The sequence below is a fragment of the Rattus norvegicus genome, chromosome X (assembly GCF_021556685.1).
Source record: "Rattus norvegicus strain SHRSP/BbbUtx chromosome X, alternate assembly SHRSP_T2T, whole genome shotgun sequence".
NCBI classification, from domain to species: domain Eukaryota; kingdom Metazoa; phylum Chordata; class Mammalia; order Rodentia; family Muridae; genus Rattus; species Rattus norvegicus.
The window spans coordinates 68,491,207-68,635,385 of NC_141554.1; the positions used below are offsets into that span (position 1 = coordinate 68,491,207).

The following is a 144,179-nucleotide window of genomic DNA, read 5'->3' on the forward strand; positions in this document are numbered from 1 at the left end:
ACTGAGAATGGGATCCCCAATAGAGGAGTTAGAGAAAGGACTGAAGGAGTTGAATGGGTTTTGTAACCCTATAGCAAGAACAACAATATCAACCAACCAGACATCCAGAGCTCCTAAGGGCTAAACCATCATCCAAAGAGTACACATGGACAGACCAATGGCTCCAGCAGCATATATAGCAGAGGGTGGCCTTACACCCTTGGTCCTGTGAAGGCTTGATGCCCCAGTGTAGGAGATGACTAGGGCGGGGAAGGAGGGAGGGAGTTGGTGGGTGAGTGGAGGAGCACCCTCATAGAAGTAGAGGGAGGAGGTTGTGATAGGGTTTGTTGGAAGGGAAACCAGGAAAGGGGATAAAATTTGTAATGTAAATAAATAAAATATCCAATAAAAGATAAAAATCCCAAAACAAAAGAAAGCAAAATATATTAGATAAATACATTAACCAGCTAGTTTAAGTAATAAATTTAGGATATTTTTATTACTTTATTCAGAGAATCATTGAACTAGGGCTGTGCAAAAGAAGATTTTAAGCCAAGACTGCATGTTGACAACTGTAATATAGCCTGTATTAATCGGTGAGGGCAATTCATGACATTAAGTCCTGAAGAAAAAAATTATAGAATAGCAAAGCCATATTTAGCTTTAAATTCAATTACCTCAAGTAGAGACTTTATGACTGTTATTGGTGAATTATAACTAAAATCAAGCCTCCCTTATAAGTTCTAAATAGCCAGACCCTTCGAACATTTCTCTTTGTCGTAGTTCCTTATTTTGAGAATTAGGTAAAAAAAAAAAAAGCTACATTTATTTGAGATTGTTCCAGTCTTTCTGGATAGAATATTTCACATCACCTGATCTGTCCTAACAATAATGCTTTGGCCACTAGATTTGTGAATAATTTCTATTCATTTGTGGCCCATGGAGATGACTCATCTTGAAATTCAAGTTCTACTTTGTCTGGGGTGTGTGTGTGTGTGTATGTGTGTGTGTGTGTGTGTGTGTGAAAGAGAGGGGGGACCCCATTCACTCCTCATGTGTCACTTGACACATGATCAAGGCTAAATATATCTTCTTCCTTCAGTGTGTCTGGATCATGGTATTATACCAGAGATGCATGATGAAATCTCCCATATCTATTATTAATTAAGAAAATGACCCCCCAGATATTCTCATAGTCCAAACCAATAGAGACAGTTCCTCATTTTAGGATCCATCTTCCCAGGTGACTCCAGTTTGTGTTGAGAAAATGTAAAGAGAGCACAACCTCTGTGTGACAAGAAAGTACAAGAAGTACACAAAGACTAATTACTTCTCCTGACCCTAATCATTAATGCAAAAGTCTAAATTCCAATGGATGTATTTGGTATTTTGGACTATGTGCCATTCATTCTTTGGCAGACTGGCTTTATCTGTACAGTTATTTGTCCTTGTCTGTGTCAAACAATGCATTCAAGGTTCTCTTTTCCAGCCCCTCATTTTCTGACAGAGCCACCAAAAGCTGGCTTCTTATGCACCTTTGATGAAGTAACATCTTGCCCATGGGAGTCAGTAAAGCCCTTTCTGGTTGAATTTGGTTTGGTTTCACCCAGAAGCAGGAGAATAGCAATTAGGGAGGAGGAGGAGGAGGAGGTGCCAGTGATTAACAAAGGAAAGGCATTTGAATAAAACTGGCACCTTACAGCTACTTGTGCTTATTCAACCAAGGGAGCAGCTACAAACAAAACTCCCAACCCATCTTGCATTATGTAAATGTATGGTGGGCAGGTAATATGTAAATGACCCTGCTCTTTAGCACATCTCAATTTTCTTCCCCCAATTCTTTTGTCCTTTCACTTTTCTGGACTCCTCTCAGAATGACAGAAGCAAGAAACCCTATGGGACTCTAAACACAAACATTATAGCAGTTCATTCCTTCTTCTGCTAAACACATTCGTGAAAAAGAGTCACCAATATACATCAGTATCACATTAAGGAAAGGAGTCATAGCACTTGCCCTTAGGTAGTTTAACCAAGAGAAAGCCATAGTTTGAATTCTCAACTTTTCTCCATGTGTTTTCCATCTGTTTCCTGTCTGCTGTATACACCCCAATCTGTATCTTTATGTCTACCAGAATGCTGTCTGTGTCTGTTCCTGTCCCTGTGTCCATAAGAAGGGCTTTAGCTTCTTATTTGTTTAACAGAACAGAAAACACCAGATAAGGAAGAAATCAGGGATATTTTACAGAAAGCTTTAACAGTTTTACAAGGGATTACGTCAGGGACTCTAACTAACCCCAACCAACCCAGATAACAAACAAACACTATCCAGCAGTGTCCCTTTTCAGCATTTGTAGTGGATATTTGTTTTTGTCCCATTCAATGTTCTTAGTAAATGATTATCCTAACAGACAAAGAGACACATATTTTGCTCTTTGTGTCAGGGTCACAGAATACAGATCTAAAGATAAAAGTTCTGCATTAGCTCAGATTGTGAAAGTGGGAAAATCGAGGCAGACAAGCTAGTTTCATTGTTACATTGTTTCCCCCATTTTTTAATACGTGCTTGGCCATGCTCACTGTTGCTTCATACATTATGCTGTCTGTTGTGACTACCCTACTGGTGTATCTCTACAAAGGAAAAGACAGTGCTGCTCCCACAGATCCAGCTGAGACCGAAGACCGTCCTGCCTGGGACAACAAAGCTGCCTTCCTCCAGACACCTCATCTGACTGAAGACTCCCGCTGAGACCCGCAGAGGACAGACTTGGGAGCTTCCAGCTACAGATGAACTCTCCTGCCAAAGCCAAATGGTTACTGAACTTTGGGAAAGTTATGATAGTAAGGAAAACATGATGTCTAGCTAGAGTAACCAAATGCTGTTTAAAACCAGTGTTAATGCCCTCAAACTGTATGACCCATAGAATATTTACTTGGTTCAATAATCCTTTGTCTTCCCTATCCCCACCCTCATCCCTCCTTACCCTTTGGCTTAGTTGTGCTGCCCCTCCCGCCTGAGTAGTGTTTTCTTTTGACATTCCTATTCCACCCAAAATTTTCACTACAAATGACACTGTCACTCCAGTGACACCTTGCTTTTTTTAAAAAAAGGGAAAGGGGGAGTTGTGGGACTGTGAAAGGCACCCTGGTTCCTGGTTGAGGAGGTTTAAAACCAGGGTGACCCTGAAAGGAACGGTAGGTATTTCGTCTAACTCCCAGGAAGCCAGGCCAGTCACTCACTGGTCTGCAGCCCTCCCTAGATTTGTGGCCATCTATCATGTAAGGGCAACGCCCCAAGACTATCCAAAGGTAGAGGACACATAGGCTCAAGACAGATCTCCATTATAATGAGGTACCTAAAAGCCTGGAGGCTTAGCCTATAACCTTTTTTTCCCCAGACACTCCTCCCTGCAAAAGGTATTTAATCTCAGGCCCATCTTGAGAAGTGGGGTATTGTTTTACTCATCCACTTTCAGTCATGACAATAAACGCCTTAAAACCACGGACTGCCTCTTTTCATCGAGATCCACCGTAGGGAACCACAGAGAAGGCCTTTGCCTACAGAGTCCCTTCTAATCTTCCGAAGAAAGCCTCCCTGCGCTCCCAGTGGTGGCTGCCACCAAGCCTACAAACCACTAACATCAAGCCAAAGACTCTCCCTACGGGACCAGCTGGGGCGTCTTCCCCCTTTTCCCCCTCGGCCTCGGGCTAGATCCAGCCCCATGGGCCCCCACTCTGTTCTCAGTTCTGCGGCATCCCAGTGGCTCCTGAAAGCCCAAGAGCTTGATAATCCGATGGCGCCGGCCTCCTTGCCTGCCAGCTCTGGCTGTGTCCCGCGCCTCAGATTATACTTCCCCACCCCCAGAGCGGTGTCCTGCGGCTTCTCACAGCCTGCCTGACGAAGGCATGGGGTAAGCCCCATTAACTTCCCCTGACCCTACAACTGGCTCCAGTTATAACCTACATATATTCTAATCACAGTTTCCCTCCGCATCTCATCTCCACCCATTCCATATAACTATATACCTTCTTTCTCTCTGTCTTTAGAAAACAAGCAGGGAAACAGAAAAAAAAAAAAAACAACAACAACAAAAAACAAAGGAAGCAGAATTAAAACAAACAAAAAACACCGAAAACATCAAGGAAAACACAGGAAACACATACACACAAAATCCATAAAAGCACAAAAACAGAAATTGTAATATAAAAGCAAAAGACCAGTGGAAGGGGAAGCCCTGGGTCCTGCTAAGACTGAACCCCCAGTGAACGTGATTGTTGGGGGGAGGGCAGTAATGGGGGGAGGATAGGGAGGGGAACACCCATATAGAAGGGGAGGGGGGAGGGATTAGGGGGATGTTTGCCTGGAAACCGGGAAAGGGAATAACACTCGAAATGTAAATAAGAAACACTCAAGTTAATAAAAAAAAAAAAAAAAAAAAAAAAACTGTAATGCTAAAGCAAAAAAAAAAAAAAGCAAAAGACCAGTAAGATTTAAAAAAAAAAAAAAAAAAAAAACCTCAAATGAAGCAAATGATTATTCTCTTAAAGGCAGGTTAAACAAACAGGCTAAGTACACAGTAGGATATCAGTTTAATTTTTAACTGACCTCAAGGTGTATGATTATTGTGAGGTCCAGCAAAATTCCCAGGCTCTTATAATGTAAGAAGTAGTTTCATAATGATGTATTTACCACATTTTTCTACTCTCAACCTGAGACAAGGTCAACAGAAAGCTGTCCCTGCTGGGATGTTTCAGAGACTGGAGGTGGGGGGTGATGTCTTCCAGCGCCTCCAAATTTACATTTCTTTTCTCTGTGGGGACAATCATTAATGGAGACAAGAATTTGAATTTTGTAGCCAAAACATACAGTACCCTAAGGCTAAAGAAGCACCGTCTGAGGTGACAAAAGCCAGTGCTTTCCTGTTCCTCTGCTGAAGGCTAAACTTCCCTCCCTGAGATTCAAGTCAGGTAAAAACAATAGCTTTTCCTTGTCTTTTCAAATATACTTAGTAGTTATCTTGCCTACTTTACTTACTTCTGCTCTATTATATCCAAACTGTTCTCAATTCTTGCTGGTCATTTACTGTATACAATTCTATTCTGCTGGGTAGGGAGAAAATTCTACAAGTTAAGATATTTTCCTTGTTCATTAAGTCCAAAGGAATAAAAAAGTATGCACTTGTATTTTTCATATTAATAGTGATTTAAAACACAAAGGCCAGGGGCTGCAGATGTGTATCAGCAGTTAAGTATATTGAATGCTCATCCAGAGGACCCAGGTTCAATTGCAAGCATCCACATGTCAGCTCACAACTGTAACTCCAAGATCTGACATCCTCACAGAGACATCCATGAGGGCAAGACACCAATGCACATAAAATAAAAATAAATTAAAAAGGGAAAAACAGGGCAAAGCCATTCATAGAAGCAAATAGTTTCTTGTCCAAAAACTAACTGATTTAGGCATTATGCAGGGTTTTGTTTTGTTTTGTTTTGTTTTGTTTTTTGGTTTGTTTTTTGGTTTTTTTTTCGGAGCTGGGGACCGAACCCAGGGCCTTGCGCTTCATAGGCAAGCGCTCTACCACTGAGCTAAATCCCCAACCCCTTGGTTTTTTGTTTTTTAGTTTTTGCTTATCTGTCTGTCTATCTATCTATCTATCTATCTATCTATCTATCTATCTATCTATCTATCTATCTATCTATCTATTTTCCTCCCTTTCTTCTCCTGATTTAGCTTCTTGGGACAGAGACAAGAAAACACTACAAAGGTGCTTGTAGAAGTACTTGAACTCTTGTGCAGTGTTTCATGGTTTAACTGTGGGAGAGTAGTGGATGGCAGATCTGTAAACCCTGGCTGGAAGAATAGTAAAAATCAGGAGCATCTAAAGGACAAGCCAGTGTTTCTAATCCTTTTGTAGTTGTGGAGCACTCTCAAGTATTTTGAGGGTAAACTATGAAGATGGGAAGGGCCTTTGGTAGGCATAAATGTATGACCTCCTCCACACCAGGGGCTCTATCTAGTACTTTTCTCTCTTACTTGAATCATCATGGGAAATCTGCCTTAAGTTTCCTTAGGCTCCTACTATGATGTCTCTTTAAGAGTTGGAATAAGTTTGTTCTGAGAGCTTAAAGAAAAAAAGAAGCTATTATTTCACCAAAATATTGTCTAGCTTCAACTTAAGCTGACTGATGACAAATTTTGCGCAGGGGATGAATGTTTAAATTATAATACCACTTTACAGCTGGACCTTATTGTGTAGGAATCAAGGGAAATGAGCTAAAGTGCCTTATGTTCAAGGTTCGAAACCTGTGATACTCTAGATGATTCCTGTCTATGTACAAACTGCACCTTTCAAACAACTAATGTCATGCAATGAGGCTCACTTTTCCACCACTGAAGGGACCTGAGTACTGGGTACTTCTACTGCAGAATGCTCCCCTCTGGACCCTGGATTAGGCAGAAACAACAGCAAATAGCTTTGTAAGTGTTCATTTTAAGAGGGAAAAGAGGGAGGTCTGTGTGAGAATGAGCTAGGATTAGTTGGTAAATTCTGATTGAGTATTCTAATTAGGTTAATGAAAATAATGAATTTTGATTGCTGGACCTTGATGTTTTGACAGTTGAACCTTGGTGATCAGCCTCAGGAATGAGACAAGCAGAACCAAGTGGACGAGTAAGGGAATAGACCTTGGTGGCTAGCTTTAGGAGTGTAATCTAATGGTTTAGCAAGGCAGAGGGAAAGGTTCAGGGCAAAACCTGATGATGCCATGTTTGCCATGCTCTGACCTATGTTGGCCATGATAGAGCACTTCAATCGCATTCTCCTATTTACCTCAAGTTACCAGAATAAAGGGAACCAGAACTACAGAGCATATTATAACTAGAGCTTCTTATTGACTAGTCTCTCCTATGTCTGTGGCCTTTCTCTTAAGGGAGGTGCCTAATAATAGTAGTAGTAATAATAATAATAATAATAATAATAATAATAATAATTTAGGTCCATGTTTTTGTCCCCCATCCATCACAGATTTCTAGAAATGCAAATAATAATAATAATAATAATAATAATAATAATAATAATAATAAGAAGAAGAAGAAGAAGAAGAAGAAGAAGAAGAAGAAGAAGAAGAAGAAGAAGAAGCAGCAGCAGCTTGGAAGTTCTCTGAGGGCCCATTCAGATTTACCAAAGACTTAACTGACCTTAACTTAGTTTATGAACATACATGAAAAGACTAGTACTTAATCTTGACTATCTGCTGTAGTCCTGAGGGGATTAAAAAAAAAGCAGATGATTTAGGAGGAAGCTAAAAGGTACATAGATGTATTGTTTAGTCAAAATACTAATGTCTATGATTCCAGTGCTCAGTTCATCTGAAACCAAGAACACCCTTATTGGAATTATTATAATATTCAGCAGGATGCAGATGATGATAGAAAGCTGAATTGAAGGAACTAAAATTTGCATGAAAAAATAATTTAACTATGAGGAGACCAAAGAGGTCACTTGTGGAAGAGAAGAAATTCTGCTTTATTTCTCAACAGGTTAACAGAAGATTTCAAACGCTTCACCAGGATTTCCTCCCAAAGGTGAGCACCCCACACCTTGAAAGACACGCCCCTTTTGGTCAGCATTGTATTATTAGCCAGTTAGTCTCTGATATCTATAGAAATCTTCAGAACCTACAGAAGGCACCTCGTAGATTTTAGGCCCAGATGTGTATTATCTTCCCAGTGTTCAGCAACTAAGATCAGAGAATGACTAACAGAAAAAAGCAGAAAAGAAGAGTTCCAAATTATTACCCTGGGCCTTGACAACCTATTGGCTAGATCTCACAGAGTTGAAAGACAGTCATTCACGGCAAAGGATTTCTGAAAAAAAAAATGGAAATAGATTGTCATCTTCCTAGCTTTTCCATGTTAAACATGAATCTGAAAATCTGTCGCTTTTAAGCAAATATTAGGGAAATCATGACATTTATAATTCTGAACCAGAGTTACCACACTCAATATAATATCATGTAGCTCTATATTTTAGCAAATTTCATAAATTAATTTTCATCCAGTCGAATAAAATTCCATGTGCAAGCACAATATTAACTCTTCCCCCAGCTGATTAAAACCTAGAAGGATTCCACTTGTTAGCTAATGCAAATAACTCAGCAATAAATGTTGAGCCAGGATCTCTGTGGTAGAACATCGACACCTTTGGTGTGGTGTAGCTGAACCAGTTGTAGTTATATGTTCTTTGTTCAGAAACCTCTAGGCTTATTCGTATAGTGGATAAATGGGTTTATGCTCACACCAACATTGTACAATGGTTCTCCGGTCCCCACATCCATGCCATCATTTGTCTTGATGTCTTGATGATGGCCATTCTCTCTGTGAACATGTAGTGCCTTGAAGCAGTTTTATTATGCATTCCTTGATTAAAGTTGTCCAATAGTTATTAAAGTGTTTCCTAGACATTACAACTCTTCTTTTTTAGGTATCGTTTTCCATTTTAATTTTAAAAATTGCTAATAGGCCCTATCTAGCAGTAAGTCTCAGGATTCTCTGCTGTGTTGCAGACTTTTGCTGGGAAGATGTAACACATACACATCTATTTATCCCCAAATGGGAACCCAGGACAGTCTAAAGTAAATAAAGATTGCACCAATATCCAATTTGGTGAAACAGTGACTTTTTATTCCAAGTATTACTAGGAGTTTGAGTAGATGGGGCTACTTATAAGAAGCACAGATAACCCAAAAGCAACTGTGCCACCAGAAAGTCTACCCCAACCTGAGTGAAGATTCCTACAAACCTGAAAACTGTAGCCCTACACATCTTGTAGGCCATGGGAAAATCCAAATATCTTTCTTTCCACAGATTGACTGGTCAGCATTTCAACCCCTAGCAACTGTTTACTCCTTTTTTTTTTAACTGTTGGGTAGGGACACTCAAAGATCTTTCAAGTTTTTGTTCCTCTTGACCTTTGACCCTTTGTTGCCTTGTTTACCTTCTGAGCCTAACCTTCCCTCTTGAAGTAAATGACTTTTTAATTAATTATTTTATTTATTTATATCCCAAATGTTGCCCCCTCTCTTGGCAGTCCCTCATAGAGTTCTTCCCCCATCTCTCCTTCACCTCTGAGAGGTTGTCCCCCCATATATCCCTCTACTCTGAGGCATCAAGTCTATAGGACTAGGTGCATTCTCTTCTACTGAAGACAGACAAGTTAGCCCTCTGCTACGTATGGGCTGGGTTTATTGATGCTATGTTGTGCTTGAAGCAAATGTTTTAAATTGAAGAGAACGCTTCAGCTTAGAGGAACATGCAGGCAGTACAACAGAGCTTCCCTCTCCACACACAACACGCTAGAAATTTTAACTCTCTTAATCTTGTGCAGGTCTTGAGTACTGTGAAGGCTAATCTTGGTTGTCAACTTGACTACGACTGGAATCAGCTAAACTCCATGCAGCAGGGCATGTGTTTATGTGGAAGTTTCTTAATTTGAAGTGGGAAGATCAACTCTAAATCTGAGCCACACCTTCTGGTGGCAACAACATAAAAAGACATGGAAGAAAAAAAGCTTTTCGTTTTTGCCTGCCTACCTTTACTCTAGCTAACAAGGTCATTTATCTTGCTGCTGAGGCATTCTTCACTGGGCACTGGTCTACTTCTTTGGGATTACAATGTAAACTAAAGACAAACAGCTAGCTCGGTATCATCCTGGACTTTAGTACCACATTGTGACTTCTGAGACATTCAGTCTCATAGACAGCCTTGACTGGAAGGTAGGCAAAGCCTTAGTCACCTGGTGGGCATTATCTTTGAAGTCAGATTGGTACCACCATGTCACTTTACTTTTCAACTGGTTTTACAATGCCAAGTAGCCCCATTGAGTTCAATAAAATGAGGAAATGGACAGGGCCCCATGAGAGTAACTAAGGATGAAGCAGCCAGATAACTGATAGGAATAGCTGGAATAGACCTTGCTAAATGACTTGCTTTAATATCTTCTTAATTTTGAACTTCTCACAGCCTGTGATACTTGTGGGTGTTAGGATCATGAAAGTAAAAATAATGAGGACAAGCCAACGAAACAAAAATTAAACCAAAAGCAACTTTATTCACTGTGGGAAGCACTTCTAACCATCTAGGGTCATGGCCAGACTCTGGAACTGACCACGGACTCAAGGAAAGGGAGTGGGTACCTTTTAAAGCATAAAACCATAGGCAGATGTTCAGGGGATGATAAAGAAGGAATCCATTAATCGGGATTTAGTCTTTGAGTAACTTGAGTAACGGCCTGTCCCAGCATGTGGCTGATTGCAGGACGTCTGTACAGGCTCAAAGCTATTCTAACAAAGCAGAGTTCTTATCTTAACTTCGTGGGGCTGACGCAGGCCAGACGGTTTTTTACTGTAACTAAAAAGAATGTAGGGCATGCAGTAAAACAGGGGGTGGGGATGGACCAATGTTTGGAGGATGGACGAGGGTTTGCAGTTACTCTGTACTCTGGGCTCATCGAGATTGTCTACCCACTCCCACTATTCACTATGGAATGATGGCACAAGACTTTGTACCTCTTTTCATCCTCCATATAAAGATTTTGTTATAAATAGATAGTACAACCCTTTAAATGTTTTGTGGATTTTGAGACTCATTTATGAGATACGTGAGTGCACCAAAGAAGCAAACATAGGAAATTAGTTCACAGAGTGCACAAAGACCAGGTGTGGCTGTGGAATTCTTGGGAGCTTTATGGTTGTGTAAAGCATAAATGATGCCAACCAAAAGATTGGGGAAAGTCTGCAATAGGCTGTGCCAGTAAATGTTAAAGAACAGACAGAAAGTAAAAACAGATACTCTTGGAAGCTGTAGGGTGATTAATTGGGAATATCAGTGCTAGGATAGGGTATCTATCTCCTAGGAGTTGTAAACCACAGAAGTCTTGATGTCCTCCAAACAGTACATTTTAGGCCCACTGCCAGGGTTTTTAACTGCATTCCAGAAGTGATTAGCGGACCCTCTTGCTGAAGGCTTTACGTGGTTTGATTGCAGAACTTGGAGAAATAAAGGTAGGACTGGGCTAAGAAGTATTCCTTTCCTGAAAATTAGCTCCTGATATACCAGAAGATGCTATTAAGGATTCTGGGAAGAATTATGCTCAAAAGTAGTACTCAGCTATAAATTCTGCAGGTTTCAAAATGGAATTTCCATGCAAAATGTGTTAACTAGTGCAGTAGTGGTAAAGTGGGTATCAGTAGAATCAACTTTCTGACTGGAATTAAGGCTTGATTCATAGGGGGAAATGCACATCTGGTACTAAGAACTTAGAGAGAAAAATGTTACCAGGCACCATTCAATGTCTGCTTCTCCCACAAAGCTGGATTAGAGGAAGGGAAGCTTAGCCACAGCATGTGTGTGCAATGTAGGGCCTCTGTCAGAAGTGAGTGAGCTGGCAAAGAATACACACACACACACACACACACACACACACACACACACACACACACACACACACACACACAAACTTGGAGTTTCTATGAAGCCCCTTTGACCAACATGTCAATTAGATTTCTGCTACAGGAAGTTTCATTTGATAGACAGAAATGTTGTGGTTCTGTCTCCACTGTTACTTGTATTTGGTGATTCTATTTAGATTGCTGACATATATGTATATATTTTAAGAAGCTTCTGCTGTAGTAAATTTCCATATGACCCCTCAAATGGACCTTAGTTTTGTCTGCCCCACTCCATTTCCTTTCCCCTTCCTCCATCCTTCCTCCTCCTCTCCCTTTAACCCTCCCACATCAGTCTCACCCTGAGTCTGTCCATAACTATTATATTTCCCCATCCTCTGGAGATTCTTTCCTCCCATCTCGTCCATTACTCTATATCTAATCTCTGATTATAGGGATTATAGTCTGCATATTAGAGACTAAACAGTTAACATCACATATGAGTAAATACACACCATATTAGTTTTTTGAGGTCTGTGTTACTTCAATCAGGATGATTTTTTTCTAGGTCCACCCATTTACCTGAAAATTTCATAATCTCATTTTGTTTAGAGCTAAGTAGTATTCCATTGTGTAAATATACCATGTTTTCTTTATCAATTCATCCAGACAGGCATCTATGTTGTTTCCAATTTCTGGTTATTATGAGTAGAGCAGCACTAAACATGAATAAACAAATGTCTCTGTACTAGCATGTAGAGATCTTTGGGTATATACCCAAGAGTGGTATAGCTTGATCTTGAGGTAGATCTATTCCTAGCATCCTAAGAAAGCAGTATACCGATTTCCACAGTGGTGGTACCAGTTTTCACTCCCATAGCAAAGGATGAATATTCCCCTTACCTCATATCCTCACCACAATGAACTCTCATTTGTTTTCTTGGTCTTGACCATTCTTACAGGTATAAGATGATATCTCAAAGTACTTTTGATTTTGCATTTCTCTGATGAGTAAGGATGCTGAACATTTCTTTAAATGTTCTCAGCCATTTGTCTTTCATTATTTGAAAACACTTTGTTTAAGTCTGTACTCCATTTTTAATAGGGATATTTGTTTTCTTGATGTCCAGTTTTTTTAGTTCTTTATGTGTTTTAGATATTAGCCTTTTATTGGATGTATAGCTATTAAGAACCTTTTCACATCCTTTATTCTTCCAATTTGTCTGAATGGTGGTGTCTATTGCCATATAGAAGCTTTCCAGTTTCCCAGTTATTATTCTTAGTACCTGTTCTATTGGTGTTCTGATCAAGTGAGATCAAGAATACTTTCCCACTTTCAATCATATTCAAGGTATTTGGCCTTGTGCTGAGCCATTTGGTCCATTTAGAATTGTATATTTTGCAGAATGATAAGTACATATCTGTTTGAATCGCTCTATATGTAGTCATCCAGTTTGATAAGCATCATTTGTTGAAAATACTTTTTGAGTCTATATTTTTGGCTTCTTTATAAATCAGATGTCCAAAAGGTAGACCTTTGTCTGAGCCTTCAATTAGATTCCATTGATCAATGTGCCTGTCTTTATACCAGTATGGGATTTTGCCTGGGTCTCCAATATTATTTTTTTTGTAGTTTCCTTTTTTCTTTTTTTCATCTTTATTAACTTGGGTATTTCTTCTTTACATTTAGATTGTTATTCCCTTTCCCGGTTTCCAGACCAACATCGCCCTAACCACTCACCCTCCTCTTCTCTATGGCTGTCCCCCTCCCCATCCTCCCCCATTACTGCCCTCCCCACAACAATCACGTTGACTGGGGGTTCAGTCTTGGCAGGATCAAGGGCTTCCCCTTCCACTGGTGCTCTTACTAGGCTATTCATTGCTACCTATGAGGTCAGAGTCCAGGGTCAGTCAATGTATAGTCTTTAGGTAGTGGCTTAGTCCCTGGAAGCTCTGGTTGCTTGGCATTGTTGTTCATAAGGGGTCTCGAGCCCCTTCGAGCTCTTCCAGTTCTTTCTCTGATTCCTTCAACGGGGGTCCCGTTCTCACTTCAGTGGTTTGCTGCTGGCATTCGCCTCTGTATTTGCTGTATTCTGGCTGTGTCTCTCAGGAGAGATCTACATCCGGCTCCTGTCGGCCTGCACTTCTTTGCTTCATCCATCTTGTCTAATTGGATGGCTGTATATGTATGGGCCACATGTGGGGCAGGCTCTGAATGGGTGTTCCTTCTGTGTCTGTTTTAATCTTTGCCTCTCTATTCCCTGCCAAGGGTATTTTTGTTCCCCTTTTAAAGAAGGAGTGAAGCATTCACATTTTGATCATCTGTCTTGAGTTTCATGTGTTCTAGGCATCTAGGGTAATTCAAGCATTTGGGCTAATAGCCACTTATCAATGAGTGCATACCATGTGTGTTTTTCTGTGATTGGGTTAGCTCACTCAGGATGATATTTTCCAGTCCCAACCATTTGCCTACGAATTTCATAAAGTCATTGTTTTTGATAGCTGAGTAATATTCCATTGTGTAGATGTACCACATTTTGTGTATCCATTCCTCTGTTGAAGGGCATCTGGGTTCTTTCCAGCTTCTGGCTATTATAAATAAGGCTGCTATGAACATAGTGGGGCATGTGTCTTTGTTATATGTTGGGGCATCTTTTGGGTATATGCCTAAGAGAGGTATAGCTGGGTCCTCAGGTAGTGCAATGTCCAATTTTCTGAGGAGCCTCCAGACTGATTTCCAGAATGGTTGTACAGTCTGCAATCCCACCAACAATGGAGGAGTGTTGCTTTTTCTCTACATCCTCACCAGCATCTGCTATCACCTGAGTTTTTGGCCTTAGCCATTCTCACTGGTGTAAGGTGAAATCTCAGGGTTGTTTTGATTTGCATTTCCCTTATCACTAAAGATGTTGAACATTTCTTTAGGTGTTTCTCAGCCATTCAGCATTCCTCAGCTGTGAATTCTTTGTTTAGCTCTGAACCCCATTTTTAATAGGGTTATTTGTCTCCCTGCAGTCTAACTTCTTGAGTTCTTTGTATATTTTGGATATAAGCTCTCTATCTGTTGTAGGATTGGTAAAGATCTTTTCCCAATCTGTTGGTTGCCATTTTGTCCTAACCACAGTGTCCTTTGCCTTACAGAAGCTTTGCAGTTTTATAAGATCCCATTTGTTGATTCTTAATCTTAGAGCATAAGTCATTGATGTTTTGTTCAGGAACTTTTCCCCAGTGCCCATGTGTTCAAGATTCTTCCCCAGTTTTTCTTCTATTAGTTTGAGTGTCTCTGGTTTGATGTGGAGGTCCTTGATCCACTTGGACTTAAGCTTTGTACAGGGTGATAAGCATGGATTGATCTGCATTCTTCTACATGTTGACCTCCAGTTGAACCAGCACCATTTGCTGAAAATGCTATCTTTTTGCCATTGGATGGTTTTGGCTCCTTTGTCAAAAATCAAGTAACAATAGGTGTGTGTGTGTGTTCATTTCTGGGTCTTCAATTCTATTCCACTGGTCTATCTGCCTGTCTCTGTACCAATACCACACAGTTTTTATCACTATTGCTCTGTAATAGTCCTTGAGTTCAGGGATAGTGATTTCCCCAAGAAATCCTTTTATTGTTGAGGATAGTTTTAGCTCTCCTGGGTTTTTTGATATTCCAGATGAATTTGCAAATTGTTCTGTCTAACTCTATGAAGAATTGGATTGGTATTTTGATGGGGATTGCATTGAATCTGTAGATTGCTTTTGGCAAAATGGCCATTTTTACTATATTAATCCTGCCAATCCATGAGCATGGGAGATCTTGCCATCTTCTGAGATCTTCCTGTTCCCAGAGGCCCTATAGAGTTTCTTCTTGGGCCAGGGATTTGGGCAGGGGTGGGCAGTTTTGGTGGTCTCTCCCACTCTGCAGTCTCAGGAGTGCCCACCTGTCCTGGTGGTGAGCTCTCTCTCCATGGTGTTCGGTAGCAGGGAGCTGTGGGCGGGATCAGTGAGGTTAGCCTCCAGCTAAACACCAGAAGTGTCTGGTCCCAGAGGAATTTTGCCTCTGTGTGTCCTGAGTCCACCAGGCAGGTCACTTGGAGCAGAAAAGTTGGTTTTACCTCTGTTCCTGGGGCTAAAGTTGCTCCTGAGGGGCTGCTTTTGAGCTCTCAGTGAGGGCGGCAACCAGAAGGGCCTGCCCTGCCTTTTCCTGGGGCCACAGTGCCCCGGGGTCCCAGATGGCGTTTAGGTGTTTTCCTTTGGAGTCAGAAATGTGGGCAGAGTGTAGTCTCTTCTGGCTTCCCAGACTTGTCTGCACCTCTGAAGGTTTAGCTCTCTCTCCCACGGCATTTGAGTGCAAGGAGTTGTTGACCGGGTCCCTTCAGATTTGGGCGGTGTCTGGACTGCAGAGGACCTGCCGCTTGAGTGCATCCAATACTATTCTATTCCACTAATTAACATGTCTTTTTTAATGCTAGTACTGTGCTGTTTACTACAATATCTCTGTAGTACAATTTAAGACTGCGGATGGTAATACCTCAAATAGCTATGCCAACATTCAGGATTGTTTCAGCTATCCTGTGCTTTTTGTGTTTACATATGAAGCTGAAATTGTTCTTTCAAGTTCTATGAAGATTTATGTTGGAAGATCGATGGGGATTTTGTTGGGTATGTAGATTGCATTTGTTAGGATGGCCATTTTTACTGTACTCTGATATCTCTTCAATTTCTCCCATAAGCATCTTAAAGTTTTTACTGTATAAGTTCTTCACTTATTTGGCTATACTTACCCCAAAATATATTTTTGAGACTATTGTGAAAGGTATTGTTTCTCTGATTTCTTTTTCAGTTCATTTTTCAGTTGTATATAGGATACTACTTTGCAAAAAACTATTCCTCAGCCATAGATAGGCTTTAGGGTAGTTTCCATATACAATCATATCTGCAAATAAAGAAAGTACCTTCTGTAGAAATGTACTTGTAAATAGATGATACTTAAATTTCATTTTATAATGGACAGTTTTTCTTTCTCCATGTATTGTGGTTAGAAGTTTTGCTGGGTATATCAGTCTTTGCTGGCATCTGTGGTCTTTTTGTACTTGTAGGAAATCCATTTAGGACCTTTTGGCTTTTAGAGTAGTCAGTGAGAAATCAGGTTTATTCTAGTGGGTCCTCTTTTATATATTCCGTGTCCTTATTCTGTTGTAGTGTTTAATAATTTTCTTCGTTCTGTACATTTAGTGTTTTGATTATTATGTGTCTGTGGAATTCGTTTTCTTGCCCAGTCTGTTTGATGTTCTACATGCTTATTGTTCCTTGGTAAGCACCTCCTTCTTTAGGTTAGAAAATTTTTCTTCTATGATTTTTGTTGAAAATATTTTCTGTGCCTTTGCTGTAGGTTCCTTCTCCCTCTTATATTCCTATTAATTCATTGACTTGGTCTTTTCATAGTTTCCCAGATTTCTGGGATGTTTTGTATCTGGCTCTCTTTTAACAGTTTTTGTCTGGGGTATCTATTTTTTTCTATCCTGTCTTCAATGCCTGAGATTCTCTCTTCCATCTCCCATACTGTACTGGGTAAAGAAAGCTTACCTCTCAGATTTTTGTTTGACTTCCTAAATTTTTCATTTCCAGTTTTACCTCTGTCTGAATTTTCTTTAGTGGTTTTACTTTAAATTTTTTTTGGGTATTTCATTTATTTACATTTCAAATGTTATCCCCCTTTCCGGTTCCCCTGTGAAAATCCCCTATCCCACTCCTCCCCCCTGTTTCTGTGAGGATGTTCCCCCACCCACCCACTCCCACCTCCCTGACCTGGTGTTTGTCTTTGCTGGGGCATCAAGCCTTCTAGTGGTTTTATTTCCATTTTCATGTTTTGAGCTGGTTTCATCATTTCACTCCACTGCTTGTTTGTGTTTTCACAGACTTCCTTAGTGGATTTATTCATATCTTTTTAAAGGTCATTGAACATATTTCTAGTAGCTATTGTGAAGTCCTTGTCTTCAGTATTATATTGCATTCAGATATATTGCATTTCTCAGGGCTACTGTAGTAGTGGTGCTGGGTCATGGTAGAGAAATATTGTGTTGAGTGTTAATAGTCGTTTTTATGCTGATGTCTTGATTTGGTATAATTGTGATTGTAACTGGTCTTGAGCAGGTGAATATTCTGTTCTTTGTTTCTCATTGTCCTCCCTGGATCTTAGGAATGTGTGGTAGCTGTGGGTTGTCTGGTAGGGAGTACTTCTGAGTTTCTGTCAGGTATAGCCACTGGAGGTGCCAGGTCGAACATGATTCTAGGACTTGGAGTTGGTTAAAAAGGAATAGGGATGAGCTAGGAGGGAGAGGGCTGAGAAGGTCCACAGGAAGGAGGAAATCTGGGTCTAGGCAAGCTCCATAATACATGGAATCAAAAAGAGAAGACAAAACCTGTACTTGGTCTGCTACAGGGCTGAGGATGAGGCTGGGGAATTATAAATGGAGGTCTGGAAGGAGATTAAAGACTGTCTTCTTGACTCCAGGCCAGTGTGGCAAGTGTGTTCCCAGGAAGAAAGTACCTCCAGGTATTGATGGCTGACACCAAAGGGTGGGGTAAGGGAGAAAAGTTAGGCCCACTTTAAGGATGTTTAGAGTCCTCAGGTTATGGAGGAAGAAAAGGCAGACAGGCCTTGCAAGTGGTCTGCATGGGGTTGGGGTTGAAATTGGGGAATTTGAATTGAAGGTCAGGAAGGAGTGCCATTCCTGTTCTTTGTGCTAAGTTTGGTGTTTTCCCCTATGTAGCAGGATGTAGGATTTGACTGTCCTAGAGGGCCTGTATTATACTGAGATATGACCCCCTTCATCTTTAATTACTTCACAACTTTTATCAAGACAGAATATTGCATGATTTCCAAAGCTTAACAGCGGCGGAACGTGGCTTTGTGAGAGTGTGCGCCCAGCTAGCTGTGGAAATTTGGGATGGCTGAGCGGGTTTGGCAGCAGCCAGCCTGAAGTTAAATGGCTAGGAATGTGAGCAGGTCCTGCTGCAATGGAATGGGCAGACACCATGTGGGGTTAGCCATGGAGGTAGTGAGACTGCCTGGGCCTGAGAGTAGCTGGTGATAGCGTGGGTTCTTTTTTAATATTACTCGCAACACTTTTCTTCATTTGTTGAAATGACATTGTGATCTGTGCACTTTAGTCCATTGGTGATACAACATTTGTTGAGGTATATATATTGAGCCATCCTTGCATGTAACCACTTTGCTTATGATAAACGATCTCTTTAATATGACCCTGAGTTCCATTTGCCAGTAACGTATTGAGAATTTTTGCATTGAAATGAATCATATAATTTACTCTATATTTTTGTTTTGTGCCTTTATCTCGTTTGGGAATCATGATTAATACTGGCATTGTAAAATGTGATTTGAAAGCTTATTTCTTTTACTATTTCATGTAATGCTTTAAGTGGTATTGGTGGTGTTAGTTCTTTAGAGTTTTGGCAGAATTCTGTAGTGAGTCCATCTGGTTCTGGGCTTTTTATAGTTGAGGGATTTTTTTTTCTGTTTCAATCTCATTGCTGTTTGCAGTTCTGTTTAAATTCTTTATTTCATCTTTGCTTAATTTGTTATGCTGTATGCATCTGGAAGTTCATCCACTTTTTGAAAGCTTTTCCAATCTGTTGGGATAGAGATTTCTAAAATATGTCCAAGTGATTTTTTTTTAAATTTTCATTAGTGTCTATTATAGTTTTTCCATTTTCACTTCTAATTTAATTAAGTTTTCCTTTCTATTTCTTATAGTTAACTGGATAAGGGCTTCTCAGACTTTCCACAGACTATCTCTTCATTTCACAGATTTTTCTTTTGTATTGGTTATTTACTTGCTTCAATTTCATTAAGATCTGCCATGATGTTAATTATCCTCCCAGCAACTGGTAGTTTACTTTGATCGTGTTTCTCAAGGCCTTAAGATGCACCATTAAGTTTTTAACTTGAGAGCTCTCAAATTTTTGATGTCTGCACTAAGCACTATAAAATGTTCTCCTAGGACTTACGTAATTAGTTCCTATCAATTTTGGTATGTTTTATTTTCACTTTCATTCAAATCTAGAAACTATTAAATTATCTCCTTGATTTCTTCCTTAATTATCAATAGCATGTTATGTATTTTCCATGAGTTTGTGTACTCCCTGTGGTTTCTAGTATTGTAGGTATCTCTCTTTCTTCATTATAGTCAGAGAGAATGAATGATGCTATTGGGAATAGGATTGCCTCCCTGATTTCTTTCTCAGTGATGGGTTTTGTCAAAATACTTTCATTGCATTTATGCTATGAATTACCTTCATTGGTTGATATATATGCTGAACCACATGTAGTTGGCCAGGTTTACAAAACCCAGGCATGATTTCTCTTCTTTTAAGCAGGTTTTGAATACAATTAATAGAATTTGTATATTTACCATCAAGATATAAGTGTCGCTAATGCATTTTTAGGGGTATCTTGTCACGTTTGTCCTTGTTGTGGTTCACAGACCTAACAGCTGCTAACACTATAGATGCTTTTCTCCCTTAGCCACTTTCATATCAGCTTTTGGAACTATGAAAGCTAGTCCTTAGGGAAGAGATTTTCAGTTAAGGCCCAGCTACAACCTTGAACCTATAGCCAAACTGCACCATGTCCTAGCAGCAGGAATATAGGAGGAAACCAAGAACAATAGCAAAAGCCTATGTTCTTTTGGGCATCTCTTGGAAGCCCCTGATCAATAAGGCAAAAGAAAGTTTCTGAGGCCGGGGACTGAGATATTTGTTATTCTATGGTGCTTAGAAGAGTATTATCACATCAAAAGAGGCACTTTCATCCATTCATCTATCTACATATCTTAAGTAAATATACAATAATTCCCTTTAAGTTTTTCAAGCATCCTTACTGGTATTTATCCATCTTCCCTTCTTCTCCTTCTGTATTTTCTCTCCCTCTTTGTTCCCTAATGTGACTCCCTCCCCAATTTTACACTTCTCCCTCCATAGCACCTGTACCCTGCTACTACCTGCCTAGAAAACTCGCTTCACCCCCCGGCCTCCTACCGTTAGTTCCTTTTACTGGTTTCTGTGGTTACTCCAAGTTACATGCTTATGTCTGAAGATTTGGAAATAGGGACCACAGATTGGAGAGAATATGTGGTGTTTGTCTTTCTGGATACAGATTACATCACTCGGTATAATATCTAGTTCTGTCTATTTACCCACAACTTTTGCGATTTTATTTTTCTTTACTGACGAACAGTATATGTACCACGTTTTGTTTATCCCTGAAGAACATTTAAGCTGTTTCAACTTTCTAGCTATTATAAATAGAGCAGCAATGAGCATGGTTGAGCAAGTGTCATGGAGTAGGTTAAGTCCTTTGGAACATGCAAACAAGTGGTATACCTTGGTCATATTGATGACTTATTTTTAGCTTTCTGGGAATTCACCATACTAATTTCTAGAGTGGCTACACCAGTTTGTAATCGCACCAACATTTGTTTCAGTTGTTTTCCTGATTGTAGCTATTCAGACTCCGGTGAGATGAAATCTCACATCACAATTTTATGTTTTTATGGCTTAGGGCTCCTCATTCTTGTCCCTCTGTGCCTGTACAGTTGCTGTTGAGAAATATGCCAGTCATTTAAAAGGGGTACTATTAAATGTAACCTGTGTTTTTCTTCTTTAGAGGCTTACAAAAATTTTGACTAATATATGCTATGGAGAAAAAACTCCCTAATCACAATTTTAATACTTTTGCAAGCCTTCTTTACATTCGTGTCAATATCATTCCAGAGATTAGAAGAGTATTCTGCAACTATTTCATTGATTTTTTTTCTACCATTAGCTTTTGTTCCACATGTTTGCATCGGTCTTGTTCTTTCTGGCTTTGTTCTGGAGTCACAAGGATCCACCTTTACTGCATTACATGCTTCCACTGTGTTCCGCTGTCTAATCTCAGGCCACGAAGTAGTGAAATCAACTATTCGTGGACTGGAACTTCCAAAAGAATAGAATAAAGGAAACCCCCTTCTCAGTATAAGTAGATCATTTCAGTACTTTTATAATAACAAAGGGTAAATATAGGTAATCATTACCAACAGGAAGGACTTTTTCCCATGTGTAATGTGGAATTCATTTATATGGGAAGTTTGTAAAAGTTTGGTGAAACATGCTACAAAAATTTAGAACAGGTAAATAAACTTTAACTGACAATTTTAGCAGCACCTCAAAAATCCAAAATGTTGAGAGAAATAGGGGTAAGAAAGGTTATTTCTAGTAAGATTATTAAAAAATGTAAGAGAATTATTATCCTTAGATTGTATTAAAAAATTAGAAGCATTTGCCTTATGTCATCAGTCATTTTCAGTGCTGACCTTGAAGGTGGTGGACAAACTTACATTTTAAAAGAATTTCCAATATAACACAGTGTTCAGACTCCAAAGTATTACTACTTTCTGTCAAATTTATATAGAGAAACAGAAGTATAATTTGAAACAGAGAGGTTTGAAGTTTTTGAAGTTTGACCAAAAAAAAAAAAAAAAAGCATGTAAAAGTCTGGGCAAAAAGGATGCATTTTACTATACTTTGAAGCTTCAGAGTATACCATTTTCACTGTGCCTATCAGCTTCCTGTTTGTAGATAGAAATACAGTCTCTTAACTGCTGCTTCAGCACCAGAAAATGCACCAGCACCACTTCAGACTGGAAAGTCTGTCTGCGGTCATACTGGTAATAGATGGTGATATCCCTCTGGAACCATAAGCCCTTCCAACTTATAGAAGGTTTATGGTTTCCGAGGGATATCACCATCTATTATCACGACTGAAGATCATGAAGAGCAGCTCAGGCTTGGCACAGTGAAAGGCCAGGCCAGGCCACTGTTAAATGTGCAGCTTCAGTTGAAGTAGAAACTCCAGGATTGAAGAAATCTTGGAGTGAATTTGAGGCTTGGCCCATATGACAGAGCAGTACCTGCATGAAGGCCCTGAGAGGGCAAGGGACCTTGAGAGACCATTACATAAAAGTGGAAGTGAAGCCTGAAATGTGTTCGAAATCCAAAGATGTTAAAAGTGCCAGAACTGTGGACTATACATCAAGGAGTGCTGCACACAGGAGTGCAACTACAAAAGAAAAAGAAGTATGTTGCAGGTAGCAAGGTTGGGAGGACAGAGGGATCCAAGCCCTTTGGCATCAGACACAGAGCTACAGACTTTGCCCTGGCGGGTTTCAGTCTTGATTTGGTACAGTATAGCTTCACGATGACTGATTCCTTCCTTTTGGAATGATAATGTATATTCTCTGCTCTTGTACATTAGGACTGGAGAGATGGCTCAGCAGTTGAGAGCACTGACTGCTCTTCCAGAGGTCCTGAGTTCAAATCCCAGCAGCTATATGGTAGCTCACAACCATCTGTAATGAGATGCCCTCTTCTGGTGCGTCTGAAGACAGCTACAGTGTACTCGTATACATAAAATAAATAAATCTTTAAAAAAAAGAAATATGTAATATGATTTTTATTTCATAGGAAGTTACAGTTAAGAGTTGTGGTTTGTAGACATCATAGCTGGGTGGTAGGACTATCGGATTGTTTGTTTGTTTTCTGCCTTGGAATCATGGCACCTCCTGGTACCATGAAAGCTAGTGGAGTCTTCCAAGTCAGTTCCATCTTCAATCCCCCAGATGCTATGTCCAGAGTGCATAGTATGTTCAGCAATAGGAACTTCAACCTCTCTTAGAAGACTCTTCGACTTCCCTGAAAGACAAATGGAAAGGAGACTTCCCTTGCCTGGTTTTGTTTGTTTGTTTGTTTGTTTGTTTGTTTGTTTTGTTAGTCTATGGCTTTTTGGGTGGGGGCACTGTCAGCCTAGGAGGGAAGATTTCACTTAAACTATATGTATAAGTGGTACTGTAATTTTACATAAATACCATTGAGACCATTTCCATTTTAAAGATATAATTGAAATGGATATGTCAATTTCTAAAGTTTTTTCTTGGGTTTATTGCTAGTGTGGTCACAGTTATTCATGTCTTTGACCTCTGTTGGATAAGATGAATTCTTTTGTACTCATCCTTGTTTATTCTTCTAGGGAAGTTTATATTTTTCTCGTGGTTTTGTAATTGATACTGTGCTGCTTCTTTTGTGTACAATATTGTTTTGAGTATTTTCTGCCACGGTGGCTTTGTGGTTCTAAATTGTGTTAGTATATGTTTGCCTTGAGACATTCTTATTTCCCCAAGTAATTTTAAAACCATAGTTTTGGTGCATATTACAATCTTCATTGGCAGTTATTATACAAGTCTTGAAATAAACAATCTCAGGTCCCTGGATCTTATGAGATATCAGAATAATGTTGTTTATTCTGATATATTCACCTTTTGTAGGTGAAGCTTTTATTTTTTTATATTTTAAGTGAAAATATAATTATACCACTTACCTTCTTCCCTTTTCCTCCTCCAGTCCCTTCTATGTCCCCTCCATCCAACTTTTCTGATATTCCCCTCACTTTAAAAGTGATAGTTTCTATGTTCATTACAGCCTTATTTATAATAGCCAGAAGCTGGAAAGAACCCAGATGCCCTTCAACAGAGGAATGGATACAGAAAATGTGGTACATCTACACAATGGAATACTACTCAGCTATCAAAAACAACGAGTTTATGAAATTCGTAGGCAAATGGTTGGAACTGGAAAATATCATTCTGAGTGAGCTAACCCAATCACAGAAAGACATACATGGTATGCACTCATTGATAAGTGGCTATTAGCCCAAATACTTGAATTACCCTAGATGCCTAGAACAAATGAAACTCAAGACGGATGATCAAAATGTGAATGCTTCACTCCTTCTTTAAATGAGGAAAAAGAATACCCTTGGCAGGGAAGGGAGAGGCAAAGATTAAAACAGAGACTGAAGGAACACCCATTCAGAGCCTGCCCCACATGTGGCCCATACATATACAGCCACCCAATTGGACAAGATGGATGAAGCAAAGAAGTGCAGACCGACAGGAGCCGGATGTAGATCGCTCCTGAGAGACACAGCCAGAATACAGCAAATACAGAGGCGAATGCCAGCAGCAAACCACTGAACTGAGAATAGGACCCCCGTTGATGGAATCAGAGAAAGAACTGGAAGAGCTTGAAGGGGCTCGAGACCCCTTATGAACAACAATGCCAAGCAACCAGAGCTTCCAGGGACTAAGCCACTACCTAAAGACTATACATGGACTGACCCTGGACTCTGACCTCATAGGTAGCAATGAATATCCTAGTAAGAGCACCAGTGGAAGGGGAAGCCCTGGGTCCTGCTAAGACTGAACCCCCAGTGAACTAGACTATGGGGGGAGGGCGGCAATGGGGGGAGGGTTGGGAGGGGAACACCCATAAGGAAGGGGAGGGGGGAGGGGGATGTTTGCCCGGATACCGGGAAAGGGAATAACACTCGAAATGTATATAAGAAATACTCAAGTTAATAAAAAAAAAAGAAATGTAAAAAAAAATAAAAGAAGTAAAATGTTGTTAAAAAAGTGATAGTTTCTTTTACTTTGAATATTAATGCATATGGTTTGAACCATTTTTCTCTGGTCCAATTAAACAGCTCATCTACAAGCTTTACCTGGTCTGGCTCAGGCAGCACATCCTACACTGGTCTAATATAAGGAAGGCCAGATTATCACATCAGAAATACAGGCAAAGAAAGCAGTCAACCTATCTAGATCAAATCACAAAAACAAAATAACATGAATGCCAGAACATCATGTGTCTCTTCAAACCTACTAGCCATGTACACGTGTTATATAATAAGAACTGCATAGATGAGAGAACTACATGGATTCCAGAACAGAGACTTTTAAAAACCAGCATAAACTTTTCAAAGAATTTAAGGAATTTAAAGAAGACATAAACAAACACTTCCTTTAACTCAAAGAGGTTAATAAAGTCTCCTGTGATGTCCAAGAAATATATATACACACTTCAATGAAATGATGAAGATAATTCATGATTAGAAAACTAAATTCAATAAAGACATAGAACCATTGAGAAAGTCTCAGAAGCAGAATGAATCAAGCAGAACATAAAGTATTGGGATTCAAGGATAAAGTAGAGGATCTAGATGAAATAAGCAAAGAAAATGAAAAATTGAAAGAACAGGATAGGAACATGCAGGAAATATGAGACAATATCAAAAGATTGAATCTTTTAATTATAGGCATAGAAGTCAGGGAAAAACTCAAGCCAATGGCATAGACTAGATCTTTATCAAGTTAATAAAAGAAAATTTGCACAAACTAAGACAAGACATACCCATACAAATAAAAGAAGCATATAGAACCCAAACTAGATAAAACAAAAAAGAAATTCCCCATAACATATCACAGTCAAAACAATAAATACATGAATAAAAAAAATCCAAAAGTTATACCAGAGAACTACTAAACCTGATAAACACCTTCAGCAAAGTGGTTGGGTATAAAATTAACTCAAATAAATCAGTAGCCTTCCTCTACACAAAAGAGAAACAAGCCAGGAAAGAAATTAGGGAAACGACACCCTTCATAATAGTCCCAAATAATATAAAATACCTCAGTGTGACATTAACCAAGCAAGTGAAAGATCTGTATGATAAGCACTTCAAGCCTCTGAAGAAAGAAGTTGAAGACCTCAGAAGATGGAAAGATCTTCCATGCTCATGGATTAGCAAAATTAATACAGTAAAAATGGCCATTTTACCAAAAGTAATCTACAGATTCAATGCAATCCCCATCAAAATTCCAACTCAATTCTTGATAGAGTTAGACAGGACAATTTGCAAATTCATCTGGAATAACAAAACACCCAGGATAGCTAAAACTATCCTTACAATAAAACCAATGGCTTATGCTCTAAGATCAAGAATCGACAAATAGGATCTCATAAAACTACACAGCTTCTGTAATGCAAAGGACACTGTGGTTAGGACAAAACAGCAACCAACAGATTGGGAAAAGATCTTTACCAATCCTACAACAGATAGAGGGCTTATATCCAAAATATACAAAGAACTCAAGAAGTTAGACCGCAGGGAGACAAATAACCCTATTAAAAAATGGAGTTCAGAGCTAAACAAAGAATTCACAGCTGAGGAATGCCAAATGGCTGAGAAACACCTAAAGAAATGTTCAACATCTTTAGTCATAAGGGAAATGCAAATCAAAACAACCCTGAGATTTCACCTCACACCAGTGAGAATGGCTAAGGCCAAAAACTCAGGTGACAGCAAATGCTGGCGAGGATGTGGAGAAAGAGCAACACTCCTCCATTGTTGGTGGGATTGCAGACTGGTACAACCATTCTGGAAATCAGTCTGGAGGTTCCTCAGAAAATTGGACATTGAACTACCTGAGGACCCAGCTATACCTCTCTTGGGCATATACCCAAAAGATGCCCCAACATATAACAAAGACACATGTTCCACTATGTTCATAGCAGCCTTATTTATAATAGCCAGAAGCTGGAAAGAACCCAGATGCCCTTCAACAGAGGAATGGATACAGAAAATGTGGTACATCTATACAATGGAATATTACTCAGCTATCAAAAACAATGACTTTGTGAAATTCATAGGTAAATGGATGGAGCTGGAAAATATAATCCTGAGTGAGGTAACCCAATCACAGAAAAACACACATGGTATGCACTCATTGATAAGTGGCTATTAGCCCAAATGCTTGAATTGCCCTAGATGCACAGAACACATGAAACTCAAGACGGATGATCAAAATGCGAATGCTTCACTCCTTCTTTAAAAGGGGAACAAGAATCCACTTGGGAGGGAATAGGGAGGCAAAGTTTAGAACAGAGGCGGAAGGAAGACCCATTCAGAGTCTGCCCCACATGTGGCCCATACATATACAGCCACCAAACTAGATAAGATGGATGAAGCAAAGAAGTGCAGGCTGACAGGAACCGGATGTAGATCTCTCCTGAGAGGCATAGCCAGAAAACAGCAAATACATAGGCGAATGCCAGCAGCAAACCACTGAACTAAGAATGGGACCCCCGTTGAAGGAATCAGAGAAAGGACTGGAAGAGCTTGAAGGGGCTCGAGACCCCATATGAAAAACAATGCCAACCAACCAGAGCTTCCAGGGACTAAGCCACTACCCAAAGACTATACATGGACTGACCCTGGGCTCCAAGCTCATAGGTAGCAATGAATAGCCTAGTAAGGGCACCAGTGGAAGGGGAAGCCTTTGGTCCTGCCAAGACTGAACCCCCAGTGAACGTGATTGTTGGGGGGAGGGCGGTAATGGGGGGAGGATGGGGAGGGGAACACCCATATAGAAGGGGAAGGAGAGAAGTTAGGGGGATGTTGACCCGGAAACCCGGAAAGGGCACAACAATCGAAATGTAAATAAGAAATACCCAAGTTAATAAAGATGGAAAAAAAGAAAAAATGCTGAAATCTTAAAGGGAAACACATCAGAATAAACCTGATTTGTTCAGGGAAACTCTGAAAGTAAAAAAAAAAAAAAAAAAAAAAAAAAAAAAGCTTGGAAAAATGAACTCCAAGTTCTGAAAGACCATGAATGTGAACCTAGATTCTTGTACCTAGAAAAAGAGAAATAAAAATTTCCCATGATCCAACAGCCTTTAAAAAAGGCATATGAAAGAAAATAAAACAGAAAAACTGCTGCAAACAATACTGGAAGCAAGACTTTGAATTGAAGAGAAGAATATACACATCAAAGAGACTCTAGAAACAATAAAATTATAAACCACAACTAAGAACATTGGTCAGTAAAAAAAAAAAGAAAAAAAAGAAAGGAAAGAAAAGAAAAAAAGAAAGAAAGAAAAAGAAACCAACAGAATGGGAGATAATCTTTGCCCAGTTATCTATTTTGCAGAGGGTAAATATGCAGAATATATATATATATATTTTTTAAAAACTCAGAAAATAAAGAGTCAAAGAAACAAATAAACTCATTAGAAGTAGGCTATATATATAGGGATCCTGCTCAGGGGGGCGCTCCAATCCCTGACACTGTTACCGATGCTATGTTGTGCTTACAAAAGGAGCCTAGCATGGTTGTTCACCAAGAGGACCAACAAGCAGCTGGCTGAGACAGATATAGACGATACTTATACCCAACCAATGAACTGAAGCTGGGGACCCCTGTGGTTGAATTAGGCAAAGGCTGGAAGAAGCTGAGGAGGAGGTTGACCCTATGGAAAGATCAGAAGTCTCAATTAACCTGGATCCCAGAGATTGCTCCACCAACCAGGCAGCATACAGGAGCTGGTCCGACGCTCGACACACATACAGCAGAGGACTGCCAGGTCTGGCTTCAGTGTGAAAAAAGATGCACCTAACCGTTGAGAAACTTGAGGCCACAGGGAGTGGGGAGGCCTGATGGGGTGGGGGCTGGGGGTGGGATGGGGACATCCTCTTGTAGATGAGGAGGAATGGGATGAGGAACTGTTGGAGGGTAGGCCGGGAGGGGGATAATGACTGAACTGTGAAAGAAGATTAAAGATAATTTTAAAAAGAAAGAAAGAAAGAAAGAAAGAAAGAAAGAAAGAAAGAAAGAAAGAAAGAAAGAAAGAAAGAAAGAGGCTAGATGAGGCTGGAGAGATGGCTCAGCAGTCGAGAGCACTGGCTGCTCTTCCAGAGGACCCAGGTTCAGTCCCAGCAACCTCATGGCTGCTCACAACAGTATCTCCTGTTCCAGGAGATTGAACACCCTCACACTTACACATGTAATCAAATCACCAAATGTACATAAAATAAAAGTAAATAAATTATTTTAAAAAGAAAGATATAGACTAGAGATCAAAACAGAGTTCTTAATAGAAGAAATAAAAATAGCTAAGAAATATAGCAAAAATATACCAAAAGGTTTCATCATACTTAGGAATCAGGGAACTGCAAATTAAAACAACTCAGATTTCCTCTCGCCCCACTCAGAATGACTAATATTAATAAAGCAACTGACAAGTTCTGCGGAGATTTTACAGAAAGAGGAAATTCTCAGTGTCACCAAGAATGTAAACTGCTACAGCCACTCAGGAAATCTATAAAGAATTCTCAAAAAAAAAAACCCTAAAAATTAATCTATCATATGACCCAGCTCTACCAGTCCATGACCTATGACCAAAGGATTAGACATGATCCTCCACGGATACTTGCTTAGTCATGTTCAGTACTACTCTACTTACCATACTCAGTAAATTGAAACAACTCAAATGTCCATCAACAGAAGAGTGGATAAGAACAATGGACATATAGAAAACATACTACTCAGCTATAGAGAAATATGAAATCATGGAATTTGCAGGTAAATGAAATGACCTACAAAGCACAAAGCCTCATTTTTCTCTCATCTGTGGTTCCCAGCTCCATACACAGATGTGAGTATGCAACATGGAGCATCCACAGAAACCAGGAAAGTTTAAAGGAACAGTAGGCAGGAGTGGAGAGGAATAGCAGAATACGCATGATAGGAAGTGATGGGAATCCGAAGAATGGTGAGGGCCTCCAACTGGAGAAATGATGGAGAGAGGTCAATACAGAAAGAGGAGGAACTAGAGACAAATAACACCAAGGTTGTTTGATATAAAGCTTCAAGGAATCATTACTGTATATTTACCTAAAATTATACAACATGCATATAAGCATATATATGCAAACACACACATACACACACACACACACACACACACACACACACACACACACACTAAAGGAAGTTAGGTTACTTGAGCTGTTGATGCTCTTTACAAGAACCATAGACTACCAAATCCAGACATGAGGATTCCTCCCTTGACTTCCCAAATGATCTAGATTATTGATATAGCCCTTGTTTGCCTCTCAGAAGTCTAGAGTGAGCTCCTATTATGGAAGACACCACACACATAGGACATAGGACTTGGATGATGCAAACTAGGTCTGAACTGAAAGCTTCTTCTCTGCTATCTAACTTCAATGGTTCCAAAAATACTATGCAAGTTGCCAAGAAGAAAGCAATTAAAAAGTCCTACCCAGCTGTAACACCTATGAACCATGACAATTACTAGCATGACCAGACATGCATAAATGTGCAAGAAGTGGCACTCACAAGTTAGTGGAAACCAATAACTATCTAATTTGACTTAAAGGCTACTCCCCAGTAGGAAACCATACCTGGTCCTGAAAACCCAGCCAGCTTCTTGGATCTAATGAGTTTATGGACTTTAGAAAATAATCAATTACTACCACTTTAGTGGACCAGCATTATTTTTTACAATATTCTAAACCTTATACCCACAGATCAGTGTAGTTACTATCAACCCCCATCAACAAAGCCTCTCTTTACAGCAAATGGAGACATCATAGCAAACAATTGAACAAAATGCACTTATCGTTGAATCATGGGGAGCCCACCCCAACAGAAACATCTACATCACAATTTCCACATTTATACTTCAGGGAAAATTGAAGAAGATGGGGTGGAAATATTATAAGAGCGAGAGTACCAGGAAATAAGCACTGTAACCAGCTGCATAACCAAGACTGGAACAATAACAATATCAATGGACATGTTAACATGGATGCGGAAAAGTGTTGTGGAGTTCCTACCTCTGGACAAAGAACTACCAGCAGTTACTGCTGGGAGAATGAGCCTCTCAAAGGGATAAGTCACATTATTGGTTGTTCCATGCCAAATGATCAGCTTGAAATCATATACATACAAATGACAAAACAGACTCAGGAGGTTGTATTTATACATTACACACACACACACACAGACACACACACACACAGACACACACACACATGTGTATATAACAACAATAATCAAAAAAAGGGAGATTATCAACTTGTGAGTAAAGGAGACATGGGAAAGGTTTGAGAGACAGGAGCTGAGAGGATCTGAAGGGAAGGAAGGGAGGGGAAGTGATATTATTCTATTTCAATTAAAAATATCTTTTTAAAAAGAAAAATTATGCTTTTCAATTATATCCTCCAATAAAGTTCAGAGATAACAAGTGTCAGGGTTCTGTTAAGGAAATGTAGCTTATTTTTTTAACTTTTAATTTTTAAGAACTGAGGATATTAATGACTGTGGTTTTTAAAAGGCATGGATGGAGAAAGAAGAAAGAGGGATCAAAGCATGAAAGACAGGGAAAGTATATTGATTATAGGTACAACATAAAAGAAAATATTACAAAATTGGTACAAAAAGAAAGTTATTCATAAAAAATGTCAGTCACCAGGTGGTGGTACAGCATGCCTTTAAATTCCAGTATTCTGGACGTAGAAGCAGGTAGATCGCTATGAGTTCGAGGCCAGCCTGGTCTACAGAGTAAGTTCCTGGATAGCCAGAGATGCACAGAGAAATTCTGTCTCAAAAACCTTAACAAAACAAAACAAAAACAAAACCACACTAGGAACAGATGAAGAGAAAGCTGCTAGTTTTAGTAATTCAAACAAGTTTTACCAGTATGTTCTCCCTGCCAGCTACAGCCTTCTCTAGGGTGTGCTGGTGGCCAAACTTTCCAAGCTTGGGTTTCAGCTTATGAGGATCTTAGGGGGTGAATGGAATGGTCAGTCTTTCAAGTTTTATGTACTTTTCTTGTTGAGTGTCCTCAACCTGCTGAGATCTTGGCTGCTTTTCTACCAACGCTCTACAGTTCCTGCCTTTAAAAACTGCTTTGGTCTGCCTTTACCATATTCCTATGTTTTCATTCACTTAGGGCAGTGGCAGGGATACAATTCTCCCTGTATTCTTAACTAGTCATGCTAAGAAAACCATAGTGAGTCTCAGCACTGGGGTCCTGCTCTTGGCCTGCATTTCCACTAGAGTCACTGCAGGTTCCAATGCTCTGGCCATTATCAATCCCTCCCTACCACAGTGATCCCAGCTCCTGGTCACATCTCTGTAGCCCACTCAGTTTTCCTCCTTCTCCCCTTTGTATTATTATTGTTGTTGTTGTCACTGACATCACCAGTACACAGAATGCACCCAATTAGCATTTATTCCAACAAATGAACATTTATTTAAAAGGATTTATGGAAACGTAACAGTTTTACTTTCAAAGGGCAGAGAAATCATTGATGTTTCGAACATATAATATGGTAACAGAAAACCAAAAGTTAAAGAAAAATAGGATAAATCTGTCCCTGTTCTCCCCAGCCAGGGATAGAGACCTGGAGCTAATTCTTTTTCATCAGTCAGCCCTAGATTTTATCCTGTAGATCTAAGACATGACAAGGGGGCTTAGCTTTGATCAAGGAATGAATGAGCTGTTGGGCTTGAAGAGCTGAAATGTCTTTTCTTTGGGGAAAATAAAAGGTCACCAATATAACCCACAGAAAAGGAGTGACCAACTATCCTAACCTGAAGCTACCTCACAGAAGACAAAAGGAGGAAAGAATATAAAAGCAAAAGTCCTACCCACTTACATGTATACAATGATTGGCATTCATGTAATACTGTATCCCTTTCTATCCTCTCAATGATAGCCCATTGGGCAGGTATTAGAGTAATGTTTTTGAACAAAATCCAAAGCTAAAGTCAGCTTAGGGTTCCTCAGTCCAAGATAATTCCTATACCACAGCAATAAGACCTAGTATTTTAGGCAGTGAATTAGGTGACTCTTGTAGCATGAGCCTTGGTCCTTAATTTCACTATAGGAAATGTCTACTGGTTTGCAAAGATTAGAAGTATGGGGAAAGACCCACAGTTCTTGCAATTCTAAAGATGCCCTGTCTGGTATGTAAGAACTTCAGTATAACTGGAAGACTTGAGTGGAACTATAGATTAACACAAGGGCCTCAAAATTTTATATAAAATGAACACTCGTCTAAGTTACCTCTGGATTTTAATGATGACTTGAATATTGGGGGAGATATATGCATTCAGCCCATTGGGAAGTTCATCAAAAATAAAGTTGTTGTCCCTTCAGAACCTAAAGCAAAAATAGAGGGAAGGAAGTCACTGAAGCCTTTTCCCAAAGTAAGACATGGAGCTCCTCCAGTCTTTATACCTACAGCTCAGTAGGCTCCAGTCCTCAAGAACAAAATGGAGAATCAACTAGGGCCTTTTACCCCTCATTCAGTTCCAAACTGGGGCAGTAAAAGAAATGGGAATGGAAGAGAGAGGGTCATGAGAGCCAGTGATTAGCACCCAAAGCACAGCTGTTCTTAACCACAAATTCCAAGAACAGAAAGAAATAAGAGCAAAGAGTAAGGGGTTATTCTTCCAACAAATTAAATAGAAGACTCAGTAGGGATAAGGAAGGGATATTAAAAAAAATCAGAACATTTGTCACTCTGACCAAAGAGAGGGTTTATGACCAACAGAGGTCTACCCCTTCACCTGCTCTTCATTCATCTTGCTTCCGTTTTGGCTTTTTGGGGTTCCGTGACCGACTCTTGGCTTTGCAAAGAGGACATATAGGCGCATTTCGATGAATCTGTTGGTGGCATGACAAACAGGCCTGGTGGGGGAAGACAGGATAAATAAAGTCAGTAGTCAGATTCTTCTAAGCAATGCTTCAGATGGCTGATATTCATGGGACCAGAAATCATAAGGTTTAAGTAGAGATCAGCGTTCTTGATGGCCACAGAACTTAGGAGTAAAGGATATAGCATAGACAGGAGTGCAGGAAATTTTATGTAAATAAAATTAAGAACTACATATCTAGGCAGTATTATATAGAACATTATCTCTAACAGGCTCACCCTTGCACTATTGATTTTCTTGGATCGGGTGAATAGGCAAGAATTTTCTATAATAACTAAGAAAGTGAATATTTAGACTTCAAAAATATTTTTAATTAAAAATCCTTCTCTCCCTTTCTGCCTCCCTCCCCCATCTTGTGTGTGTGTGTGTGTGTGTGTGTGTGTGTGTGTGTGTGTGTGTGTGTGCAAATGCCACAGAACATGTGTGGGTGACTGAGGGCAACTTTTCTGTTCTCTACTAGAACAAATTTTGGGAATTAGTTTTTTTCTTCCACCATGGAATTTGGGGATCAAACTCAGACCATCAGGTTTACATGGTAAATGCTTTTACATCCTGAGTCATGTAAGGGCTCATAATTGTGTTAGTTTTTCACATTAAGTGGTCTGTTGCAATACTCAACTTTATTTTATGTTAAGTACATTGCACAGGTCACCTGGCCTATGTGTGTGTGCCAGTAAGTCTTCAATGAAAACACAGAGCAAGTCAGACTCTACTTGTAGGTTACGGTCTACAGGGCAACCACTCTAGTAGAATGTCTGCTTGACTATTTACTATTGATGTGATTCTGTGATGTTGCATTGATTGCCCACAAACAGGTTTTGCCTAGTAGAAATGCAAACTAATTTTGAAGAAAAGGGTGATCATGAAGGTCATACATATTTATGTTTCTATAAAATATAAATAATTACTGTATACAAATTTCCAAATTTATCTTAGCATTTGTTTCCAACCATGTAAACATCTGTATATCAAATGTATTTAGAACCTGCCTTTTGATTCTGCTGGATCCCTCGCAAATGAGATATGTTCACTATATATTTGTATAAAAGTTATCTTCCTAAGCTTTAGAAAATTGTATTTTGACTGAGTCTAGCAAGCTGTATTCTAATCTCTCTGGGAATGTTTAGCAACAAAAGAAACACGTATTCGTCATAGCACCCCATTCTCTGTGCCCCAGTGAATTTTATAAACTGTGTAATATAATTCTTTACAAATAATTACATTATTTTGAAGTAAGATCTAAAATAAATAAGGCCACAATTCCAGCATATCATTAGCCTCCTATTATTATTATTTCTCCATGGCCCAATCAAGCTTACTCACCTTCATAGGCGGAGGCTGCTGCCTGAAGGTGGCTGTCTGCCTCGTGTCCTGCTTCCTGGCCACTTGGAGTTGTTGAGCAGCAGCAGCTGCAGCGGCAAGGGATTCGGGTATGGGGGGTTCTTGAGGTTCTGTCTGCCATTCTGCTTTCTGCTTCTCGAAGTAACTTTGGGGAAGAAGTACATTGGCTGGATCATTCTAAAAGCAAGAAGAACCTTTCTCCTTTTATGCTCTATGCTAAGAAACCAAAAATTGTACCAGGGCCCTCTCTAGAAAGGTGCTTCTTAACTCTGCTAGATGCAGATGATCAAAAAAAAAAACTGTCAGGGCTAGCAAGAGATTTAGACCTATTCTCTATTTGATGGCCATTTGCAATATTCTTATTATGCATTTGTAGTCCTATATTTATACCCTTCTAGGAACAAGAAGCTCACTGTTTTAACAGGCAACCTGGTCTACCTTTAGGATATACATCTTTCTGTTGGGTGGATCTCTCTCCCTCCCTCCCTCCCTCCCTCTCCTCCCCACTCTAAAATGGGCCTAATGTTTAACTCCAAGTCTTGAGATTAAAGAACAGGCTAGGTCCAGGAGAGTACATGAAAGTATATCAATTCATGTTTTCAAAGGATTCTGTACAGTTCTAACTTGGAAATCAGTTCTTAAAATTCATAAGTAATTAACCTAAATGTTAAATTAAAGTTATTTGTGTGTGTGTATGTGTGTGTGTGTGTGTGTAGATAAACACGTGACCCTACCACATACATGTAGAAGTCACAGGACAGCCTGCAGGAGGTCATTCCCTGCTTATACCACATGAGTCCCAGCAACAGAACTCAGGTCCCCAGGCTTTGTGGAAAGCCCTTTTTTCCCCCGAGCCATCGTGCCAGTGCATAAGTAAAACTCTTACATTGCCAAAAATTGCACAAAGTATTTTTATAAATCACCTATTAATCTTCATCTCATTCTTCTTATATAACATGTCAGCATAGAGACTTGCCCAGGTTGCCTTGTCATGTAAGGAATTAGCCACTGACAGACCTAAGAATAGGACTATTCACTCCAACTTTCAGGCTGGGCTTTATGTATCTATCCATGCCCTCCCTTCTGCTACACTGTTATTTTGGGGGTCAGAGAGTAGACAGCTTACTCCAAGGAGAGTTTCTCTTCCTCTTCACATAAGTCAGGAAGCCTTTGCAGGCCCAACGTCATGCGCAGGGCATCCACATGTTCTTTCAGTGGTTTATACTCATCATGAAGCCTCCGGGTTGACTCTAGCAGCTTGTTTAAGTCATTTTCAGACTGTTTAATGGTGTTTTCCATCTAGAAAATAGAGAAGGGTAGAAACAGAAAAGAGCCCAATGTTCTCAAGAGGCTTTATAACTGAATGGATAGACTCCAGAGGGAGATCAGTCTATGTTCAAGTTCTCTATGTCTTTTCTAAGTGACTGATGGAGCCTCAATTTCTTCATCACTATAATAGTGAAGGTTTAATCGTGCATATGCCATGTAGTCTTAGTAAAGATTCAATGATCAAAGTCACACAAAGCTCTGAACATGGAACTAATAGACTAAAAGTTCATAAAATGTTAGTCAAATTACGCAAATTAGTAATATCCCATAGCTGGACTTGGCTTTAAAGGTCATTTAGCTCACCTCACATTACTTTTAGAGGTTAGTGAGCTGAATGAAGCTCACAGAATAAAGGATTTATTCAGGAAAATACTTCTTAGGGGAAAAACTTGTGTCTTTCGGACCAGTTTCGGACAAGTCTTAGGGAAGACTTGTGTCTTTCAGGCCAGTTACACTTCTTTTCCCTAGATCAATTGTTTTCAAAATGTGGTTGCCACACTTTTACCCCACCACCCTGTCCCCTGCCCTGTCTCACACACACACACACACACACACACACACACACACACACACACACACACTGCTGCAGCATTGGCATTGGCATTTAGGAACTAAAAAATTTAAATTCTCAAGCCCTCTTTAAATTCATAACATTTAACTAGAAACTCTGGAGTAAAGCTCAACGTTTTGTGTTCTAATAGGCTCGCTAGCTGGCCCTGGTGCTCTAGTCTCAGATATATTGGTCTGGATTCTCAGCTCCTCTGTTGAAAACACATTATTCATTCTATTGGTTCTATATCATCAGTTAGCTTGCAGCAAAGTTTACAGTCCCCACAGGAGACCCAGAAGCTTATGCAAATACATTAAACCCCAAGGGTGTCTATTACATAAGTCTCATATATATATATATATATATATTTATATACATAATATTTTAAAATATTGTAGACATGACAATATTCTGGAAATTGAGTAGTTCCACAGAAATGAATTTCCCAGGAATAGAAACTAAACTCCATCAAAGGTGAATTTAAAGAAAAAAGATACTGTTATAGGTTCTAAGGACTAGAAAGGACCTAACTGACAGGTAAAAACTTTCCACTTCTTGATAAAAGAATAACCAGTAGAGAAGCCCAGATTCTTCATGAATAATTCCAAAGGAGGGAAGTTTTCAACTCAGAAATTAATTCCCAAATAATCCAAGAGTTTCCAAATGGCAGTGTAAAGAGAGTCCCACTTCAGTAAACGGACAGGGATGATTTGTGTTGGTCTAGTTGGATGTTTTTAAGAATTTTAAGCTATCCCCAAGAGGCAGGAATCTCATCCACCTTTCCTTGGCTACTTCTTAAGTTGATGTCTTCCAGAGTGTGAGCATATGAGATCTGGATGAAGCCTGGAAGGTCAACTAGCCTATTTCATAACACAGGGAGGAAATATGGTACTTAGAAATCAAGGACTTGTCCATTGTTGTTAGCTGACCTCAGAACTCCTGGGAGTTTTCTACATCACAGTGGCTAGATACCTTCTCCTCTGAAATGGCCAAGTCACATGTAAACGGAAAGTAACAAGATTCTCTACTGCCTCATCCTTAATGGGCCCAGACATCTACTAGCCACATACCACATTGATATCAGCATGGATCAGTCGGAGTTCCTCCACATGAGCCATCTTCTCCTGTAGCAGGAGATCCATCTCCTGTTTGTATTCTTTTAGGTGCCTCTCTTCAGACTCCAGAGCCTCGAACTCAGCCTTCAAACGGGCCTTGATCTTTTCCATCTGCAGAGTCTTGTTCCTGAAATTTCTCAAGAGGAGGAAACAGGCCAATAGGAGAATGGAGAGTGGAGGAAGAAAGAAATGGAAAGCAGAATTAGGATTTTCCTTCTGAGTCATTTTTTTAACCCTTCCTCTCACATTCAGAGACAACCAATGCACATGAAATGTGGCAATTATAAGTAATGGGCTAAGTTAAATTTTGTATTTAATTTTAACGAATTTAACATTAAATTTGTGGCTAATTGCTCTTATTCAGCACATCTGGCTAATATAAAAGTTTCCCCTTGTGTTGCTTATGTAGGGAACATTGGCATAATGCTGCAAAAGTAACTAGAAAACCTGCACATTACACACTACACTCCATTACCTTTGAGACAAGTTACCTGGCATATGTAGAATTCTTAATATAGCTGCTGACTTGCCTTACAGGAGAACAATATTTAGTTTTATTGGAAAATTGTTTATTTAGACCCCTTTTTGTTTAGATTTCTATTCTCAACCTCTTCAAGATTACATGCAGAATACCTGGAACTGTCTATTTCTACCCCAATTTTAGAGATGAGAAACTGATATTCAGAGTGGCATCTTATTTTGATTCATGTAGCCAGTGGAGTGAGTATTCTTTTAGGTGCCTCTCTTCAGACTCCAGAGCCTTGAACTCAGCCTTCAAATGGGGGTCATTGATCTTTTCCATCAACAACCTATTTCTGCAGGCAGAGACACATCATGAAAGAATATGTATGTTAAGCTCATACGTGGGGACACATGCTGGTTCTGCCCTTTACTATATTTTGACCCTTGGATAATAATAACAATCAAATTCACATTTAACTATATTTGATAAATATTCAGTAAGTAACTTGTATGTGCACGTGCACACGCGTGCGCGCGCGCGCGCACACACACACACACACACACACACACACACACACACACACACATCCAATAAGTATTTATTGAATACTTGTCCTTTGTCAGTGAGTACAGAGAGAGAAGTGAAGGCAGTCCAGGTTGTGAGTATGAATGAATAAAGGCCCTAAAGCAGAAGGACACAACACATTAAAGGAAGAACTAAAGACAGATTAGCATTGCTGAACTATCTACTGAAAGAGGGAGAGGGGTCCTAGATGAATCTAGGGATTTTTGGAAGAGTCAACACCCAGCAGATGACATGTTGGGGTGAAGTCCTTCATCCTAAGCTGAAAGGGGACATTTACATTTTTAAATATCAAGTGAGATTTTCGAACTACCTTCCTTCCCTAAGCTTTGACTTACTCAGTCCTAATATGGAAATAACACAGCATACTTCATATGTCATGTGGTAACGATTAAATGCATTAACACACGTCAGTTCCCAAGCTATGTGGCACATGCTGAGTGGTCAACAAATGATAGCATACGTCCCTCTCTGCCCAATAGTTCAGTCATGATTATCCCCTTCACCACAATGATGTCCAGAATTTGTTACAAAGAGCTTACAGCAGGTGGTATATGTATGCTGTAAGGCATTTTACCAGTTACTTAAGTTAAAATAGCTTCATTAGCATATGTCATCTTATAAGTGTAATTTAAATAATGGCCTATTATTAAGCCAGGAAAAGTCTTCCTAGTCTGTAATCAATTAAATAAAGATAGCAACAATGGGCCTTCTCCTAGATACTCTTCCTCCCTTTGAGGCTCATGAAACTGTGGAATGTTCACTGCCAGGCACCCTCAAGCCCACCCACTTGAGGCAGAGGTACGGGTGACCTCCCTGTGTACACAAGCACAGTCCTTCCCAACCCTGGTTGAATTGTGGAAGCTTTTCTGGGATTTTGACCTTCTCTTGACCCTTCTTTCTCCCTTTAGACCCATAAGACCCTGAAGCTGTCACTCTCAGGGACTCTGTAGCCAGCCTATATAGAAGGATGACACAAGTAACCTATGTGCATTCCCTGGCACAGCCCCTCCCAACTCAGTGGGTAGCTACTTGCCAAGGATCATTACTTTCACTACTTTGCCCTTTTCCTCCTTTTAGAACTCACCTGATGACTTTCACCTGGCCCTATTTATCATTTTAGGACTCAACAGGCCCAAGATCACTCCCTGCCAGGGATTCATTACCCCGTCTGTGTGCTGTAGAAACCCAGGTGACATACCTAGGCTTGCTGGCACAACGCCTTCCAGTTCCAGTTGCCTCTATGAATACTTGTTCCAGATCCATATGTCAGGGTTAGACACGCCCATACATCCTATGTTCTAGCCTAGCTGGGTAAGTATGCCTGATCCTATCCTGCCTGAACTTACCTCAGTTAATAGACCTAACTCAGCGCCCACGACCAGGGACTGGCTCCAGGTTGGTGAGACCCACCTGCATTAATTGCCAGCTCATACTGGATGGTGTGCCAAATGTGCTTTGTCCACATCAAACACAAGAAGTCCATGTACCAGTTCTCAGTGCAAAAACACTATGTAAGAACAACTACTTAGGTTAATTCCGAGATACAGAATTTAATAATCATAAACTTCAATGAAGAATGCAAGGAGTTTTTAGAAAAGAGAGACAAACAGCTCAGTGAACTTAAAGAGAATTAACTGAAAAAGAACATAAGGCTGAATAAGATGACAAGGACAATGCAGAATTTGAAAATGCAATTCAATAGAGAAAGACTGAAGAGCACTCAAGATGATATGAAAAGGGAATTTGAAAATTCAACAACATAACTAAGAAACTCGAGGGAAAGCCTTACAAATGGAATCATAACCAAAACAATCATGAGGAATGCTGGAGGGTGATTACCACTCCCGATCTCAATATATCAGTATCAGAGCCAAAACAATAATAATAATTTTCAAAAACTACATGGTACTATCACAAAATAGACATATATACCACTGGTACAAAATGAAGACCTGAACATAAGTACACATAACTACAGCCATAACTACACATAACTAGAGTTGAATTTAGTATTCAACAAAATGCCAAAATGATACACTGAAGCAAATAGAGTATGCTGCCTCAGACTCTGTCAGTTCATATGTGCATCGGTCCTTTCTTGTTTACAAGGCTTTGTTTCCTGGTGGCCTCCATCTCTTCCGGTTCTTACACTCTTTCTGTCCACTGGGTTCCCTGAGTGCTGAGAGGAGGGATTTGATGGAAACATCCTGTTTAGAGCTGAATGCCCCCAAAGTCTCTCACTCTTTGCATGTTTGGCTGTGGGTCCCTGCTTTTGTTCCCATCTACAGTAGGAGGAAGCTTCTCTGATGTTAGATGAGCAGAACACTGATATATGAATATAAAGGAGGTCATTAGGAATTGTTTTACTGTTACATTCCTTTAGAAGGGCAATATTTCATTTTAGCCTGGGTTCCTGGTTGTCTTAAGTTCTTCACCATCTGAGCAGCAATAAGTAGGAGTTCTATCCCTTGGAGTGCGCCGTAAGTCAAGTTGGTTATTGGCTGGTTATTCTGACAAGCTTTGTGCCACTGTCACACTAGAATATATTGCAGGTAGAACAGCATTCTAGATTGGTGGGTTTATATCTAGGTTGGTGTTCATGTTTCTCTGTTGGTAGCATGCAGAATTACTTTTTGTACCATGAACGCTAGCCCATGGGATGAAGGCTCTAGGTAGGAACTACACTCACCTTCTCCATATTCCATGAGTTGTCTAGGCATTGTCTTCAGCAATATGGCCTTGCTGTCAGTTTGTAAAGAATATTCTGTAGCCTCAGCAACAGCCTGGGTTGTTTGTTTGGCAGTTCCCATGGGACCTCTTTGGTCAGCAAATCAACTAAATATAACTAATTCCCGGTACTGGAAGCTTTATGTAGTGACAAGAAACATCTAGTTGGGGCTCTGAGACCCCTGTTGTTTGGTAATTTCATTTAGATTGACCACAGCAACTCTCGTAAAAGGATGCATTTAATTGGGAGATTGCTTACAGTTTCAGAAGGTTAGTCCATTATTATGATGGTAAAAAAACAGACAGGCACTGGAGGAGTAGCTTAGAGTTTCAAATCCAGATCAACTGGCATCAGGGAAAGAGAGGTGGGGGAGGGAGACAGGGAGACAGGGGAGGGGGAGGGAGAGAGAGAGAGAGAGAGAGAGAGAGAGAGAGAGAGAGAGAGAGAGAGACCAAGAAGGAGACAGAGACTAAGACTAGACCTGGATTGAGTTTTTGAAACCTGAAACCCACCCCCAGTGACACACCTCCTCCAACAAGGTCACACTTCATAATCCTTCACTAAAGTCTCTACCAACTAGGGACCAGACATTCAAATATATGATGAGTCCATGGGAACCACTCTCATGCAAATAACCATATCAGGAAAGTAAAAGGCAAATATTGCAAATTGGAAGCAATAGAGAGTACAAAAGCAGGATACAAGGGATCTGAAGGGGAAAGCAGAAAAACGGGGAGGAAGAGAGAGGAAAAAAGAAGAGTCAGTGAAATAACAATAAGGATTTTAAAAATGTCATAAAAATCATATTACTATTTATATAAAATACCTATAATGCAGATAAATCTGTATAAATAAATACATAAATACTTTAAATGAAATTTTCCCATCTGGGCTGACAATGCTACCCCCAAAACCATAGACTAATAAAAACCCCATACCAAGGATGATAAACCCTCTTTAGAGTTGTTGATCAAGGTTTTCCAAGAGATTCCCAAAACATGAGAGGCTATTTCTGTTGCCCTTAGTTACCACACACACACACCAGAGGTAGAAGGTAGCTCCTTAATGCTTAAGACACAATAAAAGTTGGGCACTTGACCTAGGGGATCCAAGCTGAATATGACCTGAAAGCCTCCTCCCTTGATGACTAGTTTTCATGGTTCCAAAGGAGGGAACACCAACAGTCCTACCCAGCTATAATGCTTATGAATCACAACAATCAGCACGACACAATAACCCTAAGGTTGCAATAGTGGTATGCACAACTTAGTAATAACCAATATCTCTCTAATTGGACTTAGGAGCCATTCAACAAGAGGGAAAACATGCCTCTTGTTTCTTGTGATACTGGAAATATTGAACTAGTCCATGCTAGTGAAGCCATGGTTATTGGAGCAGCATAATCCTTAACTATATTCTAAATAGTTATCCTTATACACATAAGTGCAGTTGTCACCATTCATCAAGGAACTTTCTTTTTACAACAGACAAAGCATTTACAGAAAATCACAACTGATGAAAATTCAAGATGTGGAGCCCAGTCCTATCTACAATACAATTCCTGCACTGAAGGCTCAGGGATCATTGCAGATAATTTGGGGGAGAAGGTGGCAAGAACCAAAGGAATAGGACTGTCAAATTGTGTCTTCTAGAAATGTTAAAGGAGCTATAAACACAAAGTTGTTGCAGGATATTTGATCACACTGTGAACTCCGAGATTGTGTTGTTTCCTGGAAAATCCTGTTTCTAGTTGTGGTGTGGCTCACTTTAGCACAAGCTAGATTTGGGGAAGACAGAATGAACTAGAGAATGAGAGGGAGCCAGATGAGAACAGATTGTCAGAAACAGTATGAGCCCAAGCAGACTCAGTCAGAAGCTGAGAGAAGCCAGATTGAATAAGTCAGCTTTAAGAGGAGTTTGTGCAAGAACAGCTGGATTGAACCAGCCAACCAGAGCTCAGAAAGAACAAGAAAAGGTGAATCTAATCAGGTAAGTCTCAGAGGCTGAAAACATCCTAGACCTAGATAAGATTGTACAGAGGCTAGAAGCTTCCAGGACTAGGCCTAGGTTAGCAGACAGAGACAGTAAGCCCTAGAAATGACAATTACATTAGGAGAATAAAAGTTACTCTCACATGAAGTCTCACAAACATGGCTGCAGAAACATGACCTGAACAAGGAGGACACCAATAGACATGCAACATAAATGGGGGAAAGCTCACAATTCCTTAACCCTAGACAACGAACTATAGGCAGTGAAGAGACGCTGAGAAGGGGAGAAATGATGCTCCTCAAGGAAGAGCTCCCCAATGGATTATCCAATAGCAAATAAGCATCCTGGAATCAGATACGTAAAAGTAACATACAGACTGAAAAAGTTCTAGTTATATGCTTAGAAATAAATAAATGTGTTCATATATTTATATATGTATTATATATTTATAAACATACATTTGTATATAAAATGTAACAATTAAAGAAAATGGGCCCTGAATTTGAATGAGAGCAAGGGCAGGATACATGAGAGGGGTTAGGGGAAGGTTAGGGAAGGGGGAGATAATGTAATTATATTATAATCTCAAAAAATACATGACAAGAAGATACTTCATTTTAATCAAGGGAACAATTAATCAAAAACACATATGTAGCAAACTATTGTGTAGACAGTTTCATAAAAAGATGAGTACTGTACTTGGAAACAAAGATTAACTGCAACTCAGGAATAGTAGATAACTTATCTACTATTTCCTCATTCCCTCCAATAGACAGAACATAAGACAAAATATAAACACACACACACCAGAATTCAGTGACATCATGCATCAAATAGGCCTAATAGTCTGCTATGGAATATTCTATACAAATGCCAAAAAATATACACTTTATTCAACAACCCATGGAAGCTTCCCCAAAATAGACCACATACTGGGAAACAAAACAGATCTTAAAGAATAAAGGAAAAATAAATAACTCCGTAAAGCCTATGACTACAATGCACTAAAGCTCGAATTCAACAGCAAAATACCAGTAATATTTACACAACCTCATGTATATTAAATAGCACTTTACTGAATGACCAACAGGATGAAGAAGAAATCAGGAAAGAATTTTAATTTCCAGGAATTAAAACAAAATGAAAACACAACACAAATGACATGGCAGGAACTTGTGTTGTTAGAAAGAAATGTTAAGAAACATATTGCTTAACTTAGTGATAGAGTGCTTGCCTAATATATATGAGCCCCAGGGTTCTATTTCTAGCACTATAAAATGTGTTATTTTATAACAGCTTTGATTAATTTTAATAGGTATCATACTTGTAGAGTCTACTGCATTCTGGCAACTGCTCTAGAAACTTTATATGCTATCAAATGCCATGCTCACAGCACCCTCACACATATGTTGAGTTTCATTTTTAAAGAAAAACTTTTGAGACAAGTAAGTAAAATGAGTTGCTCAGGTCATATACACAGGAAGTAGAAAAGGTAGTACCTAGGAACCCAGGCATCTTCCCCGTGTAAGGTCACAGAACATGAGCCAGCACAGTGAGTTCTGGTCCTGGCTGAGTCACCAGTTTTCAAGGTGAAATAAGGCATATCCTGAGACTTTTTGGAATTTTGACTATTCTATATGAAAAGAGTCAGTATAGCTTATACAGAGGAACTAGAGGATTACATGAGATGTCTTTGGACTAGTTGACCCTACAGTTGAGGAAACCATCCAAGTCCTTATAGGAATCTCCTAAAGAGATCCTCCCAAAAGACTAAAGGACAGCTGGTAAGGCCAGTGCATGCTAGAAAAGCAGCAGGGTAGTACTCCCTTGAGGAATTCATGCAGTATCAAGAAAAACAACCTTACACAAAACTTTTAAAATTAGATTCATCATCTTCTTAACTATACCTTCTTCAGTTATAGATCCAGAAAGAAGAAATGTTTACCAGGAAAAGAAAGAAAAGAAAGAAAGAAGGAAAGAAAGAAAGAAAGAAAGAAAGAAAGAAAGAAAGAAAGAAAGAAAGAAAGAAAGAAAGAGGGAGGGGGAGGGAGGGAGGGAGGAAGGAGAGCATTTGTCAGGGATTCAGGGATATGGGTTATCCATCGTTTGCAGAAACTTTGTGGGTTCTGCTGTGACAATCTTCATACCAACTCAAAACCAGTGCTCACTCAAAAAGCAGGGTAGGACATCTAGAACCTATGGATGTAAGGACGGGTTAATCAAGTGAATAGAAACTGGTCAGTGGGAATAACAGACGCAGATCATATATTAATGCTACAATGTACAGCACTGATATTCTCTCCCTGCTTGCTCTGTCTCTCTCTGTGCGTGACTCTGTCTTTCTTTTCCTCTTTCTCTTTCCCACCCTCTCTTATTACCCTTCAACTACTAAGAGAAAAGCAAAATAATTTAGATAAAATTTAAAGACTGTTGAAGCTCGATACCAAATTACAGCTCCTTTCTATTCTTTGTTCTGGGGTCACCACTGTTAGGCTTGATTTTAAGTCTCAGAGGCCCAAGCTGTGCCGGACTTGGTCTTTTCTGAACCTTGAGGCTGAAACAGCTATCAAATTGAGTATTGAGATTGCTGGAACACTAGCTGAAGGGTAGTAAGAGAGAGGGTTGGAAAGAAGAAGAGAAAGGCAGACTCACAGAGAAACAGAGGGCAAGCAAGCAGAGAGAGAACTTGGCCTGCTGTCTAGTGCCACCTCTGGACTGTTGGTCTCATGGGCTGTAAGAAAGCAGTTTGAGTAGTCCAAGAGAGAAATACAGTAAACAGCACGCCTCCATGGTCTCCCCAGTTTCTGCCCCCTAGGTTCCTGCCCTGTTTGAGGTCCTGCCCTGACTTACATCAGTGGTGGACTGTTACGTGTAAGTGTAGGCAAAAATCAACCCTTTCCCACATTGCTTTTGGTCATGGTGTTTTATCACAGCAAGAGTAACCCTAATTAAGACATAACACATGTAAAACCAAAGTTGTATCATAAAGCAGGCTATCTTCAACGCCATAATAGATCCCCTATGTACCTTAGGCAGATGGATTCCTTTGATCTGGAGCACTAGAGAAAGTTTAGAATAAAGTGTAGCATTTCATTTAGGCCTTCCTTGAAAAAAAAATGAACAGAATTTACAGGCCCGGAATGAGAAAAGATCAGTCTACCATGAAAGAGCTATCTAGCAGGCAAAATATTAGAGAATGGAAATGTATGGACTAGAAATGAATGTCTATATTGCTAACGGATAGAATGGAAGTAAGGAGCAGTCATAGGGAAGATGGGAATGGTGAACCTGGATGTGGCAATATACTGCAATTATGAATGTCATAGTATCAACGATAGGTAAATGTATGTCCAACAAATAGATAGCATAAAATTATTGTTTCTTAGGAAACAATGAATTTCACTTCAAGGCCGAACACACACACACACACACACACACACACACACACACACACACACACACACACACAGCAGAGGGGAAGGGAGAGAGAGAGGGAGAGGAAGAGGGAGAGAGAGAGAGAGAGAGAGAGAGAGAGAGAGAGAGAGAGAGAGAGAGAATAAACAAAAAACAATGCTTTCCCAAAGGTATGCCTACCACCTATTAAGCCTATGAATATTGGTAATTTATCTTTTAAATAAAAATAAAAATACTATTAGCAACTGATTAAAGCTATACGCAAGCCAAGCCACTAGTGGACAATAGCCTGTGATTTCAAATTACTGCTGTCTAAAAAGGTAAATGTCTGGGGTGTTTAAGGGAAAAGGATCATGCATATTTTAGGGAGGTTGGTCTCATAGCAACATGCATTGAATTAAAGGCTGAGGAAAGACTAGAGATGGGGAAATAATTCTGTAGGTCGAAATGAACACAAATATTCAGGGTAATGATGATGAAGGCCTAAAATGAGCAGTAAGTGCGGAGGTGGAGAATAGGAGAGGAATTTGAGTGAAATGTTGAAGGCAGAAATAAAAAGTCTATGCTGACTTTCACATTTCAGTCTGAGGCAACTATAACAGGAATGACACCATTAAAATGAGTTTTCAAGAGAGTTGCTCAATAGCAGTGGGGAGCCATGAAGTCATAAAGAGTTGGTCAAGATTAGCTTAATTGTAGAACATCCAGATGTGCAAGGTCAGTAGACGGTGGTATATGTACATAGGGTGCTGAAGTTTGGAAAGGGATGCTATGTAGAGGCTAAATGTTTGGGAGATGATATATGGAGCCATTGATCTATGGAGTGGACATGGTGAGAAAATGAGGAGGAGTTTTCAGCACAGAAAATTTCTTAACAGCAGCACATGCTTTTTCTAAAGTGAGGCTTTCTTTCTACAAAGAAAGCTCTCTCTCTCTCTCTCTCTCTCTGTGTGTGTGTGTGTGTGTGTGTGTGTGTGTGTGTGTGTGTGTGTGTGTTAGTTTGGCTTCATTAGGGAAAAATGCCACTATTGTTGCTTCTACAGTCCAAGAACATTAACACTTTAGTAAGATGCATTGTTCTTTTACTAGGACTTTTAAAATAATGCTAATCATAATTTAGAACAGTTGTAAACTGTGACGAATGGAGTGCTAGTTGGGTTATCAGCATTTATAAGGACACATGATGATACTGCGTGCATGTACCACGTGAATGGAGGCTATATAAGCATCCATAGGTGGCCTAATCTCTCCCAATCTGTACCCTTAGGTACAAAATATAGATAATTCTTTCCACTGGAAAGATGAATGACTAAATGACTAAATGAATCAAGAACTTTTAAATTACTATGTTCTTAACAAATGCTAGTTCCTTTCTCCACCTCCTTTTCCAACTTTGCTGGTTCCGTCCTTGTAGCCCCCATACAGAGTTACCTATAGAAATTCAGACATCAAGCATATATTGATAGGATTTTCTCAATTTCAAATGAATAAACTAAGTGAATTAATGTCTGCATTCTAGAAATTCATTGTATAAAACTCTTTTTAGTTGCACTTTTACCTAATGAAGCCAAACTAACACACACACACACACGCACGCACACGCACACACACACACACACACACACACACACACACACACACGCACATACACATGAGGCACAGACATACATGTAGGCAAAACACCAATATACATAAAACAAAATACTTTTAAATTATTTATATGTGTACACTGTGTAAGTTCAGTGTGTTGTAGACATGTAGATGTCTAAGAAGGCCAGACAGGAACATTAGATCTGGAGTTAGAAGTAGTTGTGAGCTACAAACGAATCCAGGTCCTCTGAAAGAAAAATTAGCACTTTTAACCACTAAGACGTCTCTCCAGCCTTACATTATCTATAACAGAATTATTTAAATGTAGAAACTACATCTGTCTTTTAAAATTTGTATATCCTGTTTATTTTCTGCTTGGGGATTTGTTTGCTTGCTTGAGGTTTTTGTTGATGGTGGTGGTTAGTTGGGTGAGTGGGTTGTATTTTTTAACCTGCCTTTCTTAGATAAACTAAATGTGTTTTAGGATTTCATTTTTTTGTTTATTTTTTATAACTTTAAGTACATCTCTTTGTATATTATTAGTGTTTACTTTAATAATTCCTTATATATACAAAATTTATCAGTATCTCCTAACATCATACTACCAACTTTAGTGAAATATATTATCTGTTTTATTTCTTTTTATATTCCCCTACACATAAACTATTATAAATATTCCTGTACATACACTTAGACTATGTTATAATTATGTTAGAAAGTTTCCTTCAAGAGGTCTGATCGGGAAGAACAAGAGAACTGAGGATAGGGAGCAAGGGAGTGTAAGTGAGGTCCACATGTTCAAAGTACATTATATACATATGTGGGATGTCACTGTACGCTTTTAATACATTAATATATGAAAATAAAAAATAAACAAAAATTCCTTCAAACACCAAACATAGTTAACAAAATTCAAAAGAAAAAGTAAAGTCATTTCTTTCATGTTTTTGCTTGGTACTTCTGTGCTTCCTGGTGTTGCGAAGTTGTTTTTGTTCTATTTTAAATATTTTTGTCATCCTTCCAAACTAGCTCTGCCGATAATGATTACATCATTTAAGAATGTCTTCCATCGCGAAATATAATATTTATCACTGCACACAAGATTGTACATTGGCAGCAGTTCTGTTCCTTTAGTACTTGAACATGTTGTACCTCTTTCTACTAAGTCCTTGATATATTTTCTGTTAAGGAAACATCATACTAATATATATATATATATATATATATATATATATATATATATGAATGCTACTTGTCAGCTGCTTTCCTTTAAAGATATTTTTCTTTTCCCTACTTTTCCTGAAGTCTGATTATAATATGCATTGGGGTAGATTTAGTTGAATATATTACTGTCTGATTAGCTTCTTGAATCTGGAAGTTGTTTTTCTTGAGTAAGTAACAATATCAGTCCTTTTTTCCCCCAACTATTTATTCCTCCTATCCTGTTTCTCCTCTTCCGTGACAAATTTTAAACTTTAGTAATAATCTCACAGTGATTTCTCTTGCTGAAGTATTAAGCTGATTCATTTTTTTCTGTCTTTGTTGCCTTACGGTTGAACCTATCTGTTGAATTTTTAGGTTGTTTTAAAGATCCCTTTGGCATCTCTTTTTGTTTTTCTTGCAGTTGGTACTTGTCTATTGGCTGTGATTTTGTATCTTTTTTAACTTAAGAGAGAGTTTATTTGGATTTATGGTTTCAGAAGAAAAAGTCCATAACAACAGGAGAGATATGGCAGCAGGCAGCAAGAACAGGAAGGTAAGAAGCATCTTCAACCTCAAACAGGAAGCAGAGAGAGCAATTGATAATGTCCACTCCCTGAACCTGCCACTCCAGCAAAGCACTTCCTCTAGCAATGTTATACTATCTCTCCAAACAGCACCACTCACTGGAAACCAAGAATCAAATACCTCAGTCTATTGGGAACCTCCTCATTGAAACCAACACATTGTAATTCCTGGATCTCATAAATTCATGACAATAATATAGTACAAATTGGCATTTACTCCAATTCCTAAAGTCCTTAACATTTCCAACACTGTTTAAAAGTCCAAAGTTTCTCTGCATTGTGATTTTTGTATGCTCCCAGGTAATGTACTTGCATGCAGAGACATTTTCAGGATGTATATTTTAAAACTCATGTTAGATTATTCTGAATCTGTGGTTTATCAATATTGATATCTGTGCATTTTTTTATTCACATAGTTATTGGTACAGTGAGAATTTTTTCAATAAAAATTAGATATCCTGTATCTTACTTAAATTTTTTATCTTATTAGGCCTTCTGATACTCTTAGCAGAAATCTAGTTTTTACACTGGATCTTTCTTGACAACCAAGTGGTATGCCCATGTTATTGGAGTGGACTTCAGCCTTCTCTCTAAATCTCTCCATCTACTAGTTGAGAAAAGAAGTCACGGCTCCTGACTTGCTCTTCACTGAAAGGTATCCATTTTCACTGGGGATTAATGACCTTGATCCCAATAGTCCATTTCTGAGGATAAGATAAACTTATTTTAAAGTCCATGAAGAGAAGACTGAAGTTAGAGATTTTCTATTCAAAGGCCTAAGCTTTTCATTAGCTTCCCCCTTAGCATTCTCCTGTACCCAAGATTCTCTTTTCCTATCTCCTGATGTATTTGTAGAAAAAGACAGCAGCAGACCTTCAATGGGAAACAGCAGAACAGAGCCTTTGTAGGCAGACTCGATTCCTGTCAAAATAGAACATTGTTAAGCTTCATGAATATAAGAACTCACTCAAATTCTCTGAACCCCCATTTTCCCCTCACGACAAAGGTCAGAGGGCACTTGCGAAAATGGGTTGAAATGGGGGGGGGCATAACAGGGGGTCAATAAAGGATAATTTCCTTACTTTGCAAAAGGAAAAAAAAACACACACAATCCCTCCAAGAGAAAGAATAAACCAAGATTCTTCACTACGGTCACCATGTATAGATCCCACAGAGATACCACAGAGGTTAAATTAAATCTCTTGTCAAATTTATCAGGGTTAAGAATTACATGGCCTAAATTCTCAGAAAAGTTACACTCTATGTCCCTTTTTCTTTTCTTTTTCTCCATATGTCTGAAAACCACTACAGTTTCAGGGAGTTAGGCAGAGCTGGGGAAGTTAACATAGTCAGCATTTGAGTTACTATTGTTTCCTTGGCAGGACTAACATGTCAATATCAGAGCTGGCTTGCTGAGTAACTTATTGGAGGTGTGACAAGTCCCAGTTTGCCAGACCTCCAGCTCTTGTTCACATCCTAATAGTTCACAACTTTCTTCCAACCCCAGGATAGGAAAAAAGTGGTGAAAGAGTTACAGGAAAACAACAGCCCACTCCCCAGGTTCATCAGCATCCCCAGACCACAGCCACAGCGAAGTTGCAAACTGAATGGACTGGCTAGTTAAACTTGGCTTTCAAAGGCTTTTTCAAGCTCTGGGTCATGAAGGTGAAGGAAAACTCATTTTCAACTTTTATAAAGCAAGAAACCAAAATTGACTTGTTCTAAACAAAAAGAATACTAAAAAGAATACACTTAGTTGTCGCGACCTGGTGTCTCCCTCTATCTCTATGCTACCTCAGCTATATCTGTAAAGACATCGCCATCTCCCCTTCTTCCTTCTACACTCTGCCTGGCACACCACACACACACACACACACACACACACACACACACACACACACACACACACACCACACCACACCACACCACACACACACTTCCACCAACTACCTCCTCTAGACTTGATTTCATTTTACCCCAGCCTCCTGATTTTTCACCTTATCCCTAAGTCTGTGATGAATGGGCCCCTTCCCGCTCCCGATTCCCTTTGCAAGTAGCCCAACAATAGATAGTTTGCACCAAAACAAAACAAAACAAAACAAACAAACAAAAAACAGTTCTCCTTGCTCCTAGGGATGCCCGGGAAGGGAGGGGTGATCGAGAAGAGTGGAAGGATGCTGCATTAAGCAGTGACGGGCTTACCTGATCTCTTTAATGCTTTCCAATTTGCACATGATTTCTTGTTCATCTGCCATGCTTTTCACTCTCAATTTCACGTCCAGAGAATCGTAAAAAAAAAAAAAAGCACCAGCCAAGGGATACAATAGATACAATACAGCCACCTCCTACTGGTTTGTGGCTTTGAGCCTGGATGGTAGGGGCTTAGAGAAGGCCTGGGAGCTGTAGTTCGCAGTTCCGGGGCCAGCCAGGCAGCTCGGGTGCCTCTAGAACTACAACTCCCAGAAGGCCAAGCAAAACATTCCTGTTCCAGTTCCTGTAGCGGCACTTTAAATCAATATGTCACTGATAATTATGTCAAAGATTATAAGCAAAGGAATGAAGATATCTGTCCTACCAATGTGCGGCAAAATGGGGAAATTTTTCTCGAAAGAAGCTAGGAAGTTGAGAAACATACCTTTTATCATGAGACTCGGACTCGGGCCTCACGCCTACCCCCACCCCACCCCCTCAACAAATTAAGGAATCATTTATTACAGAATGCCTTGGGCTGGAGTGAAACTGTAGGTAATTTAGCTTCCAAGATGTCAAGTGCTCTAGATGCTACCTAAGGATTTGTAGCTTTGACATTGAAATGTAAATAGACTAGAACCGAAATCAGGGGCGGGGGGTGGGGTGGGCGGTGAACAAGAGAAAGGGGACTCTTCACAGGAAAACTGGCTTGCAGGGAGGACCTCTGGACCTCTTTCCTTCTGGTTCCTCATCCACTGAACTATTACTGAGCTTGTACTTTGCCAGTCGATGAAAGGTTTACTGAGGGAGGCACTGAAGAGGCAAAGAAAATAAAAGCAAGTTCTTGCCTTTGTGAAGGAGAGAGTGAAATATATTGCACACACAGTGTAGTGTGAACTGTGACAATGCAGAGGTAATAAGCGAAACCTGAACATAGAAGGTGTAAATATGTTTTTAAAACTAAGAGTTCTCCAGAGAAGCGTGAGATTTCACGGAAGCAATAGCCTGCATAGAGAATGAAAAGGGGAAATGGTTCAGAGCGCCTGAAGAATAGGGTTCCTAAAGTGGTATATTCGAAAGAGAAATAGAAGGTGTGTCTAGAAAAGCTAGATTGTGAACACATTTTTAATGCTTTCTTTGGCCATTTTATAGGTGTTATACAGTGTGTTTTGATAAAATTCACTCCCAGGTTGCTACTCTCCAACCCCTCCCAGAACTACCTCCCTCCTAAATTCATGCATTCTTTTTTAAATCACTTTATGGTGCTACCAGTGCATGCACGGGTGTAGGGCCATCTACTGGAGCATGGACAGCATGTATGAAGTCAGTATCCTTAAAGAAAACTGACACTCCTTCCTCAGCAGCTAGATTTTGAAATACCTTGGAGTGTCAGATTAGAGTTGGAATTAATTTTATAGGCACACATTTATTCAGTATGCATTTGTGCTCGCTGTATGCCAAATGATGTGCAATTATATATAGAGTATATATCAATTTTTGGTGCTTGAAATTCTACCCAGAACCTTATACATTCTTAGCATGTACTCCACTACTAAGCTACATCCCTAACTTCCAAATTAAAATATTTTAAACGCACAGGAACAATAAAATTAGGGTGATATAAGGAGGTGACAGTGAAAGGAAAGTTTAGAATAAAAGGAAATGAGAGCTAGTAAGAGGGCATTAGTTATTCAAAGAAGATAGATTGGCTTGGAAGCCAGGCTTCAGAAAAAGGGAATGTCATTGATAAGTTAACAAGATTCACCTCCACTCTGTCACTCTCAGTTGCTTGTTGAAGCCCCCTAATCTTTGAGATCCCCAGAGCTATACCAAGCTGCAATTCATGGATTTCATAGAGAGATGGATTTCAGGAAGCAGAATTGGAGATTTCACAAAAGATATTGTGGTGGTTTGAATAGGAATGGCCACCATATGGCTCATATATTTGAATGCTCAGTCATTATGGAGTGGCATTGTGCTCAAGTCAGACGTAGTGTCTTTCTCTTCTTGCTGCCTGTGAATCCAGATGTAGAACTCTCAGCTACTACTTCAGGCACCATCTGCCTGCATGCCACCATGCTTTCTGCCATGCAGATAATGAAATTTGAAACTGTAAGTAAGCCCCAATTAAATGATTTCCTTTATAAGAATTGTCATGGTCATGATGTCTCTTCACAGCAATAGAACACTGACTAAGACAGATATTAAGGGGGAAAGGTCCTCAAAAAGAGACCTAGAGCACACATGAAAATATGAATATGAGATTCTCTAAAAGAAAGTAAAATAAAATGAGTTGTCTCCAAATATACATATACACTCCTTAAGAGAGTCACAAATATTTGTTTTAGCATTAGCCATAAAACCATTTTGGTGACTCTCAGATAACATAACAAAATGTTAAGAAACCTTTTGTTTTCTCAGTTTTCCATAAGTGAGATAAGTGAAGTGGCTACTTCACTTGGGTGGAACTGATAATCTGATAAAGTAATAAGATCCATTGTGGTTTGGCACAATAGGTGTTCAGTACATGTCAATTACCTATAAATGGGATTCCTGATGACATTCCTGGAAAAGTTGCAAGTTTGTAGGTGTTAAGGGAGAATACCCTTAAACAGATGCTAATTGTGCTGTAATTATTGGTTCTATATTGGTGATGGACTTCAAGTAGACTCCGTGGTGAGTCTTCTAGTGAAGGGTGTGAATATAGGTGGGAAGAATGGTGAGGATTTGAGGGAGTGGAAACTGATCAGAATATATTGTATAAAAAATACTTTTAATAAAAAATGTGGAAATTAAATTCAAATATGCTCCTGGATGGACATGAAGTACTTTTCAATATGAGGTAGTATTATCTGGGGGAGAAGTGATTTTTGTATATGGAGATATGTAGAAGTAGTTCAAGAATGAAGTTTGAAGGACGTTTTCTATTTTTGCTTATTTGTTTGTCAATTTTGCCATGCCAGCAATGGAACTCAGTGTTTCTGTGTAATAGACAAGTGTTCTTCCAAAGAAGTACATAGTGGTTTTGAAATAAACGTATCCATCCTTTAAAAAAAATGTTGACATGAACCTGCGAGAGCAGGACCTAAAAATTAGACAAAGTCTCATGCAATAGCTAACTTTATTCGGGGCATCGACAATTTATATTCTGAGGGTTAAGCAAGTCATAAGCATAATTCACCAGAGTTTAGGCTGTATATGGTCATAAAACCAACCCATACTTGCAAACAGTTTTGAATAACAAAAGTAAGATAATTGATAATTTGAAGCAAAACTCACTATTTACTGCACCTAGGAGAGGCACAAAAACACATGAGAAAGCCAATTCTCCTCACACAGCTTCATTTATAGACTGTGTTTTGACAATCAGTTTTAAAATGTTCCCTACAATTTTAATCACATTCTATACCTTCTCCTAATTCCTCCAAGATGCTTACCACCTCAATATCCATCCAACTTGAATGTTCCTTTTCTTTCAGAAAAAATCAAGTAAAATCTTAAGAAGGGAAAAGAATGCCAAACTAAAGCAAACAAAGGAATACAGAAAGTATAGCAGCTGTTTTGTGTTGGCCAATGACTGTTGAACATGGGACGTACCCTGGAATGTGGTTGATATCACTCCATAGGTATAAATTGCAAACAGCTTCTTCTTTTTTTTTCAGAGCTGAGGACTGAACCAGGGCCTTGTGCTTGCTAGGCAAGTGCTCTACCACTGAGCTAAGTCCCCAACCCCGCAAACAGCTTCTTAAGGGAGGAATTTTGTGCCCCTATTCCTTTCAATGTGCTAGGAAGTTTTTCTGACTTGAACTTCTTTAGGTCTTGTGCATACAGTCTCTGTGAGTTTAAATGCACACCATCCCTGTTGTATCTGGAAGATGCTATTTTCCTGCAGTCATCTATCGCCTCTGGCTCTGACATTCTTGAAGAGAGGCACTTGATAAAGACATCTTAGTCTTTATCTAGCATCTGAGTGCTCCAAAATTTCTCACTTTCTTCACCATCCAGTTGTAGAGATCTCTGTGTTAATTCAATCTACTACAATAGGAACCTTCTCTGATGAGGGCTGAGTGAAGTACTGATCTATGGCCAGAGCAGTGAAGAGTCATTTTATTGTCCTGTTCCTTTAGCAGAGTGAAAGTAGTATGTTTTTATACTACTAGGGCCCATGAACTATCTAATCTCAAGTTCTTAAACATATTAGCAGTCTCAGGTATGAATTCTAATCCATGGAGTGGCCCTTAAATACAGTAGAAAAGTGGTTGGTGAATACCATAATATTTGAAAAATTATTATATAAGTACATCTTGCAGCTATGTTGCTATTATGAGTCACAAGTTTTGCAACTGAGTAATACTGATGATTACATGTCTGATCTGGTAGTGTGCATAGTGTCTTTGAGCACCGTGTACACTAGACATTAGAGAGGAAGATTCTTTTTTTTGGGGGGGGGTCTCTAGTAATTTTATTGTAACAGAGAAAACCAGGTATGTCTACATGAAGAGCAGATGGTGGTTATCTTTCCTAAGGGGTTAGTCTGAGCTGGGCTGGTAGAACACAAACCTCAGAATATCTCCTTCGGATCCTACCTTGAACATCTGACTCATGTGAAGACGGGCTGTGCAGCCAGGATGAATGAAGACTTCCAGCTGGGCAGAGGCCCCACCCCAGTAGGAGCCAATCAGTCACTGAAGAGGTCACTGAAATCAAGGGCAGGGTCCCACTCTCCACGGCTCTTTGCTGAGAGAGAAGGCTATGGCATGAGCAGAAAAACTATGTTCTTTATTCTTAGATAACTCCTGATAGGCTGAGGGTGATGGTTAACCGAGCAGTACAATGGGATGAAACTCTAGGCTATAAACAGCAATGACAAGAAGAGGCAGGTGGACAAGACATTACATCTTCTACTGTCCCTGTTGACGTGGCAGCAGACCTGTTGGTTTTTGTAAAGCATAATTTCCATAATGTGGTCTGCTGGCACAGTTGCTCCACACCACGAAGACACTTGACAACTGTTAATGACAGAACTAGTTATTTTTCTTCTACAGCCTCTAATATGAGAGGCTCTACCAGGGTCCACAGGGGAACCCCTGACACCATCTGAGGCTTCAGGTAAAGCTTCTGACCTATTCCGATGCTGTGGCTGACAGGATTTTGGTGCTGTGATTTTCTTGCATGTGTGAACTTTCAGGAAAGCTGGAGGCAAAAGGATGAGGGTGAGTTTGGTTTAGAGCCAACCAAGTTCCAGATACCAGCTGTAGGAGCCTCTGCCCTATCTGTTTTCCGAGGAACCTGTTCAATCACCAAGCGTTATGCACCGTGGTTGAAAACAGGATCTACTCACCCACCATCCACCCTCCCTCACCCTGCACCTGACTCTCACAAGAGCAAAGCCTGAAGGGAAAGTGGTCTCTGTTTCCTTGCACCTGGTGATTACTTGGTGACCTGGTGAATGGCATGGGTGAGGTAGCACACATTGCCAGAGGTGACCCCGGCCACGGAGATTCGGCCATCCTTTATCATGTAGACTGAGAACTCCTTGGCCAGTCGCTCCACCTGCTCAGGCTTTAAGTGAAGCAGAACATGCCAATCTGGTCGGTGATGTGCTGCCAGTTGTGGAACAAGCCCTCTTTCTTCAGGTTGGAGATCAACTGGGTCCTCTTGCTGATGATGCGGTCAGCCATGCCTTTCACCTCTTGCAACCATTGCTTTCGCAAGTCTGGAGAAGTCAGGATGGTTGCAGCGATCCGAGCTCCATTGAGAGGCGGGCTGGAATACAAGGGGCGAATCAGGATCTTCAGCTGTGACTCCACCCTTTTGGCTTCTTCCTCATCTTTGCAGACCACCGTGAAGGATCCCACACGCTCACCGTACAGGCCCATGTTCTTGGCATACGATTGGCAGAGGCAGACATTGATGCCCTGCTCGATGAAGTGCTGCACGGCCCAGGCGTCCTTATCACCATCACCGCTGGCAAAACCTTGGTAGGCCATGTCAAAGAATGCGAAGAGACTCTTTTTCTTCACCACGGACACCATTTCCTTCCACTTCTCTGGACGTGGGTCCACACCCATGGGGTTGTGAGCACAGGCGTGCAGAAGGAGAACACTCTGCTCTGGGATTCTTGATATGTCTTCTAAGGCTCCAGAGAAGTCAAAGCCGCAAGTCTTGTGGGTCATAGTATCGATAACCTTGTAGCTGCATGCCGGCATCCCTGAAGAAGGGCGTGTGGTTTCCCCAGGATGGTTTGGGTAGAAAGACATCTTGGCTAAACTTAAAATATCTTTGCAGAAAACTGGCTCCGACCCTTAAGGCTCTAGTCCCAGAAATGGTCTGCACAGTTACAAACTGGCCGCTTTTCAACACTTCATTGTTCTTGCCCAGGGCCAGCTCTGCAGAAGCCTTACAAAAACCAGCCAGTCCCCCGATGGGTAGGCATTCTTCGTCCAAATTTTTTCCAGCAATCTGGGCCTCTGCCTCCGGATACTGGGGATCATGTAAGGTTTTCCGTTATCATCCCGGTAGGCACAGACTCCCAGGTTCATCTTCTTGCTGTTGGTATCTCTCTTGAAGGCTTCAGCCACTCCCAGGATGGGATCTGGAGGTCCCATTTCAACATGGGTCCACCAGGAGCTGGCTCTGGCAGAGGCTGCAGCTGCAAGGCCTGGGTGAAAGGTAGTAGCCATCCTGGAGTGCAGGAGGGCCATGGTGAGTGGTAAGACGGCAGTGGATGGTGGTAGAGCAAAGATCCGGGAAGCGTCCGCTGGAACTGAGGCGCGGGCTCCTAAAAAGAGAGGAAGCTTCTAGTGGAGTACCACCTTGATTTCTCCAGGTTTGGTGATATAAACAGTGTCTTCAGCTACAGGATCTTAACATCAGGTTGTAGAGGGTAACTGATAGCATTGGTAATAGCCTGTATTAGTGGGGTAGTTATATGAGAATACTGTGGCCAATGACTCAACATGTAACTCATTCCTAGCACTGCAGGTTATACATGGTAGCATACCGTTTTCAGTTGTGACATTGTCTCTCACATTATATTATAAATCAATTCAATTTCCTTTTATATGTATATATTCTAGGAAGCTTGCACAGTAATATGTTTTCATATGGCTTTTCAAAAGACTTTTGGTGGTAGTTGTCCCTTGACATAGTCCCTCCTTTACCTTTCCGTACCACTCCACCCCACTCCATTTAATCCTCCTATTCTAATTTCCCCTTCTATATTCTATTTCCCATTATTGGCAGTTCTTCTCCTCCCCATCATACCCCCATCCCTAGTTCCTTACAAGTTACCTAAACATGGCAGTTACTCTAATCAAAGCACACGTATCTAGAATTTATAAGATAATATCTAATCGAAGTGCCTCAAACACATAAGCACAAGGGAAAACTTCCTGAACAAAACACCAATGGCTTATGCTCTAAGATCAACTACTGACAAATGGAACCTCTTAAAATTACAAAGTTTCTATAAGGCAAAGGACACTGTCAGTAGGACAAAACAGCAACCAACAGATTGGGAAAAGATCTTTACCAATCCTACATCCGATAGAGGGCTAATATCCAATATATAACTCAAGAAGTTAGACTCTAGAGAATCAAATAACCCTATTAAGATGAGGTGCAGATCTAAAGAAAGAATTCTCAACTGAGGAATGTCAAAATGGCTGAGAAGCACCTAAAGAAATGTTCAACATCCTTAGTCATCAGGAAAATGCAAATCAAAAAAAAAAAACTGAGATTCCACCTCACACCAGTCAGAATGGCTAAGATCAAAATCTCAGGTGCCAACAGATGCTGGCAAGGATGTGAAAAAAGAGGAACACTTCTCCATTGTTGGTGGGATTGCAAGCTGGTACAACCACTCTGGAAATCAGTCTGGCAATTCCTCAGAAAACTGGACATTGAACTACCTGAGGACCCAGCTATACCACTCCTGGGCATATACCCAAAAGATGCCCCAACATATAGCAAGAACACATGCTACACTATGTTCACAGCAGCCTTATTTATACTAGCCAGAAGGTAGAAAGAATCCAGATGCTCTTCAACAGAGGAATGGATACAGAAAATGTGGTACATTTACACAGTGGAGTACTACTACTCAACTATTAAAAACAATGACTACATAAAATTCTTAGGCAAATATATGGAACTAGAAAATATCATCCTAAGTGAGGTAAACCAGTCACAAAAGAACACATATCGTGTGTACTCACTGATAAGTGGATATTAGCCCAAAAGCTGGAATTACCCAAGATACAATCTACAGACCACATGAAGCTCAAGAAGGAAGACCAAGGTGTGGATGCTTCAGTCCTTCTTAGAAGCAGCAACAAAATACAAACAGGAGGAACTATGGAGACAAAATGTGGAGCAGAGACTGAAGGAAAAGCCATCCAGAGACTTCCACACATGGGGATCCATCTCACATGCCGGCACAAAATCCAGTCACTATTGGGGATGCCAAGATATGCATGGGGACAGGAGTACCTGTCTCCTGAGAGGTTCTGCCAGAGCCTGACAAATACAGATGAGGGTGTGCACAGCCAACCATTCAACTAAGAACAGGGTCCCCAATGGAGGAATTAGAGAAAGGACTGAAATAGCTGAAGGAGTTTGCAACCTCCTAGGAAGAACAACAATATCAACCAACCAGACACCAGAGCTCCCAGTGACTAAACCACCAACCAAACAGTACACATGGAGGAACCCATGACTCCAGCTCCTTATGTAGCAGAGGATGGCCTTGTTAGGCATCAATGGGAAGAGAGGCCCTTGGTCCTTTGTAGGCTTGATGCCCCAGTGTAGGGAAATACCAGGGCAGGAAGGCATGAGGGAGTGGGTGGATGGGTGGGTAAACACCCTCATGGAGGCAGGGGTTGGGGGATGGATGGGGGGTTTCAGGAGGGGAAACCAACTGGGAGAGGGGATAACATTTGAAATGTAAATAAAATATCCAATAAAAGAAAAGAGGAAAAAAAGATAATATCTAATCTAAAACAATCATATAATAACTGAACTTCTGGAGGTATCACCATTCCTAATTTCAAGTTCTACTACAGAGCTATAATAACAAAAGTCACATGATATTAGCATTAAAAACAGACCAGCTGATCAATGGAATAGAATCAGACACAGAAGTAAATCCACCACCTACAGTCACTTGATTTTTCACAAAGAATCCAAAATTATACAATAGTAAAAAAAAAAAAAAGCAAGCATCTTAAACAAATTGTGCTGGTCCAACTGAATGTCTGCATTTTTAAGAAGGCAAATAGATCCTTGTCATACTGCACAAAACTTAAATTCCAAATGGATCAAAGACCTCAACATAAAACCAGATCCACTAAACTTGATAGAAGAGAAAGTGGTAAATAGCCTTGAATGCACTGGTAATGAGAGAACTTCCTGAACCGAACACCAGTACCACAGGCACTAAGATCAACAATTAATAAATGAGACCTCATGAAACTGAAAAGCTTCTGTAAGGCAAAGGACACCATCAAAAGGATAAAATGGCAGCCTACAATATGAGAAAAGATTTTAACTAACTCAACACTCGACAGAAGACTGATATCTAAAAATATTTAAAGAACTCAAGAAACTAGATATAAACAAACCAAACAACAAAATTTTAAAATGGGGTATAGATCCAAACAGAGAATTCTTGACAGAGGAATCACAAATGGCTAAGAGACACTTAAAGAGATGTTCAACATCCTGAGCTGTCAGGGAGATGCTTATCAAAATGACTCTGAGTTTCAATCTTATACCTATTAGAATGACTAAAATAAAAAAAAATCTCAAGTGATACCTCATGCTGATGAGGATGTGGAACAAGGGGAACACTTCTTCATTGCTGCTGGGAGTGTAAATATGTACAGCCGCTTGGAATCAGTTTGGTGGTTTCTCAGAAAATTGGGAATAGATCTACCTCAGAACCGAATTGTTTACCCCTGGGCATATACCCAAAAGAAGCTCGACCATATCACAAAGACACTTAACTATGTTCATAGCAGCTATATTCATAATACCTAGAAACTGAAAACAACCTAGATGTCCCTTAACTGAAGAATGGATAAATAAAATGTGGTACATTTACGCAATGGAATATCACTCAGCTATTAAAAACAATAGCATTATAAAATTTGGATGGAACTAGGAAATGGATGGAAGTAGAAAAGACCATCCTACATTAGATAACACAAATCCAGAATCCCAAACTTGGTATGTGTAGTCACTTATAAGTGATATTAGCTGTAAAGCACAGGATAAGCATGGTACAATCCACAGACCCAAGGAAGCTAAGGAACAAGGAGGGCCCAAGCATGGCCACTTGGAATCTCACTGAGAAAGTTCCATGAAAGAAACCATGAGCAGAGGCGGGAGGCGATGGAAATAGGAATAATAGGGAACGAATGGGAGCAGGGCAAAGGGCAAAAGTACTGAGAGACACAACTGGAATGGGGAGGGGGCAACTCTGGGATTAGCTAGAAACCTAGGACAATGCAAAATCCTAGGAGTCTATAAAGGGTGACAGTAGCTTAGACTCCCAGCAATGAAAGATACAGGGCCTGGACAGGCCATCTGTAACCAGGCAAAACTTCCAAGGAGGGATTGGGACACCAACCCAACCACAAAATCTTTGCACTACAATTTGTCCTGCCTACAAGAAGTGCAGGGGGAAAGATGGAGCAGACATGGAGGGAACGGCCAACCAATGATTGGTTCAGCTCGAGGCCCAGCCCATGAGAAGGAGCCCATCCCTGACACTGTTAATCATATTCTGATATACTTGCAGACAGCAAACTAGCATAACCATTACCAGAAAGGCTTCACATAGTGTTATAGTTTGTATATGCTTGGCCCAAGGATGGGCACTGTTAGAAGGTGTGGCCCTGTTGGAGTAGGTGTGTCACTGTGGGTGTGGGCTTTAAGACCCTTATCCTAGTTGCCTGGAAGCCAGTATTTGCCTAGCAGCCTTCAGATGAAGATGTACAACTCTCAGCTCTGCCTGCATCATACCTGTCTGTATGCTACCATGTTCCTGCCTTGATAATAATGGACTGAACCTGTAAGCCAGCCCCAATTAAATACTGTCCTTACTGTCCTTATATGGCCATGCTTGGTCACAGCAGTAAAAGCCTAAGACACCCAGCAACTGATGGAAACAGATGCAGAGACCCACAGACACACATTCTTCTTCCACAATGAGGAGCTTGGGGAATCCTGTGGTAGAAAGACAGAAAGGATTGAAGGATCCAGAGGGGACAAGGACACTACAAGAAAATCTACAGAATCAACTAAACAGGGCCTATAAGTGTTCACAGAGGCTGAACCACCAATCAAAAGGCATGCAGGGGACTGAACTGGGCCCATACTCTAACAACTGTGTAGCTTACTCTTCCTGTGGAATTTTTTAATCTTTATTAACTTGAATATTTCTTATTTACATTTCGATTGTTATTCTCCTTCCTGGTTTCTGGACCAATATACCCCTAACACCTCCCTCTCCCCCTCTATATAGGCTTCCCCTCCCCATCCTCTCCTGATTACCACCATCCCCCCAACAATCACGTTCACTGGGGGTTCACTCTTGGCAGAACCAAGGGCTTCCCCTTCCACTGGTGCTCTTACTAGGATATTCATTTCTACCTATGAGGTCAGAGTCCAGGGTCAGTCCATGTATAGTCTTTAGGTAGTAGCTTAGTCCCTGGAAGCTCTGGTTGCTTGGCATTGTTGTACATATGGGGTCTCGAGCCCCTTCAAGCTCTTCCAGTTCTTTCTCTGATTCCTTCAACGGGGGTCCTATTCTCAGTTCAGTGGTTTGCTGCTGGCATTCGCCTCTGTATTTGCTGTATTCTTGCTGTGTCTCTCAGGAGAGATCTACATCTGGTTCCTGTCGGCCTGCACTTTTTGCTTCATCCATCTTGTCTAATTGGATGGCTGTATATGTATGGGCCACATGTGGGGCAGGCTCTGAATGGGTGTTCCTTCTATATCTGTTTTAAATTTGCCTCCCTATTCCCTGCCAAGGGTATTCTTGTTCCCCTTTTAAAGAAGGAGTGAAGCATTCACATTTTGGTCATCCGTCTTGAGTTTCATGTGTTCTGTGCATCTAGGGTAATTCAAGCATTTGGGCTAATAGCCACTTTTCAATGAGTGCATACCATGTGTGTTTTTCTGTGATTGGGTTACCTCACTCAGGATATTTTCCAATTCCATCCATTTGCCTATGAATTTCATAGAGTCATTGTTTTTGATAGCTGAGTAATATTCCATTGTGTAGATGCACCACAATTTCTGTATCAATTCCCCTGTTGAAGGGCACCTGCGTTCTTTCCAGCTTCTGGCTATTATAAATAAGGATGCTACGAACATAGAGGAGCATGTGTCTTTCTTATAAGTTGGGGCATCTTTTGGGTATATGCCCAAGAGAGGTATAGCTGGGTCCTCAGGTAGTTCAATGTTAAGTCTTCTGAGGAACCTCCAGACTGATTTCCAGAATGGTTGTACCAGTCTGCAATCCCACCAACAATGAAGGAGTGTTCTCTTTCTCTACATCCTCGCCAGCATTTGCTGTCACCTGAGTTTTTGATATTAGCCATTCTCACTGGTATGACGTGAAATCTCAGGGTTGTTTTGATTTGCATTTCTCTTATGACTAAATATGTTGAACATTTCTTTAGGTGTTTCTCAGGCATTTAGCATTCCTCAACTGTGAATTCTTTGTTTAGCTCTGAACCCCATTTTTTAATAGGGTTATTTGTCTCCCTGCGGACTAACTTCTTGAGTTCTTTGTATATTTTGGATATAAGGCCTCTATCTGTTGTAGGATTGGTAAAGATCTTTTCCCAATCGGTCCGTTGCCGATTTGTCCTAACAACAGTATCCTTTGCCTTACAGAAGCTTTGCAGTTTTATGAGATCCCATTTGTCGATTCTTGATCTTAGAGCATAAGCCATTGGTATTTTGTTCAGAAAATTTTCGACAGTGCCCATGTGTTCGAAATGCTTCCCCACTTTTGCTTCTATTAGTTTGAGTGTATCTGGTTTGATGTGGAGGTCCTTGATCCACTTGGACTTAGTTTGTACAGGGTGATAAGCATGGATCAATATGCATTCTTCTACATGCTGTCCTCCAGTTGAACCAGCACCATTTGCTGATAATGCTATCTTTTTTCCATTGCATAGTTTTGGCTCCTTTGTCAAAAATCAAGTGACCATAGGTGTGTGGGTTCATTTCTGGGTCTTCAATTCTATTCCACTGGTCTATCTGTCTGTCCCTGTACCAATACCATGCAGTTTTTATCATTATTGCTCTGTAATACTGCTTGAGTTCAGGGATATTGATTCCCCAAGAATTCCTTTTATTGTTGAGAATAGTTTTAGCTCTCCTGGGTTCTTTGTTATTCCAGATGAATTTGGAAATTGTTCTGTCTAACTCTCTGAAGAATTGGATTGGTATTTTGATGGGAATTGCATTGAATCTGTAGATCGCTTTTGGTAAAAAGGCCATTTTTACTATATTAATCTTGCCAAACCATGAGCATGGGAGATCTTTCCATCTTCTGAGATCTTCTTCAATTTCTTTCTTCAGAGGCTTGAAGTTCTTATAGTATAGATCTTTCACTTGCTTGGTTAAAGTCACACCAAGGTATTTTATATTATTTGGGACTATTATGAAGGGTGTCGTTTCCCTAATTTCTTTCTCGGCTTGTTTCTCTTTTGTGTAGACAAAGGCTACAAATTTATTTGAGTTAATTTTATACCCAACCACTTTGCTGAAGGTGTTTATCATGTTAAGTAGTTCTCTGGTGGAACTTTTGGGATCACTTAAATACACTATCATATCATCTGCAAATAGTGATATTTTGACTTCTTCTTTTCCAATCTGTATCCGCTTGATCTACTTTTGTTGTCTGATTGCTCTGGCTAGAACTTCAAGAACTATATTGAATAAGTAGGGAGAGAGTGGGCAGCCTTGTCTAGTCCCTGATTTTAGTGGGATAGCTTCAAGTTTCTCTCCATTTAGTTTAATGTTAGCTGCTGGTTTGCTGAATATGGCTTTTACTATGTTTAGGTATGGTCCTTGAATTCCTATTCTTTCCAGGACGTTTATCATGAAGGGGTGTTGAATTTTGTCAAATGCTTTCTCAGCATCTAATGAAATGATCCTGTGGTTTTGTTCTTTCAGTTTGTTTATATAATGGATCACGTTGATGGTTTTCCGTATATTAAACCATCCCTGCATGCCTGGGATGAAGCCTACTTGATCATGGTGGATGATTGTTTTGATGTGCTCTTGGATTCAGTTTGCCAGAATTTTATTGAGTATTTTTGCATCGATATTCATAAGGGAAATTGGTCTGAAGTTGTCTTTCTTTGTTGGGTCTTTGTGTGGTTTAGGTAAAAGAGTAATTGTGGCTTCATAGAAGGAATTCGGTAGCGCTCCATCAGTTTCAATTTTCTAGAATAGTTTGAATAGTATTGGTATGAGGTCTTCTATGAAGGTCTGATAGAATTCTGTACTGAGCCCGTCTGGACCTGGGCTCTTTTTGGTTGGGAGACTTTTAATGACTGCTTCTATTTCTTTAGGAGTCATGGGGTTGTTTAAATGGTTTTCTGTTCCTGCTTTAACTTTGGTACCTGGTATCTGTCTAGGAAATTGTCCATTTCCTGCAGATTTTCAAGTTTTGTTGAATATAGGCTTTTGTAGTAGGATCTGATGATTTTTTGAATTTCCTCTGTTTCTGTAGTTATGACTCCCTTTTCATTTCTGATTTCGTTAATTTGGACACACTCTCTGTGTTCTCTCGTTAGTCTGGCTAAGGTTTTATCTATCTTGTTGACTTTCACAAAGAAAGTTTCTACTTGGTTGATTTTCAGCTCTGAGTTTGATTATTTCCTGCTTTCTACTCCTCCTGGTTGTCTTTGCTTCTTTTTGTTGTAGAGCTTTTAGGTGTTTTGTCAAGCTGCTGACATATGCTCTCTCCTGTTTCTTTCTGCAGGCACTCTGAACTATGGGTTTTCCTCTTAGCACAGCTTTCATTGTGTCCCATAAGTTTGGGTATGTTGTACCTTCATTTTCATTAAATTCTAAGAAGTCTTTAATTTCTTTCTTTATTTCTTCCTTGACCAGGTTATCATTGATTAGAGCATTGTTCAACTTCCATGTATATGTGGGCGTTCTTCCCTTATTGAAGACCAGCTTTAGCCCGTGGTGGTCTGATAGGATGCATCGGACTATTTCTATCTTTCTGTATCTGTTGAGGCCTGTTTTATGACGAATTATATGGTCAATTTTGGAGAAAGTACCATGAGATGGTGAGAAGAAGGTATATCCTTTTGTTTTAGGATAGAATGTTCTATAAATATCTGTTAAGTCCATTTGGTTCATGACTTCTCTTAGTCTGTCTATGTCTCTGTTTAATTTCTGTTTCCATGATCGGTCCATTGATGAGAGTGGGGTGTTGAAATCTTCTACTTTTATTGTGTGAGGTGCAATGTGTGCTTTGAGCTTTAGTAAGGTTTCTTTTATGTAGGTAGTTCCCCTTGTATTTGCAGCATAGATATTTAGGATTGAGAGTTCATCTTGGTCGATTTTTCCTTTGATGAATATGAAGTGTCCTTCCTTATCTTTTTTGATGACGTTTAGTTGAAAATCGATCTTATTTGATATTAGAATGTCTACTCCAGCTTGCTTCTTCAGACCATTTGCTTGGAAAGTTGTTTTCCAGTCTTTCACTCTGAGGTAGTGTCTGTTTTTTTCTCTGAGGTGTGTTTCCTGTAGGCAGCAGAATGCAGGTTCTTCATTGCATATCCAGTTTGTTAATCTATATCTTTTTATTGGGGAGTTGAGACCATTGATGTTGAGAGATATTAAGGAATAGTGATTATTGCTTCCTGCTATATTCATATTTGGATGTGAGATTTTGTTTGTGTGCTTTTCTTCTCTTTGTTTTGTTGCCAAGATGATTAGTTTCTTGCTTCTTCTAGGGTATAGCTTGCCTCCTTATGTTTGGCTTTACCATTTATTATCCTTTGTAGGGCTGGATTTGTAGAAAGATATTGTGTAAATTTGGTTTTGTCATGGAATATCTTGGTTTTTCCATCTCTGTTAATTGAGAATTTTGCAGGTTTCAGTAACCTGGGCTGGCATTTGTGTTCTCTTAGGGTCTGTATGACATTTGTCTTGGATCTTCTGGCTTTCATTGTCTCTGGTGAGAAGTCTGGTGTGATTCTGATAGGTCTGCCTTTACATGTTACTTGACCTTTTTCCCTTACTGCTTTTAATATTCTTTCTTTATTTTGTGCATTTGGCATTTTGACTATTATGTGTCGGGAGGAGTTTCTTTATGGTCCAATCTATTTGGAGTTCTGTAGGCTTCTTGTATGTTTATGGGCATCTCTTTCTTTAGGTTAGGGAAGTTTTCTTCTATGATTTTGTTGAAGATAGTTACTGGTCCTTTGAGTTGGGTGTCTTCACTCTCGTCTATACCTATTATCCTTAGGTTTGATCTTCTCATTGTGTCCTGGATTTCATGCATGTTTTGGACCAGTAGCTTTTTCTGTTTTACATTACCTTTGACCGTTGTGTCGATGATTTGTAAGGAATCTTCTGCTCCTGAGATTCTCTCTTCTATCTCTTGTATTCTGTTGGTGATGCTTGTATCTACGGATCCTTGTCTCTTCCTTTGGTTTTCTATATCCATGGTTGTTTCCCTTTGTGCTTTCCTTATTGCTTCTATTTCCATTTTTAGTTCCTTCACCTGTTTGATTGTGTTTTCCTGTAATTCTTTCAGCAATTTTTGTGATTCCTCTCTATGGGCTTCTACTTGTTTATTTATGTTTTCCTGCGTTTCTCTAAGGGAGTTCTTCATGTCTTTCTTAAAGTCCTCCATTATCATGATCAAATGTGATTTTAAATCCAGGTCTTGCTTTTCTGGTGTGTTTGGATATTTATTGTTTGCTTTGGTGGGAGAATTGGGTTCCGATGATGCCATGTAGTCTTGGTTTCTGTTGCTTGGGTTCCTGCACTTGCCTCTCGCCATCAGGTTGTCTCTGGTGTTACCTTGTTCTGCTATTTCTGACAGTGGCTAGACCATCCTATAGGCCTGTGTGTCAGGAGTGCTGTAGACCTGTTTTCCTGTTTTCTTTTAGCCAGTTATGGGAACAGAGTGTTCTGCTTTCGCCTGTGTAGTCTTTCCTTTCTACTGGTTTTCAGTTGTTCCTGTTGGTCTGTGTCCTGAGTCCACCAGGCAGGTGTCTTGGAGCAGAAAAGTTGGTCTTACCTGTGGTCCCATGGCTGAAGTTGCTTGTCGGGGGCTGCTCTTGAGCTCTCTGTGAGGGTGGCAACCAGGAGGGCCTATGCTGCCTTTTCTGGGAGCCTCTGTGCACTGGTGTCCCAGATGGCATTAAGTGTTTTTCTCTGGAGTCAGAAATGTGGGCAGAGTGTAGTCTCTTCTGGCTTCCCAGGTGTGTCTGCCTCTCTGAAGGTTTAGCTCTCCCTCCCACAGGATTTGGGTGGAGAGAACTGTTGACTGGGTCCCTTCAGGTCCGGGCGGTGTCTGGACTGGGTGGGACCTGCTGCTTGAGTGCCCCTATCTTCCGTTTCCCAGAGGCCCTACACAGTTTCCTCTTGGGCCAGGGATGTTGGTAGGGTTGGGCAGTATTGGTGGTCTCTTCTGCTCTGCAGTCTCAGGAGTGCCCACCTGTCCAGGCGGTGAACTCTCTCTCCCACGGTGTTTGGGAGCTGAGCACTGTGGGGTGGGATCAGCAAGGTTGGGGCTCCAGCTAAAAATTGGAAGTGTCCAGTCCCAGAGGAATTTTGCCTCTGTGTGTCCTGAGTCCACCAGGCAGGTCACTTGGAGCAGAAAAGTTGGTCTTACCTGTGGTCCCACAGCTGAAGTGGCTCCTGGGCATCTGCTTTGGAGTTCTCTGTGAAGGCAGCAACCAGGAGGGCCTGCACAGCCTTTTCCAGGATCCCAGATGGCATTAGGTGTTTTCCTCTGTGGTCCCACGGCTGAAGTCTTTTGAGGTCTTTATATATATTTCAAATGTATATTTGGCAAAGAGTGCCTCCAATATTGTGGGATTCTTCCTCACTTGACTGATTATTTCCCTTGCTGTACAGAAACATTTTTAGTATTATGGGGTTCTATTTGCCAAGTTTTAGCAAATTGAGTCTATGGTGGTTTGAATGAGAATGGTCTCCATGGATTGATATGTTCAAATATTTGGCCCCCGATTTCTGAAACTATTTAGGAAGGAGTAGGAAATGTTGCCTTGTTGGAGGAGGTATAGTACTAGAGATCAGTTTTGAGGTTTCAAAAAATTTACACCTTTCCCTCCCTCCCTGCCTCCCTCCCTCCCTCCCTCCCTTCCTCCCTTCCTCCCTCCTTTTCTCCCTCTCTTTTGGACCCACAGATGTGTCTTTTATGAGTTCTCAACTACTGCTCCAGAACCATGCATGCCTACCTACTACTGTGTTCCCTACTATGATAGTGGTAACCTGCTGAAACTATAAATCTCTGCAAACATCTTTCATAATTTGCTTTCTCCTTGTGCTTTATCACAGCAATGAAAATGTAAACAAAGTTGAGTCCTTCTCAAAAAGTAGTTGGTATGCATTTATCTTGTAAGGCAATGTCTATGTTTTCTTCTGTTTCACACTGAGGCCTTTGATTAATTTGGAGTTGCTTTTTGTGATAAATATGACTCTGATTTCATTCAGATGCTTTCTTTTTTTTAAGTATATACTTTTGGCTGTTTTGTCAAATATCAGTGACTATACTACATGTACTCATGTTTGGGTCTTTTATTTTATTCTATTGTTTGTATGTGTAGTTTGTTGTCATTGTTGTTTGGTTTGGTTTAGTTTGCCAATGCCATACTACTTTTATTACTATAGTTTTTGCCATTTTTCACTATTAGGTGGCTCTTATCTTGAAAGTTAAATAAGTTTCTTACAAATAAAAGATGTGTATTTTTGTTCCCTAATCCAATCAACCAACCTGTGTCTTTTACTGATGATTTGAGGCCATTAATATTTAAAGTAATTGCGGAAAATATGTGTTGATGACTTTCAGTTTTTTTCTGTGTTCTAAGTGTTATTTTGTGTTTCAGTAATTACAACTTTATTTGTTTTCTTTATGGAACCTTTTTCTACATTTTTTCCTCTCTTTAGTCTGAAGTATTGTTTACATTATTCTCTGTAGGTATGATTTGGTGAATATTAATTTTTTAGCCTGTTTATACTGGGAAAACTTTCTTTCTCCTTAAACTATGAAGTATAGTTTTGCTGGGCACCATAATCTAGGTTTGAGTCCATAGCCTTTTTGAACTTGAGTTGCATTGCTCTATGCTCTTCTGGCTGTTATCATTTGCATTGAGTGATCAGCTATAATTCTGATGAGTTTTCCTTTAAATGAATCGTGTTTTTCACTTGCTGCTTTCAATGCCTTCTCTTTATTGTGTATATTTAATATTTTAATTTAAAATGTTGTATTGTTTTTCTTGTCCTGTCTGATGTTCTGTGTATCTCACATATTTGTGAGAAAGGATATGTCCTTTTTTTAAAGATTTGTTTACTTATTACATATAAGTACACTGTAGCTGTCTTCAGACCCACCAGAAGAAGGCATCTGATCTCATTATAGATGGTTGTGAGCTGGGATTTGAACTCAGGACCTCTGGAAGAGCAGTCAGTGCTCTTAACCACTGAGCCATCTTTCCAGCCCTGGGTATGTCCTTTTTTAATTGAGGATGCTTTCTTCTATGAGCTTCTTGAAGATCTGCTCTATGCCACTGATCTGTCATTTCTTTTTCTATTTTGATAATTTTGGTATTTTGATAATTTGAGGGTTTTGTGTGGTATTCAAGTTTCTTTCATTTTTTTAAAGAATTTTTTCATCTCCTTTGAGTACCTCTATTCTATTACTTTTCTTACTTTCTATTAGTGTTTTGTTCAAATCCTGGTAGTACTTGATCCATTCTACTCATAAACTTTTCCTTGAGCTTTTAATTGAGTTAATGAGTTATTGAGTTTTTCAATTACATCTTAACTTAATCTTTAATTCTCTTCAGTATTTCTATGTCTTTAGCAAATTCAGTTTTCAAATCCTGAATTGCCTTTGTTATTTCTTTCCCTGGTGTATATATATGGGTTTTTGAACAACATTCAGGCTTGTATTGTTATCCTCTAAGTTTTATGAGCTGTTTGATGATGTCTTTTTTGAATACTTTGAATTCTTTCATAAAATGTATTATTGTTATTTAAATTCAGTGTCCTTGGTTTTATATAAGTAATATTATCAAAGAGCATTTCTATAATACTAGTAAACTTTTAGAAGGAATATAATGTCTTGGCCTTTAATACTTTTTTGTAATTGGTGGAGAATCCTGGACATGTGGATTTCTTTCCTTTGTTCTGTGTCTGATGTGAGAGTCTAGCCTGGTTTTAGTTGTACCAGCACATGATCCACATAACTGGAACTAGACCTGGAACAGTGAGTTCTTGCTAAACTTGCAAGTTTCGAAGTGCCATGGAATGGTTGCTGATCTAAGGAACTCAGTAGGTGAAAGCAGTACTCAAGTTGCAAATTGAGAGCCACATTTTTGAGGGTGATGAAAATGGTAAGGACACAGGTAGAGGTGAGATGAATCCACTGAGCAAAGTCAGTCTGTAAGCTTCAATTTAGCTTGTGGATCAAATTCCATAGGACAGGGTGGTACATGACCTGTCCTTCTGGATCTGTGCCTGTAGCTGTGAGAAGATGGTGGGGAGGTGGTTCAAAACTGATTCTATTAAAAAAAGCAAACATCCTCACACTTCACAATTTGGGCCTATAAGACAACCAAAGCAGGGCTTAAAAACATCACTGTTCCATGAATTATATTCCAGAAAAAGTAGAGCCTGGTAAAACCACCTCCTCTGAGGTGAAGATAATTATCCATTCAGTGCAAATCTAAACATTGCAGGGAAAGCATTATCTCCTAAGAAACAGTTTGTCCTTTCAAGGAACAGGGACCTTTCTATGCCATCTTGTAGAGTGAATTAAGAAAATGTTCAATCAGGTAATGATTCAAACAAGACTGTCAAATTACACATAATAATTGTCCTTTGTTTTAAGTTACTTTCTGCATTTAAAATTAAACCACATGTCAGTACTCTAAAGATAGACCTAAGGCCATGGAGCTCTTCTATCCCCACCATCATCTACCCCCGTAGCCTGCCCACATTGGTTCAATATCATCATCTCTCAGACCTTCACATGATACTTTATGTTTTTATGTGACATATCGGGATATGCCAAACTTAGGGATGCTGTACTTATTGATTTTGTCTTAAATTTTCAGTTATGAAATAAGGTTGAACTAATTGAACAATTTTAATGTGCATGAGCACTCGTTTACAAAGCAATTGCTTTTGTAATACAAACTCATATACAAACCAACTTTTTTTGTAGAACAGAAAAATTACTTTAGGAAAATCTTGTTTTAGACATAGAAAAGTGGCATTAGTTTTTATATTGGTGAACTAATTTGGAGAGGGTTAACTTTTGTTTACCTTTTATTAGTTATTTGTGAATTTGACATCAAGCATTACAACCCCACTCATCTCTCCATCCCTCCAGTTTTGCCCTCTGTCCTTGCAACAGCCCCCTCAACAGGAGACAAAAATGTAAATTAAAGTAAAAGTTTAAAAATAGAACATTTTGGTGTAGAAGCTATTTTTTTTAATCTTAAGATCTCTTAGGGGGGAAAGTACATCTTGAAACTTTTTTTTTTTTTACAAATTTTTCATTGTTTTATGGATTTGGTAGGGATCCATCCCATATGCTGCCACCAAACCCTGTCACTATTGCTGATGCTAAGAAGTGCTTGCTGACAGGAGCCTGATATGGCTGTCTCCTGAGAGGCTCTGCCAGAGCCTTACTGATATAGATGAGGATGCTTGCAGTTAACCATCGTACTGAACAAGGGGACACTGATGGAGGAGTTAGAGAAAAGACTGAAGGAGCTGAAGCAGTTTGCAACTCCATAGGAAAAACAACGATATCAATCAACCAGACCCCACCAGAGCTCCCAGGGACTAAACTACCAACCAAGGAGTACACATGGAGGGATCCATGGCTCCAGATACATATGTAGCAAAGGATGGCATTGTCCAGCATCAATAGGAGGAGAAGTCCTGGGTCCTGTGAAGGCTCATTTCCCCAATGAAAGGTAATGCCAGGGTATTGAGGTGGGAGTAGGTAGGTAGGAGTGGGAGCATTTTCATAGGAGCAGGGGAAAGGGGAAGGGGGAAAGGAGATAACATTTGAGATGTAAATACATAAAATATTGGAGAAAAATAAAATTTAAAAGAAAAAAAATTTAATTTTTAATTAGTTTGTGCCTAATTATAACAGGTTCATTAATTGGGCATTAATATTCATAAATGTATTAGAAAAAGAATATTCCGCCTTTTCATAAAAATTTTAAATAGCATAAGTGATCATAATATATGAATACATGAATAGAGTGGCAATGAATGTAGCTGAGCAAATATTTGTACACTCAGAAGTCAAGCTCTTTGGGCATATGCAAAAGAACAGTACTGCATATTCTGAATATTTATTTATCTTCTATTAGATATGTGGCTAGCAAAGATTCTGTCTCCATTCTTTGGGCTGCTAGGTATATATCTTACATATTTCATAACCCTAATTAAATAGATATAAAGTGGTTATTTAAAAAAAATTAGATTATGTGAAATTTAAATGAGACCCAATTTTGTTGAAAGCCTGACAAAATTAATTGGAAATATAAAGTATTATATTCTTGTATTTTAAAGTCAGCTCTTTAAAATTTTTATTAAAAATAGATCTGTATTTACCTGTAGTTTTTTGTGTAATGTTGAGCCCTTGTGAACTTTCCTCTATCAATGTTTACATGTCTATTAGTGTCATCCCTGTTTGAGTCGCACTTATGCAGTCATGTTATGATTTTATTGATTAAGCTTTTGACATTTCTAGGAGACAAATCTCATAGGAAATTCCCTGTTCCTCTGGATCCTGCAATCTTTCTGTTCTATATCCCTCAATGATCCATGATCCTTAGGTGTTATGGGCAACTAAGCAATGGTGAGAGTAGAGGAAATCGCCTTCCCCAGGGCAGAACACCCCAACTGATTATCCAACAGCAAATGATCAGCTCCAGAAACATAGACATACATGTAACATTACGTAGACTAAGCAGGTTATATTTATGTATATAGGAATATATATATTCTCAACAATTTTTTTCCTAAGGGGATTAGTGTGAGGGTTTGGAGAGAGGACAGAAAAGGAGGAAATGATATAATTATATTATGACCTGAAAAAGTAATGAAAATTTATTTTTAAAAAAGTCACTTCACCTATCCCAAAAGTCTAATTGTATTTGCTATATAAAGCATAAAAATCCCCACATATAGATAACATTTGGCTATATCAATCTAATTTCTTAAAGAATAATTCTTTTTTAATTTAAATGCACTTTATTTTTAGACAACCCACCTGACATGTTTTTTTTTTCTTAAAAAAAAAATGCTTCGGAGGGGGAGGGGTTAGGGGGATGTTGACCGTGAAACCGGGAAGGGGAATAACAATCGAAATGTAAATAAGAAATACTCAAGTTAATAAAGATGGAAAAAAAATGCTTCCACTCCAAATAAATCACGGTCAACCCAAAAGCTCAAGATGACTTCAATCTCATTTGTCCTAAGTCCTGGTGTTGTATGGATGGTAAGAAATGGCCAATTATTGTAACAGGTGATAGACCCAATTTGTTATCATTGTTTCCATCTCTAAGCCATCTTCATCGTAGTCCAGGAGAGCAACCGTACCATCTGGATTCACGTTTTCACCAATAAAAAACTTATTCAGTCGTTATTGAAATTAGCAGGGATTTAAAACCCCCAAAAGCATAAAAAATGAGCAAAATTCTTGCTAAGATTTTTATCATGCTGCATCTCAAAGTAAGGTTAATTTGCATTTTTCTAACTCCTAAGAATTTTGAATACTTTTAAAATATTTTAAGCCATTTTTATTTCTTCTTTTCAGAGCTACCTGTTAAGATCTCTAGCCTGTCTTTTGATTGGATTGTTTTCTTGACACTTAGATTTTTTTAGTTCTTTGATATTTTTATACCTCAGCTAAGAGTACACTGACAGCAAACGCTGGAGAGAATGTGGAGAAAGGAAAATTCTCATTTGTTATTAGTGAAATTGTAAAGTAGGGTGTCTATGGATATCAGTGTGGAGAATTCTCAAAAAGCTAAAGAGACTTTGCCTAGGGTAGGGTTTTACAGCTGTGAAGAGACACCATGGCCAAGGCATGTCTTATAAAGGACAACATTTAATTGGGACTGGCTTACAGGTTCAGAGGTTCAGTCCATTATCATCCAGGAAGGAGCATGGCAGCATCCAGACAGGCATGGTGCAGGAGGAGCTGAGAGTTCTGCATCTTCACCTGAAGGCCCCTTGGAGATGACTCACTCCCACATAGCTAGAAGGAGGGTCTTAAAGCCCACCCCCACAGTGACACACTTCATCCAACAAGGCTGCACCTACTCCAACAAGGCCACATCTCCTAATAAGGCCAAATATAAAGTACCACATATAACCCCAAAAATTCCATGATCCACGTTTTCAGTAAAGTGTCAACATAAAAAACTTACAAAAATCAATAGCCTTTCTACATAACAATAATAAGCATGTGAAAAAAGAGATCATATACTCATTCATAGTAGTTTAAACAATCCTAGAAAATCCAGGAGTAAACCAAATAATTTTAAATCTCTGAAGGCAGGAATTTGGAAATTCACTAGAAAGTGGAAAGACCTCTCACAATCATGGTAAAATTAGTATTTTGAAAATGACCATCCAAAAAAAGAAAAACTTAAATTAAAAAAAAAGAAAATGTCCATCCTACCATGATATGCAGAATTAATGCAGTCCTTAGCACCTTAAAAATTATATGTAGAATAAATTTATTCTGTTCCTGAATGTCATTATTTATAGAAATTGGATTCTCTTGTACTTTATAATATGTAAGTGAAATTTAACAGAAAGATATTTGACAAACATTTCACTTTATCATAGACTTAATAAAAATCTTACATTATTTGTGTATTCAGAATAGTACAACAAAATCATTTTATTCTATATTACTTAGAGGCATTTTGATTTACATAAAGCAATTTCTATATACTCTTCTTTCTTTGCCCTTGATGATTAAAAAATGGAAATAAAATTTAATTTTTCTAAAGTCTGTTTAGAAGAAAATCCTTATCAAACTCTTTCTAGCTATAAAATTTTGTCTTTTCATAAAAGACACTATAGTGAATGCTATTTTGAATAACCTAGCTTTTGTTTTTTAGAAAGCATTTAAATTTAGATGCTAATTGTTTTTTAAATGCTTGTGTTTTTCGACTGATTATTTTATGTGGCGTTTTTAACATATCAGCATCATCAGTTTGGTTGGTTTTGGGGGGTATTTTTGGGTTTTTCTTTTGTTTTTGTTTTGTTGTTTTTTTTAAAAGCTTGTTTCACAATATCAGATATTTATTAATTGTGTGTTTAAAGCATTTTAATGTTTTATGAAACATTTATAGATACCAAAATGGTATTTTAATAAATGTTAAGAATTTTCAAAAGTACGTAACATAAAAATGTAATATAGGTTTATTAGGTCTTAAAATAAATAGATAAATCCAAAATATATTTACAAATTAATATCATGTTTTTGTTTTAAGATTTGTTGTATTGTTGTTTGATAGACAGACAAAGCACTTATATAAACAAGTAGTAAACTATTAAACTCCTCTATTTTAGCAATGCACATGCTTTAAAAGCAAGAGAAGAGGAAGCAAAAACTAGACAATAGTTTTTCTGAATTTATGTAGTCAAAAATTATCACAGAAGTGCTCACACATATACTCATAAAGATATTTTCAATTAGAGATGTTAGAATAGTAATTATGATGCACAAAGAATAAAAATGTAAAATTTAAAGTGGTGACAGATTTTTGTTTTATCCCATGTTGATTTAGATATAAAGTGATGCTTAGCAACAATTATTATGACTACACATGCTACAACTACATTAAATCAGAGCCTTAGTAAAAAGCAATGTGGAAAGTTATCTATCTCTTTGAGATGTAAGAAAGCTAGCAAAAGAAAAAAGATCAAAAGCTAAAACTAGTTATCTACATTTAAGATAATATCCATTCCAATTTTAAGAACTAAACAGCTATGGGGAGAGAAACTTAGAAATGAAAATATCTTCCTCAATGACATTTAGGCCAACAATTTTACTTTTATATGTAAATTATATAGGCAGGCTAAACAATATTCCTTTTGTATGTATTTAAAAAGAAAACAAGAGTTAAAAGAGTTAGAGTATAGATTTTGAATAGTTATTGCAGTTTTCAGTTCCCAACATGGGATAGACATCACTGGCTGCTACATGGCTTCTAGACTAAACATCAAATGACTTGTCATATACTTAAACCTGTGATATTCTACCAGGAATGTATAATCCATAACCAATATATACACCTTATGATAGGTATTGATACTGTTAGCATTCTTTCTAAACTCCACCCCACAGTTACCTGGCAACAGCCAAGTATGCCTGACACTGTAAAAGGGGATGTTTGTTCCCTCCTCCCTCTCTTGCTCTCTCTTCCCTTCTTGCTCTTATTCTCCCTTTGTCCCTTCTCTCCCCATTCTCCTCCTCTTCTCTCCACATGCTCATAGCCCGTCTCTCTCTCTCTCTCTCTCTCTCTCTCTCTCTCTCCCCCCCCCCCCCGCTACTAACTCCCCCCTCCACGCCCTGAATAAACTCTATTCTATACTATACCATCCTGGCTGGTACCTCATGGGGAAGGGATGTCTCAGAATAGGCCCAAATACAGCTCAAGCAAAAGTATGAACTTACAACTTTATGAGATTAGTGGGGCAGTGGTGGCACAGGCCTTTAATCCCAGCACTCAGAAGGCAGAGGCAGGTAGATCTCTATGAGTTAGAGGACAGTGTAACACAGCTAGTTCCAGGATAGCCAGGGCTGTTACACAAAAAATCCCTGTCTTGAGAAAATGACCAAAACAAAACAACCCCCCCCCCGAAAGTGATTGTGGGATTTTAAAAAGAAATTACTGAAGGAGGGGGTCTATGGTAGGGATTTGAGAGAACAGGCATTATAGTAATGTTTTCCAGAGTAAGCTATTTATTGTATGATCTGATCAGGATCAGTATATGGAAATATCTATCAAGTATCCAACTTTTGGTGCCAATGATATTTATGAAGTGGTTCATGGTTTTCTGGCCAGAAAACAATTGTTTAAAGCTATGAAAAAAGTACGAGCCAAAACAGTGACTCTGAGTATTTAATAAGGCAATCAAGAAAATTACCAAGAGGTCCAGATCTGCACCCGGATCTGAACTGAATCGGTCAAACAGCTCCCTGCACACAAGTATCTTGAGGGGGAAAGCTACACCATCAGAGGGGCAGACACTCCTGTGAAATCAGAGGAGACTACTCTCTGCCCACATTCCTGACTCAAGAGGAAAACGCCTTGTGCCATCTGTGTTCCCTGTGCACAGGGACCTAGGAGAAGTAGGAGCAGGACCCTTCTAACCCCTCACAGAGAACTGAAAGCCAGCCACCAGGAGCAACTACAAGCCTGAGAGCAGAACACTCTGTTCCCATAACTGGCTGAAAGAAAATGGAAAACAGGTCTACAGGAGTGCTGACACACAAGCCCACAGGAGGGTAAAGCCACCATCAGAAACAGCAAGACAAGCTAACAGTAGAGACAACCTGATGGCAAGAGGCAAGCTCAGGAACCCAAGCAACAGAAACCAAGACTACTTGGCATCATGAGAGCCCAATTCTCCTACCAAAGCAAACACTGGATATCCAAACACACCGGAAAAGCAAGATCTAGATTCAAAATCACATTTTATCATGATGATGGAGGACTTTAAGAAGGTCAGAAATAACTCTCTTAAGGAAATACAGGACAACAAATGTAAACAAGTAGAAGCGTTAAAAGAGGAAACACAAAAATTCCTTAAGGAACTACTGGAAAAAAACAACCAAACAGGAGAAGGAAATGAACAAAACCATACAGGAGTTAAAAATGGAAATAGAAACAATAAAGAAAGCACAAAGGGAGACGGCGCTGGAGATAGAAAATCTAGTAAAGAGATCAGGAATCACAGATGTGAGCATCACCAACAGAATACAAGAGATAGAAGAAAGAATCACAAGAGCAGAAGATTCCATAGAAATCATGGAAACAACTATCAAAGATAATGTAAAATGCAAAAAGCTCAAAACATCCAGGAAATCCAGGACACAATGAGAAGATCAAACCTAAGGATAATAGGTATAGAAGAGAGTGAAGACTCACAACTTAAAGAGCCAGTAAATATCTTCAACAAAATCATAGAAGAAAACTTCTCTAACCTAAAGAAAGAGATGCCCATACAAGAAGCCTACAGAACTCCAAATAGATTGGACCAGAAAAGAAACTCCTCCAGTCACATAATAGTCAAAACACCAAATGCACAAAATAAAGGAAGAATATTAAAAGCAGTAAGGGAAAAGGGTCAAGTGACAGATAAAGGCAGACCTATCAGAATCACACCAGATTTCTCACCAGAGACTATGAAAGCCAGAAGACCCTGGACAGATGGCACACAGACCCTAAGAGAACACAAATGCCAACCCAGACCACTGTATCCAGCAAAACTATCCATTAACATTGAGGAAGAAACCAAGATATTCCATGACAAAAGTGAATTTATGCAATATCTTCTACAAATCCAGGTCTACAAATGATAATAAATGGCAAAGCCACACATAAGGAGGCAAGTTACACCCTAGAAAAAGCAAGAAAGTAATCTTTTTGCAACAAAACAAAAAGAAGAGAAGCATACAAACATAATCCCACCTCCAAATACGAACATAAAAGGAAACAACAATCACTATTCCTTAATATCTTTCAACATCAATGGATTCAATTCCCCAATGAAAGGACACAGATTAACAGACTGGATACATAAAGAAAACCCAGCATTTTGCTGCCTATAGGAAACACACCTCAGAGGCAGAGACAGACACTACCTCAGAATATAAGAGTGGAAAACCACTTTCCAAGCAAGTGGTCTGAAGAAGCAAGCTGGAGTAGCCATTCTAACATCGAATAAAACTGACTTTCAACCAAAAGTCATCAAAAAAGATAAGGAAGGACACTTCATATTCATCAAAGGAAAAATCCACCAAGATGAACTCTCAATCCTAAATATCTATGCCCCAAATACAAGGGCACCTACATACATAAAAGAAACCTTACTAAAGCTCAAAGCACGCATTGTACCTCATACAATAATAGTAGGAGATTTCAACACCCCACTCTCATCAATGGACAGATCATGGAAACAGAAATTAAACAGAGACGTAGACAGACTAAGAGAAGTCATGAGCCAAATGGACTTAACAGATATTTATAGAACATTCCATCCTAAAACAAACGAATAGACCTTCTTCTCACCACCTCATAGTACCTTCTCCAAAACTGACCATATAATCAGTCAAAAAACAAGCTTCAACAGATACAGAAAGATAGAAATAGTTCCATGCATCCTATCAGACCGCCATGGATTAAGGTTGGTCTTCAATAACAACACTAAGGAAAGAATGCCCACATATACATGGAAGTTGAACAATGCTCTAATCAATGACAACTTGGGCAAGGAAGAAATAAAGAAATTAAAGACTTCTTAGAATTTAATGAAAATGAAGGTACAACATACCCAAACATATGGGACACATGAAAGCTGTGCTAAGAGGAAAACTCATAGCTCTGAGTGCCTGCAGAAAGAAACAGGAGAGAGCATACATCAGCAGCTTGACAGCACACCTAAAAGCTCTAGAACAAAAAGAAGTAAATATGCCCAGGAGGAGTAGAAGGCAGGAAATAATCAAACTCAGAGTTGAAATCAACCAAGTAGAAACAAAAAGGACTATACAAAAAATCAACAGAACCGAAAGCTGGTTCTTTAAGAAAATGAACAAGATAGATAAACCCTTAGCCAGGCTGACCAGAGGGCAAAGTCAGTGTGTCCAACTTGACAAAATCAGAAATGAAAAGGGAGACATAACAACAGAATCAGAAGGAAATTTAAAAAAAATATCAGATCCTACTATAAAATCCTGTATTCAAAAAAAATTCAAAAATCTGGAAGAAAAGGACCGTTTTTTAAACAAATACAAGGTATCAAACCTAGTTTTATCAGGAACAGATAAACCATTTAAACAACCCATATCTCCTAAAGAAATAGAAGCTATTATTAAAAGTCTCCCAACCAAAGAGAGCCCAGGACCAGATGAGTTTAGTGCAGAATTCTATCGGATCTTCATAGAAGACCTCATACCAATACTGTGCAAACTATTCCACAAAATTGAAACAGACGGAGCGCTACCAAATTCCTTCTATGAAGCTACAATTACTCTTATACCTAACCCACACAAAGACCCAACAAAGAAAGAGAACTTCAGACCAATTTCCCTTATGAATATTGACACAAAAATACTCAAAAAAATTCTTGTAAACCGAATCCAAGAACACATCAAAATGATTATCCATCATGATCAAGTAGGCTTCATCCCAGGTATTAGGGATGGTTCAATATATAGAAAACCATCAATATAATCCACTACATAAATAAACTCAAAGATAAAAACCACATGATTATTTCATTAGATGCTGAGAAGGCATTTGACAAATTCAATACCTCTTCATGTTAAAAGTCTTCGAAAGATCAGGAATTCAAGGCCCATACCTAAACATAGTAAAAGCCATATTCAGCAAACCAGTAGCTAACATCAAACTAAATGGAGAGAAACTTGAAGCAATCCCACTAAAATCAGGGACTAGACAAGGCTGCCCACTCTCTCCCTACTTATTCAATACAGTTCTTGAAGTCCTAGTCAGAGCAACCAGACATCAAAAGGATGTCTAAGTGATCCAAATTGGAAAGGAAGAAGTCAAAATATCACTATTTGCAGATGATATGATAGTATACTTAAGTGACCCCAAAAGTTCCATCAGAGAACTACTAAGCCTGATAAACAATGTGAGCAAAGTGTCTGGGTATAAAATTAACTCAAACAAATCAGTTGCCTTCCTCTACACAAAAGATAAATAGGCTGAGAAAGAAATTAGGGAAACGATACCCTTCATAATAGTCCCAAATAATATAAAATACCTTGGTGTGACTTTAACCAAGCAAGTGAAAGATCTATATGATAAGAAAGAAAGAAGATCTCAGAAGATGGAACGATCTTCCATGCTCATGGATTGGCAGGATTAATATAGTAAAAATGGCCATTTTACCAAAAGCAATCTGCAGATTCAATGCAACCCCCATCAAAATTTCGATCCAATTCTTCATAGAGTTAGACAAAACAATTTGCAAATTTATCTGAAATAACAAAAAAGCAGGATAGCTAAAACTATCCTCAATAATAAAAGGACTTCCAGGGGAATCACCATCCCTGACCTCAAGCAGTATTACAGAACAATAGTGATAAAAAACTGTATGGTATTGGTACAGAGACAGGCAGATAGAGCAGTGGAATAGAATTGAAGACCCAGAAATGAACCCACACACCTATGGGCACTTGATTTTTGACACAGGAGCCGAAAGCATCCAATGGAAAAAAGATAGCATTTTCAACAAATGGTGCTGGTTCAACTGGAGGTCAGCATGTAGAAGAATGCAAATTTGTCCATTCTTATCGCCCTGTACAAAGTTTAAGTCAAGTGGATCAAGGACCTCTACATCAAACCAGATACACTCAAACTAATAGAAGAAAAAGTGGGGAAGAATCTCGAACACATGGTCACTACAGAAAATTTCCTGAACAGAACACCAATGGCTTATACTCAAAGATCAAGAATCGACAAACGGGATCTCATAAACCTGCAAAGGACATGATCATTAGGACAAAACGGCAACCAACAGATTGGGAATAGATCTTTATCAATCCTACAACTGATAGAGGGCTGATATCTAAAATATACAAAGAAGTCATGAAGTTAGACTCCAGAAAGCCAAATAACCCTATTAAAATATGGGGTACAGAGCTAAACAAAGAATTCACAGTTGAGGAACATCGAATGTCTGAGAAGCACCTAAAGAGATGTTCAACATCCTTAGTCATCAGGGAAATGCAAATCAAAACAACCCTGAGATTCTACCTCACACCAGTCAGAATGGCTAAGGTCAAAAACTCAGGCGACAGCAGATGCTGGCGAGGATGTGGAGAAAGAGGAACACTCCTCCATTGTTGGTGGGATTGCAGACTGGTTAAACCATTCTGGAAATCAGTCTGAAGGTTCCTCAGAAAATTGGACATTGTACTACCTGGGGATCCAGCTATACCTCTCCTGGGCATATACCCAAAAATTTTCCAACATAAAACAAAGACACATGCTCCACTATGTTTATAGCAGCCTTAATTATAATAGCCAGAAGCTGGAAAGAACCCAGATGTCCTTCAACAGAGGAATGGATACAGAAAATGTGGTACATTTACACAATGGAGTACGACTCAGCTATCAAAAACAATGACTTCATGAAATTCATAGGCAAATGGAATGAACTAGAAAATATCATCCTGAGTGAGGTAACCCAATCACAGAAAGACACACATGGTATACACTCATTGATAATTGTTTATTAGCTCAAATGCTTGAATCACTCAAGATGCACAGACCACATGAAACTCAAGAAGGATGACCAAACTGTGGGTGCTTCACTCCTTCTTTAAAAGGGGAACAAAAATATCCATAGGAGGGGATAGTGAGGCAAAGTTTAGAGCAGAGACTGAAGGAACACCCATTCAGAGCCTGCCCCACATGTGGCCTATACATATACAGCCACCAAACTAGATAAGATGGATGAAGCTGAGAAGTACATGTAACAGGAACTGTGTCTCTCCTGAGAGACACAGCCAGAGCATGTCAAATACAGAAGTGAATGCCAGCAGCAAACCACTGAACTAAGAACTGGACCCACATTAGAGGAATTAGAGAAAGGACTGAAAGAGCTGAAGGGGCTTGAGACCCCATATGAACAACAATGCCAACCAACCAGAGCTTCCAGGGACTAAGCCACTACCCAAAGACTATACATGGACTGACCCTGGGCTCCAACTGCATACGTAGCAGTGAATAGCCTTGTTGGGGCACCAGTGGAAGGGGAAGCCTTTGGTCCTGCCAAGGCTGGACCCCAGGTGTAGGGGATTGTTGGGGGAGCAGTAATGGGGGTGTGTATGAGGAGGGGAACACCTTTATAGAAGGGGAGGGATAGAGGTTAGGGGGCTTATGGACAGGAAACTGGGAAAGGGAATAACATTTGAAATGTAAATAAGAAATATCCAATTTAATAAAAATGGAAGAAAAAGAAAACAAAATTACCAAGAAAGTTTCACAGGGTTCTTGAATGAGTCACACAAAAAATGTCAAAAGCAATATAGAAGAAGACTTAATCCAGCTGTGCTGTCACCAGCCTGAGAAATTTCCTGTCCTTTAGGAATCTCCACTCAAGATTTAATGCGCAGTTAATAAAAAGAGAGACACTTGGGGAATGAATAAAGCATGTTTGAGAGCATCACTGAGAACTCTGTAAAGAAAGTCAGACTTGTGTCTTCCCACATATGATACTTGATAACTCTCAAATTATAGTTCAAAACATTCTTTCTTCTTTTTGATGAGTGAGGTTATAGGGTAGACCCCAGAGATGCCTTGAGTGGGATTTGTGCTGGCCAATTTTATGCTAATTTGACACAAATTGGATCCATTTTAGAAGAGGGAACCTCAAATTGAGAAATGCCCCCAACAGATGAGCCTGGGAAGAAGACTAGTGCATTTACTTGATGGAAGATTGATGTGTGTTGGACCATAGGAGGTGGTACCATCTATAAGAAGGTGATCTTGGATGATATAAGAAAGCAGGCTGTTCTGAGCTTTTGGGCTGATATCCATTTTATCAGAGAGTGGAACTGAGCACTGGATCCCCAGTGAAGGAGTTAGAGAAAGAACTGAGATAGCTGAGGGGTTTGCAACCCCATAGGAAGAACAACATTATCAACCAACCAGATACCCGAGAGCTCCCAGGGACTAAACCACCATCCAAAGAAAACACATGGAGGAGCCCATGGATCCAGATACATATGTAGCAGAGGATGGCCTTGTTGGGCATCAATGAGAGGAGAAGCCCTTGGTCCTGTGAAGGCTAGATGCCCCAGTGTAGGGGAATAGCAGGGCAGGGAGGCTGGAGTGGGTGGGTGGGTGGGTGGGGAAGCACCCTCATAGATGCAGGGGGAAGGAGGATGGGATAGGGGATTTTCAGAGGGGAAAACGAAAAAGGGGATAACATTTGAAATGTAATAAAATAAAATATCCAATAAAAAAAAGAAAGCAGGCTGAGTAGCCATAAGGAACAAGACAGTAAGATGTACTTCTCCGTGGCCTCTGTTATAGTATGTTCAGTTGCCTTGGTTTCCTTCCCTGACTTCTTGACTACAAGTTGTAAGATGAAATAAGCCCTTTCTTCTCCACATTGTCTTTAGCAATGGTACTTTATTAAAAAAAATAGGCATCATTACTAAAATAAGAAATAATCTTTCAAGAAAAATCATGGGCCTCAAGAGTTTCACAAGCAGCTACACATGTCTTTTACTGTAAAGGGGGTTTTGGTACATTTCTAGAAATTTTCAGTATTGCAGATAGAAAATGAGAATGACCATATGCACTTAAGCTTTAAGTACTGCAATTTTAATATTCCCATTTGACATATTATCTATACAATGAATTTTTCTCTGGTGGCCAACTTTACAGCAAATATTATGTGTGAATTCTTGATATTTTGCTATGAGAGGCTTCATAGAAAAAGCTCTTATCCATATCTTTGCCATCATAATTGTCCCTGTCTTTCTATCATGTCTAAAGAACCAGGCTAACAATGAAAGGAAGAAAAAGAAAGGAAAGAATGAATATCCCTTTGCTCTTTCTGAAGTGATAAGTAAGATAGTCAACTGTAGTCAACTTAGTTTATTTCTATACTGTATGTTCAGTTGTCATGTTATCAGAAGTATGTAATGAATGAAACAATGGTTAGAAGATATACTATCAACAAATTCTACCACATGTCATAAATATGAGTACTGATTAATTTGAGGCTCTAGAAATAGAAAAATCTTACCTCTATATGGGACAATATTGTTGTTATTGCTAACAATCATGTAAGCAGGACAGGGTGTGCAAGAATAAATACAATTATAATATTAGAAATTAGTAAAAGAGAAGCCAATCTACATTTCATATATTTTTATGGAATGGATCATAAATGCAAACCAGGATGGTTGAATGCGCAGTTCTGCTCTATACCTGAACAGTGAACTGACCAAAAAAGACAATAAAGAAGCAATAATAAACCTGAGTCTGAATTAGCATTTGAAAAGCAGTGTGACTCCCTAGAATTCTAATAGATTTCATAATCAGCATTTGTAAACGAAATATGAGACAAAAGCCTTCAGTATACATAGTCAAAATATTTGTTGTGTGAATATTGTGCATTAAGCCCCATCGTTGACAGTGAATCTCCCATAGTATATACAACAAACACAGAACTCTGCTCTTACCAAGCTTTGACTTAATGTCAGAGACTATAAAGACAACACATTACCATGGTGCTGTACTGAGCAAATGCAGCTTGGAAACAGTAATCTAAAAAGTTTCTAAGAGCATTCATTAGAGGAAACCAACTTATTCAGAGAATTAAGACAATAATAATAATAATAATAATAATAATAAAGAAAAGTCTTTCTAAAGGAAGAGAACAATAGAAAAGTATAATAATGGGAGGAAAGGAGTAGAATTCATCAAGGATTTACTAATACAATAGCCAACAAACACTACTGGGAAATTGCAATGTGATAGACACTGTCCTAAGCTTGAGAATATGATACATTGTTAGTTTTTTGTTTGTTTTTATTATTAATCATTCCATTCGTTTACATCTCAAATAATATCTCCCTTCCCAGTTACCTCTTCACAACCCCCATCCCATCTGCCCTTTCTCCCTTTCCCTTTGCCTCTATGAGGGTGCTCCCCCACCCACCCATCCAGCATGTCAGACAAGGCCATCCTCTGCTACCTATGTGGCTGGAGCTATGGATCCCTCCATGTATATACTCTTTGGTTGGTGGTCTAGTCCCTGGGAGCACTGGGTAGTCTAGCCCGCTGACATTGTTCTTCCTATGGGGTTACACCCTAACTCTATTATTCTATTACTGTCTTAGTCAAGGTTACTATTGCCATGATGAAACACCATGACCTAAAAGCAAGTTGGGGAAGAAAGTACTTACTTGGAATATACTCCCGTATCACTGTTCCTCACTGAAGGAAGTCAAGGCAAGAACTCAAACAGGACAAGAAGCTAGAGGAAGGAATTGATGCAGAGGCCATAAAGGGGTGCTGTTTATTGGTTCGCTCAGCTTGCTTTCTTAAAGAACCTAGCACCACCAGCACAAGAATGGCAGTAATCCAGGTTTTACCTTCAGCTTCACACAATGGCCTCTCTAGACCTCCATGCAGGGACACCCCTGACACACACCTGGTCTTAGAAGCTTCCCTTAACCATGTATATTTAAATATAATTATTATACTTGTGCTAGTGAATATTATACGGATTATTATACACTCTTGTGTTTTTATGTATTTATTCTATTAATTTTAGGAAATGATTGAATTTATTAAACATTTGGGAAATGATCTTGGAAGCATTGCAATGCAATCCCAGAGACCATCCCCAATGTTCCAATTTTGTACTACTTCATTGTGCAGTAGCTGGGCTCTATTAGAGTTCACAGCTTGGGGTTGATTCACTAGCTTATCAAAACCACCTTGGGCTTTGTTCATTAGCATATCAAGGCTTGTCCTAGACTAGGTTCCTATCTGAGCTGCCAGGGACTTGTTTCTGAGCTCTTAATCACAGCTAAATTTAGGAATTATATTAAGTCACATAAAATAGCTTTTGAGTTACACAAAATGATTTTTTATTTTTAAATCTGAACTTTATCCCAAATTAGATTATTTATTATACTAGTTCTACTGAATACTATACAAATATTTATTAAAACACCTTTCACATCTTAAAATTTAGATTTGTTTTCTGGGAAATGATTTGAATGATTTGGCTTTCTTGTATGTAGAAGAAATACAAGAAATTCTGTCAGTCTACTTTATATTTAACATAAGAATGTTCCTTGTTTTGAATGCTATTCTAGGGTATAGAGACCTGGAGAAATAAGAACAGTTGCTGTTTTCATGATATTCATGGGCTGATTGGAGATGGGCCAGTAAATAAACAATGAAAGTACAATGTGAGCAGAGTTACAATGGAGACATGAATAGCATGCTCTCGGATTACACAGTAGAGTGACTTTTCAAGTTTTTGTTCTGTGTACTCAGAAGCTAAAGCAATGGCAACAGACATTTACAAAATTAAATTTGAACTTGTTGACATGTAAGGAATTAATGGGTCAAATTTGCCTCCTGAATCAGTTGATTGTAGATGAATGTAGATTCATTAACTAGCAGATCATCCCATTCTCCTATGGTCTCCACAGTGTAGTTTTGGGGGCAGAGGTATCAGGGTAGCATCAGTCTTTGGCCACCAGGCCCAGAAGATGAGAGTTTTTTTCCTGTGGAGGAGGAACATTGGGAACTGACCTTACTTTGCCTAGGCAAAGTGCACCAATCAACTCTCCAGTGTCCTGCTTGTCCACAGTTTGAGCTGGGCCCTCATGGCAGTCAAGGCATTGGAGCAGTGTTTCCCAGTGGTTAGCTTTACCACAATTCAGATGGAATCATCATCTTGCCTAAATCATCTTCTTGGAGACCTTGGGAAGTCATTGCTAGGAAAAGAGACTGATGTGAATATTTTGCATATCAAAGCAGATCTGACCTCTAGGTTCTCCCAGCATCCCTCAGTTCCTACTTGGCATACCCTGCCCCCAACCATGAACTTTCCAGCCCAGGGACAGGGCTGCCCTTCCCGGAGTGGCTCTTCCCTATATAATTTAGACATTTGATCTCCCTTTCTCTTTTCTCTTTCCCTTCCTTCTCTCTCTTTGGGTGCATTCTTTCTCTCTTTCTCTCTCCCCACCCACTCCACATGGTGACTTCCCTGTCTTAGGTCCTCAGGACCAATGAACTCACCCAAGATCAGCTTTCCAAAAAGCCTGCCTTTAATATATTCTTGATTGAGTTGGCTATTTTACCAGCAGTGGCAGAGAAATAACCTATCAGTAAATTTAAACACCTTAACTGCCATATTCAGCTGATCTCTGACAAGATTGAGGACCATTATCTATTAAGTATATTTGAGTTAAACAAACTTTGCTTGTTTTTAATTACTTGCTTTAGGCTTAACCTTGAAAACATGTACAAGAGGATAAATCAAGCTTTTTAATTAATAACATTAGTACTTAGAATGACTACATGTATAGTTCTGAACATATTAAAGCTTAATCATCTTTAATAATAATTTTATAATAAAAAATAACTATTTCTAAACTGAACCTTCTTCTACTGAAGGACCCTAGGGATTTTCGCCAGCCTTACACCCACCCACCTTGGGGCAAGGCTAAGCCAGGTTCCAGCTTTCTGCCTCCGGTCAAGGCTAGGCCTAGTTCCATTTTCCACCCACAGTTCCCCGGAGGAGCAGAAACATTCTTGAAAAACTGCAAAATGTACTGACTGATAGTCACCTGACCGTCTGGTCCCAGATAGAGTTCAAATGTATGTCATTTGCTTGCTAGCCAATAGATTCAAAGCTTAGCAAATAAGTTTAAACTGTAACCTTGTTAATGTAACCTGTACCCCTAAAAAGGCTTGTTATAGCCATTCAGGGTCACTTTCTAGTCACTTGCCATGAGGGGCTGATTGAGGGTCGACCCCGAGGCTCCAGAAAATAAACCTCTGGCATTTGCATCAAACTCTATTCTCCTGTCTCACTTGGAAGGTCTCCCAGTAGTTAAGACTCACTTCGAGTCTTATACTACTATCAAAATAAACATTTTAAATTGTGAATATAGGAACTTGGCAACTTTACTTTCCTCGCCTTTACATAGTATACCATTACAGAATATCACAGTTACTTATATGACTCAATTTATCAAAATAGCTAAAGCTTAAAAAAGTTAGTAAAGACAAGGAGGTTAGCCATTCAGTCTTAAATCAGTCTCTGTTAGATTGAATAAAACCTTGGGTAAGATAACACCATTTCCAGAATACTTAGATAATTTTCTTGCTGTGTCATAAGATAGGAATACTCTCGTCTCTGGTGTTTAGCATTTAGTGTTCATAGCTATGACCCTAATGTCTTAACCTTTTATCTATTTATTACAATTACGTATTAATAAACCATACTAAGATCATCATAATGAATATCTTATATATTTAAAATGTCCTATAATATTTAAATAATTTTAAAGATTTTTCTTAAAATTATCCAGGTTCTTTTATCATTTGAATATTCTGTAAAACTCCAATTTTTTTCACTAAAAGGGGTTTAAAATCTTTCAACTGCATGCTCTTGCAATATGAATAAAAATAAAGTAAGTATTTTTTAATTTGAAGAATGAAGATATAGGGTACAACCATAACTTGCACAAGGCTAAAACAAGCTCCAACATTGCAAATGATTCAATGCTCACTATCTTCAGTTCCTCTGGGACTTCGGTCACTTCTGTGGCCTCAATCTTCCCAGCATGCATAGCCTGTTGTCTACATCCCAGTGGGTTTATAACCACTATAACCTGGGGGACGTTTATATTACAAAGTTTGGCTATCAGCAAGGTATGTCCTTGTATACATGCCATGGAGGTGCTGTTATAATACCTTAATACACAAGCATTGTTTTTAAATCCTATTTTTCTTTTTAAAGATAGATTTATTTATTTATTTATTTATTTATTTTTATGAGTGCTCTAGCTGCATGTACACCTGTATGCCAAAAGACAGCATCGAAACTCATTGTTGGTGGTTGTGACCCACCATGTGGTTGCTGCAAATTGAACTCAGAACCTCTGGAAGGACCTCTTAACTGCTGAGCCATCTCTCTAACTCACAAATCCTATCTTTCATAAACCTTGTTTTGAGGACAGGACAGGAATTGTCATACAAGAATCCACCTTAATCCAAAATATCTCTGTGACCTGTTGTCTCTTTTGTTGGCTCAAACCCTGTGGTTCCTTTTAATTAAGATGACAATAAAGTCACATGATATTCTTCTTTTCCAACCCTAGCAAAGATGGCTGAGATCCACCTGGTTGCCTATATCCCAAAATGGAATCATGCCATGTGGTTCCTTTAAGATTATCTATGCATCTTTTACGCCTGCCTGCCTACCTCGTGGGACTGAGCCACTGCTAGATCCTTGGACTTCCATTCACAGCTGCTGCTGATCATTGTTGGGGACTTGGACTACAGACTGAGCGTCAGGACCCCTGCGCCTGAGACACCGCCTGAACCTGAAGGAAACAGACCGGATAAACAGTTCTCTGCACCCAAATCCCGTGGGACGGAGAGCTAAACCTTCAGAGAGGCAGACACGCCTGGAAAACCAGAAGAGACTGCACTCTGCACACACATCTCGGACGCCAGAGGAAAACACCAAACACCATCTGGAACCCTGGTGCACTGAAGCTCCCAGAAACGGCGGCGCAGATCTTCCTGGTTGCTGCCGCCCCAGAGAGCTCGTGGGCAGCACCCCGCGAGCGAACTTGAGCCTCTGGACCACAGGTAAGACCAACTTTTCTGCTGCAAGTGACCTGCTTGGTGAACTCAAGACACAGGCCCACAGGAACAGCTGAAGACCTGTAGAGAGGAAAAACTACACACCCGAAAGCAGAACACTCTGTCCCCATAACAGGCTGAAAGAAAACAGGAAAACAGGTCTACAGCACTCCTGACACACAGGCTTATAGGGCAGTCTAGCCACTGTCAGAAATAGCAGAACAAAGTAACACTAGAGATAATCTGATGGCGAGAGGCAAGTGCAGGAACCCAAGCAACAGAAACCAAGACTACATGGCATCATCGGAGCCCAATTCTCTAACCAAAACAAACATGGAATATCCAAACACACCAGAAAAGCAAGATCTAGTTTCAAAATCATATTTGATCATGATGCTGGAGGACTTCAAGAAAGACGTGAAGAATTCCCTTAGAGAACAAGTAGAAGCCTACAGAGAAGAATCACAAAAATGCCTGAAAGAATTCCAGGAAAACATAATTAAACAAGTAGAAGCCCATAGAGAGGAGTCACAAAAATCCCTGAAAGAATTCCACGAAATCATAAATAAACAAGTAGAAACCCATAGAGAGGAGTCACAAAAATAACTGAAAGAATTCCAGGAAAACACAATCAAACAGTTGAAGAAATTAAAAATGGAAATAGAAGCAATCAACAAAGAACACATGGAAACAACCCTGGATATAGAAAACCAAAAGAAGAGACAAGGAGCTGTAGATACAAGCTTCACCAACAGAATACAGGAGATGGAAGAGAGAATCTCAGGAGGAGAAGATTCCATAGAAATCATTGACTCAACTGTCAAAGATAATGTAAAGCAGAAAAAGCTACTGGTCCAAAACATACAGGAAATCCAGGACTCAATGAGAAGATCAAACCTAAGGATAATAGGTATAGAAGAGAGTGAAGACTCCCAGCTCAAAGGACCAGTAAATATCTTCAACAAAATCATAGAAGAAACTTCCCTAAAATAAAAAAAAGAGATACCCATAAGCATACAAGAAGCCTACAGAACTCCAAATAGATTGGACCAGAAAAGAAACACCTCCCATCACATAATAGTCAAAACACCAAACGCACAAAATAAAGAAAGAATATTAAAAGCAGTAAGGGAAAAAGGTCAAGTAACATATAAAGGCAGACCTATCAGAATCACACCAGAATTTTCGCCAGAAACTATGAAGGCCAGAAGATACTGGACTGATGTCATACAGACCCTAAGAACACAAATGCCAGCCCAGGTTACTGTATCCTGCAAAACTCTCAATTAACATAGATGGAGAAACCAAGATATTCCATGACAAAACCAAATTTACACAATATCTTTCTACAAATCCAGCACTACAAAGGATAATAAATGGTAAAGCCCAACATAAGGAGGCAAGCTATACCCTAGAAGAAGCAAGAAACTAATCGTCTTGGCAACAAAACAAAGAGAAGAAAAGCACACAAACATAACCTCACATCCAAATATGAATAAAACAGGAAGCAATAATCACTATTCCTTAATATCTCTCAACATCAATGGCCTCAACTCCCCAATAAAAAGACATAGATTAACAAACTGGATACGCAACGAGGACCCTGCATTCTGTTGCCTACAGGAAACACACCTCAGAGACAAAGAAAGACACTACCTCAGAGTGAAAGGCTGGAAAACAACTTTCCAAGCAAATGGTCAGAAGAAGCAAGCTGGAGTAGCCATTCTAATATCAGATAAAATCAATTTTCAACTAAAAGTCATCAAAAAAGATAAGGAAGGACACTTCATATTCATCAAAGGAAAAACCCACCAAGATGAACTCTCAATCCTAAATATCTATGCCCCAAATACAAGGGCACCTACATACGTAAAAGAAACCTTACTAAAGCTCAAAACACACAATGCACCTCACACAATAATAGTAGGAGATTTCAACACCCCTCTCTCATCAATGGACAGATCATGGAAACAGAAATTAAACAGAGACATAGACAGACTAAGAGAAGTCATGAGCCAAATGGACTTAACGGATATTTATAGAACATTCTATCCCAAAGCAAAAGGATATACCTTCTTCTCAGATCCTCATGGTACTTTCTCCAAAACTGACCATATAATTGGTCAAAAAATGGGCCTCAACAGGTACAGAAAGATAGAAATAATCCCATGCATGCTATCGGACCACCACGGCCTAAGACTGGTCTTCAATAACAATAAGGGAAGAATGCCCACATATACGTGGAAATTGAACAATGCTCTACTCAATGATAACCCGGTCAAGGAAGAAATAAAGAAAGAAATTAAAGACTTTTTAGGATTTAATGAAAATGAAGGTACAACATACCCAAACTTATGGGACACAATGAAAGCTGTGCTAAGAGGAAAACTCATAGTGCTGAGTGCCTGCAGAAAGAAACAGGAAAGAGCATATGTCAGCAGCTTGACAGCACACGTAAAAGCTCTAGAACAAAAAGAAGCAAATACACCCAGGAGGAGTAGAAGGCAGGAAATAATCAAACTCAGAGCTGAAATCAACCAAGTAGAAACAAAAAGGACCATAGAAAGCATCAACAGAACTAAAAGTTGGTTCTTTGAGAAAATCAACAAGATAGATAAACCCTTAGCCAAACTAACGAGAGGACACAGAGAGTCTGTCCAAATTAACAAAATCAGAAATGAAAAGGGAGACATAACTACAGATTCAGAGGAAATTCAAAAAATCATCAGATCTTACTATAAAAGCCTATATTCAACAAAACTTGAAAATCTACAGGAGATGGACAATTTCCTAGACAGATACCAGGTACTGGAGTTAAATCAGGAACAGATAAACCAGTTAAACAACCCCATAACTCCTAAGGAAATAGAAGCAGTCATTAAAGGTCTCCCAACCAAAAAGAGCCCAGGTCCAGACTGGTTTAGTGCAGAATTCTATCAAATCTCCATAGAAGACCTCATACCAATATTATCCAAACTATTCCACAAAATTGAAAGAGATGGATCACTCCTGAATTCCTTCTATGAAGCCACAATTACTCTTATACTTAAACCACACAAAGACCCAACAAAGAAAGAGAACTTCAGACCAATTTCCCTGATGAATATTGACGCAAAAATACTCAAGAAAATTCTGGCAAACCGAATCCAAGAGCACATCAAAACAATCATCCACCATGATCAAGTAGGCTTCATCCCAGGCATGCAGGGATGGTTTAATATATGGAAAACCATCAACGTGATCCATTATATAAACAAACTGAAAGAACAAAACCACATGATCATTTCATTAGATGCTGAGAAAGCATTTGACAAAATTCAACACCCCTTCATGATAAAAGTCCTGGAAAGAATAGGAATTCAAGGCCCATACCTAAACATAGTAAAAGCCATATACAGCAAACCAGTTGCTAACATTAAACTAAATGGAGAGAAACTTGAAGCAATCCCACTAAAATCAGGGACTAGACAAGGCTGCCCACCCTCTCCCTACTTATTTAATATAGTTCTTGACGTTCTAGCCAGAGCAATCAGACAACAAAAAGAGGTCAAGGGGATACAGATCGGAAAAGCAGAAGTCAAAATATCACTATTTGCAGATGATATGATAGTATATTTAAGTGATCCCAAAAGGTCCACCAGAGAACTACTAAAGCTGATAAACAACTTCAGCAAAGTGGCTGGGTATAAAATTAACTCAAATAAATCAGTAGCCTTCCTCTACACAAAAGAGAAACAATCCAAGAAAGAGATTAGGTAAACGACACCCTTCATAATAGACCCAAATAATATAAAGTACCTCGGTGTGACTTTAACCAAGCAAGTAAAAGATCTGTACAATAAGAACTTCAAGACACTGAAGAAAGAAATTGAAGAAGACCTCAGAAGATGGAAAGATCTCCCATGCTCATGGATTGGCAGGATTAATATAGTAAAAATGGCCATTTTACCAAAAGCGATCTACAGATTCAATGCAATCCCCTCAAAATACCAATCCAATTCTTCAAAGAGTTAGACAGAACAACTTGCAAATTTATCTGGAATAACAAAAAACCCAGGATAGCTAAAACTATCCTCAACAATAAAAGAACTTCAGGGGGAATCACTGTCCCTGAACACAAGCAGTATTACAGAGCAATAGTGATAAAAACTGCATGGTATTGGTACAGAGACAGACAGATAGACCAGTGGAATAGAATTGAAGACCCAGAAATGAACCCACACACCTATGGGCACTTGATTTTTGACAAAGGAGCCAAAACCATCCAATGGAAAAAAGATAGCATTTTCAGCAATGGTGCTGGTTCAACTGGAGGGCAACATGTAGAAGAATGCAGATCGATCCATGCTTATCACCCTGTACAAAGCTTAAGTCCAAGTGGATCAAGGACCTCCACATCAAACCAGACACACTCAAACTAATAGAAGAAAAACTAGGGAAGCATCTGGAACACATGGGCACTGGAAAAAATTTCCTGAACAAAACACCAATGGCTTACGCTCTAAGATCAAGAATCGACAAATGGGATCTCATAAAACTGCAAAGCTTCCTGAAGGCAAAGGACACTGTGGTTAGGACAAAATGGCAACCAACAGATTGGGAGAAGATCTTTACCAATCCTACAACAGATAGAGGCCTTATATCCAAAATATACAAAGAACTCAAGAAGTTAGACCGCAGGGAGACAAATAACCCTATTAATAAATGGGGTTCAGAGCTAAACAAAAAATTCACAGCTGAGGAATGCCAAATGGCTGAGAAACACCTAAAGAAATGTTCAACATCTTTAGTCATAAGGGAAATGCAAATCAAAACAACCCTGAGATTTCACCTCACACCAGTGAGAATGGCTAAGATCAAAAACTCAGGTGACAGCAGATGCTGGCGAGGATGTGGAGAAAGAGGAACACTCCTCCATTGCTGGTGGGATTGCAGACTGGTACAACCATTCTGGAAATCAGTCTGGAGGTTCCTCAGAAAATTGGACATTGAACTGCCTGAGGATCCAGCTATACCTCTCTTGGGCATATACCCAAAAGATGCCCCAACTTATAAAAAAGACACGTACTCCACTATGTTCATCGCAGCCTTATTTATAATAGCCAGAAGCTGGAAAGAACCCAGATGCCCTTCAACAGAGGAATGGATACAGAAAATGTGGTACATCTACACAATGGAATATTACTCAGCTATCAAAAACAACGGCTTTATGAAATTCGTAGGCAAATGGTTGGAACTGGAAAATATCATTCTGAGTGAGCTAACCCAATCACAGAAAGACATACATGGTATGCACTCATTGATAAGTGGCTATTAGCCCAAATGCTTGAATTACCCTAGATGCCTAGAACAAATGAAACTCAAGACGGATGATCAAATGTGAATGCTTCACTCCTTCTTTAAAAGGGGAACAAGCATACCCTTGGCAGGGAAGAGAGAGGCAAAGATTAAAACAGAGACTGAAGGAACACCCATTCAGAGCCTGCCCCACATGTGGCCCATACATATACAGCCACCCAATTAGACAAGATGGATGGAGCAAAGAAGTGGAGACCGACAGGAGCCGGATGTAGATCGCTCCTGAGAGACACAGCCAGAATACAGCAAATACAGAGGCGAATGCCAGCAGCAAACCACTGAACTGAGAATAGAACCCCCGTTGAAGGAATCAGAGAAAGAACTGGAAGAGCTTGAAGGGGCTCGAGACCCCATATGTACAACAATGCCAAGTAACCAGAGCTTCCAGGGACTAAGCCACTACCTAAAGACTATACATGGACTGACCCTGGACTCTGACCTCATAGGAAGCAATGAATATCCTAGTAAGAGCACCAGTGGAAGGGGAAGCCCTGGGTCCTGCTAAGACTGAACCCCCAGTGAACTAGACTGTTGCGGCGAGGGCGGCAATGTGGGGAGGGTTGGGAGGGGAACACCCATAAGGAAGGGGACGGGGGAGGGGGATGTTTGCCCGGAAACCGGGAAAGGGAATAACACTTGAAATGTATATAAGAAATACTCAAGTTAATAAAAAAAATTTATCTATGCATAGATTTGTAACTGTCAACTCTATGTTATGTTTTAACTCCTTTGTTGCAGATTTTTAACCATATCCAATAAACTTACAAATCTTGAGATATAGGAAGTTCATATAATAGTCTTATGCAATTAAATGAAACCAATCATCTCTTTAGCTGTTCTGCTTTGCTCTTTTTTCCTTGTTACAGCCCCTCACCTAAACACATTAGGGAGAGACATAACCCTAGTCCAGAGCCAGCCTTTCAATACAATATTACGACGTAGAACAACTTTAATATTATCCACACCTAAAAAACATTTGAGTCCCTCTTACATTAGATCCAGAGGCCAGAAAGCTCCAAGATAAATTCTGAGCTCAGGCAAGAAAAACAGTAAAATTACAAACAAGAAACAGAGAACACAGCAAGCTCACTCATTCAAAGACCAGTCAGAATATCTTGGCTGGCCACCATACATTCATACATTCAATTGAGCCTGACAGAAGTCTGTCTTGACTCCTTGTTTGCAACAAGACTTACAGACACATCAGAAAACACAGACCCATCCATACACACAAGACAGACAAAACTTTTCCTAGCTCCTTCAGTGTTACAATGGGGGAGGGGGAGGAGCCTTGGTAGCTGCAGTTATAGAATCCAATGCTCAGCACCCTATAGTGCCTGTCTACATCATATGAGAAAGGGAGGTCAATGGAGCCTTTTGGTACAGCAGGAGGTTGTCCTGGAACTGAAACTCCAGCCCACAGTGGTGCTGCAGTGAGACCAGCCAAGAACAGCCCACTGACAGCTTCTTCACTGAGACCCTGGGCTTCTGCACAGGGCATTTGTCCCTGCCATGCACAAACCGGCGGCTATATAATGCTACTGAATCCCCTGCTTCAAAGGTTCAGCTGTTTTCAGAGTAACCTTTGGAGCTGCCCTCCAGCTTATCAGTTTTGTGTATCCAGTAGCCCTGAATCAGAAAGACAGGTAGAGGAACAAGATAAGACACAGAGCCAAAAAGACAACAGAAAACAAAAGACAATGAGGTCTGTCAAACAATTAGAGTCCTTCAGAGGTCCCCCAGTCTGAACAAGAGAAATTCTCTTAAGAAATTCTCTTAAGAAATAGAAAGCTGCTCTTTTTTTCCAATAGCCTCCCTGCCAACCCAGATGCAGGGAACCAAACTCTTGGATTGGCCCCAGTGGCATGGGGATGACCTTATGACTCTCCGCTCTGTTCTGCAACCTAGGCATTGGATCCTGGTAATGGGTGCCAAGGTGCTGGGCCGCTCCAAGTGTTTTTTTCTTCAGCTTCCAGTGTCACTAGGGTGTCCTCAAGACCCTAACACAGGTCAGAAAAAATTGGTGGCTCTGGCTGAACCCCTAATCTACCAGAAATAATCAGTGGGCTTTGATGAAGGGTTGGTGGGTTTGTCAGGCTCCCTATATGCCCAGATCAGGATCCCTCAGAGAACCAGAATAGGAAACCTCTGGGGATTGGGGGGAGGGAGAGGAGAGAGGGAGAGAATGGGGGAAAATGCTTGCTGTTTTCCTTTCCAACACAGCTGTTTTCTCCAGGAGTTTGCAGAGCACATCCCATGGGAACAAACTTGTCTAGGGGAGCGAAAACATGTGACATTTTTATTTCCTAAGAACCACACCCCTCAATCTCAGAAGTTATCTGTCTTTGGGCAAGTGGGATTTACATGTTAACTGGTTTTTACAACATGGCTTGGAATGGCCTCTTAGTCATGGAGAGCCAGGTCAGATAAACTGGGGACAGGTACTGACTAAGTTAGGGTTTCTATTGCTGTGATGAACACCATGACCAAAGCAACTTGGTGGGGGATGAGGCGGGGGAGGCTGGTATTTGGATTACATTTCCACAACCTCGCCTACTGAAGGTAATCAGTATAGGAACTCAAACATGGCAGGAATCTGGGGGCAGGAGAGATGGCTCAGCTGTTAAGAGCGCCCCACTACTCTTCCAGAGGTCCTGAGTTCAAATCCCAGCAACCACATGGTGGCTCACAACCATCTGTAATAAGATCTGATGCCCTCTTTTGGTGTGTCTTAAGACAGCTACAGTGTACTTACACATAATGAATAAATCTTTTTTTTAAAAGGTATTGTCTTCTAAAATAGCAAAAGGGATGGGGCACAAAGTGGAGGGAAGGGAACTGAGGAAGAGTGGATATGAGAGAGAAATTTTGGGAAGGAATAAGGGTGAATATGATCAAAAAACATTGTTCGATGTACTCAAAGAATTAAAATATTAATAAAAACTATTGATGCAAACAAAAGGGGAAATATTCTAATGATAGAGTTCCAATTTTGCCATTTTTTAAATTTAATTTTACACTCCAGATTTTATTCCCTTCCCCACTCCCCCGACTGTTCCAATTCCTATACCCACCCCCATCCCCTGTCTCCACAAGGATGTCCCTACCCACTCACCCCACCAGACCTCTAAACTTCCTGGGGCCTCCAGTCTCTTGAGGGTTAGGTGCATCTTCTCTGACTGAACTCAGACCTGGGAGTCCTCTGCTGTATATGTGTTGGGGGCCTCATCTCAGCTGGTGTATGCTGCCTGGTTGGTGATCCAGTGTCTAAGAGATCTTAGGGGTCCAGGTTAATTGAAGCTGCTGGTCTTCCTACAGGGTTGTCTTCCTCCTCAGCTTCCTCCAGCTTTTCCCTAATTCAACCACAGGGGTCAGCAGCTTCTGTTCATTGGTTGGGTGCACATATCTGCATCTGACTCTTTCAGCTGCTTGTTGGGTCTTTTGAGGGGCAGTCATGATAGGTCCCTTTTTGTGAATGTGCCATAGCTTCTGTTGGTATTCTGTCTAAGTTCCACCCTCAGAGTTACCTGGCAATAGCCAGGTATGCTCTGCCCCACAGTTACTTGGCAATAGCCAGGTTGGCTTGACACTATATAAGGGGCTGATTGGCCCCTCCTCTCTCCTCTCCTCTCCTCTCCTCTCCTCTCCTCTCCTCTCCTCTCCTCTCCTCTCCTCTCCTCTCCTCTCCTCTTCTCTTCTCTTCTCTCTTGCCCTCTCCCCCTCTGTCCCTTCTCTCCCCATTACCCTCCCCACTTCCCTCCACATGCTCATGGCCGGCCTCTATTCCTCTCCTCCTTCTCTCATTAAACCTCTCCTTGTGGAACCATGTTGACTTGGTGTGGTCTGTCTGGACACAAGCCGAGATTTAAAGCCCAACAGCTTCAGTAATGGTGTCAGACCTTGGGGTCTCCCTTGAGAGCAACCCCATCCCTCACTTGATGCCCTGTCTTTCTGCTGAAGGTGGGTTCAATAAGTTTCCTCTCCCCTCCGTAGAGTGTTTCATCTAGGGTTCCCCCTTTGAGTCCTGAGGGTCTCTCACTTCCCAGATCTCAGGTACATTCTAGAGCATCCTCCCAACCTCCTTCCTCCCGAGGTCACCTGTTTCCATCCTTTCTGCTGGCCCTCAGGGCTGCAGTCCTTTTCCCTGACCCAATACCAGATCATGTTTCCCCTTTCCCCACACCCCCATCCCCTCAATTTTGCCATTTTTAAGAACTTATACTGACTGTAAACCATTTTGATTTTTTATCTCACTCTTTGTTCCATTACATGATATGTTATCTTCTCTTGGAATAGTTGTTCCTTCTCAATTCTATTCAGTCTCTCTCTCTCTCTCTCTCTCTCTCTCTCTCTCTCTCTCTCTCTCTCTCTCTCTAGAATATAATTAGAAAACTCTCAACAAATTTTTCCTTAATTTTACTCTGCTCTACAGACCTAGCTGTCCTTTCCCCTCCATCACACTTTCATAGAGTTTTAGCATGGGATGCACCTGCTCTTTGAGGAATCTGGTGTGGCACTCCACAAGTGAAAGAAGAGGGAGCCAACAAATGCTCTGACTGAGTGAATAGGGTTGAAGAAGGCACCTGCCTGAATGTGCTCTGTGAGGCTCCTTCCTGCTTAGCCATGGTAGCTGCTTGCTGGGAAAGCACTCTAATTTTCTTAAAAGAGTCCTGTCAACTGCCTTCCGCTTTGACCATAACCATGATGTTCTTTGTGGTCATGAAAGGCAGCTCTTGCTGAATGCACCTTTCAGTTACTTACTTGGAGGTATTCATTAATCCTTCAGAAATGTTCTATATGGTATTTAGTATAGCATATTCAGTGAGAAATGCTTCCTCCAAACAGATCTGTGGGTTGTGCTATTACACAGTGTGTGTTTGAACCGTGACACAGAAGCTAACTGTAGTGGGTCTAAGATAGAGGCCATCAGGTGAATAGTCAAGGTGCAGCAAAGTTCTGAGCACATGGGGTTCTGCTTGTATAACATTGCACTTGAGCAACTCTACTGTTTGACAAACAGCTTCTCCATCTCCTTCAGGCTCAGTAGGAGGCTTATGTCAATGCAAAACTTGTGTACTGATGCTTCTAAGATAACCAACACAGATAATACTTCTATGCTCACTTTCATGTATAGGTCTGTCCTGTGATGATGAATGCACTCTTAAATCTTGCCCTTCCTGTCACCAACTTGTCCAGCTGCTCCACCTCCTGGTGATCTCCCTCAAATAAGTACTGAAAGTGGGCCTGAGTGCTAGTGGTGACTTTCATTGCCCTGGAGTGCAACTCATCACAGATACACTTCAAGTTCTGGAGATTCATACAGAGATCTTGAATCCAAAGGCAGCATTGTTTCCTAATAGTGGTCAGCTGAGCAGGCTGAAAATATGTGAAAGCCAGGGTGGGCAGATCAGTGCATTCCTTAGCAAGGTATACAAGCCTCAAGATGACTCTTGCAAGCTTTGGCAAAAGCTGACCAAATTCATTTCTCAGAATAATCAGGCTGTATTGTCTCCAAAACAATAGGAGGTGGCGCCACGCTGAATAATGTCCACAACTTGCAGACAGCAGTGTCTGAACGTGGACAGGGAGCCATCCCATCTTGGAAGGGTAGCATCCCTTCTTCAGTTGCCAACTACGTCAATATTGTTCAGGTTTGACGTCATCTCCCAGATTTATTTACCTGTGAAAGGTACATCAGTGTCTCCTAGGCCTCCACCAGCCACAACCCCAGTTGCTGTCACATCTGGAACATGTACCTGTTGCTGAACAAGAAGCATATCTTGAGGCTAGTGTAGCAGAGCCTGTTGGAGAATGGTAGCTTTCAGGACTGCCAGGGTTGCTGGCGGCAGCCATTTTGAACATTTGACCCAGTCACAGCTTACAATTCTGTTTCTTAATACTTCTTTCTCTTTTTGGTAAGACAAGCTGACCTCAAAAACCACAATCCTCATTCTTCAGCCCCCTAAATCTTGAATTACAGGACATACCATGACCTCTTATAAATCCTTTGCTTATTTATCAGAGTGTGATTAGATAATCATGGCTATTACAGAATAGATTCTATATGATACAGTCACAGTGGAAAAATCACTATATGGATTCATCAGGAAAATTAAAAATAGAATACATTATAGTTCAATCATAACACTTCTGTGTATATACTTGAATGAATCTAAGTTGGTATAACACTGAGATGCTTGCTTATACGTGAATATGAAATAAGCCTATATGTACATCAATACAATAGATTGAAAAATATGGTATATACACTTAATGGCATTTTATTCAGCCATAAATAAGAATGAAATTATGTCATTTGCCATAAAATAGATCATCATGTTAAGTGAAATGGGCCAGAATCAGTAAGACAGTGTGTTTTACATATTTTTATATGAGTGTGTGTATGTATAATATTAAAGTAGAAGGAAAAGTATGTGGGAGTATAAAGGATGTTAAAGGCAGAAAAGAACGCATATATGAATGCATGTATGTTTATGCATGAAAGTAGAAAGAGGACTATTTAGGGGATGCTTAGGTCATAATGAAACCCATTATTTTATCTACCTCATAAAGGATATTAATGAAAATAAAATGGAGGATTTATCTGTTTGTATTGAAGACTACCCAGAAGCCATATTTTCAACAGCAGCAAACAAGAAAACCAAGAAAATGGAGCCTTCTCGTTTTATTGTTGCTAAAATAAGTCATAGCAGAGTCAGATGCAGTAACATTACCCACATGTTTACAGTGTGGCTGTTTCAACTCTAACCATAAAAGCCACAGTTATGGCAGAAAACTAAAACATTCTCAGAAACGCCTTTTTGGTTTTTTGCATTTAATGACAAGAACTGGTCATATGGCTACCCTGAGCTTCAAAGGGAGCAAAGACACTCAGCAAGTTGTATCACTGCCTTGAATAAAATCAAATACCTGCTAGTAAGGAAAACTAAGAAGACAGATTCTATGTTAGAAGCTAAAAATGTCTGCCATGTGTCATCTCAGGCTACCACATGTAACTTAGTATTTGGACAGTTTAATACAAGGCATTGAAAGCCTATCTCTTTGAAGATACACCAGGTATAACTTCAAGAAGTATTAAAGGATCTAGGTCAGTAGGTAGACTAACCTGCTTGCTAGTGTTCACTTCCTTGTGTAATCACATCCAAATGAATCTGGATTAGATTTAATAACTTGCTTCTACAAATGTGGTGGAAAGTAATGGGAATGCATAACTAAGATTAGGTTACCAAAGATCACAATTTCCTTTTGCTACTAGAATCTCTCTGATCACTTTCAGGCTTAGATGAAATTCATTTCAATTTGGGTTTATTAGGCAAAGAACAGAGGACAAAGGACATCCTTTGCTGAACAACATGCAGAGATCTGTGGCAGCCTGTCCAAACAGTCTGTGAGTGCTTGAATCATGTTAACAACAATATGGACTTGGAAGCAGAATTCTGCAAAAATTGAGCCTCAAAATGTGTATAGCCTGACCAATACAAAAAGACAGGCAAGTGTCTCTGCCTGAGAGAGTTAGAGTAACAGAGGACCTAAGCTGTATCTAGATTTCTGACCTAGATAAATTGTAAGATAACAATGTGAGCTGCTTGCAGTTGTTAGATTTCAAGGATAATTTGCTACGCACTAAAAATAACATTCCTGAAGTAAATGATGGACATGCTCAAACAATCATGTAAACTTTCGGCAATTTGAACTGACAAGCTGTAATTTAGGTATTTTTGCATCTATGCTCCCTTCCTCCAACTCTAGAGGAAGAGTTTTCTAATATTCAGGTTAAAACAGTCTAAAAATAAAACTCAATCTTTCACAGGTGAATGAACTCCCCATCTCTTGAGGCATTAAAGCAGAAACAATGTAAACATCTGTTAGATAGTTTTTGTGGTAAAGCTTCAGACATCAAATGACCAGATTAACTAGATCAGTTCTCTTCACTCATATGAAATAACATTCATATAATAGAATGGAAGTGAATAACAAGGATATTACGAACCAAAATGACCAGTTTATATAGGTTTTACCCAACCATTATTAGGTCACTGGGTATCTATAATTAATCTTTGGCACAACAGTGAGCCTTGTTCCCCTATTTAGCATGCTCAACATGAAGTGGTTTAAGATTCTTTTCATACTTATATTTCTGGAAGCAATGGTTTTAGCAATATGATTGCTAGAACAGCAATGTCAGCATAATCTAACACTGGTAAAATACAAACTCTCAACTCCGTTCTATACATATTGTGTTAGAATCTCTGAAAGAATATGGAAATCTTTGTTCCACCAAATAAAATTGAATCTAAATATTTACATTTGTATTTTATGATTAGAATGTTGGAATGGTATGCACTCACTGACAAGTGGATATTAGCACAAAAGCTTGAATTACCCAAGATACAATCTACAACCACATGAAGTTCAAGAGGAAAGACGACTAATGTGCAGATACTTCAGTCCTTAAAAGGGGGAACAAAAGTATCCAGAGGAGAGGATATGGAGACAAAGTTTGGAGCAGAGACTGAAAGAATGGCCATTCCGTGCCTGTCCCACCTGGGGATCCAGTCCATAAACATACAGCCACCAAACTTAGACAATATTGATGAAGCCAAAAAGTGCATGCTGACAGGAGCCTGATATAGCTGTCTTCTGAGAGGCTCTGCCAGAGCATGACAAATATAGAGGTGAATGCTCACAGACAACCATTGAACTGAGAATGGGGTTCCCATTGGAGGTGTTACAGAAAGGATTGAAGGAGCTGAAGGGGCTTGCAACCCCATAAGAACAACAATACCAACCAACCAGAACTCCAAAGGACTAAACCACCATCCAAAGAGTACACATGGACAGACCCATGGCTCCAGCCGCATATACAGCAGAGGATGGCCTTGTTGGGCACCAATGGGAGGAGAAGCCCTTGGTCCTGCCAAGACTGGATCTCCCAATGTAGGGGAATGTCAGGGTGAGGAGGTGGGAAGGGGTGGGGGAACACCCTCATAGAAGAAGGGGAGGGATTATGGGGTAGGGGGTTCATGGAGGAGATACCTGGAAAGGGGATAACATTTGAAATGTAAATAAAAAATATCCAATAATAAAACAAAAGAATGTAGGGAACATAATTCTTTCTCTCTATAGTTTGTCTCCATAATCTATAAAAGTAACTGCTAAGAGCTCTCCAGGGTGAAATGAGATATTAATACAGTCTTCGTGGTACATAACACATAGTAGACAATCTTATCAATTCTATCAGTTCTATTCTTATCAATAAAAGTGAACTGAATATACAATAAAGAAATTACAGCTTTCAAGTTGGATAAAATTAAAGAGTAAATACTATAACTTCACTTCATAAAGATTCTTGGTGTATTACATTGTTTATGATTTTAATCTGTTTTTATGCTTGATAAAATAATGAATAAATGATGACTTAAACAGCATCTAATTGTGAATAATGGTTATATATTGCCAACTAGTGATTATATGCTTGAGTATCTACTTTATGAATAACTGTCAGTGAATTAGTATCTCCATATAGTTTCTCTCTGTCACATGTGTCTGTGCTGCCTTCCCCTGCTATCAACTAATCTTTTAGTGGGAATGAAAATTCATTTTCATATTGTCCCAAAGGAGAAAATGCCAAGAATTCAGTTCTTACATTCTAGAAAACACTAAAAATAGGACTCAGATTATCTAAGGGTTTATCTCATTTCATTAACACAGGGATGAGAAAAGTGAACCTGTGTTTAAAGGCATTATTTGAGAAAAAGGTGAATCACATGCACCCTTACAAGGAAGTACAATTTACAAAGGGATTTAATATATGTACACTGAAGATTACAGAACAAGTCAGGTCAGTTTGACTCGTTTTAACAAGTTACTATATAAATTCAAGACATTTGAAAGTGTTGGAATACAATAATTAATAAGACGCTGGCCTAATATCCAGTGAGTTTGAACTTCTGAATAAGATGGCAGATTCGGGACTGACCTCTTTGTGAGCTGGTAAAGAACAACCAGATTAAGAAAAAAATAACACACACACACACGCACACACAATATCCCAAAAGAGAAAAATAGCAAAATAGCTTCAGATCTCCATGGAAGAAGTGAAGAAGTATTGCAAATAAGGAAAAAAAGAGAAAGCTGCAGAGAAGTAAGGTGAACACAGGCATAGCTGAATAATTCGCTGACATAGGGAGGGGAAGCAGAAGGTCCCTCCAAGAGATAAGCCAGAAACAGATGGGCAGTTCTAGATCTGGATAAGCCCACAACCCTATCAATCCTCAAATTCAGCTGTGGGTTTTGATGGAGCAGTGGTCCAGAGGACAGGTCACCATTAGCGAGGTGCATCATTTTGCCACATGTCTGGAGGGAGAACCTAATTGTTCAAAATCGAGAGACCTCAGAGGCCTGAAATCAGGAAATATCTGCAGGTGAAGAAGCCACAGTCCTTGAGTGAGCAGTGGCCCAGAGAGGAAGCCACAATTTGGCATGCCACAGTCTTCAGGTGAGTGATGTGTCAGAGATGTAGCTGTGCACAGCAAGAACAACAAATGCAGATTAGCCAAAGGGTCTAGATGAGAGGTTGTATTCACCTAAGAAGTGTTAGGCAGAGGTAGCCCAGCTCTCCATTGGAGTTTGAAAGCTCTGAGCCTCAAGCCAATAGATGGATCAAATTCTGGAACTGTCTATCTTCTTTCACTGCTATAGAGCTCAAAGACTTTGAAGTTCCAGAAATTTACATGGCACGCATGGCTGCCTCCCCCAACAAGGTAATTAATGCTCAGGATGTGTTAAAAGTATGAAGACAGGTTCTCTGCCTGTACCCATATGATTGCTATGGTTCCTTACTATATGTTCAATATATCTGAGAGACATCATTCAGCTAAAACAGAAGTACCATCTGTAAAGTCCTGGAAGTTGGAGGAAGAACACAATGCAAATATTAAGTGTGGCCAGTAGAGGCCCCTGGTACACAAAGGAAAACAACTACAGTGAAAACAATTGACAGAAAGGAGATACTTGTCTAATGTAGACTGCAATGCAAGAGTCCATAAATTCAATTCATCCCACCCTCACAAAGAGAATGGGCCATCTTCATTAGTTTTATAATTTTTAAATGTGTAAGTGTTTTGCCTGTATGCATGTCTGTTCACCATGGGATCTTAGAGTAACAATGACTGTGAGGTGGCATATGGGGGCTGTGAATTGAACCTGAGTCCTTGGAAAGCAAGGCCTGTGCTCTTAACTGTCAAATCATCTCTCCAGGCTCCACCTTCAATTCTGAAGAAACTGTTCCAATACATTATTTATTTAATGTTCTTGTAATTCCCGCTCCTTTACATGTTTAACAGGATTTTTATTGCATTGTATTTTTTTTTATTTTGACAGTCACTGACTTTATTAATCTAAAAATCTTTATAAGGACAGTGACTACCCTGCCCCCCAAAATGGAACCAAATGGAATCCAACAGATCTTGAAATGAGGGCGAAGGGGGCCAAGAATCCATTCATGAGAACTGATGACTATTGCCATGGAACTGCAGGGTCCTATGAAGGGCAAGGCATGCAAAGGCAAGAATTTCAAAAAGGTTGAAATACTGAGAGGAGAAAACTCCCAAACACCCTGGAGTACATAGGAGGTGAGTGTGAATATTTTCCTTCATGGAGTATATAGGCAGGAGCCCTACCTGTCTGTAGATGCTGGAGACTGGATGCTTTGGCTGGGGGCCTGAAAAGGGGTCCTCAGAGAACATTACAAGAAGGCATCACAGCATTGTTGAAGGCATCTAAAGCAGTCAAGGGACTGCTTAGCATTGGCACCACATGTGTCTTTTAGCCATTCTCAGTTGAGGTCTTCATCTTTCTTTAGCACCAGATACTGACCAAGGACTACATAGCATGTTGAAGTTCTTTTTGTTCAGCTTCTTGCCCAGGGCTTCACCAATCTCGACCAGGCTCTCCACTGACTCCCATCAGCTCTGCCATGAAGTATTAGTGCTTTGGGGAGGTTGTCATCTTGATAAGGCTTAACCATCAGTTGTGGCTCTGGTTATACTCCCAGAGCTACTTAGCTTCTCCTACCCACACCTCAAGCTGCTAGAATGTTCTTCGACTTCATAATTTTTTTCTGAAACAAATACAGAGACACCCAGCCAAACACTGGACTGAGATCAAGGTCTTTTATGGAAGTGTTGAGGGAAGGATTGGGGGATTTAAAGGGAATAGGAACTCCACAGATTGACCAACAGATTCAACTAAACTGAACCCTTGGAGGCTCTCAGAGACTGAGTCACCAACCAAAGAGCATACATGGGCTGTACCTAGGCCCCTGGCATGCGCACACACACACACACACACACACACACACACACACACACACACATATACATATGATGCGCAGCTCAGTCTTCGTGTGGGTCCTGAACAACTGGAGCAGGGTTTGTCGCTAAAGCTGTTGCCTGTCGGTGGGATCCATTCTCCAGCTGGGCTGCCTTGTCTGGCCTTAGTGGGAGAGAATGCACCTAATCCAGCAGAGAATTGATGTACCAGGGTTGGGGTGGGGATACTTAGGGAGGAACCCATCCTCTCAGAGAAGAAGAGAAGCAGGATGAAAGGAGGGATTCTATGAAGGGGGTACTGGGAGGGGAACAGCGATTGGGATGTAAAATGAATAAATAATTTAAATGTTATTTAAATTATTAAATGTTATTTTCTTATTATTACATAATTCTTTCATTATTGGGCAGTATTTTTTCTTACATTTACCTAATTGTGTTTTAGACATTTTGCACTATTTACAAACCTTTTTTCCATTTTATCCTTTGATCCTAATGTCTCACTGTCTTCTCCTCTCTACTCTTATTTTTCCTTTTATTTGTGTATATGTGTATATCCTCTACTCTTTCCCTTTTCCCATCTCCTTCTATTATTATCTCATTCATTTACTCTTTCTACATCCTAAATAATTTTAACTTTACACAGTATCTTGCCATTTTCAGTTTTATGACCACTAGAGTAGAAAAAGTAAAACAAAACAAAACTAAACTAAAAACATAAAAATAAAAAGGATAAACTATGCTCCAGCATTGAAGAAAAATATCAACACAAAAATTGAGGTGCTTAATTTAAAAACTTCAGAATTGAAAATCTTAAAGAACCCAATAAAAAGCAGAGTAATAAATGTCAATAGGAGAATAAAGAGATGAAAGAATAGCACTGATGGAGGACGAAGCTGATGAAACATTCCATTCCAATATAAATATGGGAAATATATGAGATGACCACAATGCTCATGAACTGTGGGAGATGATTAAGAGATTAGAGATGCTGAAATAAGAGACTTAAACCTTTTTCATTCTATGGTATTTGAAATCTTTCATCTACACATGTTGTCTACATTTTATTCTAAGGAATCTATTTGCAACAATCCTTGCAGACATTCTAAATTTTATTAAAGATTTTGGAGCAACAGAGAAAGCTCAGCATGAAACATATGATTTCTCATCATGTTCCTTCTGCTCCTGTGTCTTTTCCTAGTTCTCTTCTGCCTAGATTGCCCCTATGATTACAAACATTATCCCTGTGAAATATGCAGAATTTTTTTAACTCTTTCTTCTATCTTGTTTATTCCTAATGTCTCAACGTATTCAGGCAAGCGTAGACCTTACTCTTTTTAATGTTTTTAATTAATTATTTATTTACATCCAAATGCCCCTCTCCTGATTCCCCCCTTCCAGTGTTCTTCTCCCCTTCACCTCTGAGAGGGTGCTCCCTCCTACCCACCCCTTCCCTGGGGCATGAAGTTTCTATAAAATTAGGCACATCCTCTCCCACAGAGGCTAGACAAGACAGTCCTCTGCTACACATATGCCAGGGGCCTTGGACCAGCCCATGTATGCTGTTTGATTGGTAGCTTAATCACTGGGAGCAAACTCGGGTTCAGGTTAGTTGAGACTATTGGTCTTCCTATGGGGTCACCATCCTCTTCAGCTCCTTCATTCCTTCCCCTAACTCTTCCTTTGGGTCCCCAACCTCAGCCCAATGGTTGGGTGTAACTATCTCCTTCTGTCTCAGTCAGCTGCTGGTAGAGTCTCAGAGGACAGCCATGCCAGATTCCTGTCTGCAAGCACAACATGCCATCAGTAATAGTGTCAGGGTTTGGTGCCTGGCCATGGTATAAATCCCAAATTGGGCCATTCATTGGGCAGTCTTTATTTCAGTCTCTTTTCTATTTTTGACCCTGCATTTCTTTTAGATAGGAACAATTCTAGGTCAAAAATTTGGAAGATAGGTGGGAGCCCCCATCCTTCTGCTGGGGGACCTGTTTATCTACTGGAGGTGATCTCTTCAGGTTCCATATCCCCACTGTTGGGTACTTTGACTAATATCACCCCCCATGGAGTCGTGGGATCCTCTCACATCCCAGATCTCTGGAACTTTCTAGAGGTTCCCCACCCTTTAACCCAGGCAGCTGCATATTTCCATTTATTCTCCTGGCCCTCTGGGCTTCTCTCCTGTCCCCCCCATACCTGATCCTGCCCTTCTTTTCCAATCCCCTCCCTTCTCCCACCCAGGTCCACCCCTCCCTTTGCTTCCTATGATTATTTTGTTCCCCCATCTAAGTGGGATTGAAGCATCCTCACTTGGCCCTTTCTTCTTGTTAAACTTCTTAGAGTCTGTGGGTTGTATCATGGGTATTCTGTACTTTTTTGGCTAATATCCACTTATCAGTGAGTATATACCATGCATGTCCTTTTGGGTCTGGGTTATCTCCCTCAGGATGATATTTTCTAGTTCCATCCATTTACCTGCAAAATTCATGGTATCCTCATTTTTAATAGCTGAATAGCACTCCATTATGTAAATGTATCACATTTTCTGTATCCGTTCTTCAGTTGGAAGGACATCTGTGTTGTTTCCAGATTCTGGATGTTATGAATAAGGTTGCTACAAACATAGTGCAGCCCATGTCCTTGTGGTATGTTGAGACAGGTTCTTGCTATATTGCTCAGGCTGGATTTGAATTCACTGCATATCTCAGAGTGTCCCTGAAATCATGGTGTGTGGATATCTTTTTCAGCCTACTTTTCATGTTGGGTTCATTTATATAAAATGGTCATAATTTTGTTTCTTCTGTGTAAAGGTGAAATAATTATTTGGTGATACTGGGGTTTCCTTTTGGGGAACAGTTTTGGGAACTTGTCATAAGAAAGAAAAAGAGCACATGAAGAGCATGAAGAGATGGAAAGTTCAGGTCGAATGTGATCCCATTAATTTGAATGACTGTATACAGAAAGGTGAGGATCTCTAACAGGTACATGAATCTATGTAGAACTCCTCTGAAATAGATCTTAGAAGAATGGCTGAGCTAACAGTAAAGTTCAGAGAGTATGCCAGGCAAGGTGATGCACACTGGTCATATAAGCATTTGGGAGGCAAAACAGGGAGGCAGCCTGGGCTATATATAAAATTTTGTGTGAAAACAACAACAAAGTTCAGAAAGCAAAACAAATAAAAATAAGTCAAATGCAAAGTTGTTGGAAGAGTGAATAGGAGTCCATGAAAGCCATGCAGATGAAAAAAATAAGTGGATAAGAGAATTAAAAGGAGAATGTATGTTGGGAAGCCAAGTGAATGAAGAATTCAGTCAAACCAAAACCACCAGTACCATCATTAAAATCCTAGAAGAAAGCAGCTGAGAAGTGCCTGTTACAGAATTAAATTAGTAATTGGTGTTCTTAAAACACACATTTTGCTAGAGAGTTGGGAAGCAAAATCCTTAAACAACATTTGAAAGGTGACTGGCAAGTGAAGGATTGGAGGCAGTGAATGTAGAGCTACATTTGTGATCCCTAGGTAAGGAGAAAGGTTGCCAGGGTAAGAGAGAACACTTCTAGGAGGCTAAAGCAATCTCCAGGATGAAGGTGAGTATTTCTTTCCACTAGAAATTACCGACTCCAGGGAAGCAAGGGACTCCTGAGACCCAGTGGGATGGCATTAGCCAAAATACCCAACAGTGGGGAAATAGAGTCTGAAAAGATCACCTCCAGTAGATAGGCATGGCCCCCAGTAGAGGGACTGGGTCATTCATCCATCTCAAAATCTTTAACCCAGAATTGCTCCTGCCTAAAGGAAATACAGGGACAAAGAGTGGAGGAGAGACTGAAGGAAAAGTCATCCAGCACCTGCTCTACCTTGGGATCCACACCATACCATCCACAGACACCAAACCTTGACACTATTGCTGATGCCAAGAAGTGCTTGCAGAAAAGAGCCTAGTATGGCTGTCCTCTGAGAGGCTCCACCAACATCTATTTCTCTCACTGCCAACCATTAGACTCTGGGGACCACAGAGGAAGAGTTAGGGGAAGGACTAAAGGAGCTGAAGACGATTGCAACCTCATAGGAAAAACAACAATATCAACTAACTGGACCCCCAGAACCCCCAGGGATTAAACCACCAACCAGAGAGTACACATGGAGTGACCCATGACTCCAGCTACTTATGTAGTAGAGGATGGCCTTGTCTGGCATCAATGGGAGAGGAGGCCCTTGGTCCTGTGGAGGTTTGTTGCCCCATAGTAAGGAGATGCCAGAGGGGTGAGGCAGGAGTGGGTGAGTGGAGGAGTACTCTCTTAGAGACAAAAGGGAGGGGGATGGGATGGAGGGTTGGAGGGGAAACAGGGTAGGGGGACAACATTTGAAATGTGAATAAATAAAATAATCAATTCATAAAAAAAGAATTTATTTATTGAGCATGTTTATAAGCTTGGAGAATGGTTGGGCTGAAATAGAGAAGTGTGAAGTATTGTGAACAAAAAGGTGCATGGATTATTCACGTTAGTGATTAACTCCAAGTCACCAATTATACATGTTTTTCACATTAAGGAAAGAAATAAAAGCACTTCTCTTGGAATTGTTTAACCAAGAGCAAGTCTAAATTAGAATTCTCTACTTTATGCTTCCTGAATTTTTTGTCCACTGTTGTCTGTTGTATGACTATGAATCTGTGCCTACCTGAAGGCTATATTGTGAATCTGTTCACCCCTGTGTCCCCGTGTCCCTGTCACTTTGTGTCTGTCTACATAGGGCAGCTCTGTCTTTATTTATGAACTGTATGTGTCACTGTGTGTGAGTGGTGTCTGTCCCTAACAAAGGGCTTCACTCTGTCTTAATGAACAGCATGGGTAGTATCACACGGAAAAAGAATGGGATATATTACCAAAATCTTGAATAGAATTTTACAAGTGATTAAGTCACTGAATCTGACTGATCCCAAGTAACCCAGACAACAATCATTTTTAAAATCAACCAATATCTATAAATTGTTGCTTTCAACTATTATGGTAGATAGAGGGCTTTGCTTTCAAACTGCATTTGCTGCTTTCAGTAAACAATACACAAACATTAATTACTCTGGGTCAGGAGAATAGAAGAGTACATAAATTAAGATTGCAGTTATACATTATCTTAGGTTGTAAATCTAGATTACATGGGCAATACAGGGCAAGTAAGGTCAGCTGTTACATTGTTCTCTTAAAGGCAGGTTAAACAGTTGAGTACACAGTAGACTAACACTCTTAAATCTTAAGTAACTTTAAGGAGTATAATTAACTTTGACTGTAAGGTCCCTCAAAATTTCCAGTCTATATAGTGTAAGCACAGTATATCACATCCCTACAGAAAGGAGAATGAATAAATGAAGAGTTTCGAGTGGCTGGGAGAGACAATGATCAGGAATTTGGATGGGAGATGTAGCTATTATGTAGAAAACTAAAAGTGTAACATGGGAATGTCCAAACGATACAAAGAATTCTAAAAGTTAGACTCCAAAAAACCAAATAACACAATTAAAAATGGGGTCCAGTGCTAAACAGAGAATTCTCAACGGAGAAATATCAAATGGCTGAGAAGCACTTAAAGTAATGTTCAACATCCTTAGTCATCAGGGAAGTGCAAATCAAAATGACCCTGAGATTCCACCTCACACCAATCAAAAGGGCTAAGATCAAATTCTCACGTGACAGCCCATGTTGTCTAGGATGTGGAGAAGGAGGAACACTCCTCCATTGTTGGTGGGATTGCATGCTGGTACAATTACTCTGGAAATGAGCCTGGCAGTTCCTCAGAAAAGTAGAAATTGTTTTACCATAAGACCCAACTATACCACTCTTGGGCATACACCCAAAAGATGCTCCACCACACTACAAGGGCATGCGCATGACTATGTTCATAGCAGCCTTATTTGTAATAGCTAGAAGCTGGAAACAACACAGTTGTCCCTCAACAGAGGAATGGATACAGAAAATGTGGTTCATTTACACAATGGAATAACGTTCAGCTATTAAAAATGAGAACATGAATTTTGCAAGTGGATGGAACTAGAAAATATCATCCTGGGTGAGGTAACCCAGACCCAAAAGGACATGCATGGTATGTAGTCACTGATAAGTGGATATTAGCCCAAAAGTTCAGAATTCCCATAATACAACTCATAGTTTGTAGGAAGCTTAATGAGGAGGAGGGCTCAAGTGTGGATGCTTCAAATCCACTTAGAAGGGGCAGCAAAATAATTATGAGAGGCAGAGGGAGAGAGGGACCTGGGTGGAAGAGGTGAGAGGAAGGAGAGAAGGAGGGAAGATCGGGTATGGGGGGATACAGGAGAGAAGCCCAGAGGACCAAGAGAATGAATGGAAATATGCAGCTGTCTGGGGTGAGGGTAGTGAGGGGAACCTCTAGAAAGTTCCAGAGACCTGAGATGTGAGAGGCTTTCAGGATTCAGCGGGGATGACATTAGCTGAAATGTCCAACTGGGGAGATGGAGCCTGAAGAGGTCAATTCCTGTAGATAGACATGACCTCTAGTTGAGGGATGGGGCCACCTACCCATCTTCAAAATTTTTGAACCAGAATTGTTCCTGTCTAAAGCAAATGCAGGACAAAAATGGAACAGAAACAGAAAGAAAGGTCACCCAGTGACCCACCCTACTAAGATCCATCCCATGTGCACACACCAAACACTGACAATATTACTCCTGCCTCATGCCATGTCCTGCTTGCAGACAGCAGCGTGGAATGACTGTCTTCTAAGAGGCTCTACCAGCAGCTGACTGAGCCAGATGCAGATACTTACAGCCAAGCATTGGATTAAGGTCGGGGACCTTTAGGGAAAAGTTAGGAGCAAGACTGAAGGAGCTGGAGGGGATTTCAACCTCATAGGAAGAACAAGACTGTCAGGGTTGGGGATTTAGCTCAGTGGTAGAGTGCTTGCCTAGCAAGCGCAAGGCCCTGGGTTCGGTCCCCTGCTCTGGAAAAAAAAAAAAAGAACAAAAAAAAAAAAAGAGTGTCAACTAACCTAACTGGTTTCCCTCAGAGTTCCCAGAGATTGAGCCACTGACCAAGGAACATACATGGTCTGCTCCATGGCCTGGGGCACATGTGTAGCACAGGGCTGCCTTGTCTGTCCTCAATGGGAGAGTGTGAGCTGCTTAATCCTGTGGAAACTTGTTGCCCCAGGGAAGAAGGATGCTGGTGGAGGTGAGGGGAGGATGGGTGGACATGTGGGGGAGTACCCTCTCAGAGAAAGGGCAGGAGGGATGGGGTGAAGACCTAGGGGAGGGAGGACCAAGAAAGGGGAGACATTTAGAATGTAAATAAATAAAATAATTCAATTAAAAATAAGAACAAAATAAGGAAAAAATTCCTGCTAGTTTCATTGTTTTTTAAAGCTAAAGAATAATATTTGATGGTGGGTTTGAAAGGAAGCTAATAAAGTCCCACATTTACAGTGAAGAATGGTTAAGGTTTAGAATGATAGCTATGGAAAATTTCTTGAGCAGGGACTTCCAAGGAAAATGTTAAAGGATTAGAAAGTGACACTGTGGAAGGGGAAGCCCTTGGTCCTGCCAAGACTGAACCCCCAGAGAACGTGATTGTTGGGGGGAGGGTGGTAATGGGGGGAGGATGGGGAGGGGAAGCCCATATAGAAGGGGAAGGGGAGGGGTTAGGGGGATGTTGGCCCAGAAACCGGGAAGGGGAATGACAATCAAAATGTAAATAAGAAATAATCAAGTTAATAAAGATAAAAAAAATCTGAAAAAAAAGAAAGTGACACTGTAAAAGGAAACTAAATATTTGGGGACATAATTTTGGATCCAAAGGTCAAAGTGAGTTTTCTCTAAAGAGCTGAAATAAAACAATCAACAGATATGATGAACTATTGCAAACACAGGGCTTCAATGATTGTGATTCCAGGAATTTCCCCAATTTTGGAGACCCTTCACCTCATGGATCAGAATGAAGTCATGTACACAACTAGGATGACCCTGAATATCTGGTAAGATTTGCCTTTGATATGTTATTATTCTGGTCTTCTTCAAAAGCTCTGTTGAGTTAGCTATAACAAGAGTCCTCACAGTTTTGATGTTTTATCTTAGTCATTTTCCATCCACCCACCTCCATCTTGCTTCTTGGTTGTTTATCCTCATTTGGTCATGTCAGAATTGAGCCAATATCTCTGCCCTACTGTAATCTTCTACTGCAGTAGTCGTTCTTCAATAAATTTTCTTTTGTTGTTGAATTTTACCATTTTGAAATGAATAGCATGATTTTTTCTTTAAAACTATAATTATCCCTCAGATAGAGATTTTTTTTCCCAAAATCTTTAATATGGCACACAGACATTGCACAATCTGTTTCAAAACTAGCTTGTCTGTACTCAACTCTATTACACAATTATTCTGTTCTGATCATAATATAGACAGAATATATTTATGTCAAAACCTCTCTGGTGGTTTGAGTGAGAATGTTCCTGTATGGTGAGGTTTTTTGGGGACATTTAGGAGATGCAGTCTTTGTGGAGGAAATATGTCATTGGAGGCGAGCACTGGGAAATTAAAAGACTCTTTGGCACTTACTGTTTCTCGGCTTCATGATTGTGGTCTAGCATGTGAACTCTTAGATTGCTCCTCCAGCAGCCACGCCTGCAGTTTGTTGTCATGCTTCCCCACCATCAAAGATTCTAAATCCCTGGAACCGAATGCCCAAAATAAACTCCTTTCCTCCCATAAATTGTCTTGGTGTTTTATCACACCAATAGAAAAGCAATTAAAGCCCTTTCCTACTTTTCACTGTCCACATCGTTTAGTTTCAGCTTCACATACATTTTAGTTTGCATGGAAATATCTGTTTTGACAATCTCCTACTCATCTAGGACAACGTTACCTCTAGCATGAATTCATATGTTTATGAAGAATTTCTTCTTAGTCTATTTTGTATATCTACTGTGTCAACACAGGGTTTGTAAATGAAAGGGGGTTATTGATTTGCGATTATAAAGGTGAATAAAAGAGAAAGGTGATTGCTTAGCTTTGTAGACTCTCTCATTGATGGACGTAATGGTCCTTCATACTTTCTCTAACTTTTAAATTGTGGATAAATGGCTTGGGGTATTACAAACTCCCATCTTTAGCATATTTACTCTTGAAATGTAAACACATATCTTCAAAGTTACTATAGGACATCATCTTAACTTTCAACCATTCAGGAATATGTGTGGTTTCATTCTGGAGATGTTTTACCATTCTTTTATAATAAGCCAATTAATTAAGCAAACATCTACCTCAAATCCCATCTTAAATTTCATCTTAAATTTGCAGTGCCTTGAAGGCCACCTATCCACATGTACTTGTATGTGTTTACTCAATATATCAGCCTTCTTTCTTTACAAATTTCTATAGACACATCTGTTTGTTGATAGGAGTCACTTCTTTACCAATAAATGTAGAGGAAGTTATATCATGTGACCAAAGGAATAAAATTTAGTGCTTAAACACCACTGAAAATACAGTTTATTTAGTACTTATTGGCTATCTGGTTACCATAAAGTTTCATTTTAAATTTGTAGTCCATTTGAAATTTATATTTTATTAATACTTTTAGAGCTTTGCAAAGTTTTTACATGGCATAAGTTTTTAAATAGTATCTAAAAATGTGTCTTTCGTTGGATTATCACTCAGCAGAGTTTATTCTGTAAATATGCACATATCATTTATACATTGTATGTGTTCAGAATTAATTACATGTTTTTGACTTTATCATTACAGAAAAGTTAAGCTTGATTTTAATAAGATCAATAGCCAGAAGAAATGACACAAAATGTTTTATGTATAATCACTGTTTACATGTCAGTTTTTAGTATTAGTATTTTAACACTAATGACTGGTTTGGGAATGATCACTGGATGTTCCTTAGTTGGTGGGTTCACATAGATTTCTTTTCCAGATGAAAATAGAAAAATGTATGTAGGCATTTTATACATTTCAATCTGAGAAAGTGCAAAACCTGTGTACAGTTGGGTGACTAATGGCTGAAATCAGAATGAAATCAGACTAATTTTGGAGGACTTTATTAAGCTAGAATGTTCAACTAGGGAGCATGTCCTTTGTCTTGTACACAATGATGAATCATTGACAAATAGCTCTATTTTATTGAGTGCTTACTCTGTGCTACAGTAGGTCATGTACGTTAAGTGCTTTACATACTTTCTCTCTTCATCCCAATAAGTATTCAGAGTACCGTGTTTCTCATTTATAGTTGGAGAAACAGATTTAGAGAGGTTAGAAAATGAACAGAAATACAAACTTGGCTGTAATTCCATTCTCTTGACCAGAGGCGAGTAAGTGAGAGTTGAGAGTTTTATAACGATCACTCTGGTAAAGTATGAGAAAAGACTGCAGGAAAACAAATCGAAAACCATCTATACATACTTCACATGCCTATCCTGTAGTGGATCTCATCCTAAGTCTTCAGGCCTCTCCACTTCAGAACATCTTAGACCTCTCCTCACGATTCTTTTTACCCTGACATTAGGGCCTGCCTAGGAAATGGGATTTTGTTCACTTTTTCTGGGTCGCAAACCAACTGGTCGGAGATCAGACCGCGGCTCCAGTGGTCCCTGGCGGGGGTGGGGCGCATGCGCGCGGTTGCTAAGAAACGGCGATCCAGGCGCCGCGGTGGTAACTGCGCCGGGGCTGTGTGTGTGTAGGCAGCAGCGCCAGAGGAAGAAGGAGCACGAGGATGCAGCTGCGACCGTGGCCCCAAGAGGGAGCAGCCACTGTTCTGTGGTCGCGGGGCCGAAGAAATTGGAATTAAGCCTGGGGGGTCCTGTTGCTGAGAGGACCGGGACAGACGGTCCTGGCAGAAGCTCAGGCCTAGTATCCCGGGAGAGTTCAGTCTGCTGGGCGAAGGCCTGCCGCCTTTGCTTCCTCCTGGCCCTTCAAGTCGATGGTGGTGAAGTTGGTGGCCACCAGGGGCACAAGCACCAAGCTGGTGCTCTTGCACCCAGCGCCTTTCTGGCCCTGCTTGAACAGCTGCGACGCCGCCTCCTCTCGTCCGCGGATCCCACCCTCAGCGGCGGGGGAGGGGGAAAGTTTTCCCCTTTGCAGGGGCTGTGTGGTGCGAGGCGACAACAAGACCTTAGGAGAGTCCGGGTGAGTAGTGGCACCGCAGTCTCCTGGTGCTCAAGCTGTGTTTTGGTCTCCGGGTCTCTGGGGCCCCAGCAGGCCAATGAAGCTCTGCGCTCTCATTCAGAAGCTTCTGACACCCTTCCTGCATCTGCTCGCCGGTAATTTCTTCCAGTTAGTTTTCCTTCTGCAAGCCATCACTTTGTGATCTCAACCGTGGCTTCCAGAAACAGTGTCAGTGATTAAGGCCTGGGGTTGCTTCTTAGGTGCTGATGATTCTAAGTACAGTCATTCACCTTAGTCCTTGATCTGGAAACAGATTCTCCTAGTGCCTTGTTCACATATTTCTCCTTGTTCTAACTGTGGTTCTGACTCTTGATCTCAGGAGACAGCCCGACCTGACCTCAGGCTTGTCTAGAGCCCATCCTCCGCATTGCTGTTGCTTCATGACTGAAAATTGACCAGATAGCTTGAGTGGTGCCTTACTTTGCAGTATTCTTTATACTATGTGCAGGGTTTCTGCAAACCATATGCCTAGCCCCTGATTCTTACTTAGCATGTAAAACCAGGCAGTTACTAGTTATGTTAAATAATAGTGATAATAAGACAAAACTAGTGACATGTCCTATTTGACAATCAAAGTACCACCAAACTTGAGGAGTGGACAAAGTAAAATATTGACAACAGGGGAAACTATTTTACAAAGTATGCTTCATCAGGAATGACTCACGTCTTCATTTAAAAATGTGTTGATGAAACTTAAGATGCTCTTAATAAAAATAAGGGTGGTTGTGATCTATTTGTTCTTCAAATAGGGTATAGTTGAAAATAGTCAACTTCTCCCCCCCCCAAAAAAAAATTGGCACGAGGCACCCGAAGTGAGACTTTGGATACCATGATGAGATCAAGTTCTAAAGTTGCAAGGTGTTTTTGGCAATTATTTTGAGGTGTGAGACTGTTTCGTTAAAAGGAGATGACTGTGAAAATTTACAATTCCCAGTTGAGCCTTTTCAAAAGTGCTCTCAATTCGAATTGATGTATAGTTTTAATTGCAAGGCACTCCTGTGGGCTGACAACAGAAGCTGGGTTCTTCACTGTCTTCCATCCTGACAGTTTTAAGCCATTTCAGGTCTCTTATCTGAAAAGAAGTGGTGAAAAAGAAGCACAATGGTGGGAAAGCTAAATTTAGTTTTCGGTAAGCCCTTTTAAGCTAAAGAACTTTAAAAAGTACATAGATGCTGTGTGCAATTAGATAACTTTGGCTAGTGAATCTGTTAACACTGCCAGTTCCTGATAGTTTTAGGAAAAATGCCTCATATTGCTTGCTTTTGTGTTTGAGATGTTCTTGTGTTTAAAGTACAATACCAAGGGGAAAATAGCTTTGTATCTCAGTGTGAATTACCTGTTGTGCACTGGCAAACAGGCATGCTTCTTCAAGAGCCTAGATTTCAAACTTAGAGATGGTTTCTGTTTGGAAGGGGTCTTGATGAATTCTACTCTTAATTATTTGAAATACTCTGAAATCTAAAGGAAAAGAATTCGACAGTAATGAATATGGCCAAGTAGGTACCACATATCCAGGAGCACTCACACAGACTGCAATAATCGTATGAGAACATGCTATTTTATTTGCAAGTGCTGTTAAGGAACTTGTTCATTGAATTCTGGAATAAAATTTGTTTTTTGCTTGTTTTTACTTATTTTATTTTCGGAGATTTTTAATAAGCTTTCATTTTCTAGATTTTACTCAGTGACCATCACTGTGGTGGGCAAGGAGAAGAGTAGATTACAAACAGGTTCCAGGCTTTGTTGGTGTTGCTCAAGGCAGAATATTTATCTAGAATGCTCTAGAAGCATAAAACCCTGGATCTGATTGTCAATAACCAGTATTAGAAAAATTTTAAAAAGCCAACTGAAACAGTTCTGAGGAATTCAGTTGGGAGAGAAGCATACAGATAGGCTATATTAATCAGAACATAAAAAAGTACAGAATAAAAGCTAAGAAAAATTAAGAGTACAGGGGGATTACTGCAGTCCAGGGATTCCCTGAGAAGGCTTCATAGAAAAGTCACACTTTTTCTTGAAATTATGGGCTTGGTTGAAAAGAGGAGACATTTATCACAAATCTATTAGATTAACTAAAGGAGAAAAGGATTATTTATAGCAGTTAACTTTCTTGATAGGAACAAACTTTTCTATGTTATATTATAATTTAATAGCGAATTAAATACTACTAACTTTATAATGTACATGTTATAGAAGTTAGTTTTAAAATAATCATCTTATCCTGGGACACATAAGAATGTTTTCTAAGAACATACAAATAATTAATTAAGTTCCCATATTTTATAAATGTATATTTTTTACTGAATAGTAAATCACAGCTATAGTCAAAGTGTTTTATACAAACTAGTACTATAAACACAACCTTATATTGTTAATATTCTCCAAAGGTTCTTTCCTGATACATTCTATGAACAACATGAATTTTGATTGATTAACTGATATAACGTGGTTTATCATATACTACTGTGTACAATAAAGGAAAGAGCTGCATTAGAGTCTTGAAATTAATACTGGTTAAAGTTCTAATATGTTCATGTGTATGTTAATATTTAGCAAGTAACATATGTTTAAACTTCAATTATAAATCTTTGTAAAACGCATTTTAGTGCATTCCAAATTTTTTTGCTATGTTAAAAATTGGTTAACATATTAATGGTCTCTAGGTTTTGGTCAGCCATTTGTCAATTAATATTTTCATTGCAGAAAAATAACAGACCACACTGCTATTAGAGAATGTCACTGATTTACTATGATTTCTTTTACAAATTCTATTGCATTTGTAAAAATGCGATATGAATTCAGTATAAACTGTATTTTCTTTATTAAAATACTATTTATTTTATCTTTTGTCTTTTATGTTTTAGTCAGACCATCACCATTACTATATCCTATCATAATAAACCACACATACTTAAAACCAAGTAAAGGGTATAATTCCATCTTTATTCATTAGACAGCCATTTTGGACAACACATACTTAGTGATGGAACCTGAGTAACATTTATCAAATGCGATAGGTAAAGTTCACTTTGTATTATAAAACAAATAGGCCAGATAGCTACTGCTACATAAATGAGGCAAAATGGAACATTTCAAGTTCTTTAAACTGTTTTCTTACGGAGACCTTCTCCAATGGCAGATCTTGGACAACCTGGGCAGTCATCTGGAAACAATTCTTCACAAAATTCATAAACTTGCCTTCTACTTTAGAAAGAGAACCACCTTTTCCTATACATGCTTGCAAACTTCCTTTAATGTTTACTGTAGAGCTAAGCCCCTTTGGTATTTTAGGAAGAATTTTCTCTTCCTCCTCCCCGTCTCCCTCATCTACCTCTTCCTCCGCCTCTTTATCTTGGTGTTGATAGTTTTAAGTCTTTTCCATGCTGATTTGAATTTTCTGAATTTTAAATGGTTGCATCTTTTGGGGGAAGTGTTTTGAGACAGCGTCTGTGCAACCCTGACTGTCCTGGAACTCACTCTGTAGAGCAGGCTGGCCTGGAACTTGGAGATCCACATGCCTCTGCCTCTCAAGTGCTGGGCTTCAAGACTTGCACCCCCAATGACAAGCTACTTGTAAAATCTTGTACAGTTTTCTTCTCAGGAACTTTGACTTTCCTCTTTGTACTAGTTGGGTTGTCAACTTGACACAATCCAGAATTTTTTAAAGAGGGAACCTCAATTGAGAAAATGTCCCCACTAGATGAGCCTATGAAGAGGCCTGTGGTGCATTTTCCTGATTGAAGATTGATATGGGAGGGGCCAGCCCATTGTGGATGGTACCATCCCTGGACTGGTAGCTCTGAGTGCTATAAGAAAGCAGGCTGAGCAAGACATGTGGAGCAAGTCAGTAGGCAGCATTCCTTTATAACTTCTCTGCATCAGTTCCTGCCTCCAAGTTCTGCCTATGTATCTTCCTCAACTTCACTGCACGATAGACTACAGGCTGTTAGATGAAAGATACCCTTCTTTCAAAACTTGTTTTTGGTCATGGTGTTTTGTCACGGGACTAGAAAATCTAACTAAGACACGCATCATTGTTGTCTCATTTATCACCAACTTTCTTTATTCCTCCTGTGGAATCTTTCTACCCTACCGGGGGCAAGTCACTTTCCAGTTATACTTAAGAATTTTCCATACTCTTCATCTTCATCTTCTGACTCTGCATCCTCTTCTACAGCTGCTGTGTGTGTTGTGCACTAGTATGCACCGACTCTGACCCATTCTTCAACATGAAGAGCAAGGTAGTGTGATTTCAAAGTCCCTAAGGGAAACTGTCAGTTTTAAAGACATTTTTTATTGGATTTTTTTATTTACATTTCAAATGTTATTCCCTTTCCCAGTATCCCGTCCATAAGCCCTCATCTCACCCCCTCCCCTTCTTCTATAAGGGTATTCCAAAGTTGATACTGTTACTCTGATGTGACTGCCTTCATAATATACAGTTCTGTATTCTCTAGCAATGCTGGCCAGGTGCAGTAATCTGTAGATGTCAGTCATCTATGTGATCTTGAGAAAAAACAATACTCTGCATTGAACTCTGTTGCTACATTGTGATGTTAGTAGGTTATGTGCGTTCAGTTTTTATTCATGAGTTTTTAACTTTTGATTGAGTTATTGGGGTGTACTAAAATAAAGTTGAGGATCATCTGTATCATAAAAAGTTGTATGTCCCCCCAACATAAACCCACATTTTAGAACTACAAAGAATGTGCACATTTATTCCAAGAAGCAAAATATCCAAACTTCAAATTTGTGAGACCTCTGTAGTTTTCATCTGTTATCTTGCTGCCCACAGAAGTCTTACTTAAAAAATATGTTACTAACAAACAATAATTCACTGTTTCTAGGCTCAGCAAATAATTGCTGTTTCATAAAATTACCATTTCATTGTTATTGACAGTTGGGGTTTGGGCGGAGTGTTTCCAGTTTTTCATTCTTTTATTCAAAGATTTGAAGTACACTGATTGCACGTAGCAGGGGATCTATCTATTCAAAGCGAAGTCAAGTGACAGCAGGTCAGATGAGTGAGTGGAAAGGAACTCTAGAGTTCTGATTATGGTTTGATGCGTCCTTTTGTATGCAGATTTAGCATGATACTACTGTAAAAAGTATAATTTTCATTATATCAGTGGACTGAAATTTTTCTACTTGAGCATCTCTAACATTTTGTGATGGGAGCTTATTGGAATCATGACTTTTAACCGAAAATTTTATTTGGATTAAATTGTCCTAGAACATAAACTTTTTCACTAAGCAAAAGATGATGAAAGCCATTTCAGTATGGGGAAGCAAAGCAAAGAGTGGAATTCATTCCTCAAGTATTTTAGCAAAAAATACTTTCACATATAAATTGCAAATTGATCTTTATAAGGAACTGTTACACAAAGTTCTCATTATCTTAATCTTGTATCTTATATTATGACCTGTATTAGTGATCATTGAACTGTTGTCATCCAAAACGTAGCAATTCATACGAATTTCCTAGTTACAAGTGCATCACCAAAGTTAATTTTATTATGTGATAGAATTTTGTAACTTTGTAAAATGCCCTAAATATTATTCAAAACATGAAACTGAATTTCACAGATTAATAATGAGAACATGAACATTTTAATAGTAATCTTTGTTAAAAACTACTATATAGGAAGTGTTAGTGTCTTTATATCCTTTTATAACCCTGAATTATTGAACTAATAATTAAACTCACTTAATTACTGTAGATATTATTTGTATTCACTTACTTCTGAGCTGAGCAAATTTTATTTAAAAAATGCATATATATATATATATATATATACACACACACACACACACACACACATATACAATATAGACTATATTAGTTATTTAGAATAGGTTCCTGATAGTCTGAAAAGCTATGTGTATGTAAAATAAACTACTTTCACAACTAAGTAGCTTGACTGAAAGTTGTGTGGAGAAACATTATTAGCTATGCATGATTCAAAAAAATACTATATCTAACTCAGGAGACTGAATCCCTAGGTTGGTCATTTATTTATTTGTTTTCCAAGACAGGTTTTCTCTGTGTAATAGCCCTGGCTGTCTTTGAACTCACTTTGTAGACCAGGCTGGCTTTGAACTCAGAAATTCACCTGCCTCTGCTTCTTGAATGCTGAGATTAAAGGCATAGGCTACCACCACCTGAATAATTATGTTTTTATTTTAAAAGCAAAATATTCTCTTTGTTGAATAAAGAAAATTGTAGAAGTTCAAAACTTCTGAAATGACATATTCCTTCTTTCATCCACATCAATTCAAAGTTCATTATAAACTTCGTATGCTCATATAGTTACACTTCAGAATTTGAAATATTTTATAATAAAAAGGATACTGTTTTCTGTTTTTCCATTCTGCCTATTGTCACTATTTTACATTTATATATTTTCTTAAGAATTTTTCCACTCTATGGCATTTCTTGATATCCACCTGAAACTAATTTAATACATATTAAATATGTGTAACTTAATATGCAGTAATATAATACAAATATTTTACACCCCCCCCACACACACAGAGAGAGAGAGAGAGAGAGAGAGAGAGAGAGAGAGAGAGAGAGAGAGAGAGAGACTTTTAAAAAATACTGGTCTCCACATGGCTTTTTCAAACATCCTTAGTGTTCTTTATGTCTTTGCCTACCCCTCTTTTGCCCTATATTCCAATACCGCTCTTCACTTTAACACTCACTTTATTCCACTTTCTCAAACTGGAAACTAGTTCATATATGAACTCTGATAGAAGATATGTAATTCACCAGACCATATATAATTACATATTTAGAATTTTGTTTGTTTCTTTTGTGTTTCTTTTTGTTTGAGACAAAGTCTCATGTCTACTAAGCTACTGGATAAGGATGACCTTGAACTCTAGACCCTTCAGCCTACAGTTTCCAAGGGCAGAGGCAGGTGTGCACTATCATACCTGGCTGCATGCATTGTATAGCAATATATTTAATGGTTGTTGCTGAGTTTATTAGACCAATGTCTGCTTATAGACATTCAAGACTAAGATTATTATATTATCTTATTTCAGTTTACATGATTTTAAAGTATTGTGTTATTTTTGCTGCCAATTAGTCTGAATATCTGAGATTCCATAGAAAAATAAAAATTGAGGCATAAAAATAGGTATTAGGTTTTATACTTCAGTTTTTCTTGATTTGCAATAATTTTCTGGAGAAAAAGTCTAAAGTGTTTGAAAATTTGAATTTTTCTTTTTTTTGAACTAGTGTGTCTTATGATTTCTTTATATTTGGAGCAATCAGAACTGGATTAATCTTTAGGGATATTATTTTAATGTATAGATAAAAATGATTTTTAGTTAATACATCAGTAGGTAATATGTGAAGATTTCTAAAGCTCTTAAAGACATCTGTAAGAAATTTAAATATCTCTTCTCCTATCTTGTTTATTGATTTATTTAGCAAATCTTTATATGAAAAATTGCAAAGTTAATTTAATTTCAATAATTTTTGGAATTATATATTTTAACATTAATGTGTTCCAATTGCAAGACAAAATTTGCACTCACAGAAATTCACTTGCCTCTGCCTCCCAAATGCTGAGATTTCATTAATTTGCCCTCTACTAATCAAGAATTTGTTAAGGTTTGGGTAGATGTAGCAGTCACACTGTATTTTTTTTCTAGATTCACTGTCCTATGTTAGTTATGGATTATGCTGGACAGAAAAAATAGCCATAGCCATATTAGAGGTTAGGAAAATTTGAAGTTCCTTGCTGGTATCAGAAACTTGATATTGAATTCAAGTAAGTGATAAGAATTAAAGTAGGGACACTTGGGTTCAATGTACTTTAAAACATTTTCTGAGTATTCTATCACTGATTAGGATACTATACTGGGAACGGGATTAGAACAGTAGTTAAATTTGAGATTCCCTTATTAGAAATGCTTGGGACAAAAGTGTTTCAGATTTTGGAATTTTTCAGAAATTGGAATATTTGTATACAATTATGAGTCAATTATCTCTATTCTGAAGATCAGAAATCTGATGTTATCATATATCTAAAATCAAGCATTACTGTCATGGTATGAAACTATTTGAATTTTGAGGCATTTCAGGTTTTTAACTTTCAAGTTGGTGTTAATCATTGGTGAAAGAAAATCTAAAGCTATATTTATTGGAAATAGTTTCAGATATAGAAAGTGCAGTGGAAATACAACTGGAATGTAAACTCTTATACATTTGTAAACACATACATTTTCATTGATACATCAGAAGGAGAAAATAAAATATCCATTAAACATTGCAACCCATAATCTTAATATACCAATGGTAGTGTCAAACATCTGAAAATAACAAAATTCTAGGACTTTCTTCCTCAGTTCTGAAGTAACAAATTGAAGGAATCAATCAAGTATGGTGGTATATACTTGTAATCTTTATACTCAGAAAGTTGAGGCAAGTAGATTCCTCTAAGTTCAAGGCAAGCTTGCCCTATATAATAAATTATAGGCTAGCCTGGGCTACAAAGTAAGCCCTATATAAAGATAAACATATGTATACTAGTAGTGATTTCTTCTACTTGTGTTATGATGCAATAAGAGCTAAAACTCAACATTTCTGATGTTCTTGGATTACATACCACTGACAAGAAAGGTAAGTTATACACTAGTTAACTTTGACAAGTTAGGGTAAACACAGCACAGCTAGGTGCATATGATAATAGTAGTTGAGGGATTATCATTTATCAATGATACCTTTTCAAGAGGGGATAAGAGCTAATTCTTTATTTTTCTGACTTCTATAGTAATACTTTGTTACTCAGTGTTCTTATTTTACAAGTTTTAGATCTTACGTCTAACAGTTGGACAAACAACAACATGGGCTAATTTCTATTAAATAGAATGTTAGCTCATTTTTTTTCTTTTTTTCTTTTTTTTTTTTTTTTCAGAGCTGGGTACTGAACCCAGGGTCTTGCACTTGCTAGGCAAGCGCTCTACCACTGAGCTAAATCCCCAACCCCGTTAGCTCATTTTTTAATAATTATAAATCTTTCTGTTTCACTTAAGCTTTGCCATTCCTGTGACATGTTTGATGAAACTTTGCCTTATGGTTACTTGTGGAAGAGAGGCTGGAAATGTTTTACAGAACTAACAATCCAATACACAGTAGGAACTCTATTTAATTCTTAGTAGTCTTCATCATCAGACAGGAGTAGAAAACTAGAAAAAATATTTGGAAGATAAATTTGTGTTTAAATTGAATATGGGGGCTGGTTAGATGGCTCAGTGGTTAAATGCACCAGCTACCCTTCCAGAGGACCCAGGTTCAATTCCCAGCACCCACATGGTAGCACTCAAGCATGTAATACTCCAGTTACAGGGGATCTGATGCCCTCTTCCGATCTCTTCAGATACCAGGCACACGTGCAGTACACAGAAAAATATAAACAATCATACACATAAAATAAAATAAAATAAATAAATTTTATTTTATTTTTTATTTTTTACATTGTTTTCTTTTTTATTGGATATTTTATATATTTCAAATGTTATCCCATTTCCCAGTTTACCGCCTCCTCTCCCCCTGCTTTTTTTTTTTTTATTAACTTGAGTATTATTTACATTTCGAGTGTTATTCCCTTTCTCAGTTTCCGGGCAAACATCCCCCTAATCCCTCCTCCTCCCCTTCTTTATGGGTGTTCCCCTCCCCACCCTCCCCCCATTGCCGCCCTCCCCCCAACAGTCTAGTTCACTGGGGGTTCAGTCTTAGCAGGACCCAGGGCTTCTCCTTCCACTGGTGCTCTTACTAGGATATTCATTGCTACCTATGAGGTTAGAGTCCAGGGTAGATCGCTCCTGAGAGACACAGCCAGAATACAGCAAATACAGAGGCGAATGCCAGCAGCAAACCACTGAACTGAGAATAGGACCCCTGTTGAAGGAATTAGAGAAAGAACTGGAAGAGCTTGAAGGGGCTCAAGACCCCATATGTACAACAATGCCAAGCAACCAGAGCTTCCAGGGACTAAGCCACTACCTAAAGACTATACATGGACTGACCCTGGATTCTGACCTCATAGGTAGCAATGAATAGCCTAGTAAGAGCACCAGTGGAAGGGGAAGCCCTGGGTCCTGCTAAGACTGAACCCCCAGTGAACTAGATTGTTGGGGGGAGGGCGGCAATGGGGGGAGGATGGAGAGGGGAACACCCATAAAGAAGGGGAGGGTGGAGGGGGATGTTTTCCCGGAAACCGGGAAAGGGAATAACACTGGGTTAAAATTTTGAGAAGGGTGGGTGGTCCCATCCCCAAATTGGAGGGCTTGCCTAACCTCTGGATATGGTCTCTACAGGTTCTCCCTACCCTTTGTTGAGCTTTTCAGCTAATCTCATTCCTGTTGGTCCTGGGAGCCTCTTGCTTTCCTGGGATCTGGGATTGCTGGTGTTACCCCCAGTTCTCCGTATCCCACTGCTACATACCTCTGTTCAAATTACTGACCCTCTGTATGTCATCCCTGTCTCCTCTCATAGCTGATCCTGTCCCTCTTTATCCTCTTCCTTTCCTCTCTTCCTCCCAAGTCCCTCAGATAGGTATTTTGTTCCCCTTTCTAAGAAGGACTGAAGTATCCACATTTTGGTCTTCCTTCTTGAGTCTGTGAATTGTATCTGGGGTGTTCCCAGCTCTTGAGCTAATATCCACTTATCAGTGAGTGCATACCATGTGTGTTCTTTTGTGACTGGGTTACCTCACTCAGGATGCTATTTTCTAGTTCCATTCATTTGCCTATGAATTTCCTGAAGTAATTGTTTTTAATAGCTCCATTGTGTAAATGTACCACATTTTCTATATCCCTTTCTCTGTTGAAGGACATCTGGGTTCTTTTCAGCTTCTGGTTATTATAAATAAGGCTGCTATGAATATAGTGGAGCCTGTGTTCTTGTTGTATGTTGGAGCATCATTTTGATATATGCCCAGAAGTATATAGCTGGGTCCTCAGGTAGTGCAATGTCCAAATTTCTGAGGAACCTTCAGACTGATTTCCAGAGTGGTTGTATCAGCTTGCAATCCCACCATCAATGGAGGAGTGTTCCTCTTTTTCCACATCCTTGCCGGCATCTGCTGTTACCTGAGATTTTAATCTTAGCCCTTCTGACTGGTGTGAGGTGGAATCTAAGAGTTGTTTTGATTTGCATTTCCGTGGAGCCTAAGGGTGTTTCTTTAGGTGCTTTATGGCCATTTGATATTCCTTGGTTGAAAATTCTTTGTTTAGTTCTGTACCCCATTTTTCAATAGGGATATTTGATTCTCTGGAGTCTAACTTCTTGAGTTCTTTGTATACATTGGATATTAGCCCTCTATAGGATGTAGGATTGGTAAGATCTTTTCCCCATGTGTTGGTTGCTGTTTTGTCCTAATTACAGTGTCCTTTGCCTTACAGAAGCTTTTCAATTCTATGAGGTCCAATCTATCAATTCTTTTTTTTTAAAGATTTATTTACTGTATATGAGTACACTCTAGCTGTCTTCAGACACACAGAAGAGGGCATCAGATTCCTTTACAGATGGTCGTGAGCCACCATGTGGTTGCTGGGAATTGAACGCAGGACCTCAGGAAGAGCAGTCAGTGCTCTTAACCACTGAGCCATCTCTCCAGCCCCATTTGTCGATTCTTGATCTTAGAGTATAAGCCATTGGTGTTTTCTTTAGGAAATTTCCCCCTGTGCCCAAGTGTTTGTGGCTCTTCCCCACTTTTTCTTGTTTGAGTGTATCTGGTTTTATGTGGAGGTTCTTGATCCACTTGGACTTGAGGTTTGTACAGGACAATAAGAATGAATCAATTTGCATTCTTTTACATACTTAACCACCAGTCGAACCAGCACCATTTGTTGAAAATGCTGTGATTTATACTTGAGTATAAGTACATCTTATCTTAGTAGACCTAGAGAATTAGTTAACTAAAGAATATGGAATCGGCACAGAACCATTCTGCAGGTGTGACGGCTGTTTGTGTCCCCTGTGAGCTGGTCACCAGCTGCTCCGCCACCTTCACCGGGGACTGGCTGGTGCAACATATTCTTGGAACAGAAGATGCTGTTGTGGAAGGGACTTCCAGCGATGCTGTGAGGTTTTACCCCTGGACCATCAATAACAAGTACTATTCTGCAGAGATCAACCTGTGTGTGGTGCCAGGCAAGTGAGTGGTCACTGCCAAGATCTCAGAGTCAGTCCAGGCATTTGTTTTTTTACTTTGACAGCACATAGAAATCAGGTCTTGACACCATCTCCTCATGGCTTCCTCTGGCAGAAACATGGCTGCCTGAGGTGACGATCCTGGTCTGTGATAGAGTGTATGGAGATGGAATAAACTGGCAACAGGCTCAGCATCAAACGTGGTGCATCAAACGTGGCTTTGAGCTGGTGGAGGAGCTGCCCAAGGAGGACGATGACTTCCCTGAATCTACAGGCATAAAGTGGATTGTACAAGCATTGAATGCCAATGTCTGATCTAATGTCGTGATGAAGAATGACAGGAGCCAGGACTTCAGCCTTCTCAACTCACTGGCTGGAGCAAGCCACAGAGTTGGATCAGCAGAGAATTGTCACTGTGAGCAGCCAACATCTGAGAGGACAGAGTTCCTTCTGGAGCATCATAGTGGTGCGTGTGGCTCAGCAGGTACACAGGTTGGCAGCATTGTCAATCCCATGTTAGACCTGGGTATTCGACAATTAGCCAGTCTGGGGTGGGAACTGGAGAACTTTGAGAGACTCTTTTCAAAGTTAAAAGAAATGAAAGACAAGGCTGCAACACTTCCTCATGAGCAAAGAAAGTTGCATGCAGAAAAGGTTGCCAAAGCCTTCTGGATGGCAATAGGGGAAGACCGAGATGAGATTGAGGACCTTTCTTATGATGAGCACTAAGATCTGCCTGCTAGGTTTGACTAACACCGATGCCAGCACTGTGCATTCCAAGTGCTTCCCTTCTCAACCGGGTTCTCTTCTGCCAAGACTGCCATTGGCACACTGGCCACCTGACTGGTTTTTGGGGTTCCCTTACCTGAGCATAGGTGCTGGGGAGAAATCTTTGCTCCCGCCACATAAGTGACAGAAGAGTGAGATGACAGTGTGGAATCCCTTCAGATCTATATTCTTCATCTTAAGAAACAGGGTAAAATGAGTCTCGAAGATCTGTAATACAGGAGAGCCAAGTGTCAGAGAGCACACTGTGATCTCAGGTGATCCCAGCACCTGAGGGGCTGGCCTGGGCTCCATAGAAAGGCCTGCCTGCTTCTGGATTACCAGTGTCCACACTGGCGGCAGGTTGGGAGCTTGTACTATCTAAGTACTGTCACTGGTCCTCGCCGAGAGCACAGCTCTGACATAAGGTGGATGTGGACAAGAAGGGGGGCAGCTGTAGATCTAGTGTGTGCCCAGGGGTTAGGGGGACAGGTGGCTCATGGGTTTGTCTCTTACCAAGTCCTTATGGACAATTTTAAGTTCAGTGTGTGAGTTCCTGCCACAAAGAAGTAAATGTCAGGTGTATATGTATAAGAAACAGAGGCAAAGGTTTCCTCCTCTGGGAAGCATAAACTACCCCTTTCCCAGCTGCTGGGCAAGGGCCCTCAGTGCAGTCATGTGTGGACCAGAGGAGCAGCAGTGTTGGTTCCAGCACTGCTGACACTGGCAACAGTGCTCTCTAATCGAGTGCTCTCCCTGGCTGCTTGAGGTTTCAGAGCAAGTGCCCCTTCTTTTTGCTTGGGAGCCAGAGATTACTGTCAAAGCACCAGAACCAAGCAGTGGGGGATAGGCGAGCCTTTCAACAACCAGGTCCTGAGCCACCACCATGGGTTACTTCCTGGGCTGTTGGCTCCTCTACACTCCAGGACCCAGTCCCAAGGAAACCCTGCCCTTCCTCCTGTGTTGTGTTTGAGTGGGTGAGCCCCAGGGGAGCACAAAGCAAAGTTTTACAGGAAGAGAGGAATGTACAGCAAACAGGTTAAAGGTCCGTATTCTGTCATCACAGATACCTCTGTGAGGCAGGCGTGAGTCTCCTTTATGCTCGTCAGTTTCTAAGCAGGTGCAGCCATGATAGATGGTATTCATTGTGGGCTGAGAGCCGATCCTGCCCTAGTGTCATCGGTGAGTTAGGTCGTGATCAGAAACAAGGTGGACCTCCTTAGGTACCACGGACAGGGCCTGAAACGTGCTTAGCCAGGCCAGAACCACACAGGGAGAGACATGATCCTGGTGCTAGTCAGATTCTAGAACAGTGGGTGCTGGTTTGCCCCTGTGCTCCCTTCCCACACTCTGATCTTGCAGTCTTTGAGCTTGGGTTTACCACAACCCTTTGAGGGGCACTAATACTTTAAGGGGAGTGCATTAGCCACTGGTTATGAAGGAAAATAGGGGAAGTTGACCGTGGGTTGCCAGAAAGGTAAAATATGTTTTTCTTTAAATGTGGAAGATTTTAGAAAATATATTAGGTCACATGATTAGGAAACAAATGACTAGAAAAGGCTGTGGACTAAACAAAATCAGGTAATTAAAAGATGATTTATTTATAAAAAAAGAATATGGAATTGATAATGAATTTTCTCATTAAGGAATAAATTAAGCAGATGATGAAGATATTGTCAGAATGCTTTATATAAAATATTGGAGCTTTACGTTGTGAATAATTTGTTTATCCTCCTGTAATTAAAGTGTTTTATAAAGTCAGGTGTAGTTGTATGTTTGTAATCCCAGATACTCAGTAGACTGAGCAAGGAAATACTGCTCAATACTACAATACTACAAGTTTGATACCAGCCTTGGTAAAATAGGTAGAACTCATCTAAATAAAAATACCTGGTTTTGGTAATTAATAAAGATGGACTTAAACCAACATAAGCAAAATGACACGTATGTATTTGTGTATATGTTTTTTTTTTAAGAATGTGAAAGATTCTGAAGGAAACAAAGAAAAGAAAGTGTGGCCTAGGCATATGTGGAACTTAAACTAGGAAGAAAAGTAATCTCTAAGGAAATTTGTTTGAGATCATATACACACAAGTTACAGTATATGTAATGACCAGGTTATATTTATGAATATTCATATAGGTATTAACAAAGAAAAAGAGGCCAGTAGTTTGACGGAGAGGAAAGGAGTTGCATAGGAGGGGTTAGAGAGAAGAAAGGGAAGGGGCAAATTATGTATTTATATTATCATTTCAAAAATTAAAAAAAATATACTAAAAAGACACTTGTCTCTCTCAATTTATCAGACTATTGGTACAACAAACCCCAAATAAATAGGAATTATCTAAGGAAATTCTCATGCTGAGAGAAGAAAAAGACTGAAAACTTGTCTCCTGCAAAGAGATTTCATAGAGTTCTAAAAACTGATCAGAATATGATGAAATTGAATTCCAGATAATGATTGGTCAACAGTGGGTAGAATCACACCTTGACCAGTACTGTTTAGATATTTATATCCTTGGCCCTCTATTTAAACTTTAATTCCATGTCAGGACCCTGAAGACAAACTTGATCCTTCTTCCTAGTGTGGCCATGTTGAGTAAATCTCCTTTATCTGATTTCCACTATCATTTTTATTGGTTTATTGAGAATGAGTGGCCTGACTGAGTTGGCACATGGGTTGTGACCCCCTAAGTTTGATCACATGTACATAAAATTTATGAACATTAAATACTATATTGCTATATTTTCAATGAAAAATCACAGGAACTTGAAAAATATAAAGAAGCAGCTATATTGATGATAAATGACTGAGTGTAGCTTCTCTGACATTTCTAGATGATACTTCACAGCCAACTTCCTGTATTATATTCCTCTGGTTCTTATAAATTTTCTACCTTCTCTCTTGCTATAATTCCTGAACCTTAGGCCATGAATTTGAAAGAGGGCGGCAGGGTGATGTGTGGGAAGAGTTGGAGGAAGGAAAGGGAGGGGGGAAACAACGTAATTGTATTTTAATTTCAGAAAAATTTTTAAAAAATTAGAGAAGACTTGTTTAAACTTCAAATAGCCTCTTTCAGTGTTATCGTGTACAAACATGCAATATCATCAACTTTGATGTTGATCTTATCTAAATTTCCCATTTCTATAAGCAATTGTTGGTGGTTCTATGTATTTTCCACATGTGTAGCTTACTCTAATCAGAACAATAGTTATTTTCTGTTTGTTCTTTTGTCTTTTTATAAAGATCATATTAAAAGAATGAAATGATAACACTTGATTTCCCTGGTGACTAGGAAAGTTGGGAACTTTTCATATACCCAGTAACTCTTTGTTCTTGGAAGAATTGTCCATGTCACTTATCTGTACTATAGTGGGTTTGTTTTTCTATTCATTTCAATGAGTTTTTATTTTGAATACACCTCTCTTATATGCAATATAGGTTTTACATTTTTCTCCCCGTCTGTAGATTGCCTCCTAGTTATATTGATAGATTTGTGCCTCCCCTTTCCCCACCGCAAAACAGGGTCTCTACACAGCCCTGGCTTTCCTGAAATTCACTCTTTAGATCAGGCTGGCCTTGAAGTCAAAGAGATTCGCTTGTCTCTCTTTCCCAAGTGCTGGGATTAAAGGTGTGCACCACCACACCAGAAATGTTGATAGATTGGCTACATAGAAGCCTTTTACTTGAATAGAGTCTACCTACTTACCTTTTACTTTTGTGCTTTTGGTGTCATAGCCAAAATTTATTGCCAAGAAAAATGTAAAGTTTTGCTCCTGTATTTCATTTATAGGAAATTTTACAGTATCAGGTCTTAAATTTGGATCTTTAATCTATTTAATCTATGTTAATAGATTTAGAGTTTAGTTTTATGTATGATGAAGGTTGAGTGTACAATTTAGTTCTTCTGTGTATATACCCATGTCTTTAGAACCAAATGTTGAAGATACTATCTCTATTTTTCAGCTTGACTACCTGGGTGTCCTTTTATTCCTAGATTCACTATTGTTCTCCAAATTACTGTGTGAGTCTGCCTTTATATGTCAGTTTCACATTTTTTTATTTGTATCTATTTTTGATATATTCTGAGAGCAGAGAGTGTGAGGTCTCTAGTTTCATTATACTTTTCTCAGTATTGTTTCAGCAATTAGGTATTGGTAGATGTGCTATATAAATTTTTGAATTCTTCTTTCTATTTTTTTTGTAGAAAAATGTTGATTTTCAAATGAAAATTTCACCAAAGCTGTATATTGCTTTAGGTAACAGGAAATTTTAACACTATTAAGTCTTTCAGTTTTGTAGTACACTATGTCTTTTAATCCGTTTCTTCATTAATTGATCTCATCTGTGCTTTGTTGTTTTCAGTGTACAAATCTTTTATCTCTTTTGTTGCTGTTTCTACATATTCTAAAATTTTGAAGCTATTGAAAGCAATTATATTGATTCTCATTTTAGATTGCTTATTTCTAGAGTATGAAAACACAGTTTTTGCATGTTTGCTAAGTACCCTGCTCTTTTGTTAAATTCATTTGTTAGTTTTTAGACTATCATGAAGTTTTCAGGAATTTCTATATATAAGATCACTTCACCTGTAAACAGATTTTTACTCTCCCCTTTCTAATATACATATCATTAATACTTTTTCTTGCCTGATATCTTTGGATAACATTTTAATGCTATATTAAGTAGATGTGTTAATAATGAGCATTCTTGCTTTCAGCTTATTTTAAATGAAAACCTTTAACTTTTCATCGTGGAATATATTAGCTATGACCTCTTCATATGTGGCCTTTTATTTTGTTCATGTATTTGCTTTCTGTTCCTACTTTGCTGAATGTTTTTATAAGGAAAGCTTTGAATTTTGGCAAATGAGTTTTCAGTAATATTGAGATGGTCGTGTGGGTTTTATTTTATTTGTTCCTGATGTGGCATATCATATTAACTATTTTCACATATTCACATATTACTGTAGGGACAAATTTAATCTCATCATGTTATAACCACTTTAATATGAAGGTCAGCTTGGCTTACTAGTTTTTATTGAGAATTCCTGCCTCTAACTCTGTTGGATGGCTTTGGACTACTAATCCAGTCTCTTTACCAGTCATAAATTTGTATAGACTTTTATATTTTTTGCATTGTTCTGTGTTGTTATGTTGAGAATTTCTAGAGATTTATCCATATTTTATGCCAACCAATTTGTTGACATATAATTGTTTAAGTTTCTTACAATCCTGTTATTTCTATGGCATAAGTAGTGATAGATTTTTACCAAATATATGCTTTTTAGAGTATAATTAGATCATTCCACCTTCCTGTTCCTTCCTGTAGCCTTTCTCATATGCAACTCATGCTCTTTCTCAAATTCATGGCAACATTTTTAAAACTTTTGTTACATGTAAGTGTGTATATTCCTAAATATATGAATAGAGCCTGCTCACTCCATATATTGTTGCTTATATGTATATGCTTTCAGAGCTGACCATTGGGTACTGGATAACCAATTGGTGTGTTCATGGGGGTGAATGATTTTCCACTCTCAGCATTACTTAGTCACTTGTAGTTCTTTGTTTAAGGTTAATACCTCCTGAGCTTTGTCCCTTTCATATAAGCATGTCAATTGGTGTCATCCTTGTTCAGGTCATGTTTAGGAAGCCATGTTCTTGCTTCTGAGTTTCTTATAATACACAGCCTTGTAGCAAGCTTCCTATTCTTCTGTCTTTTAAAATCTCTTTGCTCTCCTCTTCTGCAATGGTCCCTGAGCGTTAGGTGCAGAGGTTGTGTTATAGATGTATCAGTTGGTACTGAGCCCTACAATTCTGCATTTTGATTGGTTATGTTTTTTTGTAATAGTCTCCACCTGTTGCAAAGGGAAGGGTCCTTGATGAGATGTGAGAATGACAATTTTCTGTGGGTATGAGGACAAATATTTAGAATGTAGCTAGATTTACACTGTGAAGTGTAAAGTGGCACATGTGAGTTTTCTTCCAATATCAGTGACTTCACTGGCTGTTATAGTTGGCTATGTTTCAAATACCTGGCAGGATTTACCTCTTGTTGAATGAGCCTTAAGCCCAATTCAAAACTGTTGGCTATCACCAAGGTCTGCATGTCACTATTGTATCCTTAGAGTTAATACCATACTTATTATTGTTGTGATTAATAGGCACATCATACCTGGCTACTTCCCTCCTTTGGAAACTTGCATGAACCTTTCTTGTACCACAAATGCTAACCTTGGGGAGGAGGCTTTCAGGTTCCAGCTCAGGGGCTATTTGGGCTCTGTGTCTGAAGTACAAGGTGTCTTCAGCACTAGGCATTTGCCTTCCACCTCTTGAAGAGCAGCCAAGGGCAATACCAACAGCCTATAATGTTTTGGGAGTCTCTTGGCCATCTCTGACCAACAACTCAAAAGAGGGCTTCTCATGCCCAGGTGTGGCTCTTGCAGGAAGCATTATCAGTCAGATGGGAAATTTTTCATTTCAACACACACACACACACACACACACACACACACACACACACACACACATTGACTGTGTTATAGGTTTACTTAGGTAATTACTGTTATTTTATTCCCTTCTTCAGTACTTATCTCCCCCCACAATGAAAGCCCTTCCATTTTTCCAAGTTCTCCCTTAAAGATCACTTGTACCCTGGTATTTTCCTTTCTGTTGCTCCGTGCTCTGTAGTGAACCATCCATTTTACATTTTTGCTTTCTGAAGTTACTCCAGGTTGTGTACACATACATCTGAAGACTTGGAGCTAGTAACTGCAATGGGAGTGAACATCTGACATGTGCCTTTTTAATTCTAGATTACCTCACTCTTTACCAGGAAACTTTATGATTGTTTTTCTTTACAGATGAATAGTATTCTATACTGTTTATGGTCTGCATTGTCATTATGTGTTAGTCAAATGAAGGACATTTAAGTTGTTCCACTTAGCTTTTGTGACTGGAGCACTAGTGAACATGACTGAGCAAGTTCCATGGAAGTAGGATGTCCGTTCTTTTGGCTATATGCTGAAGTGACATAGCTGAGTCATATGGTACATTTTTTGGTAACTGTTGAGGATTTTCCATGTTCATCTCCAGATGCCTGCATCAGTTTGTAATTCCACTATAAAGTGACTGATGGCTCACTTTCTCCAGCTCCTTTTCAGTATTTCTTGTTAATCCTTCAAGAACCCACCTCTTTCTTTTGTCGATGTTGTCTAGTCTTTATTTTACTTCCTTCTTGCTGCTTTCAGTTCTTCTTTTATCCAGTTCTTTGAGGCTTTAAAGTTTGATTGTTAAGGAAACTCTTTTGTTTTAAAACTAATTAGCTATTTATTACTACAAACTTCCTTCTTGGTTCTCATTTTCCTGAAAAACCTAATTTTGGCATGATGTATTTTGTTTTCCCCAAGATATTTTTTTGGTTGATTTATTCTTTGATCTTTTGTTTGTTCAAAAGCATGTTGTGTAGTTCTATACTCCCATCACTCAGGAAGCTGGAAGAAAAATTGCTTTGAGTATGATGTTAGCTTGGGTATAGAATTAGACCCTGAATGAAACAAAACAAAAGCAAAACAAAAAAACATTGTACAATTGTATAAAAATATATTGTATAATGTATTTTGAATTTCCTAATTTTTCTTCAGCAGCTGATTTCTAATGTTACTGTGTTACTGTTGGAAGCTTGATGTGATAGAACATACCTGCAAATCTCTGCAGTTTGGAGAATCACGCACAAACTTGAGGCTAGCCTGAGCTATGCAATGAGTATGAAGCCAGCATAAGACACATAACAAGATTTTGTCTCAAAACAAAACAAACAAATGAACAACAAAAACTCTCTGAAGTATTATAACTTGATATGATTTCATTCTCTTTACATTTTCTTCTTGGTTGTTATCTAGATGTTGCTCTAAATATATTTGAGAAGAAGGTGTATTATGATGTTGGGTGGCATGCATACATATTTATTAGACTCAATTAGTTTATGCTATTATTCGGGGGCTCTATCTGTGTTTGTTTTTGAGGGGAATAAATATCTTACTACTGGCGGTATATGTATACATCTTTTAGTTTCAGCTAGTTCAAAGTGCTGTTCAAACCCTCTGTTCCCTTTTTAATTTACTATTAGTTTATATAACCCCTTTGGAGAGTAGTTGTGAATTTTCCCTTTCTGATATAGTGTATTTTTCCATTAATTCTTTCATTTGGTTTATATATTTTATACTCCATTCTCAGGTGCTTATATATTTATCATTATTATTTATTCCTTTAGAACTTACCTAGTTTTTAATAGAACAGAATGTTCTTTCCTCCTCTGACATTTTTGGCCTTAATGACTATTTTATATGAAGTGTAACCACTCCTATTCATCTTTGATAACTATTCAGTGAGTATATTTTAATTAACACATTGTTAAACCTTATTTTGTCATTGATTATCTGTTCAGTCA

The 144,179-nt window shown here is 39.4% G+C and overlaps 2 protein-coding genes and 4 pseudogenes across 7 annotated transcripts in view; 2 read left to right on the plus strand and 4 right to left on the minus strand.

The window, feature by feature from the left end:
- Positions 1–22,909: 22,909 nt before the first annotated feature.
- On the minus strand, positions 22,910–53,229 carry Zc4h2 (zinc finger C4H2-type containing). 3 transcript variants are annotated; one of them, XM_087600468.1, is made up of 6 exons: positions 52,996–53,229; positions 38,190–38,361; positions 36,367–36,539; positions 35,223–35,385; positions 33,753–33,873; positions 22,910–23,163 (listed from the first exon to the last, which is right to left on the minus strand). In XM_087600468.1, exons 1-5 carry the CDS (start codon positions 53,046–53,048, stop codon positions 33,760–33,762), a joined length of 675 nt encoding a protein of 224 aa, XP_087456594.1. In that variant the 5' UTR covers positions 53,049–53,229; the 3' UTR covers positions 22,910–23,163; positions 33,753–33,759.
- Positions 53,230–58,334: 5,105 nt separating this feature from the next.
- On the minus strand, positions 58,335–59,687 carry Got2-ps6 (glutamic-oxaloacetic transaminase 2, pseudogene 6; annotated as a pseudogene).
- Positions 59,688–103,677: 43,990 nt separating this feature from the next.
- Adsl-ps1 (adenylosuccinate lyase, pseudogene 1) lies at positions 103,678–105,104 on the minus strand (annotated as a pseudogene).
- A 5,914-nt stretch (positions 105,105–111,018) lies between these two features.
- Positions 111,019–111,281, minus strand: Banf1-ps2 (BAF nuclear assembly factor 1, pseudogene 2; annotated as a pseudogene).
- An 11,001-nt stretch (positions 111,282–122,282) lies between these two features.
- The window catches only part of Zc3h12b (zinc finger CCCH-type containing 12B), a 231,932-nt gene continuing 210,035 nt past the window's right edge, over positions 122,283–144,179 (plus strand). For all 4 annotated transcript variants that reach the window (NM_001432875.1, NM_001432876.1, NM_001432877.1 and 1 more), the window contains 1 exon segment: positions 122,283–122,754. The gene's annotated coding sequence lies outside the window, so the exon portion shown is untranslated.
- Aagab-ps1 (alpha- and gamma-adaptin binding protein, pseudogene 1) lies at positions 134,744–135,792 on the plus strand (annotated as a pseudogene).

Coding starts and splice junctions, on each gene's coding strand:
- Zc4h2 (XM_087600468.1), bottom strand. CDS start 53,048: ATGGCAGATGAACAAGAAATCATGTGCAAATTGGAAAGCATTAAAGAG. Junction 38,362..52,995: donor GAAAGCATTAAAGAGATCAG/GTAAGCCCGTCA, acceptor GAGAAATTTCAG/GAACAAGACTCTGCAGATGG. Junction 35,386..36,366: donor GAAGAGAAACTCTCCTTGGA/GTAAGCTGTCTA, acceptor TCTTCCCCAAAG/TTACTTCGAGAAGCAGAAAG.